General features: G+C 40.8%; 3 protein-coding genes across 8 annotated transcripts; 1 reads left to right on the top strand and 2 right to left on the bottom strand.

Moving 5' to 3' along the window:
• Positions 1-2354: 2354 nt before the first annotated feature.
• Positions 2355-120783, bottom strand: PFKFB3 (6-phosphofructo-2-kinase/fructose-2,6-biphosphatase 3). 6 transcript variants are annotated; one of them, XM_043965867.1, is made up of 16 exons: positions 120506-120783; positions 25008-25133; positions 23864-23960; positions 23397-23463; positions 22366-22440; positions 21780-21836; positions 18877-19001; positions 15434-15641; positions 14951-15097; positions 14633-14737; positions 13147-13276; positions 12592-12654; positions 12412-12476; positions 9773-9934; positions 8032-8054; positions 2355-4701 (listed from the first exon to the last, which is right to left on the bottom strand). In XM_043965867.1, the coding sequence occupies exons 1-16, from the start codon at positions 120519-120521 to the stop codon at positions 4695-4697; spliced, it is 1473 nt and encodes a 490-aa protein (XP_043821802.1). In that variant the 5' UTR covers positions 120522-120783; the 3' UTR covers positions 2355-4694. The 6 variants fall into 6 exon arrangements, with proteins under 6 accessions (XP_043821802.1, XP_043821798.1, XP_043821800.1 ...); XM_043965863.1 differs by lacking the exon at positions 120506-120783 and adding an exon at positions 38329-38938; XM_043965865.1 differs by lacking the exon at positions 120506-120783 and adding an exon at positions 38341-38937.
• LOC122727906 (heat shock cognate 71 kDa protein-like) lies at positions 26009-28238 on the bottom strand. The gene has a single exon (XM_043965862.1). It carries the CDS (start codon positions 28170-28172, stop codon positions 26238-26240), a length of 1935 nt encoding a protein of 644 aa, XP_043821797.1. The 5' UTR covers positions 28173-28238; the 3' UTR covers positions 26009-26237.
• LOC122727909 (peptidyl-prolyl cis-trans isomerase FKBP1A-like) lies at positions 99757-100537 on the top strand. Its single transcript, XM_043965869.1, has one exon. It carries the CDS (start codon positions 99860-99862, stop codon positions 100184-100186), a length of 327 nt encoding a protein of 108 aa, XP_043821804.1. The 5' UTR covers positions 99757-99859; the 3' UTR covers positions 100187-100537.
• Positions 120784-144179: the final 23396 nt, after the last annotated feature.

The raw sequence follows: 144179 nt of genomic DNA on the forward strand, positions 1-144179 counted from the left end.
GTAGCTAACCTTTTAGAGTGCTTAGAACCCCTCCTAGGTACTATGCTAAATGCTTTACAGTTATCTTATTTGATCTTCACAACTACTTTCAGAGGTAGGTAGTATTATCCACATTTTACATGAGGAAACTGAAGCAAACAGATTAAATGACTCGCCCAGACACAATTAGTGTCTTAACTGAATTTGAACTTGGGTCTTCCTGACTCTAGACCAAGTTCTGAGATATTTTATCCACTTTGCCAGCTACTAAACAGAAGGGAGAACAGTGTTGGTTTTATTGTTTTGCGGGGCAGGGGGGGTTTGACTTGCCTAGGGTCACAAACCTAGTTTCAAGTGTCTGAGGCCAGATTTTAACTCAGGTCATCCGGAATCCAGGGCCGGTGCTTTATCCATAGCCACCAAGCTGCCCAGAGAACAATGTTTTGTTTTGTTTTTTCAAAGCAATGAGGCGGGGCAGCTAGGTGGCCCAGCGGATAGAGCACTGGCCCTGAATTCAGGAGTACCAGAGTTCAAATACGGCCTCAGACACTTAACACTTACTTACTAGCTGTGTGACCCCAGGCAAGTCACTTAACCCCTCATTGTCTTGAATTTTTTTTTTCTAGTGAGGCAATTGGGGTTAAGAAGGCATTTCAACTCAAATTAAGGATAATGATTAATCTTGGTTCAAAAAAGAACATAAAAAGGAAAACATTTTCCTCCTCTTGGTCAAGAGATGGGTTAGTAAGAGGGCAGAATACTCCATATGCAGTCATATGCTCTCTCTCTATCCCTAGGTTTTGCTAACTGCTTTTGTTACAAGGTGGGGAGCTGGTATACTGGGGAATGACTGGAACAGAAAACCAAGGAGCATTGATTTGATTGTTTTTTTTTGTTTTGTTTCTTTTTGGTGAGGCAATTATTTTTTCTTTTTTTTGTTTTTTGGTGTTGGGTTTTTGTTGTTGTTGTTGTTGTTGTTTTTGGTGAGGCAATTGAGCATTGATTTGAAAAAAAAATTAAAACAAAGATATTGGCTGAGTATTCCCCCTCCAGTTACTAGATTTAGGGTCTAATCTTCTAGACACTTGGCCCCACTTCCCCTGTTGGATGATTAAGGAAATTCTAACCAATGAGAGTTGACATCTTTGTTGTGGTTGCTATGGCTTTGTTGGTATTTTCCATTCTAGAATGGGAGATAATCTTCTATTCTACATCTCTCTTTCCCCCAAACTGGGCAATTGGAAACACATCTGTAAAGATGACTCATGCAGAGGTACTGTCCTTCCAGGTGAAGGTTGGGGGTGGTCTTGGTCAAGGTAGAATACTGCTAGGAAACCTGAGCAGAGCTTGGCATCCTTCCCCTGCCACAATCCTGAGGAGTCTTATCAAGCACCGTGATAAAGCTTCAGAAATTTCCTTTCTCCTTAATTCATGTACATGGGTCAGCTCTTCCTTAAGGAGTTAAGCATGTGGATTCTAGACATACTGGATTGCTCGGAATCATAAAACTAGTCTAGGGACCAACTCCTATACCAAGTCCACACCTCAACCTTGTTTTGTATTTGATTACCTCCATCCTCTAGCTTGAGGCTGAGCAACTGGATTTCCAAATTTCTAGCTACTAATTTTGGGGCAAGTTTAAGGGTAGAGAAGGAGGGGAGGCAAGGGGAAGGGAGAATGAAATAATTTTGGATCATGGAAAAATTTTGGAAGAGGGAAAGGGAAAGAAGGATAGTTTAACCTCAGGGCAGTTTGGGATCATCCCACTTACATTTTTGTACCCTTTTCCCATTCTACTCCCTAGTGTCTTAAAACTGAGCTTCACCTACTTTGCAATTCAGGCCCTTACATTTAAGAACCCTGAATATATGAAACTGACTTTTAAATATCCAACATAGAAAAATGAGCCTATGAAGAGTATCTTGCTTGTAGTAGGCACTTAATGCTTATTGAATTAAATGTTGTATTTTTCCTCAAATTCACGTAATTTAACTACTGTTTCTCTAACATTGATGTTTCTAATTAGTGACTAAAACAAGTTTTTAAATGAAAATCAGCATATATATCCCACAGTATAACAAGATATTTTATTTGTCTAGCAACTGCAAAACATACAAATTTTTGAAAGGCATACCCTGTTTACAAGCTAGCAGAGTTTTATCCCAGGTGATTAATTAAGACAAACAAAGCACACCTAATAAGTCACAAGTTTAGAGAAAAAAATAACCCTCCCCTAACCCCCCAAACGTCTCTCTCTCTCTCTCTCTCTCTCTCTCTCTCTCTCTCTCTCTCGCTCTCTCTCTCTCTCTCGCTCTCTCTCTCTCTCTCTCTCGCTCTCTCTCTCTCTCTCTCTCGCTCTCTCTCTCTCTCTCTCGCTCTCTCTCTCTCTCTCTCTCTCGCTCTCACCTGGCGCCATCACACACATTAAATAAATAAATAGCATTTTTGCTATCAAAATAATATTAAAAAAATAAATTTCAAGTATTACAAATAAAAACAGTATCACGGATGTGGTTCAATCAGTCCCCCCCCACAGACCTTAATTCTTAAGAGTTCTGCCAACTCTCAGGATATAATAGGGGGAAAAACAGCTGCATCCCCCAAACAAATATACAAAGTTCAGAAAAACTGGTTCCAGTGGAACATGGTAAAAATAAAAGTCAGTAGTCCCAGCAAAACCTCCCCCACTGTGCAGCATCAAGCACACCCCCTTCCTAATGAAATGCTTCAGTGTAGCTCAGGCTACTACTACTAGTTTCTAAGGTAAGTAGCATCACCTCCAGGATCCCTGGATAGACTCATCCTCCTCACTCTTCCCAAATTAAAATGTAAAGCCAGCTTGTTGTTTTTAATTTGAACATGAGTAAAAAAACACACTATAGAGACCCTCACAATGAAATAATTAAACAAAATTCTATTCTCGGCCCCTTTTCTGTCAATTAGAAACAGAAACGAATCCAAGACAGAGTAGATTACCAGCAAGCCTATTATAAAGAACAAAGTGAGTCCAAAACTATGTGGTTCACATAAAAACATGCATTTGTGCCTGCTTGCACTGCCACCAAGGAGAGGTGGGTGGTTGACAGGAATCAGGGTGGTTAAAAAAAAAAAAGGGGGCAGGGGAGGAATCTTGGGCTTACACAATCTGTGTGTTTGTCTACTTACTTGTCAATGGGCTGCCAATAAACATGTCAGATGTGAGGCTCAATAATGAGCCCCCACCAATGTTTTGTGTGTGTGTGAGACAGGAACAATTCACAGAAACTAAACTTTCTGGAAGGTAGGAGCTGTCTTTTGCCTCTTTTTGTATCTCCAGAGCTTAGGAAATGTTTATTGATTAAAGCACTAGGCACATTACCTCCTCCCTGAAGCAAAATATTCCCCATTAGGGCTCCTCTCTCTGTTCCCACTCATGGAGCACTGGGCAAAGAGGAAATGGCATTTGTGTGTTATAGAAGTCTTCCCCTGCCCCCCCCCCCACTCCATGATAGGTTCTATCATGACACACTTTGATGTCACTTTCTGTAACCTTTCTATGATGTCACACTTACTGTAACCTTCCCCATCTCCTCTGTCCTGAGCAGCTGGCCCAATGCTAGAGACATAGCAGAAACTCAATAAATATTGAACTGAAACCCGCCAGTGTTCTTCCTCATGCTAGCTATCCTGTCCAGCCTGAAAGAGAGGATAATGAGAAGAGAATCCTAGTGAGAGGATCACTTCCTCCCCCAACCTTCCAGGGTCAGTCTACTTTAGAACAAGAAGACAACAGCCAGTTGATCTCATCCCAAGCCAGGCTCAATTCAGTGCTCCACAAACTCTTCAGGAAACAAGCCCTGCCCTGCAGATGTTTCCCAACCCTATCAGCAGTGCCAGTTCATCATGCTTCCTTCACAGTCAGACACAGCTCCTGTGGTACATGACCCAGTGTTCCATGGAACAAAGGTACAGATTTCTCATCCTACTTCTTCCACAAAAGGTACAATCATATCTTTCCAAACTCAGAAAAAAGACCTTTCTGTGCAAGGGGTAATGGGTACCCATTCTCATGTTCTGTTTCGATAAAGAATGGAGACTCTGAACGAAAACATACAAAGGGAAGTAATGTCTTTGCTTTAGTTAAAAGGCAGATTTCTGACTCAAGAATTCCTGAAGAGCAAGAGATCTACTTCTCCGAGCCATTACTTGCTGGTTTTACTCCCAATGAAGCATTGTCTTCAGAGGACAAGACAAAAAGCAGATGGTTTCTGTAGGAGGCCAGCCATCTTGAATTTTCCTGTAACCTCAAGAAATTTCGAGTTGCCATTCTAATGCCATTGCATTAGAAAGGGAGAAGCAGCAGAGACATTCTCTTCTCAGCTAATTTTCCCCTCCCCATACTTCCAGAGAGGTTGCTGCAAAGAGACATCCGTTGAAAATGAAGAATGGGATGATGAGAAAAAATAAGTAAAATGGAAAATGATGGATTCTTTACAGTGGGAGGGCTATACGCTGCCTTCAGGTCACCATGACACAGCTGGATGATGGGAGTCAAGAGTACTGAATTGTCATTTGATGAGCCCTCTCCTCACCCCAACAGTTTGGTCAGTTTATGGAAGAAGCAGCTGGGATTATCTGGAGGAACATAAGCCAAGCTTCAGAAATGGCGATGGAATGCAACTGATTTCATTTGTTTCAGAGTTCCGGGAAGAGTCAAAATTGGTTCTGTGAGTTATTCAGGTTCTGTTTTGAAAGGGAAGAGAAAAGAAAGAATTAGTTCATTTCCACTCAAGCCCCCCAAACAAAGACTTATTTATCATGCAGGTGAGACCCCATCCCCACACACTGGGGGAGGAGGAGTTGGGGGGGGAGGGGGAGGGAAATTGGCAAACCAGGCCCAAAGAGGCCAGGACATCCCCAGGGAGCCAATGTCAATTTACTATCAAAACCAAAGTCAAAAGTAGTATAAAGTTATCCATGAGCACATATGCTTTAAAAACAAACCACAAACACACACACACACACACACACACACACACACACACACACACACACACACACACACACACACGGCCTTTCTTCTCGCCATAGGAGAAGGAAAAAAGGTAGGAAAAGTCAGAAAGCTTAAGGGGGGAAGAGGGGGTGAAAAACCAAATAGTTAAAAATATAGTAGAAGAGATTCTCTGGAGGGAGGGTGCCTGTTCATAGCCTGGTTGGTCCAAAGGAAATTTCTCCCCGAGTGTCATTTAGTGGTTCAGAGGGTGCTTAGCACATGGTTAGGTTTCCCCTTCCCAAAGCCACGATGAGAATTTGGCTGGGAGGAGCATTAAAATGTTAAAATAGCCATAAGAATCTGTAACAAGCTTAGAGCACAGGGCAAAACTCTTACAAATTTGGGGCAGATGCCCAGAATAGAAGGCTATCTGTCCTGGATTGGGGGAGATGGAGCTTAGGTTCACATTCCAATTTTGACTAGAGTGGTCTTGACAAAAAGCGCCATTGCCACAACCAAAAACAAAACACGCTAGCCACAGGTGTTAGGTCAGGGTTCTTAGCTTTTTGTGTATCGTGGACCCTTTCCACAGACTTCTGAAACCTATGGACCCTTTCTCAGAATGTTTTTAAATATATAAAAGAAAATCTATAGGATGACAAAGGAAATCAACTACATTCAAACATACTCATCAAAATATATTTTTTTAAAAATCAAGTTCAAAGCTCCTAGGTTAAGAAGCCCTATTTTTAGATGCTTCCTAGGGAATCTTGTCCCACTCTTCAGCATGAGTCACTTCAACCTAACCAAGTAACTCTTTTCCACCAAAGGGGTCTCAAAAACAAAACAAAGAAACAAACCACAAGGCTACTCCCCTCTAAGATGCTCGGTCTCCTTTTACTAAGGTTATTTTGGTGGTTTTTTTAAGGTGTGGGGGGCAGGGAGGGGAAGATGGTGGTGAGAAAACTCCATGCTTATCACAGTTCTGAGCCTATGTCAGTGGTCAAAAAACCAGAAACCTAAGGTAGTTTTCTTAGTTTCATATATAGATCACCTTCCAAACTAGTAATGCCACAATGAAGCAAAACAACTTTTGACTCTACTTGTCCTGAGATTTAACTGCTTCTATCCTCAACCCTAAGACACAAACCTGGACTGGTTGGGTCTGAGAGCTCATCTTGGAAAGCCTCAAATGACCTAAGTAAAGGAATCCCTGGAAGGTCAAGTCAGTTCTGGAGCCAATTTAGGAGTTTGAGGTTTCTATGCTAGGCCTAGGAATACAAGATCCCTAGGATCAAAATCTAAGGAAGCAGCATGGCCTTATCAAGTCCACTCTGCAACCTAAGTCTGACAAGAACACTAATACCTGTCTTCTGGAGTAAGGGATGAGGTGTTGTCTGTCTTGGGATTAGGCCTTGCGTAGATAAAGTCTAATCTATATAGCTGGACCAAAACAGGACCGTAACAGAGCTGAAAAGTTATGGGGAATGAACAAGTCGAGGTCCAGAAAGATGAAAGCGATTTTTCCAAGATCATACAGATTTGGTTACTACCAAAGCATCACTTTGGAAAGAGGGGCAAGGGGGATGATCTATCTGGATACCTCTTGTATGATCCTAGAGCTCCTCATCTTAGATGCAAAGTTGTGCTCCTCTCACAAACCAGGTATCTAAGACAACAAACCTGGGCTTGTGGCAAGCGTCACACACAGTGGCACTCCAGGAAGCCACACACCACTCATGATTTCTTCCCACAGAACACACGGAGAGAAGGAAGAGGCAGAAGAGCAGTAGGGAAATTGTAGAGAAGATCTCCATCCGATACTATTCCCTTGGAACAGCTAGTCCTAACATAAGGCCAAGATGCTGCTATTCAAAGACACAGGGGAAGGAGAGAAAGGACGTACTGAGCCATGCTTTCCTACCCAAATGTTAGTAAGGAGAAAACTCAGAACAGAGAGTTTTTTTATACACAGAGTAGGGGCAGGGGAAGGAAAAACAGCACAGGAAGAGAATGATCTTTTAATCTATTCCCTTTTGTAATGCATAGCTGAAATTTTAAAATAATATCAGGAGAGATTACAAACGAGTGTCGGGGTGAGAGACCCTACTTTTGCTTCAATAAGTAAATGGTTGGAATACTATACAATGAAGAAGTCCCAGCTGTAACTGGGCCCAATGACAAAGCTTAACTAAAATAGTCACTACTGGTAGGGAGGTTATTATTGTCTAAAGGGAAGTGAAATGGAAATACTGTGGCCAAAGCACAAATAAACTGACCTTAGATCACATAAAAACTGTAGTGACCCCTCTTCTTTTAAAGAAGGAAGTGCTCAACACTCCCATTTAAAAAAAAATGACCTACTGTTCTAAGTTTATCAGGCAGAAATCTTAATCTCTTTCTAATTTTACATATTGAACAAGATGACCTGACTCATTAAATAAAGAAATGGGTAGCAGGGAAGAGTAATTAGGCTGCCAATAGATTGCTATTGAAATACTGAACTTCCCAGGGCCTGCTATTAGAACCTCCCAGATCTGATAGCCAAGGAAGAGGAGGTTAATACAAAAGGTTAATGCCTATGGAAGTGCTTAATCCGCTAGTGTCACACAGAAATAAACCCTTTGAAAGAATCATACAATATGCTTGATCAAACAGCACCAATGGGAAACCTAAAATTAATTCCTTTACATTGATTACTAAGGCTAACCAGGTTCTGAACGGAGGAGATGAATGCCTAGGATGGGAATTGCCGACCAACACCAGGTGGTGGTCAATGTTATCACCAATTGTAAATAGCCAAAGTGGGAAAGGAGAGCTGAGGAGCAGCAATAGCAATGTAATGGTGCTAACAGAGTTAGCTTTATGATAAAGAAAATAAGACCTTGAATCCTAAAATGCTCCAACTTATTAAAAAACCTTTCTCCTCTTCTCTCCAAAAATCCCCCTACCCACAGCCTCACAAGCTACACACTCCAAAACATGGTATACCAAAAAGGAAGAATGGGGTGGGTGGGTTGCACACAGGGTGGGGGGAGGGTTAGGAAGGGGTTATAAATAGCTCAGAGAAAAATACTTACAAACAGGCTTTCCCTAGTAAAGGCTGCAGAGAGAAGAAAAGTGGAGAGAGAGGTCAGTAGGAAAAGAAGGGGAAAGACACAAAAACAGCATTTGAAATCAGGAATTAGTCTTATCAAGGTAAACCCTATTGTTACCAGGATAGCCTGTGACTTCAAGTCTACCCTGCTGATGGCTTGCCGTTCCAAATGCCTACACAACTAAACAATGTCCTTTAAAAAACCCGGAGTGGCCAGGCATGGCCCTGTGCCACGGGCTGCTGTTTGAGTTGTAATAGGGAGAAAGTTGATCAGTTGAGTGTCTGCACTAAAGCAGAGACTGGCATGGTGAGCCACTGTGAACTGAGCCACCAGGCTGCCTGAGGAGGGAGGAACCAGCAGCCCAGGTCAGTGGGGTGGGTGTTAAAGTTTCCTTGATGCTGATTGGTACTAGAATGGGGCAATATGGGGAGACTCAGGCTCCCTGCTCCTCCCCCTAAAAAGGCATAGTAACAAATCTAAATTTGGAGGGAAAATGAAAGGTACACATTGCATCATGTGTACTTTCTAATATGTTAATGTCACACCCCTGATATTGCCTATAGTCACCTACTATGGGGATCAAAAGCCAAATGCCAAGCATTACACCACAGGTAGAACAGTTTCCTCTCCAAGTCCTATATATCCTACACCTACATCACAGGAATGCCAAATCAAGTTTTGTAAAAAGTACAGATTGTAACGGGGAGGAATCAGGGAGCTTGGTGAGGGCTAATTCTGGGAGTGATAATCTGTAGCTAACAAAGCAGAAAATTCAATTCAAAATGCAAAACATTCAAATCTAAACCTTGTTCTCAATCATAGATTTAGAAAATCTTTAGCACCAAAATCTTTTGAAGAGTGGCTTAACTCTGATGGGGGGCCAAGGGGTCAAGGAAAGGCTTAGAAGGGAAAAAAAAGGCTGAGTTCCAAGTTGGAACGGGATGGTGGTTCTTGTAGGTAAGATTGGTGCTACCTACATTTGATCACTGAAGGGATTTACAATGAGATTTTAAATGACTAAGAAGCTGTCTTTTAGGAAAGAAGAAAAACTTTGGCACCCTGAATTAAACATCACCCCCACGATCCCCCCAACCCCCAACAGCCAACCATCAGAGGCCAGTGACACTTTTTAAGGTTAGTCTGGTGATCCACAGTCATGACTGATTCACTGGCAATAGCGGTTCTATTACCATGATTCAGTCTACCCACAAAGGTGGCCTTGGGCAGTGAATCCAAATGCTTTCCTCCCAACAAAGGAGATATACCCAGGACAGGGAATGAGAGACCATTAAATCATATTTGGCCAGTAGAACACAAGATACCTTTTTGCCTAATGACATGCGGCCAGACGAGGGCCTATCGGGAGGTGTTCTATATTTCAGCTGGGGGTCCTACGGAACTGGCCACCATGTGAGCCAAGCCTCTCCATGAATGAAGAGTACAGACTCTATATCCTTGCTTGCTTCCTGCTCTGCCTGATTCTGCTAAGTAAGGAACCTACCCAGAAAGCAAGTGTGTATGCAGTTCTATCAGGCACCAGGTAGGAAGATGCCATCATGCTATACCTATTCCAGAGGATCACACACAAGGGACTTGTGTTTTCCCCTTCAAAAGGCACAGAAAGGCACAGGAGAAAGAAGATAACCACTGAACCTTAAGAGGATTATTCTTTTCTCTATGCAAGAGGCTGAGGGGTGACAGAAGGAGAAAGGAGAAAACTAACTTGCGTGGGCACCTCCCGGGGCAGGCAGCTGGGCAGGGCAGTAGAAGTGGAAGCCAAATGCTCCTCAAAGTTGTTGATGCGAGGCTTTTTGGTGGGCTCAGGGCTGGCTAGTGGGGTAACACTATTGCGTCTCATGAGCGGGTTAGGTCCCTTCTTTGCTTCCTAATCAAGACAAAGACAAAAGAGATAAGGCGACAGTTATGGGGGAAAATTGAAGGGAGAAAGGGATGGGTGGGGAAGGAAACAATAGCAAAAAAAAAAGGTTTGTTCTGTTTCTAGGCTTTTATCAATCATAATAATATTAATAATGATGATAACTAACATTTATATAGTTTACTATGTGCCAGGCACTGTGCTAAGTGCTTTACAATTATCTCATTTGATCCTCTCAACAACCCTGGGAGATAAGTGCTGTTATTATTCCCGTGTTACAGTGGCAGCAAACAGAGGTTAAGCAATTTGCCCAGGGTCACAGTGCTAGTAAGTATCTGAGGCTGGATATGAACTCAGGTCTTCCTGATTCCAGGTCTCATATGTTCTATCCACTGTGCCACCTAGCTGCTGATTACACAGCAACTGACCAAGAGGAAATGACCTCAGGTGAGGGAAATGTCTGTTCAGCCAACAACTCCCAAGTATAAAGAAATAAACTGGATTCTCCCCTACCCTCCCAAACATTTTCCCTCAGATTATCCCAAGAGACACACAGATAAACGCAGATAAACAGAAAAGTAGGGATGAGGGCAGCAGATATGAGAAGGAAACATCAATAATGATTCTTCCTTTTGTTTCAGAACAGAGCCAAGCTGTTCCAAGCCCACCCATCCTCCTCTTCCCTTTGGCTCCAAGAAACTGAGGGAAGGGGAGAAAAGTGGGAAAAGAAAGCCAGGTACATAAAGACAAGAAGCTAGGGTTGCCACTGGTAAAAGTCAGAGAAATATAGTAGCAAGGGGAAAAAATGTCTCCTTTAACCTCTCAGCAACTGATGAGGGTCCTGGACAATTCCAGCATCAAGGAACCCTTTCTCACCAGAACATAACTATCTTTCAGTGAGACTATTCACAAACTTCTGCAGGCTTAGGACAGGAAGTAAACAGCTCCATGAGAGGGTTGACTATAGTACTGGTCATTTTTGTCCATAGAGGCAGAAATCAGCCAGCCAGGACCAACAGGGTAAGTTATATGTTAACTTTCTAATTGGCTGAATAAGTTCCTGAGAGAAAGGATAGAATTCTATTCATAAGCCCTATTTTAAAAGAGAGAGCATCTACTCTGTTTGGGATGGCTTAGGTTCTGCCTGGGTCAGGAATTGGTTTCAGGCCTGAGTCATTAGGCCCCAAACCAGGAACTTGCCCTTTGACTGGACTGTACCTGGAAAAACCCCACAATAGTGGCTCTTGGTGCCCCACTAGTACAAATGTGTTTTTCTTTCTGCTCAATCATTGGCCCAGGTGATGAGAATGTGATGGGATGGCTTTTCCAACTTCCAAAGCAGCTATTTAAATTTATTCAAATCCAGCTAGGTGAGATTCCCCACTGTGGATGAGGAAGTACTTTGAGCAAACACCCCCTCAAAAATTAGGGTCCTCAGACCAGACTCCTTAAGGACCAGTCTGTTATGAGGGATGACCAACAGGTTGACCTGCTGGTAAAGGGGACTCTGAATCATATCCCTGGCAAAAGGATATTATGTTGATATATAGATAGAGACTGGACCTGTAATTTCAGTGATCTGGAGAACATCCAGGTAAGGGGACAACTTCTACCATTGCAGGGCATCACCTTCTTTGCAACTTATTGAATTGAGACTGTTTTAGAAGTCTGAGGTTAAGTGATTTGCCCCAGATCACACAGCCAGTTATGTGTTGAGAAGTGTAACTTAACCCTGGTTGCCATCTTGTTGTGGGAACCAGTTCTCTATCCTGCCAAACACATTGCCTCTAGACAGATAGATTTACATAAATGTGGGTGAGTCTAGGTCAGTCCCAATCTTATTTCTCCTGTCAGAGATACAACCCAATTGGTTTCAAATCTCATTGAAGGAGAAATCAGCCTGGTCCAGAGTACATAGACTTGGGGACCAATGACTTTGGAAAAGCTTTTCTCCATTCTTTCCATTTCTCTCCCACCCCCTCTCTATTCCTGGTGATTCTACACCTAAGTCCAAATGGTGATGACCAATGCTGATTCCACCAATGAATTCTAAAACCTGCCATTGCAATTCTAGATCTATCTGAAGAGGAGAAAGAAGATACATTTACAGTCACTTTCCACTGAATTCTCAGGTTGGGTGGTATCAGAGAGGTGAAAAGAAAATGTGAAAAGATTGTGAGATCATGACACAGATGGAGAAAAAAAAAGACGATAGGTCTAATTAATGTATACACAAAAAGAAAGAGGAGAAGGCAAAAAGCCACCTGAGTCTATTCCAAACAAAAAGTTATCATAAGAGCCAATTCAAGTACACATTAGCATTGAATACACAAACCAACAATGAGGACTTTATTTGGAGATATTTAATATTGACTAGTCCCTTTCCATTCCATAAAAGTCCTCCACAGCTGCCCCTAGAAGAGTCCTTTGCTTCCTAAAACCGACTCTCTTGAGCTGGAGCTGGAAGTATCAGGGTGGGTACTCACCTCTGACCTTTCCCGATGTGTGTTTACTGCTTCCACATTCAAATAAATAGACTCTACACGGCAACCTAAAGGATATGGAAATAAAAGTATTTATAAGAATAGAGGTCCTGTTAATGGGTCCCCCACCAGGAGTCTAAGATATAGGGGAAAAGGTCTTTTGACCATTGGAAATCCACTTACCATAGGCCACAGGTGTCAATTTCAACACTGTGTGGAGGGGACATTTCAAATATGGCATTTCATCTAAGGAAAGAAAAAACACGATATCCATCAGAGCGTGCCACACACAGCTGGCAGCAGAGAAGGGTCTAAAAGTCACAGAAAACTCTCACAGGGAGGGAAGTATAATAAAGATCCAGTCAAAGCTCCAATAACATCTCTCCAGATGACTTGATATTGCTAAAACATTAGAGACTACTTGTTCCTGAGCCTTTTTCCAGTTTGATTAATATATGGCCAAGGAGTTTTCACAGAAAGCAACTTTGCTAAACTGAAAAGTATGACTAAAAATGTGTACTCCATAAAAGGCTTATAAGCAACATAGAATTTCTAACAGGAGGGGAACTAAGTGAAGACAGGCATCTTGAGGGAACATCAGGGTCATGGGTTGAGAGTTGGGCTGCTGGTTGTCTGACTTACAGATGACAAACACCATTGTTTTGAAGCTGCTGAATGCCAATGTCAAAAACAATACCTCTCATCCCCACACAAAAGAGGGAAAAAAAAAGGAAATACCTGCACTCTTATCAAGAAAATAGGCCAAAAGGCAACGCATGACAGCTTGGTGGCAAATCACCAACACATTCTCCTGTCTCTCCAACTCCATAATCACTGGCTCCAAGCGCTGAACGAGGTCTTGATAAGACTGCAAGGTAAGAGGGACATTTCCAGAAGCTTCATCCAAGGCAAGGACATCGAGACAACTGCATCTATATATAAATGTAGGGGGGGACTAAAATTTTGCACTTTGAATAGAGAGTATGAATGAACGAACACTTGTCAGGGCAGTGTAAAAGGCATTCCTAACCAGGTAGGATCTCTCGAGGTCTCAATGTCCATGGCCCAGGTTAAGTGCCTGTGCCTCCCACAAAGAGGAAGGCGGAGAGGAGTTGACCCTTTTCCAGATTAAAGTAAAAAATGGCTTCCTAGAAAAGGCAAGTTGCTTGGGTATCATTAAAGATCTGATCTGATTTTCTACAGGAGGAGTATACTAGCCATCATTTTTGTTTATCCTTTTTGCTCTGTATTGGAGGGTCCCACTTGTCACTTCCAGGAGAAAAAAAAAAAGACAAACTAGGTTGCTGTGTAATCTGGTATCTGTAGCACCAAATAAGGCATGTGGGAATGGTCTGTTCTTATGTTAAAAACAGGATGCCCACATGTAATGACAAATAATTCATTTCTGGTCAGCAGGGAAAAGTTCTCTCCATGAAGAATGTAGGTGAAATTTACCAGCAATATGGCCCTTAGGCTAGATTCTGGCTTTCTGGGAAGGGTTTATACTAGGTCAGTCTTTCCTCCCAGATCCTGTCACCTGCTTGGCAACACTGTTGAGGGAAAAATGCCCACAGACTTCTCCCAAAGTAGACCATCTTGAGATATAACTTGCCTCCAAGGAACCTAGACCAACTCTTCTCCTCCCCACCTTTGGAGGAGATGGGACTTGTAATTTCATTAGTGAAGGGACAGCCCTTTCCAGACGTAGATCTGCAATGTATCATTTTAGAGAGTTGCTGGGAGAACTGACAAGTTTGGAAATTAAGGCAATATAAAAATAAAAGATACCAATAAATTAAAAACTAAATGGAAAAGATTTTTTTATCAAAATTGTGAGAGTTATGTTTTATATGATTAATCACACGACCTTTTTCTATCTGCCAGATTTTTGTACATTAATTTTGCTCAAAATGGAAGAATCACCATTCACTGAAGCTTTCCTTCTACCCCTTCAGAGAACACAAGGTTAGGAACAAACATAAGTTGCATACACCAGCCTTTGGTCTAAGTTTCTATAAGCCTAGCTACTATCTGATATGCAAAGAAAAGCCTAATCCAAGGCCCAGTGACCACCTCCAGCTACACAGTGCCATTACATATCATAGTACTCAATAAATATTTGGCAAATGAGGGAATACATACAGATTGAGAGAGAAGGTTTGCTTAAAAAAAAAAATGTGACCCAGTCTTTTTCAAGGAGAAAGTCACACCCTAATAAATATACCTCTCCAGTAGGGTATCGGTAATAATATTTGTCCTGATCACGAAGGGCATATTCCTCAGGATAAGTCTCCTTGATCTCATCATAGGTCATCTCTTCACAAACTCCCTGGAAAAAAACAACCAGATGTCTCACACAGCCACAAAAAAGTACCACTGTTAAACTATCAGCCAAGTTTGTAGTTCAAAACTGAAAACACTTGTTAGAACATCAAGATTCCTTGTATGAATACATGACTTCTCACTTGCCCTGTTTCTAACGTAGCTAAATTAAAACACCCTTCTCACCCTTCAGCCCCAAATGCCAAATGGATATACTTACAGCATCAATTTCATTGAGGGCCTTCCACTGTTCATAAGGTAGCTTAAGGGCTTCTGCTGTCTGGATGGTCCTTTTAAGCTGACTGGTCCATACCTTAAGGTCCTTCAAATTCTGCTCCTCAAGGAACTTGCACAGGGCAATGGAGAACTGAAATTTGTCAAAGAGAAGCATAAAGTTTAGAAGCGGGAGCACAGCACTACTTTCCAACCTCTTGAGAAGCAGAGAAGCCACCTTTCTTAGTCTGCCATCCAATTCAAGGCTGCCTCTCCATCGTTATAACCAAAGGACCAGAGCCCCAGAGTCAGGGCACATCCCCAGCACACATCCCTTATGCCCCTTCTTTTAGCCCCAGAAACCCACTCCTTCCCTGTCTCTCATACAGATGATGTAAGAAAATTCAGCATCCCAGCTACCCCTACCAGACTATATGATTAGCTCCCTTAACTGAACAGGAAGCACACCCACTCTGCTCTTTGCTCCTACCTTCTTCCCCCGGATAGACAAGCCAGAGTCGCCACCAATCCTCCCTAAGACGTTGTACTCGCTCTCCCCATGGCGACATAAATAGATGGTCCGGGGCTGGACATGGATGTTCATCAGGTAATAGACTATCCTGCTCTGGATGTAATCTTGGACTCGGTTTACCAGGAATCGTCGGCCAACATCAAGCACCTTGATCAGTGATAGATCCCTGTATAGAAACCCCAAACACAGGGAGAATGAATCAAAGCAGGATTATGCATCAACATCAATCTCCTGTAAAAAGCCCTTTCAATGTGTGGATTTGTTTGGTGGGACTATACTTATTTGTTATGAGGTAGAGTCTTTTTTTTCTCTATGGCAGGAAAAGAGCTAGGAGCTAATGATAGTGATATTTTAATAATAGAAGAAAAGCGTATCAAAAAATCATTTTTTAAAAAGGGGATAGGGGATTCAGAAGGGAAAACCGCAAATATGCAGTCCTAGAATTATCATCTTAAATTTAAATATTAATATCAAACTTGGTGGCAGCTGGCCAACCATCATTGCTGGTGGTGATTGAGGAAGGTGGGCCCCTCCTCCACAAGGATTTCTTTCCTCAGTGATGGCTGTGGGGAATGAGCAGGGGGCAACAGGTTTGGAGGACACTGCGGGTGTCCCACTACCAAGGCTCTGCGGGTTCAGGGTCCTAGCCTGTCTCCATCAGGAGATGAAAAGAGACGATGGTACACTGACTTGACTGGATATATACTGCTTCCCCATCTCTCCCTAAGGGTATCTTGCTTCACTTTGGCTGGCCTGCCTGCCCCCATGGATGGCAGTTGGTAGAGATTCATGGTGCCCCATGTCGTCTTTTTGTTCTCCTTTGTATAGGGAAATGTTCTTATGTATTGGTGTTTGTCAAATTCATGACAAAAAGGGGATATTCTAAAAATAAGTCCATTTTTTAAAGCCTCTTAACCTTTTCACAAGAATTCTTTCTTGAGAGAATTCAAGAATTAGGCTCCGAATTCCTTGAGAGCAAAGGAATTCTTCTATTTTTTAATGTGCGCATTACAGTGTTATGTCCCCAGCTTCTTCAGAGAAATAGTAAAAGGACCTCAGTATTCTCACAGTGACACTAGATAACTAGGAACTGTGCACCAACTTCTCTCAGAATTACAATTGCTGATTACTAAAAGGCAATGGAAGGGACAGCTAGGTGGCGCAGTGGATAGAGCACTGGCCCTGGAGTCAGGAGCACCTGAGTTCAAATCTGACCTCAGACACTTGACACTTACTAGCTGTGTGACCCTGGGCAAGTCACTTAACTCCAATTGCCTCACCAAAAAAAAAAAAAAAAGAAAAAAAAGGCAATGGAGGGGCAGCTTGGTGGCACAATGAATAGAGTACCAGCTCTGGAGTCTGGAAGACCTGAGTTCAAATTTGACCTCAGATGTTTACTAACTGTGTGACCCTGGGCAAGTCATTTAACACCAACTGCCTCAAGAAAAAAAAAAAGGCAATGGAAATACATTCACAGGGTAGGTGGCAGCATATGATAAATATGACTAGGACAAAATATGACAAGAAAAAAGAAGTCAAAGTGAGCTAATGACGAAGCAAGAGCAAGGAGTAAATATAAATTACCGGACGGCCAGAGTATTTTACCCATGAAACATTAGAGGAAGTTTTTCCATACATCAGATAGATCTTCTATGGAAACATATAGTCAAGAATCACGCAGGATAAAAAGGCATGGAGAGCTTTTGTTATGTAACTGCAGAAGATCCAAGCACAAATCCATCACAGTCCATGCCCTACATCCTTACTCATATAAAGAAGTCTTCCTCCCCCTTCCAGACCCCAAATATGCCACATAATGGCTCTCTCTCTCTCTCTCTCTCAACACCCTCATTTAACTAAAATAGCGGCCAGGATAATCCATACAAGCCCAAGAGGTCTGACTGAGCCTGGCATATTACAGACATCAATCCCAGAGTCCCCAAGTCCAAACAAAGAAAGTGCTTAATACAAGCAGAATACAGACAGGCATCTCCCCTAGATCCTGGGGTTATAGGATTTGGAAAGAGAGAAGGGGAGAGAAAAAAGGGGAAAGATGACAAAAATCAATGTACCAAGGAATGAAGAAATTAAAGTCAGTTTTGGAGTTCATGTCCCCAGTACACTTATACACGTTTATTCACACTCACTTCAAAGAGTAAATCAAACAATCGGCAAACATGTAAGAGTAGTTGGGATGGGAGTAAGAGAATGCTAGCAGTTGGGCATAAATTAGGAGAGGCCTCATGTAGGAGGTAGTTCTGAGCTAAACTTTGAAGAAAATTGGATTCTAAAAGGTAGAAGTGAAGGTGTGCCTTCCAGGCATGGGGCACAGCCAGGGAAAAGGCATGAAGGCAGGAAACAAAATCCTATGTGTGAGAGAGAGACATAAAATCAGTGTGGCTAGAATTAAGAGTGCAGGAGCCAATCATTAAGCATTTATTAAGTGCTTACTATAAGCCAAGCAGCTTATATATATTATGAGGCAAATCCGCTGAGCCTGGAGTCAGGAAGACCCAAGTTCAAAAACCTGGCCTCAGACACTTATAACCTATGTGACCCTGGGCAAATCACTTAACTGCCTCAGTTTGCTCATCTGTCAAATGAGCCAGAGAAGGAAATGGCAGTATCTTTGCCAAGAACATCCCAATGGGGGCATGAAGAGTCAGGTACTATTGAACAACAACACTGTGTTAGATACTAGGGATACAAAAACAGAGTAATGTATACTAAGCCTGGAAAAGCAGAGTGGAGGCAGGTTATGAAGGACTTTAGCAAATAGAAGGGGATGACTTTGATGCTGGAGGTCATGGGGAGCCACTACTCACTAAGTCCTTTAAGGTAGATGATTCACCAAAGCCAATTATCAGAATCTCACACAGACTTTTGGAAAAAAAATTAATTGTATTAAGAACAAGGGACTGGGAAATAGAATCCTTGGCTTTATCACTTGGGACTTTTGATTCTTCCTTATCTTGGGATGCTCCATTTACTTATATCTGCCTTGCAAGAACACAGTGAGGATGATAAAAGGGATGACTTTAACAAACCTTTCAAAGGAATTATAGGCTATACACTAAGGTTAACAATAATTATGCCATCAGTGACAGGCCTTAAGGTCATCTTTTTGTGTGTGTGTGTGTGTGTGTGTGTGTGTGTGTGTGTGTGTGTGTTTTTGTGGGGCAATGGGGGTTAAGTGACTTGCCCAGGGTCACACAACTAGTAAGTGTTAAGTGTCTGAGGCCGGATTTGAACTCAGGTACTCCTGAATCTAGGGCCGGTGCTTATCCACTGCGCCACCTAGCTGCCCCCTAAGGTCATCTTAATAATGACTTTCCTCAATACACAGAAACAAATATCAAAACAGAGCCATTTCAGGGAGAATGACAATTTCCTTGCATTACCTATCATAGTTATCTGGGTCAAGAGGCTGGTAGTTGACTTGATAGCAATCAATTCTTTTCATGAAGTCCTCCATGGCTTCTGCTGAGCTGCAATCTCTATAATCGGGGCTGGAGAGTTTAACTTCCTGCAACAACACAAAAAGGCAGCTGATGAATCATACTGAAAGGCTTTCGGTTCAGATTAATCAGGATTTGGGGCTCTCAATGGGGGAAAGCGCAGAAGGCCTCGGGATAAAAAAGATTATCCTAATACCCAGTGTTGGGTAGTCAAAAACTGGATAGAAAAAGGGTGAGGGCACCAAGGCTAGGATGAAGGCCAGATAGCTGGATAGCACATCTTCCACATAGTCCTTATTGAAGATAGGAAAAGGCATCCAGAAAGATTCAGTAATAACGACGTACGGATGTCTCTGATGATTTAATGTGTCATTAGCAACTCAATGACTAAGTCACCAGACAGTCTGGCCCTTGAGTTAACTTATATATTGAGTGCCTACTATGTACCCAACAATAACAAGTGGGCTACTAAAAGGGGTAATTCAGGAGGCACCTCCCCCCTCCCCAACTCCCTCCTCCCATCCCAGAAACAAAGCCTAGTGTGTTCACTCAATTATTCTAACAATGAATACCCAGTTTGTGGGTCATTGAGCCCCCATGCTCAATCATCTGCCTACTTCTGTTTTTTTTTTCTCGGAGGCAAAATAAAGAAAAGGGAGAAACTCAAACCGGTAACAGGCTGTTTCTTAACTACACATTTAAATAAATAGCTAAAATAAAACCAGGATGACTTAAGAGTTTGTCAATCATGGCTTTATCAGCAAATTCAGAAGATAACAAAAGGTAAAAGATGTTCCTTCTACCAGTTTTCCAAAATGTCTTACTCTTTGGCTATCTGGTACTTCATTAAGAGCACCATTTGTTGTTGCTTTTCATTCGTTTTCAGTCATGGCCCACTCATTGTGACCCCTTTTGGGTTGTGGTGTGTTTTTTTTTTTTTTTGGCAAAGATACTAGAGTGGTTTGCTATTTCCTTCTCCAACTCATTTGACAGATGAGGAAACTGAGGGGAAAAGGAATTTAGTGACTTATCCCAGTCACACAGCTAATAAGTGTCTGAGGCCAGATTTGAATTTTTGGGAGACTAGTCTTCCTAACTCCAGGCCCAGCACTCTATCGAGTACCACCTAGACACCCAAGAGCACCATGGATATATCTAATTTATATGGTTGTTTCAATACTAAATTTAGTAGCCTAGCATAGTAGATAAGAACAGTCTTGGAACCAAGAGGTCAATTTATTCAGCATCTAAAATGTGCTATGGGTTCAAGTCTTGCCTCATACATTCTGGCAATGTGACCCTGGGCAAGTCACTCAGTCTTCTTCTGGAAACTCCTTAAGACATTAAGTTGCAGAGAAAGGGGTCTTGCCTGCAGTGGTAGAAGGAGCTACTCACCCAGGAGCTCACTATACCAATGAATTGCATGTTTGGTCCCAATCAAAGGTAGAGAAACAAAAGTGCTATGAGTGCTATCTTGTTATTACACCCAAGCATATGCTGATAGCCGGCTGAATGATTTAATGAAGTGAGAAATAAAACATGAGTTTGTAGATAATTATAGAAAAGATGACTCATTACTTAAAAGCTATTGAAATTTGCTCTATTCCCAGCTGGAACTTCAGAGGATAAGAAGAAATTCGGTGAAATTCTTGATTTAAATGAGGGTGCCATAAACTTACTTCCCTATGGTTTCTACTTTCCCCTTTCTTTAACAATCCATCAACAGGAATTCCCAATCTTTTTTGGCGTCATGGCAGTCTTTGAATGGATCTATGAGTAGTGTGTGAATAAATTTTCTCAGAATAACGTCTTTATGGCCACAAAAAATTTTTTAAATAGGATTACAAAAGAAACCAATGGTATAGAAATATCAGTTATGAAAATAATTTTTAGAAACTAACCTATATTCAAAGACCCTGAGTTAAGAACCCCTGCTGTACCAGATGGTGGGTTAGAAGTGAGTACTATCACTTTTGGGGATACACCTGGGTCTCATGTCTAAGAATAGAAGGAGGAGACAAGACAGGCTCCTTTACCTGGAATGAAGAGTCTGTGACCCCTTTATTTAGTGTTGTCAGTGCATCTAATATTATCACATCAAAACAGAAATATGGTCTGGTGGATTGTTCATTTCATTTACACTTGTCTACGATAGTCCTTGTCCCCAAGTAGAAAGTGTAGAAGAAGAGTTTTACTACACATGATCTACTTGAGGGGAAGCAGTTAACAGGATGCCACAATCTCATGTGAGCCCAACTTTGATTTTTCTGAGTCCTATAAAACATGGATATACATGTGAATATGTTTCTGTGTACCTGGGATTTTAACTGTAAATAAATACATTAGAGCATTCTCACTCTCTTCTCAAGGCTATTCTGTCAATTTGTGGTTGTTCAGTTGTTTCAGTCATTTTTCTTCAGTAGGGGCATTCGGTTTTCCTGGCAAGGCACTGGAGTGGTTTTCCATTTCCTTCTCCAGCTCATTTGACAGATGAGGAAACTGAAGCAAACAGGGTTAAGTGATTTGTCCAGGGTCACATAGCTAGGAAGTGTCTGAGGCCAGATTTGAAATCAGGTCTTCCTGACTCCAGGACAGTGCTCTATCCACTTCACCACCTAGTTTACAGGTTGCTTAACCAAAGCATGAATCCTGTCTACAATCCACAGGAGATTAACCTGTTTGAACCACTCCTCTCCCCCAGGGTTCAATCTGGGTTCTGCAGGTATCTCCTCTGAAAGCTTCTCTTAGATAAAGTATGCTGGCCTGGAACAGGCCTACCACACATGCCCTACTCTGAAAGTCAAAGAACCCTGCCTCGAGCATGGGGGCAGACTTTCTGCTCTTACCATAATGTTGGAGGCGACTACGGAAGGGTCATCACACACAGACTCGATGAAAAACACCTGGGGAAAGGGGAGAAACCCCAAATGTAATTTAACAATCAGAGATGCTGTCAAGCAATCAACTTTATTAAACACTTACTGTGTGCCAGGCACTATGTGTTAGCTGGCAGGGATACAAAACAGAAACAAAACTGTTCCTGCCTCTGTGGAGCATTGTAAGGAAAGCCCATATACACGGGGGAAAGGACATTTATCTGTACAAGGTCATTTTGGTGGAGGAGAAGGGATCAAGAGAGGGCTCACACAGAAGGTGATGCTTGAGTTGGGCTTAGAAATTACAGATTCTAGGAGGTTCATCCTCTCCCATCCCCCTTCCCCAACACACCCAAAGGGTTGACAACACGTTCATTCAATAAGTTGTTCTGATAAACAGCCCCATGGGAAAACTGAGGTATGGTAGGTTAAGTCATAAAACCAAGGTAGAGCTGGGTTTAGACCTGAAAATCAACTGAACCCCAAGGCTTTATTGCCTCCATGCCCTGGACCAAAAATCCCCTTTCAGGTCATATGGTGAAAGGTTTAGGCTCACCTTAAAGTCATTTTCTTTTGCAAAATCAAGGATCATGTCTCTTCTCTCTTTTGTGGTATTGGTAGCATCAAAAACCTGTGTTTGAAGGAGAGAAAAAAATTACATTTTTTCATCATTTTTAAAACATTTTTCACCATTTCATGAAATATAATCCTAACTTTTCTAGACAAAATCATAAACTAGTAATTTCCAGCAGGAAGCTCCATATCCCAAGATAAGATTTCAGTCATCACTCAGATATTGTCACCTGAAAGACAACTTGAATTTGACTTGAGGAAGAACCCAAGTTGGTTCTTGATGCTCAATCTTTGAAGTTTGATGCCAACATTAAGAGGGATGGGAGCAGGGGGCAGCTAGGTGGCACAGTGGATAGAGCACTGGCCCTGGAGTCAGGAGGACCTGAGTTCAAATCCGTTCTCAGACACTTAACACTTACTAGCTAGACACTTGACACTAGCTGTGTGACCCTGAGCAAGTCACTTAACCCCAATTACCTCACCAAAACAAAACGAAGAGGGATAGGGGAAGGGAATAAGAATTTTTTAAAAGTACCTACCATGTGTCAAGCACTGTGTTAAGCAATTTACAAAAATTATCTATTTAAACAGTAGGTGCTATCAATTATCCCCACTTTACAGTTGAGTAAATTGAAGCAAACAGAAGTGACTTCCCCAAGGTCACAAAGCTAGTGTCCAAGGCCAGATTTGAACTCCAATCTTCCTGACTGTAGGCACAACACTCAATCCACTGAGGTTATCATTCTCTGTATATGAACACCTAAGGTCCTGCTGACCATCAGCAAACAATATACTACTATATCCCTGATTGGCTGATACTTCCTCAGACACTGCACAGTTCTTTCCATCTAGTCCTCCAAAGGGTAAAAATGAAGCAAACTGCTTTAGCCTTAGGGAAATCTCTGGCAATGAGAAAAACAAAAACCAAAACACCCGTCTAGGACTCAAGCCTTTGAGGGAATACCATCCAAACACAGGATCAGAGATGGAAGGACAACTGCTATCTTAACTTACTGCAATCTGGCCACCTTCTTCTTTCAGATACAACTGGACATCTCTCAAGGCAGCTAATGCACATTGTCTGCAATACACAAAAAGACAGGTTTTGCGCCCCAGTATTCCTAAGCATCTCTCTCTTCTATTCTTAGGACTTTAGTGTTTTCCAAGTTAAAATGAAGGGTTTTTCAATTGGGTGGAGTAATCTATCTAAACTGGGCAGTGAATGAGCCTTAACACTCATCAGAATTGGTTCAAGAAGGGAATAATTTACACACTCAATTGGGTGGAGTAATCTAACTGCAGGAAAATAGAAGGGGAAAGGAATAAGGAGGGAGGGGTAAAAGAAGAGAGGGCAGATTGGGGAAGGGAGCAGTCAGAAGCAAATCCCTTTTGAGAAGGGGTAAAGTGGAGAGAAAAACCCAGATAAGCAAAATGGTTCAAGTGGAGGAGGAGAGCTAAAATACATTCACTTCTCAACTTACTTCCGAACTTTCATGGCCTCTTCATTGTCAGGATGAAAAAAACTATAAGAACTGAACTCCTTCACGGCTTCCCTGCGGTACTCCCCAACATTGAAAACTATAAAAGGAAAAGTGACAACACCATCAGAGAAAGCAGGGGCTCCAAGACATAGAGAAGAGACTGGGTGATACCTCTACCAAAAGCACTCATTTAGATAAGTTGTGATGACACCACCATTTATTCCTACAAAAAGATGGACTCCAACCAGATTCCTACAACCATTTTATCCAGTCAGCCCTAAGTGAACAAAAGGCCTTATGGTTTGGGGGACCATGCCTTCACACTGGCTGCTTCCCATGCCAAGACTACACTCTCCTTTTCTCAGAATCTTATCTTTTACAATCTCCCTTTTCTTTCAAAACCCAACACCAGAGTCACAGGAAGCCTTGCCTGATCCCACTAGCTGCTCCAGCCTTATCTTGCCAAATTAACATATCAGAGAATATTTGTTGACTGATTACCCTGCACCAACACCAATGGGACCTCCCATACATAGTCAAGGATGTGGCCACACAATTATGATCCCCTCTATAGGGGTAGAGCCCCAAGGAAGTAAAAAATATATCCAGAGAAAATCTGGAAATAATGTATTAGAGCAGCCTAAGAAATAGGAGGTGTAGATTCAAGTCCTATCTCTGACAGACTCCAGGAATTTCTTCACATTCCAGGGAATTCGAAAATTTTATATACCTCTAAGAAACACCTGAGACCCACAAATCTGATGTTTCCCATTCCTTACCCCTAAGCTATGAGCACACTCTCCTACTCTAAATTACTTTGTAAAGGTTGGATCCCCCAAGAAGCATAAGCTCTTTGAGGGCAGGGTCTCCCTAGCACCTTGCACAAAGCAGGTACTAAATGTTTGCTGAAATTATTTTATACAGACATTCTCACTTAATGATGGGAGATAGGAAAAACAGGCAATTGTGATTCCATTTTCTAGAGGAGGAAACTTCAGAAAAGTTAAGTGATTTGGCCCCGGGTTGAATAACTTGTAGGTGCCAGAGGTGGGATAAAGAGGACACTCAGGCCTTTACCAACTCCTCTAATCAGCAATATAGCCCTCAGCAGTTAAACCATACCAGCATAAGGAGTCAGCCTTACCTTTTGTGGGGACACCAATCCAATTGAGGTAGCGTGTCAACTTCTTGGACATATAAGTCTTTCCCCGAGCTGGGAGTCCAACCATGACAATTACTGTAGGGGAATTGGTCAGCTGAGGTCCACAGGCTGCAATAAGGAAGAAGTCATAAATCCACACCTGTATCTCAACCAAATCAGCACAGCTGCAGGTCTACACAAATGTACAGCTTGACTCAAAGACCCTTCCAGAAGACAATTTAAATTAGGCCTGTCATACTTGAATGGCACAACTCCATGCCCCCAGTTGTCTCCCCAAGAGAAAAAAACAAAACAAACCTAGACAGTGGGAGAACTACAAGTTTTGGAAAGTCCACTGAAATTTATTTATCTTTAATTTATTAATCCTGATTCCTTCCCTCTGTTGATTATTTCAGATTTAACCTGTCTATGGTTTATTTGTACATAGCTGGTCCTATTAGACTATGAAGTCCTTGAAAAAAAGGGACTTTTACTTTTTTTTTTTAATCTCTAGAGTTTTCCACAGTGCCTGGTATATAATGGGTGTTTTTTTGTTTTTGTTTTTGTTTTGTTTTGTTTTTTTAGTGAGGCAATTGGGGTTAAGTGACTTGCCCAGGGTCACACAGCTAGTAAGTGTTAAGTGTCTGAGGCCGGATTTGAACTCAGGTACTCCTGACTCCAGGTCTGGTGCTCTATCCACTGCGCCACCTAGCTGCCCCCTATAATGGGTGTTTAATAAAACATTTATTGACCCACTGATGAGATCTGTAACAATTAGTAGGTAAGACACCATCCCAAGCTTTTTATAATCAATTACATATAACTAGTTGCCCAAGGGACCAGATGCCCTTGATCCCTAATCTCTGCTTTGTAAAATAAACATTTATTCATTCATTCGATATGCTCTAGGCAAGCTAGGCAAGGTGATTAAATTGTAGGGACAACAAAGAGGCAAAAAATATTCTCTGCCCTCGAGGATCTTTTTTTTTTTTTATGGTGCCAATTTTAAATAGATTTTATTTTCCAGCACAAGAATTGCATTTCCACTTGTTTACAGTACTGATAAAGTGCAATGTTGTTCACTTCTCTCCCTCTGCACACATTCAAGTATTCAGAATGCCCAGATTTTTGCAGTAGCTTAAATGTTAACTTTTAAACTGCCACTGCCTTGGCTACAAATTTGAGTCCTTCAATTTTTGGAAAGCTGTGTGGAATGCTCTTTCTTCTGGTGAGTTAGTCAACCTCTTCAATGGTGGGTCCAGAAGAGGCACCTCCAGATGGGGCTGCTCCACCCCCTGGAAATCCACCAGGCATGCCTCCTGGCATGCCACCTGCACTCTGGTACAGCTTAGTAATAATGGGGTTGCAGACTTTCTCCAATTCTTTCTGCTGATGCTCAAATTCTTCCTTCTCAGCAGTCTGGTTCTTATCCAGCCAGTTGATTATTTCATTACATTTGTCAAGGATCTTCTGTTTGTCTTCATCGCCAATCTTGCCTTGCAGTTTCTCATCTTCTACAGTAGCCTTCATGTTGAAAGCATAAGATTCAAGAGAATTCTTGGAAGAAACCTTATCTCTCTGCTTCTCATCCTCAGCCTTGTACTTCTCGGCCTCCTGGATCATTCGTTCAATGTCTTCTTTGCTCAGACGACCTTTGTCATTGGTGATGGTGATCTTGTTCTCCTTGCCTGTGCTCTTATCCACAGCAGAAACATTGAGGATGCCATTTGCGTCAATGTCAAATGTTACTTCAATCTGAGGGACACCCCTGGGTGCTGGGGGGATTCCTGTGAGCTCAAACTTGCCAAGCAGGTTGTTATCCTTGGTCATTGCTCTCTCACCTTCATACACCTGAATAAGCACACCAGGCTGGTTGTCAGAATAGGTAGTAAAGGTCTGTGTCTGCTTGGTGGGGATGGTAGTATTACATTTGATCAGAACTGTCATAACTCCACCAGCCGTCTCACTTCCAAGGGAAAGAGGGGTGACATCCAACAGCAGCAAGTCCTGCACATTCTCAGATTTATCTCCAGACAAAATGGCAGCCTGGACAGCTGCACCATAGGCAACAGCCTCATCAGGGTTGATACTCTTGTTCAGCTCCTTGCCATTGAAGAAGTCTTGCAGAAGCTTCTGGATTTTGGGGATTCGAGTGGAACCACCCACCAGGACAATGTCATGGATCTGTGACTTATCTAGTTTGGCATCTCTTAGGGCCTTTTCCACAGGGTCCAGTGTGCCTCGGAAGAGATCGGCGTTCAGCTCTTCGAAACGGGCTCGGGTGATTGAGGTATAGAAGTCGATACCTTCATAGAGGGAATCAATACTGGCCTGGGTACTGGAAGAGAGGGTGCGCTTTGCACGTTCACAAGCGGTGCGCAGACGTCGCACAGCCCTCTTGTTCTCACTGATGTCCTTCTTGTGCTTGCGCTTGAACTCGGCAATGAAATGGTTGACCATGCGGTTGTCGAAGTCCTCCCCACCCAAGTGGGTGTCCCCAGCTGTGGACTTGACCTCAAAGATGCCATCTTCAATGGTAAGAATGGAGACATCAAAAGTACCACCTCCAAGGTCAAAGATCAACACATTTCTCTCGGCACCAACCTTTTTGTCCAAGCCATAAGCAATAGCAGCAGCAGTTGGCTCATTGATGATTCTGAGCACATTTAGACCAGCGATGGTTCCAGCATCTTTGGTGGCCTGACGTTGGGAATCGTTGAGATAGGCTGGCACTGTGACCACAGCATTTGTGACAGTCTTCCCAAGGTAAGCTTCTGCAATTTCTTTCATCTTAGTCAAGACCATAGAAGATACTTCTTCAGGATAGAAACTTTTGGTCTCCCCTTTGTACTCCACTTGGACCTTAGGCCTGCCTGCATCATTCACCACCGTGAAAGGCCAATGCTTCATGTCCGACTGTACAACTGCATCATCAAATCTTCGACCAATCAGACGTTTGGCATCAAAAACTGTGTTGGTGGGGTTCATAGCAACTTGATTCTTTGCCGCATCACCGATTAAACGTTCTGTGTCGGTGAAGGCCACGTAGCTTGGGGTGGTCCTGTTTCCTTGGTCATTAGCAATGATCTCCACTTTCCCATGTTGGAAAACTCCCACACAGGAGTAAGTGGTGCCGAGATCAATGCCAACTGCGGGTCCCTTCGACATGGTTGCTGGGGAGTCGGGGGTCGTAGCTGACCGCTGTGGAGAAGAAGGGCTGCTGCTGCTGCGCTGAGTAGACCCGAGGATCTTTTTTAAAAAAGGCAATTGGGGTCAAGTGACTTGCCCAAGGTCACACAGCTTAGTGTCAGAGGGTGGATTGACACTGAAGAGGAAGGTTAAGTATACAAAAGACATGCCTTTTTCCTCCAGTTTTACATCAATTAATCAACATTTATTAAGTACCTCTTATGTGCCAGACACGGTGCTAAGCAATAGGGATACCAGAGACAAGACAGTCCCTGCCCTCAAGGAGATTACAATCTAATGAATGATGAAACTGAGGGAACACATATTGGGCAAAGGGTGAGAGACAGGTCCCCACATTCGGCCAGGTTATAGAAACCAGGAATAAATTCAGCTTTTGGACAACCCAATTTTATAGCTTATATTGTCTTTGACAACCTTTTCCCCCACTATATATGAAAGTTTGTGAAATTCTAAGTGAGACTAGAACTCAAATGTTAATCCCTTCCTTTGGTCCTGAGACAGGTAGCTACCTAATTCCTCCATCTCTACTGCACTCAGAGCCTCCCCTACTACCCTTCTTCCCACTTGATCCTGCGTGGGTTCATGCCAGCAACCTGCTGAATGAATGACAAGTCTGGAGATGGCAGATACCACCACCTAAGTCCACTAAATCTCAGGCAAAGTTCCAGCCAGTCACTGATTCCAGGGAAACAGGGCTGCCCAAAAGGATTGCCCTTGGCTTCAACTCAGGTACCTGAATCCCACAAACCCAAAGCAGGAAGTATCTTCCAAGGCTTTCACAAGTCCATCACAATGAGATGGTTTGGTTATGCAGAGAATATAAAGCATCACATAAACCACAGCTGTTATCACTTAGAAAGATGCACACAAGCGACTGATCTACACACAAATCTACTCCTTAGCCTGTCATCTGTCCTTTATATTTCTGAGCTAGTTCTCAATGGAAGCAGAATGGACTGGTCCTCAAATAAGCTGACTAGCCAAGTGAGAGTCTCACCTTATAAGCTATGCCTTAGCAACTATGGAAAATCTTTACATGTTAAAAGGGGCAGCTGCCAAGATGCACAGGTTGCTATAAAGGCTGCTTATCTTCCCCCTTCACCAAGATCTTCAATAGTACATTTTACTACTCATCCAGATGGACATGTATTTAGACAGGAACTTTAATGTACAGTTCTAAGGTGTCTAAATGTCAGAATGGGGAGGGGGGAGATAAGCAAACAGCCTAACAGGCACCTCAATTCCAGGCCAAGAAGGAAAGGAGCAACCTTTCATTTAAGCTGGGCATTCCAACTCCATCCAAATATGGCAGTGCTTGTCCTCTGTTTAATACGCTGAGATCAAGTGTTTCAAACGCCCACTTAGCTATTCTCAGACTTGCTTCCTAGTTCTTTAAGAGGTCAGAGGGTTAACCAAATGGGCCAGCCAGGTCACTGGAGAAAGAAAGAGCTGATTAGCAAGCATCTCCGTTGGAATTATATAGCACAGACCTCTTGATAAACCATTTATGCCAGAAGCATAGGATTCAGAGCTAAAAGATAGTGTACTCGACTAGGCCCTGGGTTTGAATTCCATTTCTGTCATTTACTAGTTATAGGACTATAGTCAAATCACTCAACCTTTCTGAGCCTCAGTTTCCTCACCTGAAAAATAGGCAAAGAAGAACTATAGTACCTACCTCTTGTATAGGTCTGCAACCTGGGGTTGGTGAACTTAAAAAATTTTATGACTATTTGAAAATAATTTATTTTCTTTGTAATTCTATGTGTATTTTATTTTATGCATTTACAAACATTCTGAGGAGGAAACCACAGATTTTGCTTGACTACTAAAGGGGTTTGGGTTCAACAATGCAAAAATGGTTAAAGGGACCTCTGCTAAGGATTTTTTTTATTGTGATGATCAAATGAGATAAAGTCTTCGAAATGCGTTGTAAGCTTTAGAGTATTACATAAATGTCTCTATTGTTGTACTTTGGCCACCGATTAGCCAGGGGAAACTTTGGGAGGTATCTGTCCTTTCTTTTCCTATTTCCCGATTCCTTCACAGTGCTAACATCCCTAAAACCACCTTTCCTATTGTACATTTAAACTGCGTTCTCAAAAACTCCTGCTTGCCTCAATTTCTCCTTTCATGCAACATCATTCAATGGCTAGACCTACCTGAGGCGTCCATCTTGACCACCTTTCCCTCCTTAGAAGCCTCTCAATTTCCTGTGATCTCAGAACTGATGACAGGCTGTGACAAAAATGTAATCATCCCTATCTCCCCTACACTATGCTATTATCTTCCTCCCCACCTCCCTCACTCCCACCCAATTCCTCTTCCTTCTCCCACAAAGAATTTAGGCCTGGCAACCATCTAGTCCAATAGAATAAACACTTTTCCTTACAGGTAATTGGCTCTATGAGATGCTAACTTCAAAAAGACAGTGCCCACACGGGGTCCCCATGGCCTGGCAAAGCAGGAAAGGCCACAGTGGATCATTCGATTGTTTAATGGGATTTAAGATCATCCTCTTTTCTATTGCTTAATCCTACCATGAGCACAGTAACCAAGAGAAACAGTTCAAAGCTAGGGAGTGGCAAAAATGAAAGCTCGAGTGAAAAACCTACCTGGCTTTAACCTTGCTGTTATGTAATCACCCCTATGGAAAACAAGTAAGTCTCCTGCCTAGGTCCTCATCAGAATGGAATGCGGGAACCAACAGCCAAGTAGGAATAAGTGAGTGAAGAAAGGTTACTGTGGGGCATCCGGAGTTCATCGTATTGATTCCATAAGCATAAAAACACCCCGGGTCAGATCAATGACTGGTGTATCGAACCCCAGAATTCAGTCTCTGACAGTGAGGGGGGGGTGGGGGGTGTTTGTTGGTGTAGTGGAGTCTGACTCTCCACTTGGGTTTCCATTCTGGCCTCAGCTCTATTCTTTATAAGCTATTCATAGGATCACAAGTCTAGCCCTGGAGGGAACCTCAGAGGTTATCCAGTCCAACCTGATGATTTTTACAATCAAGGAAACTGAAACCTGTTGGGCAACTTTGGACCAAGAGTCACTTTTCCTCTTGAGCCTCAATTTTCTCATCTGTGAAATAGCAAGCGTTGCTTGCTGAAAGGACTGATGGATCCAGGGAGAAAACCGGTGTATAAAAGGCATTCTTATTCAAAAGATTTTAAAAAAAATTTTTGAATGGGGTGATATCATGATCATGGTAGCTGTCCTTCAGAACACCATACCACCTTCGAAGGCTTGAGATGCCCCCTAGGCACTGCCAACACGGCTCCAACAGTCCTTTTTGAAAAAAATAATATTTGTTGTTCAGTCAGTTTCAGTCACGTCCAACTCTTTGTGACCCCATTTGGGGCTTTCTTGGCAGAAATAATGGAGTGGCTTGCCATTTCCTTCTCAGCTCATTTTACAAAAGAGAACAAGGGAAGCAAGATGAAGTGACTTGCCCAGGGTCATACAGCTAGTAAGCTTCAGAGACTGGATTTGAATTAAGGAAGCTAAGTCTTCTGACTAGGACCAACACTGTATTCATCACCATATCAGTGCCTCTCACTTTAAAAAGTTATCAAAAAAACAAAGGACATTTACTTCATTCAATTACCTATCCTCCATCACCTCTAATATGCATTTATTTATTTCTCTGTTAAAAAAAAATACCATAAATTAAAGGCTTGAACACACATTCCACGCTAAATTACAGGTACCACTGAGACTTAGAGGGAGGATACTAGAGCACAGCCCCTTATTCAAAAGAAATGAGCAAAGTAAAGCAATGAGGCAAGGAGAACACAACACTGTATATTATAAAGATATATGCATGCAAAGAGGGGAGAAGCATACATTTAGGTGAAAACCAAGGTGGGGGGGAGGGGCAAGAACTGGAAGACTACTACAGATTCCTAAAAAGAAAAATTGATGTGTTTGGAAACAGATCACAAGCCTGGCACAGAAAAATCATATACTGGTAGCAAAGGGACTGCTGGAACTCTTTCCCCAAAAGCAGATTTACCTTTACGATAATTTCCTCCTCCCCCCCCAACCCCCAACCAAGCAATAAGGGGGAACTTTTTATTCTGGATCTAATTGATAACACAGAGAAGAAACTGTTGGTAGAGTTGACAGGACCTCTGGAAGTTAGAGACCACTCCCCATAGTGGAATTTCTGATAGAGGAGAGAAAAACTGAGAATAATCTAACATGCACCCTAGATTTGGGCGACTCCAAAGGGTTCAGAGGAAGGTTAAGTGGGATCACATTCCAAAGATGTTATCCCAAGAGTGGATAAGGAAGCTCAACAATGAAATTCGGAAGATACAAAAGAAAGGGGGGAAACAAGAGGAAACAAGAGTTCTCTAAAGGGATCTAAGGGATGTGTATGCATATCACTAACCAATGTGGAAATCACTAACCAACTTGACATCTTTTTAAACTTAGATTTTTTTTTTAAATGTAAAAGCAAGGGAACATAGAGGATAGACACAAAAGCAAGACAGAAGTAGAATGTTCAGAATAAGACGAGTCTAGTGAAGAAAGCCAAAGATTTTTTTTTTTTTACAAAAAGGGGGGGGGGATAAAAGATATACTGGAGGGGGGGCAGCTAGGTGGGCAGTGGATAGAGCACCGGCCCTGGAGTCAGGAGGACCTGAGTTCAAACCAGGCCTCAGACACTTAACAATTAATTACTAGCTGTGTGACCCTGGACAAGTCACTTAACCCCAATTGCCTCACCAAAAAAAAAAAAAAAAAAGATATACTGGAGAAGAGAGGTAGCATAGTATAGTGGATACTGAGTTGGCCTTGGAACCAAGAAGACACAGATTTCATTCCTAATAACATAATGGCTTTAAATTCCTTGTTGTCGTTCTTTGGTCATGTCTGATTTCTCCTGACCCCTTTGGGATTTTCTTGGCAAGGGTGCCAGAGCTGTTTGCCAGCTAGTAAGTTGTCTGAGGCCAAATTTGAACTCAAGAAGATGAGTCTTGATTCCAGGCCCATTGCTCTATCCACTGTGCCACCTAGCTGCCCTGTAAATTCCTAGGCAACTCAATCTATCAGGGTCTCAAACAACTAAGACTCAAATTTAGCCAAAAAGTTGACATGTCAACCTCTATAGATAGAAGACTTATCAAACCAATGAAATAAGAGTCCAATTCTTATACTTGGGTGGGAAAAAAGATCAGTGAAGGGAGAAGGTTGATGCTTAGAGTAGATAAGATGAACCATGATAAAGGAGAAAAGGTAGAACCATTAATTCAACCCTTATTTTCCTTTGGGCTTTTTTTTCCCTACCAAGGAAGCTGATCTTTGGACTGGATAAGGCATAGCAAAAATTGCTAATTGAGTTGATAATCAAGATAGGGCATTTGCCCTTCAAGCTCTGGTCATCCATCATAAATGAAACATTTTAGGTATTGAAAGAATTAGTGGACATGATTGCCAAACTATAGTCAGAGATCTCTGAAAGATAATCAACTAAAGGGGTACCAGAGGAAAATGTCCAAATTCAACCCCTCCCTTCTTCCCCCATACAAAAAATAAAATAAAATGTATTCTACAAACCATAGCCCAATGAAGTTGATTTCAATTCCTGGCCAAATTCTAAAATACCTCAATTACAGATATGGTGTGTAAATATCTAGACAAGGCAGCATCGATCTGAGAGCCAGCAAAAAGTCAAGCCTAATAGAAATGAGAGCCTTTTATGACAGGCTAACCCCAAAAGCAGCCAAGCAAAAGTCACAAATGGTTAAATCAATCAATAACATTAAGCACTTACCATGTTCGAGGTACTGTGCAAGGAAAGGGGCAAACCCACCCAACCCAGGTGGCAAATAGAACAGAATGGGATTGGCCTTTGAGTAGCCCCTATACTTCCAGAGTCAACAAGAGCTATACAAGAAGCCCATTGGCTTCTGCCCTGTCACTTAAGGTCTTCGACAGCTAGTCATATAGATTGTATCAGGAGTGAATTCTGATTCAGGTTACAGGTGGGGTAAGATGCTAGCTTCTAAAATTCATTCTAGGAACAGTTAGGTGGTGCAGAAGATAAAGAGCACTGGCCCTGGATTCAGGAGGACCTGAGTTCAAATCCGGCCTCAGACACTTGACACTTACTAGCTGTGTGACCCTGGGCAAGTCACTTAACCCTCATTGACCCACAAATAAAGAAACAAAATTCATTCCAACTTTGGTTCTGTGTGTAACAATGATTAGGAATGTTGTAGAAAGGATGCTTGCTCAGGTTTGCCGAGAATCTTGCCAAGAATCCATGGTGTCAACCTCAATTTGGGAATCATAATGATTTAGAAAATAAAAAATGAACAAATCTATGTAGTTGTTCACAGTCATGTCTGATTCTTTGTGACCCCATTTGGGGTTTTCTTGGGAGAAATTCTGGAGATGTTTGACATTTCCTTCTCCAGCTCCTTTGACCGATGAGGAAACTGAGGCAAACAGGGTGAAGTGGCTTGCCCAGGGTCACCCAGCTAGGATGTGTCTGAGGCTAGAGTCTTCCTGACACCAGGCTTGGCACTCCATCCCCTTCACTTGCTAGTTGCCCCAATCATTTCCCAATTATACTTTAATCTGTTTCTGGGAGCACAGGTTGCTGGCCAGCTCTGCAAATGCTCCTTTCTAGGTAATTGAGAATTATTATTATTGTATAAATTTCCCCCATCCGTTCTTGGGTATGCAGGTACATCCCAGACATTCCCAACCCTCTTCAATTCTGATAAACTCTGAGATCAGTCTTTTATTATGCCACCCCTCCAACATCAGAACCTGACAATAATGCCTGGTTCCTCAGACATGCAGTAAATATTTAGAGATAAGAAAAAAATAGATCAACATTATTAAGTGCCTATTAGGTGCCAGGCACTGAGCTAAGTGTCCCGGATACAAATGAGGCAAAAGATAGTCCATGCCCTCAAGGAGCTTACAATCTAAAGGGGGAGACAACCTGCAATCAAATATATACAAAGCAAGCTATAAATGCAATAAATAGGAGATAATGAACAGATAGAAGGCACTGGAAATTAAGAGGGGTTGAGGAAGGCTTCCTCTTTAGAAGGTGGGATCTTGGTTGGGCTAAGGCAGTCAAATAGGGCCGAGGGGAAAAAAAAGTTTCAGGCTGGACAGGTGAGAGGAGTGATACCTGTGAAAAAAGGGTAGTTTAGCTGAACTGCAGAGGGAAAAATAGGTGGGTGGCAGGTTGTAAAGCATCTTAAAAGCCAAAAGGAGAAGGATGATTTGCAACAACAATAATTTCTCAAACAAAATGAGGCTATTTTAATATTTTTATCTGTGCACAGAAACTAAGTTAAGTGATACGCAAGGATACTTAAAATTAAAGGGCTCCAAGAGATAATTCGAGATCCAAGTTTACGAAGCTGCACACTCCCAGAAATTTCAAAGGAAAAGAGAAAAGACCATCTGCTTTCAAGAATGCCCCTCCCCAGCGGCAAGGCCAGATCCTTCCCTTCAGTGCTTTGAATGCCTAAGAATGCAGTTGAGCTTTAAGAGATATTTTCTCCTCGTGTGAGACGTGCAGGATCATGGAAGTGTAATGGTGACCCAAATAAAAAAAATGACTCGCACTCTCCAAAAGTCAAGCAATTCAAGTAGTTATCCGTTCAATTCTGAAGGACCCTTAGAATTCTGCCGGGAACCTTAACACTAATATACCCACCTCTCTAGCGATAGCGTTATTCACATTACCCCAGAGAGTGAATGAAAAAAATATTTTTAATATGATTTTATTCCTGAAACTGGCCTTTCCCACAACTCAGAGATTTAGGATTTGGCTGTATTCGGAATCGAGAAAAAGCATTCCAAATTACACTGGCAAGTTTCCACAGACACCCAATTACACCCAGGCACTAAAGGTTGTCTCAAGTCTAAGAAAAAAAAAAGCAGAGGCAAAAATTTGCAATCCAAATCTATCATCCATCTGACTACAGATAAATGCCACTCCCAGGCAGGAACCTAATTGTCCAGAGATTGGCAGGTCACAAAAGAACTCGTCACCCGCAGCAGCAATCAAATTTCTGCTTGCACCAAAATTATCTCCAGATATGAAAGCTGCAATTAGGGAAGGCGAGATTGAAATGCAAGGAATTGTATTCCAGCTATCTCAAGGAAGCACCTTCCCCCACTCCACCCCACCTGCACTAGAAGGAATAGCCTAGGGATCAGATCCCTTAGAGCGAGAAAAAAGGCAAGGCCAAGTTTCTGTCTCTAAGTCGGTCAGGCATTGTACACTAAGTAAAGAACCGGACAGATTTCACAATTAGTAGATCCCAGTTTAAAACAAACAAACAAACAAACAAACAAACAAAAAACCCCAAATACCGAGAGATGGGAGGCATGAAACAAGGACCAGAATGTATCAGATGCTATCTACAATTCTCCAGGTGCTATCTTTCCCTGAGGATCTGCCGGAGCAGAAGATATGCTTGGACATCTTAAAGGATAAGATACTTCAGGAGGCATACCCAGGGATCAATCTCCCAAATACAGAAATGTCTCGGACCCCACGAAAGAACAGAAGCCACTAAAGCATTTACAATTACAATGTCTTAGAGGATTTGCTTTATGAAAAAAAAAAGGACCACTGTAGAAGTCAGCTTTTTCAGTCTAGTGAATTCAAGATAATCTTCTTAACAAAGTAGTAGGCCCCGACCTAACTAATGAGAGAAAATGCGGCGGTTGCTTTCAATCATTCTGCATTTACTGTTAAGAGGTCTATCTTTGCAAACTAACGTGGGAAAGGGCAGAAGGGCACTGCAAAGAGGAAGGGAGTATAGGAGAGGGGAGGGGGGTATTGCAAAGGGGAGGGGGGTATTGCAAAGGGGAGCGGGGTATTGCAAAGGGGAGCGGGGTATTGCAAAGGGGAGCGGGGTGTTGCACGTAGATTTGGAAGAGAAGGGTTAAATGAGAGAGCGCGCGCCCTACTCCGCTGCTGGCCGGTCCCTCGGCAGTTTACGCGCTGCCACCCCTTGGCTCAGGACTTCGCTAGCTCTCGCAGTTCCTGCCAGCTCGCCCTCGGCAGGCAGCTCCGCGGCCCTGCTCCTCCAGTGGCCCGAAGCGCTCGCGTGAGGAGCCTTGCATCAGCTACCAGCTGAGCCGCGGAGGAGGAGGGGAAAGGCGGCCGGGAGCCGGAGCACTGCGAGTCACGAGACGTTTCTCGGGCCCCAGCTGTACAATCAGGTTCAAAGCCGGGCCAGTCTAAGTCAGACGCAGGGGTGGGGAAAACTGCGAGGAGGAGGAAGAGGCGGCGGCGGCGGCGGCCCCCGAGGGGCGCTACACAGCACAGGACTAAACTCTCCTGTTTCCTGACACTCGACCACCGACCAGCCTTAGGCAGAGATCCTGCTCTCCGGGTTTTCCACTAGCCCTCGCTTTCCTGAATGAGACGCCGGGCTGGGCACTCCAGTGACGCCCCCTTTCCCGCCGGGGAGGCGCACGTGGAGGAGAGGAGGCTCTAACCCCCACCCCCTACGCCCCCTGGCCATCTCCCCTCCTCCCCCAGGAATTTCCCCCCTCCCCTCCTCCCTCGCCGAGCCTGCACACACACCCAGGCGCAGCGGAGATGCAGGGCTCTAGCCTAGGAACCCTGGCCCCGGTGGTGTCAGGTTGCACCAACTCTCTCTGCCCCCTCCGTAACCCCCCACGAAGAGGGGAGGAGCAGCCGCTGCAGTCAGAGCTCGGCCCGGATGCAACGAATCGAGCCCTTGCCTCCCCAGACCTCCTCGCCATCTAGCCAAGCATGCCTCCTCCATCCTCCCCGGGCACCTAGGACCAAAGCTATCCCTAGCTCGGCAATCAGAAAGGAGCGTGACCACCCGGAGCTCCCTAACTAAGGGAACCCCTCCCCCCAAAGCCCTCCTCCAGCGCCTTCCAGGCTTCTACTCCCCACCCGCAACAGACCCCCGGACCAGCAGAGCAGCCCGCCTCGAACACAAAAGCGTGCTTCTCCGGTCGCAGTAACACAATGGCTCTCTCCAAAGGGTTCATGTTCAAACAAACCAAGGCACAATAGCTCCTGGAGAGGCACACGTTCACGCGTAGGTCCCTCCCATCCCCCTGGGCGTTAGAATTCCCGCACCTCGGTACCTACGTCTTGGCAGCGAAGGACGGTGATCGATAGGAATCCATATCTTTTGCATTCGACTCTGAGTCAGCTCCATGGGCATCCTCACTGCGAGGTCTCGGTGTGGCACCACCCCTCCCTTGCCCAAACTCACTAAATTTACAGATCAAATTTGGAATCAAAAGACCTCAGAAGACAAAGCGGGCGGAGGGGGTGGAAGATGCGTACGAGTAGATACAACCACTGGTACGATCTTTAAAAACCACAAAACAAGTCAAGCCAAAAAATCCCGAGCCTTGCAAGCGTAGGCAAGGATTCTGAACCTGAGCTTTCTTCCCAGATCTCAGCTTAAATCGTCCCCACCCTCAGAGCGGCTGCAAGAGCAACGCTGAGTTAGGGGGCTGCCCCGTGGCTCTGGTGACGGATGCTACAAAGGCTTCGCGAGGCTCCAAGAATGACTGCGAGCTACGCAGCTTGTCCCGACCCGACCTTTTAGCCCGAAGGCGCACGCTAGCAAAGCGGGCTTTCAGTGCCAGAGGCTGTCGGCTTCCCAGATCCCTCCTTTTCGTTTCTCTCTCCGGTACTGCACTGATGCCCAGCCGACTGAGGCTATTTCTAAGACTTGACGACGCCGGCCGGCATCCACGCCCACCGACCGCCCCTGGGGCGGAGAAAACATTCTTTCAGTCCAGGCTACGGAGAGAAAAAAAAAAGGAGGCAGGAGAGCGTTCGGCTGCTGCCCCCTGCCGGCTATCCTGGTACTCTCCCGGCCTGTTTCACACGCACTCACCCAGGTTTATTAAATGGAAAATAAAATAAGTTGTCCCATAGGCTCACCCCTCCCCCACTTTCTTTCTGAAAGGTATACAATCTAGCCACTTCTTTTTGCAAATTCCCATCTCCTCCTTACCCAAACGTTAACTGACATCTTAGCCCTCCTAAAAAATGAATGCGGCTTCAAGCAACCAAAATTACTAGGAGGGATAGGGCGAGGCTGATCTCCGTAAGGTGTCATGAATGTGAGAAAGTAGAACTCCTCTCCCCACCCACCCCTCCCTTAAGAAACCATTTATTCACTTTCCAGCCAAGCTCTGGGACTCTACTTGTGGGTTCTCAACTCGGATCTTATCTATGGCCCAAACCTGAAGTCTTGCTTAATGAAGGTACCGATCTCAAGCAATCACAGGATGCCCAATCCCATCCCCACCCATCTTCCCCTCCCTTTACCCCATTCACCTCCTGGATTCTAACAGCTTCGAAACTACCCTTCCCAACCCTTCGGGTCACAATGACAGTGGAACCTAGACGAACTCACAGTGTGGGTGAGTGGAGTGAGTGCTGAACAGAAAGGAAAGTGACAAGGCCACTAGACGGAATTTATTAATGAACCGAGAATTAGGAACCCAGCGCTGGCATTTCGTCTTGTGTGGGATTAATTTTCCTTTCGTTATACACTTTTCAGAAGCTTTATAATTAGATATTCAGTAGAACGTAAATACCTCGAGAGCAAGGGCTTCAGTTGGCTTTTGCCTTTGCATTCTGAAGACGTACTACTTTGTCTTGTAAAGTTAGCGTTTTAGTTAATAATACTGATCAATTTAGTTTTCAAAGTACTGGCTTTATTAAACTATCACATGCACTACATATGCATATTTGGCTTTGTTGCTGCAGTGCAAAGTGGTATTGGCTATAGTCTATCGATATGAGGATTAAATCAATAAATTTCATAATTTCACATCAATAATTTTCATAAAATTGGATACCTCTCAAATCTATCGACGTTGATAGGGAGTGAAACCACCTGCTACTGAACAGAATTTGACAGCAATCAAACAGGGAGGGAGGGTAAAGAATCCCAGAAACTGCTTAACGAAACTGAAATTTCAAACAGAAAAGCATCCGCTGCTGCTTCCACACGTCTGACACGTCCCTCATGACTCCACAGGGAAGTCATTCTCCCTCCCAGGCTCGCCAGTTTCTCTCGAGCGCCCCATCCGCCACTGTAGGCATCAGCTGGTCCAGATGTTTCCATAGTGTCTGCTCCAACTCGTTTTACTTAAATCCCTCTTCTCCCCGGATTTCCACCCTCATCTCGGAAGACAAGAGTCACCTGGCTAGCTAGCCACGGAGCCTCTTCTGCACTCGCTACACCCCTCCCTGTCAAATACACACATATCTAACATTCCCACGTCTCCTGAGGTTTCTCCTTTTCTATATACATTGCTGACCGCAGCAGACTAATTTCTTCTTGTGTAGCCGCAGCTGTTCAGAAACCTGAACCAACAGTGGACTAGTTTTTAATGCATTTCAAAAACTGCAGAATACACCCCAGGACCCTACAGGAAAGTCCCACTCCAACAAAGACTGATTGTGAAAGCGCGGAGAGTAAAACACAAAGGCTAGTTTTATATTCATTCGATTACATAATGGGGGGGGGCGAGAACTTTTGACAGATGTGAGGAATTTAAATGCCTCCGACTCCGACTCCCCAGTCAATTTGCTCAAAGACCAACTACATATCTCTTTCTAAAACTAGATGACTTGGAATAAGCAAGATCTGAGTTCAAATCGCATTTACTACTTTGTGCGTGGCTGAGTAAGTCATTTAAACCTCTCTGGTTCAGTTTCCTCATCTGTAAAATGAGGTGCGGCTCTAGTTCTTATGATTCCCCCATTTTACAGAAGAGGAAACAGACTAACAGAGGTAAAGTGATTTCCCCAACATCAGCATACCTGACAGAGCCAAGTTCAAACCAAATTCATAGGCTCCTAGCATTAAAGGTGGAAGGGACCTCAAAGGTCATCAGAGTCCAACCTCATTTTTCACATGAAAAACCTGAGGGCGATTAAGTGATTTTCCCTGAGGCCACTAGGTTAGAGGAGCTAAAGTCCAGAGAATTTAAATCCAAGCCTACTAGCTAAGTGGCCCTGAGCAAGTTACCTAAACTATCTGCCTCAATTTCCTCAATTGTAAAAATGAGCATAATAACAGGACCTACCTAGCAGGGTTGTAGTGAGTATCAAATGAGATAATATCTGCACATCACCTGGCAGGCACTTCATAAAAGCCTATTTCCTTCCTTCCAAGATCATGAAGGGAATAATTATCAGAGGCAAGATCTGAATCCAGGGCTTCTGACTCAGAAAATAGTGATCTTTCCACTAATATTGTCTGGCTCCTGCTGTTACCATAGCTCTGTTAAAAATTCATTCTATGTGAAATCTAGCCATATGAAAATTAGTCTTTATGTAATTTACTAGTGTCTCATGGATAATTAACCAATGATATTCCTCTTCCATATGAATCTCTTAAATGTAAAGATGAATAGATGAAAGATAAAAATGGATTTATGCCTTTATTTCTTGTAAACTTGAATGGGGACTATTGTTCTTTTAATCCTTTAAAAATTATTTAGCAGGGGCAGCTAGGTGGCGCAGTGGATAGAGCACCGGCCCTGGATTCAGGAGGACCTGAGTTCAAATCTGACCTCAGACACTTGACACTTAGTAGCTGTGTGACCCTGGGCAAGTCACTTAACCCCAATTGCCTCAGCAAAAAATAAAATAAAATTATTTAGCAGCACTGCTACAAATAGGTCAAAGTGCCTTCATTGTGTTGGTTCTGGGGGAGCTTGAGACTAGGGGTGAGGCACTGCCAGTTCCTGTTCAGGGACACTGACCAGTTTTCTAACAGAGGGGTACACCTACACAATTCTTTTGACTATTCAGTATTATATGATAAATTCACTAGAAAGTAAAAAAATAAAATGCAAATATATGTGGGGGGAGGTGTCCTTAGGTCAGAAAGGAGGTTAGGTAAGGCTCTTTGGAGGAAGTGGGGAAGGTATAAGGAGAATCAAGATCCCTTCCAGCTCTTAATCCATGATCCTACACCCAGCCTGAAGACAGACACATAGGCAATATGATATAGATCAAAGGAAATTGAATTTTACTTAAGGAGGTAATATTGGAAGGGGGCGGGGGATGGTGGTAAGGGACAGCCACTCAGGATTAGTGAGCTAAGAAGTGATATGACCGAGTCTATGCATAAGAAATATTTTGACCATAGACTGAAAGAGGGAAATAGAGAAGGGTAATAATACAGCTTGGAAAACCCTATAAGGAGACTTTTTGCAATAGTCTGGTAATGAAGGCCTGAACAAGAGTGTTGGCAATGGGAAAAGAATGGAAGAAGGGGATGGAAGCAACAGTATTGGGCTGAGAGACACTTCATCTAGATTCTCCAGTCAGCTCCTTGTGTGTAAAAGAATTGTCTAGGGTTTCTTCAATGAAAATAAATACCTTTCTTCTTATCACTTCCATCATCATAGACAGCATTCTAATAATACAATGTTTAGAGCTGGAAAGAGCCTCTGGGATCACCTAGTGCAATTCTCATTTTACAGATTAGGAAACTGAGGTTAACACAGGGAGAGAGGGTCATGTGAGAAAATAATGGGATTTGGCAGATACTCAAAGGCCCACCTGGAGATTAATCTAAACTGACTGAATTACGTGAGAGTGATTGACTTTGCTGATTAGCCAACTTCAAGTTCATTAGATTGTAACCACACCTGGCTGGCCCTTAGGAAGGTATTGTTCTCAGAAGCTAAGGACTTTGAACTCAACTGGAGACCACCTTCAAGTCCAGTGAACAATGGATTTGGATGATGCCTCCCAGACAGCTTGAAGCCCTTGCTCCAGACACTCAGTTTGAAGGAGTTCATGGTTGAAGCAGGCTCTGGGAGGAAGACTTGAAGAAGAACCAGACCAGGCTGGAACGCTAGGCTAGACAGGCCTTTTCTTACCTCCACGTGTTCTCTTTTTTCTAATACCTGGTATGCTTTAATAAATGCTTAATGCCCAAAGACTGGTGCTAAAGCTTCTAATTTAAGGCAACCACTCATTAGATTTCAGACATCATAGCTCAAATTTTAGCCCCTTACAGTCATATTGGTAGAGCTGGAAGCAACCTTGGAGGAACTCCCTTATTTTATAGATATAACTCCTATAAACAAAAACCCTGGGGTCCTTTATAATTTTTAAGAGTGTCCTAAGGGGTCCTAAGACCAAAAAAGTTTGAGAATCACAATCTTTAATAGCTCTAATTAGTATAAAGACCATATTCAGTATGGCTCCAACCTCCCTTTCCAGACTAGCTTATTTCACACTACTCACTCTCATAGCATCTATGTTTTAGCTAGATGGATTTTCTAGATGCCTTTTTCTGCCTCTGTGAATGTGCCTACAATGTCTATATTCCAGGTTCTTGGAGTGCCCTTCCTCTTTTATCTCCTCCTGTTGAAATCCTGTCCATTATTCAAAGTCCAGCTCAATTTCCAATTCCTCTGGCAAGCCTTCTTAAGCCAACCAACAGCAATCAATATCTTTGTGCCTGTCTTGTGGTTTTTATTATGTTCTAAATCAGATGACAATTATTGGCAGGTCTTATCTACCTTATGAGGTTGTTGGCTTTTGGACAGCAATCAGCTAGGTGACACTGTTGATAAACTACTACACCAGGAGTCAGAGAGACAAGTTCAAATCTTCCCTCAGATACTAGTTCTGTGATGCTAGGCAAATCATAACCTTTCTGTGCCTCAATTTCCTCTGTAAAATGGGTTTAAGAATAAATAGTACAGGCTTCACAGAGTTGTTGTGAGGAACAAAGGAAATAGCAAGTGCAAAGTATGCTGCAAAACTTAACATGCTATTTAAATACTAGATATTATTATTGTTGTCATTATTCATCTTTGTATTCCTCTCAGCACCTTGCACAGTCCCTTACATGTATAAGGAAACTGACAAAAGATTGCTGAATGCTGAATGTTAGTTTTTAAATGTCTTGTTACCAATGATTGCTTTATACTATCATTAGTTAATAGCCTGTTACATTTAGTATATTATATACCTAGGCACTTATTAATGATGGCAGCTGGGTGACTGAGTGGATAGAGCACTGGGCTTGGAATCAGGAAGACTCATCTTCCTGAGTTCAAATCCGTCCTCAGACACTTATTAGCTGTGTGACCCTGGGCAAGTCACTTAATCTTGTTTGCCTCAGTTTCCTCATCTGTAAAATTAGCTAGAGAAGGAAATAACAAATCCAGTATCTTTGCCAAGAAAACTTCAAATGGGGTCATGAAGAGTCAGACGGAAAAATTACTTAACAAGAAAACCTCCCCTCCCTGCAAATTTCAAATAATCTTAATGGTTTCACAGATCAGATTAGATCATCAAGGCTTTTTATCTCCTAGTAGAGATGACAAAGAGCTCATAGCAGAAGTGTCAGCTCTGCCATTTTCTTGTTGGAGTATACCCATGTTATAATCCTTCAATTCTTGGTTAATTTGCAGAACATATTTAAGACACTAGTCCATTTTGTGAGGGTTAGTTTAGTTAAAACTAGGTAATATAACCCTTACTTAACCAGACACATGGAAAGTAAACAATGAGTGGTGGGGACATCGTAAACCCTTCTGCATTGTGAAACTCACTTTTCTCTCAGGATTCCTTGTGTACTATAGCTGACGTGTGACCAAGCATCTGACACACAGACTATAGGCGGTATCAGAGTTTATCTATATAATAAATATTAGTAAGGTTTAATTTCTTAAGGTTTAGATTTAAGAAATAGATACATGTAGAAATTCTACTATTTTCCTCCTTCAGCCCAATGAATGGATCATTCTGTGGTACTCTCTCACCACTTCCCTCCACCCCCAAACCCATGTTTCGGGGACCAATGTTCTGGAGGAACAAAAGGATAGTTTTAAGATGTGACTATTCCTTGCTAAGTAGACCCGGTGGGTCAGCTCTCCAACTGGATTGGCGACTCTAATTTTATGGAAAAACAGAATGCAAGGGGAAGGAACATTGGATCTGGAGTTCAGTCGACAGGGCTTGAAAGTCTGGCTACTTACTATCTATGGGACTTTGGGCGGTTGACTTAATTTCTCAGTTGCCCTTCTGTAAAATAACAAGTTGGATTAGACAGCTCTAATTTTTTTTTTAAAGGCAGCATGACATAGGGGATATAGTCCTGGCCTTGGAATCAGAAAGAACTGGATAACAAAGCCCACCTCTAATGCTTACTATCCGTGTGAACCTGGGCAAATCTCTTTACTTCTCAGTTTCTTCATCTGTAGAATTAGGGGGTTATACTAGATGGCCTCTAATGCCCCTTACAACTCTTTTTTTTCCTTTTCTTTTTTTTTTAGGCAATTGGGGTTAAGTGACTTGCCCAGGGTCACACAGCTAGTAATTGTTAAGTGTCTGAGGCCGGATTTGAACTCAGGTACTCCTGACTCCAGGGCCGGTGCTCTATCCACTGCACAACCTAGCTGCCCCTCCTTACAACTCTTAAATCTATCACCCTATCTAGGACCATAATAGCAGTTGATATGATTTCTAAGTATGCCTGGGCAGTGAATTTAAAAGACAAATTAGGTCAGATATCTTGTGCTTTTAAGTCAATATTTAAGCCAGGCAGGATGTCTCAGAAGCTCTAGACAGACCAGAGGAAAGAATTTTTTAATGGTATTACTGAGAAACTTTTAAACACATATACCACTTTTCCCACAAATTATAAGGTGAAGGTAGTGGTAGTTGTGCAATTAATCCTTAACTGGAAAACAAAGACATAGCATTATTTATAGCTCACAACATATATTCTATGTATGTACTTAAAGACTATTTAAGTATTTACAACCATTCCTAGCACAGAAACACCATTAGCAACCTATAAATATAATTCCTGCAAATACTTTAGAGGTCTGGAAAACTGTCAACAGTAAGCCCCAAAGGAAAAATCAACAGCCTTCTCCAAGTATGTGAAAAGGGACCACAGGAAGGTGTCTAAGATAAAAGGGAAATTTGAAAAGGGGAGTAAGCAGAATTTTATGGGTGAGATGTTTACGGAGACAGAAGTAATGAAGAGGGAGCAGCAAATAGCCTGTAGAGGAGTTGAAAGACTATATTGGGGAAGAAAGTAAAAGCACTTTTTATATGTAAGAATTATAGTAGAAATAAGAATCCTATTAACAGAGTAGGAAAAAAAAATCATCCAGACTAGCAGCTGTGGGCAGAACAAGAGCATTGTTTCTAGTGAAAAGCCTAAAAATGTTGAGTTGGACTGAGCAGCATATGACGTCTAGTATCCCTAGAGTTGGGGTCATTCTACTGAGAGATAGATGAAAATGTTTACATAATACTCCACAGCAATCCCTTCCTTCATAAGAACATACCCAATTTCATTGTACCATTGTCATATTTCCTAGAGCTATAGATCAATAGGTAAGACTTATAGAGATATGTTAGCCCAAACACACTACCTGAAGGTGCCATTTTTGAAAAGGCAATAACAGATCTATATAATTTACCCTTGAGAAGAGTACATATCACATCTCTCTGAAGTTAAACAGCCACATTAGTTTAGACAAAAATCCACATTGATTTGGGCAAAAAAAAAATTATTGAGGTAAAGCTTGGAAATGCATTTGTATTGTAACAGGTTATGTGTGGCAAACCTATTGGTGAGGAGGACCCCTTCTGCTTCATTGCACGGGACATTAGAAGGCAAGGAATGGATACTTGGATGTGCCAATCAACAGGGCTCCACATCCTGCCAACATTATGATTGTTTTTAACTCCCCGTACTTGTACATATGTATATGACGAGACATCAAGTATCTGAGGATCCCTGAATTCCTTTCTGGAGTGTCTTGACTCTGAAGGAGCCCACTGGCTGATGAGTGTGCTCCTGTGGAAGCCTCACATCAGCACCAGCACCACTGTAATAAAGATAGACCAAAACGTACTTGTTCCACTGGGGAGTGAGGAGGTCATGTGTCTAGGGCTACTCATGCCTGGAAAAGACACTACATTTTTAGAGAGAAAACGGTATTCCCGAAAGATGATGGAAACCCATATATACTGTTATTTCTTCCAGCTACAGATGTGGAATAGATTAGGGCATTTTCAAGGCGCCTTGGTAATGAATGTAGCAGGTAGAGGTGGGATATTTTAGAGTCTTTTTGCCAGTCAATGCCTCATTCCACAAGGGTTCTAGAGACCCAAAGAATATGCCAGATCTGAGTTGGACCTATCATCCACACAGACTTGTATCAAGAAAACTATGTGGTGGTTATAAATTATAAATATTTCTGTGCTATATTCAAATCTTCCCCCCCTAGAATATTACAAAGCTGGAAAGACTGAGAATCACAGTGTTTAGATCTGAAAAGCACTCTCTGTCCATCAGTCCCAAATGAATTGAGGAAGATGACATGGACTTGAATAGGGGACAGATATGGAATGGCTTAACCACCTCTATTTTCACCTAATTGGATGTGGTTCTGTAGGACTCCCTTATCCTGTACAGCAACAAGCCTTACTGGGCTTTCACTGAGTCACTTGCAACTGTAGCACAGACACCTGGGCAACACAGTTTCTGGAAGAGGGATTTTACAAGGATACAGCAAGGTATCCCTGAGGAAACTGTTCTTAATCCTTTTCTGTCCCAGATCCCTTAAGCAATCTGCACTCCTTCTCAGAATAGTATTTGAAAATAACTGAAGGAGGGGGCAGCTAGGTGGCGCAGTGGATAAAGCACCAGCCCTGGAGTCAGGAGGACCTGAGTTCAAATCCGACCTCAGACACTTGACACTTACCAGCTGTGTGACCTTGGGCAAGTCACTTAACCCCCATTGCCCTGCAAATCAAACAAAGAAAATAACTGAAGGAAATGCTAAAATTTTAGTTAGAGGTTATTGAAAATAAAAATGTCATTATTTTTCCATTCAAGTTCACAGACCCTACAGAGAAGTAATGAAGGTTCTGTGAACTGGGAACAGCTGACAGCAGGCAACAGAAAATTAGAGCTTCTAGGCAAATCTACACAATGACCTCGGGTTTTTGTTGTGGTGGCTGTGGGAAATGTTGTGACTATAAAAGTCAAGCTGATGAGGATCCAGATATGCCTTCTGTCTAATGGCCATTTGAACCTGACAGTCTAAGTTTTCATCTTTCCATTATCTCTCTTTTTCAAGAAGGTGTATGTATATGTCAAGGGCCCATGGCCTGCATGGAGATCACATGTTCAATATCTCTCTCTTTTATTTTTTTTGCGGGGCAATGAGGGTTAAGTGGCTTGCCCAGGGTCACATAGCTAGTAAGTGTCAAATTTCTGAGACGGGATTTGAACTCAGGTCCTCCTGAATTCAGGACGGGCACTTTATCCACTGCACCACCTAGTTGCCTCAATGTGTTCAATATCTCAAGAGAAAGATGTGCCCGCGTTCAGAAGAACCCTTGCCTGAAGCAGATGTGTTTGGTAGGAATTCTGCTTCTATTTCAGACAAGATGGTGGTCAGTTAATTGTATGGTTCTGTATGTGGCTATTAAACACGGAGCCCCTTCAACCTGATACAAAGCCAGAAACTGTATTAAGGAATAGGTAAACCTGGTACAGGCCCCAAATGGGCCTATAAAGAAGGATCCTGTGCTTCTGGTGGACAAGGAACAGTACTACCAAGAACTCACTGTTTTTGCCTTGATTTGTCTCCAGAGCAGAAATGTTCACACCATTATGTGCTTATTAAAAGAGGGAACCTGAGGGCAAAGAAACATTTTGCCAAAGGCATCATCTATACGTTTTTTGGTGTTTGTTTTTTTTTTTTTGGTGAGGCAATTGGGGTCCCAGGGTCACACAGCTAGTAAGTGTTAAGTGTCTGAGGCCGGATTTGAACTCAGGTCCTCCTGACTCCAGGGCTGGCACTCTATCCACTGCACCACCCAGCACTTTTAAGATGATTGTGTATAAAGCGTTGGGCAATGTCATAGAAATTAACTGGAAACTCAGTGTGGTCGTCAACTACATGGGATCATGGACAAGTTACAGCTTTCAATCACTGTACCTCAGCTAAAACAGCTTCTGGGATGCCTGTCCCTAAGAATTCCTGCCAATAAGGCAGTTATTCTGAAAACACTTGGGATTGAGGGTCAACAGCCATTTTCATATCCACTGAAGATGTCAAGTGGGAATTTTTGGACACTTCCAGGCACTCATCAGAATTCTACCATCCAGTTCCTAAATCCCATCACCTTCCTTGAGAAAAGTGCTGAAGAGACATCTCCAAGGGGGCTTAGTAACCTATTGTTTCTTTTGTGTGTTTTAATTCAAACCACCCAGGGTAATCCTTCAACCATGTTGTAAACATATAACCTGAAGATGTTAGTCAACATGACAGAATGGTTGTGAGATTTGTAAATAAAGCACTGTATGGTAAAGTCCTGATGGCTACCTTAAACCCTCCTTTCACTTGAATCCTTGTCAAGATTTTCATTAGTACCCACTATCAACTGAAAATCTGTGTACATAAATTAATAGCTTCTTCTACAAGCTTCTTTCTTCTTTGTTGAACATTAACATCAACAAACACACAAAAAAGCTAAAATATTCATTAGTGTTTGTTGATGCTTAACTTAACTTTGGTCAAGGACAAAAACAGGAACTGTGATTTCATTGGTATAGGGAAGAAGTGTCAAACATGTTGCCCACAATACTTCCCAGAACCAGATTAAAAGGTAATTGGACAATATTTAACAAAATAAATAAAAGCACAATAGAACACAAGTAATGTTAATATGTGGTTTTAGAGGTCAATATGCAGCCTGGAAAGATTTTTTTGCATGGTTTTGTGGCCCCTGGTTTCCATTTGAATTTGATGCTTTTGCTACAGTGAATTCTCACCTATTGGCACCTTCTGAGTGTCTAGAGCAAAGGTATCAAATTCAAATAGAAATGAATCCCTGAAATACACATAATTGACTTAGAAAACTACAAATTAACATTACTGTGTTGTAGTTTTACTTATTTTTATAAACATTTACCAATTACTTCCTTTTTAAATCATAAAAGTATTTTATTATTTTCCAGTTACACATAAAGATAGTTTAATATTTGTTTTATAAGATTTCTAATTCCAATTTTTTCTACCTCCCTTCTTTCTTCCCTTCCCCCTCCCTAAGACAGAAAGCAATCTGATACAAGTTATATATGTACAATCACATTAAATATATTTCTATATTAGTCATGTTGTGAAATAAAAATCAGAACAAAAAGGGGAAAACCTCAAAAAAGAAAAACAAAAAAAGAAGAAACAGTATGGTTCAATCTGCATTCAGAATCCACAGTTCTGTTTTCCAGATATGGAGAGCATTTTCTATCATGACTCCTTTGGAATTGTCTTGGATCATTGTATTGCTGAGAAGAGCTAAGTCTATCATAGTTGATCATTGCAAAATGTTGCTCTTACTGTGTACAATGTTCTCCTGGTTCTGCTCACTTCACTCAGCATCAGTCCACTTAAGTCTTTCCAGGTTTTTCTGAAATCTGCCTGCTCATCATTTTTTACAGCACAGTAGTATTCCGTTACATTCATATGCCACAACTTGTTCAGCCATTCCCCAATTGATAGGCATTCCCTTGATTTCCAATTCTTTGCCACCACAAAGAGAGCTGCTAGAAAACACTTTTGTACATGTGGGTCCTTTTCCCTTTTTTATGATCTCTTTGAGACACAGACCTAGTAGTGGCATTACTGGGTCAAACGGTATACATAGTCCCATAGTCCTTTGGTCCCAATTACATCTTAATCTGGTTCTATGCACTCAGTAATTTAATGGGACCTTTGTGATTTGGCCCTTGGGTTGTCACCCTAGAGCACTGAGAATCTAAATGACCCATCAGAGATCACGCAGTTCATATATGTCCCAGAGAAGACTTGAACTCAAGTCTTCTTGGTCTCTCCTGGCTTTCTAAGCACCATACTACTCTGCCTCTTAAGTTCATAACTCAAAACAGGAACATTTAAACAAAATTGTAAATGATACTATGTCTCAGCAGTTTTTCCCCTCTAAATTTAATCCCAAACCACACCATTTTACTTCCACTTCACCCCTCCTAAATCCATCATACCTTCAAATCCCAAATCAATCCAACAGAGCACGGTTCTTATGTGAAGAGACCAAAGAAAATCTTTACAATCCCAGCCAAACTTTTCTCTCGAGTATTTTCAGAGCTTGTATACATCCTCAAGTGTGATCAGCACCTTCCTTTTTCAGGGATGGTAGGAAAATTACTCTGTGGTAGAGATTCTTCATTCTGAGGGGATGTGATTTTCAGATGACTCAGTCATACCCTGGGAGGGGTAAGCATTTCCAGTGAGGATTCTACTAGGCCCCATAGGCAGACAAGAAGAGGGGGAGGGAGAAGAAGTGGAGGGAATACAGAAAGAGTTGGGGGGGGCAGGAAAAGGGAGAGAGAATTTATTAAGTGCTTACTATGTGGCCAACTATATGTTAACAGGTTCTGGAAAGTGAGGGGGAACCCAGTGACAAGGTGTGGAAATGGCTGGAAAGTTCCTTGGAGGACTGGCTCTGGAACAGGTAAGGTGAAAGTTCCTATATTAGAGTTGGGGGACCCAGGAGTGGAGTCCAAGGCTTCCAGGAGGACAGACAGGTAGTAGATAGCTCCTTAACTATTTACTGTGTGTAGGTCCAACTTCAGGGCAATTAACTGGAAGGGTGGATGAAAGAGACCTAAATTTTTTTTCAAGTAATAAACATTTTTATTTATAGTTTTGAGTTTCAGTTTTTATCCCTTTGTCCCCTAACCCTCCCTTAGGTGGTAAGCAATGAGATATGGGCTATACATGTATGATTATATAAAATATTAACATATTAGCCATTATGTACAAGAAAACTTGAGTAACAGAAAAAAATGAAAGAAAGTGAAAAACAGCATGCTTCTGGGGGCAGCTAGGTGGCACGGTGGATAAAGCACCTGCCCTGGATTCAGGAGCACCTGAGTTCAAATCTGGTCTCAGACACTTGACACTTACTAGCTGTTTGACCTTGGGCAAGTCACTTAACCCCCATTGCCCCACCCAAAAAGAAAAAGAAAATAGCATGCTCCAGTCTGTGTTCCATCCATATCAGTTCTTTCTTTGGAGGTAGATAGTATGCTTCATCATTAGTCCTTTGGGATTGTCTTGGATCATTGTATTGCTGAGAATAGTCAAGTCATTCACAGTTCTTCATCAAACAATATTACTGTCTCTGTGCACAACGTTCTCTTGGTTCTGCTCACTTCACTATACATCAGTTTATACAAGTCTTTCCAGGCCTTTCTGAAATCATCCTGCTTGTCATTTCTTATAGCACAATAATATTTTATCACCATCATATACCATAGCTTGTTTAGCCATTTCCCGATTGATGGGTATTCCTTTGATTTCCAATTCTTAGCCACCAAAAAAGGAGTTGCTATAAAAATTTTTGTACACCTAGGTCTTTTTCTCTTTTTGGGGATATCTTTGAGACCTTATTTTTTCCCTACCTCCAGCTAAATCAGGTGCCACCATTCCCCACCCTTATATTCTGTCACAACAAAACAACCCCAGGTTAGCCCTATGATAGCTAACCTGATATAAACTCTGCTAATACCTTATCTGCTCCCACCTCTCCAAGGATGTGAATATAACCTCCCATCAGTAGATTAGAGAATAATCAGGAGATAGCTGCTTATTATACCCAAATTATCATTATTTGATCTACCAAAGTTACAGGGTTAAGTGATTTAGCCCCGCTTCCAGGCAGAAACTAGCCCCTCTATCCTTCTACAAGCTCTCAAAATAAAATGGTAATTAAAAAATTATTTAAAGAAATAATAACCTCAGCAGGGACTCACTACTTTTATTGGACCAAACTGGTTGGGGAAAAAAAAGAAAGAAAAATGAATTGTTTTTCTATAAATGCCAGGTCACTTTTTTTTAAAGACAAAGGCAGAAATGTCCAACTGTTTGGGAAGTCAGATTGTCACAGACTAGCCATGGATATAATGACCCAAAAAAGTGACCCCATGCCTATCCAGTCTTTTCAGCTGAGTCTAATCCCCTTTGCCTTAGTTCTATTCCTTCATCTGAGGCAGCAGCTGACCTGCTGAGCTCCTGGTTTTAAAAGGCCATCCTTAAATTTGAACCAGAATTCATAAACTTGTCAGTTTCCCATTCCTGGTTTAACCTCACAACAGGCTAATCATCTGCATTGATTGTTACCATCTCCCCACCCGTCTCCACATCTTATTAGCCTCCAAAAATACTACTTCTTTGGTGCATTTTTGCTGCTTTTCTGATGAAGTAGTCAGGATTTTGCTCTCCCGAACTCTTTCAGGACCAGAAGGAAAAGAATGAGGAGCAAAGGAGTCAGCCTACAACTAAGGGATAATTTTCATATGTTGTTCCTAGCACCTTTGCTACTTGCAAACTCACAGAACCAAAATTTGCATGTGATACGAGGCACAGAACAGTAAGGCTCACATTGTGTCTTTATTGGAATTTGACTCCATGACATCAATGGTTTCAGGACAAACTGAAAGAGGAAACCCTCCAGACTCCAGCCTCAGAGCTGCCCTAACCTGCTATTGCAAACATTTGTCCCTGTCTTTCTCTGCCCTATTGAGAAGGGAAGGAGAAAACAGAGAAGGACCTGCTTCTCAGTTCTCTGCGAGCTCTCTCATTCCCCTTTGTTGCTCTCCAATGGCATGAGGAGGAACCACAAATGGTCTCCTGAGAAGTATCACAGGCCCTAGAGAACTCCCAGAGAGACTGATGGGCCTCTGGTTTTTATTTGGTTCATTTGGTTAATTTTGGTTAGCCTGGAAGGAAAGGCCCAATCAACTCTAAATAAGCAATATGTTGTGACACGGGATCAAGGACTCATTCTTGACTCTGTCACTAGCTAACCATGTGACCTAAGGTATTTCCCTTTTCTAGTCCTCCATTTTTTTAGTACTTATATAAAATATAGGAACTAGCTATTTCCCATTGGGAAAATGGTCCAAGGGTAGTAGAGAGCATTTTCCAAAAGAAGAAAAACAAACTTAATAACCATTGTGGGAGGGGGAAGAAGGGTTTGAACTCTAAGCAGGAGGAAAAATAGGTAAATTAAAACAAATTCAGGGTAGAACATAAGTCATGGAAAATGGTTAAGAGAAAATACAATTCAACATTGGTAAGAATTGAGGGGAAAGGACACTATCATATTGTTGGCAGGACTTTAAATTGGTATGTGGTCCTGGGAGAGCAATATGACAGCATACAATAAGAGTTTCAAAGTACATCCCACTCTTTGACTCAGCAATATTATTGGGACTATATATAAAACCTAAAGTTGGGGTTTTAACTTTTTTCTGTAATAGACCCCTTAGGCAGTCTGTAAAGCTTATGGATCCCTTCTCAGAAGAAAGGTTTTAAATGTATAAAATAAAATACAGAGGATACCTAAAGAAACTAATTCTATTGAAATAGTTAATAAAATACTTTAAATCTTTTAAAAATTAATTTTAAAATATTTTTAAAGAACTAATACATGGATTCCAGGTTAAGAACCTCAGTCTTAAAGGATGCTATTAAAAAAAGAGAAAAAAAGACCTGAGTGTAAAGGAATTTAATCCACTTGCTGAGCTTACAGGGAGGTTGAAACTATGTTTGGAATTTTTATTATATTTTCCTCTGGAGCAAATGAACATGCCTATTGACACCTAGTTGAGAAGACTTGGTATCTTCTTCTGTATCAAAGAATAGAGAAGGTTTTTTGGTTGGTCCCCAAGTAGATGAGACTTAAGGAGACAAAGTGGTCTGAGATGCCAAGGCAAATAAATGTTCACACCCTCCAAAGGAAAATATAACAAAGGTTGACTCATCAAGGCTCCTCTGAACAACATGTACAAAAATATTCACAGTTGCTTTATTTGTAATAACAAACACCTCCCTATCGGTAAAGATCTGGAAATGGCTGGATACATGATGGCGCCTCAATATAAGGGAATACTATTGTATAAGATAAAAGGGCAAATGTGGAAAATGCAAAGACATATATGGAGTGATGCAAAGGGAAGATAACATCCACCTTGACAATGACTATATAAAAGACTGTCATCAAAAACAGGTCGTACCAGACTAACCTCATTTCCTTTTTGGACATGATTCCTTAACTAGTAAATTAGGAGAATGCTACTGATATAATTTATGTAGATTTTTAGCAAATTTTTTTTAATAAGGTGTCTCATAGTATTCTTATGGAGAATATGTAGAAATATGAATGAAAAGGAAATACATTTAGATGGATTAAGAAAGGATGGAATTTATTCCACCCATTTATTATTTTTTATTCCATCCAAGTCATTATTCTATCCATATTATTATACAATTATTATGGATGGAATTCAGAATTGAGATGGAATTTGGATAGAATTCCATCTAAATACATTTAGATGTAATCTGGTTGGAGAGCTAGATTTGAAAGAAGTCATCATTAATAGTACAATGTCAGGACAGCTAGGTGGCACAGTGGATAAAGCACAGGCCTTGGATTCAGGAGGATCTGAGTTCAAATCTGGCCTCAGACACTTTACACTTACTAGCTGTGTGACCCTGGGCAAGTCACTTAACCCTCATTGCCCCACAAACATAAATGAATGAATGACTGAATAAATAAATAAATAGTACAATGTCAGTGTGGCAGGAGCTCTCCAGTGGACTACTACTGAGACACCATGCCTGGCCCTATGCATTATGTACTTTTTTTACCAAATGTCTTGAATAAAGTTAGAGATGCCATGCTTGTCAAATTTTCAGACACAAAACTCAGAAGAATGGCTAACACACTGGACCACAGAATCAGGATCCAAAAAGATCTTGATGGATTTTGGGAGGGGGGAGGAAACAGGAGAATCATGGATAAAAATCCCACAGGATGAAGAGATGTGTAGGGATTGAGATTTGCACCTGAGAAAGGGTTATATGTATCAGTGAAAGAATGGACCTGACCAAATGTTTGTGTCTTCATGAGGGGAACACAGAGAAAAGTCAGATTGTCGGTCAACAAGCATTTATTAAACACTTACTATATGCCAAGCACTATACTAGCTTTCACTTTGAATCGAGGAAAAAATTCAGGTACCTGTGAACACCCAAGCTCTGGACAGTGTCACTAGAAGGTGAATCCTAAGGGAAAACACCAGCAGTTCTAGGGGAGAAGAGCATGAGGCAAGGATCCTGTATGAGGCAGGCTTGAGCCAAATCTTGAAGGGAGCCATAGAAATGGGGAGGCAGGGATGAGGAGGGGAGAAAGTCCCAACCATGGGGGATAGCTAGCACAAAGCACAGAGTCATGGTGCATGGGGAATAGCAAGGAGGCCAGTGTGGCCTTCCCCAAACATGACTATAGATTCATAAACCTGGGGAAAGGAGTTAAAGCATGTGACTGGCTGTGAAACATTTTATACAACTGGTTAGTATTTTTAACATTATGATAGAAAATCACATTTTCAGACACAAATCTCAGAAGAATGGCTAACACACTGGACCATAGAGTCAGGTCCAAAAAGATCTTGATCTTGGGCTAAATCTAATATGACGCAATTCAGTAGGGATAAATGTAAAGTCTTACACTTGGGTACAAAACAATCAACTTCAGCAGTACGAGAAGGAGAAGGCATAGGCAGATAGTAGTTCTGAAAAAGAGCTGGAGGTTTTAGTGGATTGCAACCTTAATGTGAATCAGTAGTATTATATGGCAGCCCAAATAAAGATAATATAATATGTTTCTACCATTTATCAGTTCAGTGAAGCCTCCCATCAAACAAGGTCCTATGCACACATTTGTTAAGATAGACAAGATGCAATAGTGTTAATTCTGTTCAACAATAAGCTAAGAATCAGCGTGGCATTAGAGAGATGTGCTCACCCAGCATCTGGCCACCATCGCCAAGAACACCCTATGCACAGTCCAGACAGAACAAGGGATGCTTCTTTTTCTTTGGCAAGGTTTTCTTGATATTTCCATTTATGGACAATAATCTGCTGCTTGAACTAAACTAAGGAATCCTAAAGTTCCTTCTTAATGAGATCCAGGGGCATTCCAAAAAGATAGGTCTAGTCACCCACAATAGAAAAGCAATAGGGACAAATAATACATAGTGCTTACATTAAGAAATGCAATTGGATAGGCAAACCATTGATTTAGTCTATGATTTACATGTGTGGCTACAAAAAGACAATGAGCTGGAACTACATTTGAAAAGGAGGAAGAGATGAGGCTGGATCACACTGAGGGAAGCATGGAGTACGACAAGGATTTTAAGTTGCTCTCTGGTGCAAAATCCCATATTTTTCACTCAAGTAGTATACATGTGATACTACAACACGGCAAGGAATCATAAAATACCACTATCTCCGAAGAATCAAATTTGCAGATGACTTCAAGGGTAATGGAAAAGTACACAGTAGGTATCAGAGGGTTGTGGCATATCAGTGACGATGTCCTGTATTTGAGTAGAAGCATGAAAAAAAAACAAACAAACCCATAATAAAAGCTCGGCTTGAAGGTTTACCAAACACTTTCCTAAAACACCTGTGGGATAGGGAGTACAATATTATTGTCCTTATTTTACTGATGAGGAACCTGAAGTTCAGAGAGGTTCAGTGACTTGCCCATAGTCACATAGGTAGTAACTACTGGAGCCAAGATTCAAACTCGGGTCCCTGACTCCAAGTCCACTGATCTTTCACTCCAGAGCCACTCCAGTTCACATTCTCTCCTAGGAACAGACCAGAAAAGAAGGCTGGCCAGTAATATAATGAGGGTAAGAAATAACAAATAGACAGATGGATTACTGCACTGATAAGCTAGAGAGAGAGAGAGAGAGAGAGGATAGACAGATAGAATTCACTTATTTATTCATTCGTTTATGAATATATGGCAACTAAATGGAGTAGTGGTGGACTCCAGGCCTGGAGTCAAGAAGACTCATCTTCCTGAGTCAAATCTGACCTCTGAACCTATATCAGACTGTTTCCTATCTTGGGGAGGAGGGAAGGAAGGGAGGGAGGGAGAAAAATTTGGAACTAAAATCTTATGAAAACAAATGTTGAAAACTATTTTTACATGTAACTGGAAAATAATAAAATACTTTTATGAACAAATATGACCTCAGATATTTGCTAGCTTTATGACCCTGGGCAGTCACTTAACCCAGATTACCTCAGTTTCCTCATCTGTAAAATGAGCTAATGAAGGAAATGGCAAAACCCCATAATGGGATCACAAAAAGTTGGATATGACTGAAAAAATAACTAAACAACAACAACAAGCAAATGTATTTTATAAAATGATATGTTTATGTCTAAAATATACATATGTATATAACATGTACATGTATGTATAATATGTGTTCAATAGTCTCTAAATGTACACATATGTGTGTATATCTATGTCTATAGTTATCTAAGAGTGAATACATATACTGAAGTGAGTAGAGGTCTTTTGGTGTATTATTTGACCACACAAAGCTAAAGAGGGTAATAAAAATAGGACAGGGTGGGAACCTCATTCCTTGAGAGACAATTATAAGCTTTGATTTGGAAAACTCTCTTCTAAATTTCTGAAAAATTAGTAAAAAGCGGCAGGATGGAAAATCACGTTGAGATGCCATCCCTATCCCTTGACAGGAAAGTGTATCTGTTGTAGATTTTCATAAACACAGACACAAAATGAATAAAAGGAACTACTAAAGGAAGATAAACCTAAAAGTGCTGAGAAATCAGTTGTCAGCTGCATAAACTAAATAGAGACTCATTTAGGCTTGGGGAGCTCCCATCCCCCTCTCAGTATGAAGTGCAAAGATCTCCACACTCACTGGAAGAGGGGATCAGAAACAGAAAGTAGATGGTTCTGCTCCCCTTACCATGGCATCTACTCTAGGGAAGTTAGCACTGTGTCAAAGAGTAGCTAAGTTTGATAACAGCCCATGCAATACTGAAAAGATATGCATTTGCTGGCTGGAACCCCTCAGACAGCTCAGGCTGCTTTATTACCAGTGAAATAGAAAGATATAAGGCTACCACTCAGCCAATGATCATCATGAGCAAAGGGACTGGAGGAGCAGAAGGCAGCCAGTGGTCCTGTTGGACCTGAGGCATCTCTCAAAGGAATGAGTGACTAAGACTAAGGGGAACTGGAAATATGTGGATAACCTAAGCTTAGATTCCAATTTATAATCTAAGGTGTAGATGATAAAGCTTTATAGAGAAACTATACCTAAATCTGCCTGATTTCATGTTCAAAGGAGAAAAACAATGGAATTAGAAAGGGAAAGAGAGCAGTGGTACAGGGGAGAAACCATTTTGTAATCCCAGCCCTGGCATTTAACTATGACTGTAGATGAATTACCTCTCTGAACTAAAAACTATCTCATCTATAAAATGAAGGGAGGTGCAGCTAGGTGGTAGAGTGGGAAAAGCATCAGCCCTGGATTCAGGAGGACCTGAGTTCAAATCTGGCCTCAGACACGACATTTACTAGCTGTGTGACCCTGGGCAAGTCACTTAACCCTCATTGCCATGCCCCACCCCACACCACCAAAAAAAAGGGATGGATGACCTGTGAAGCAGTACAGTCTATTAGGCAGTCTGCTAGATTTAGTCAGCTTCAAATTTTGCCTCTAAGTGACGATGAATATCAGTAAAACATTCTTATCTATAAAACAGGGTTAATAAGATTTCTACCATTTGCCTCACAGAGTTGTTATGAGGTATTTGTTTCATTGTGTGTGTGTGTGTGTGTGTGTGTGTGTGTGTGTGTGTACGTACTCAGATGGGTGTGTGCTGTCTCCCTCATTAGGATTTAAGTTCCTTGACAGGACAGTTTCACTCTCATCTTTGTATCTCTAAGGATTACACAAGGCCTTGAACTTAGTTAGGGCTTAATAAATGCTTGTTGATTGACTGATCATTAAAACTCTTAAAATTTTAAAGTTATTGTCATTTAGTAGCACTGGTAGTAGCAATGCTCATATTAATATGAATCCAGCTCTGAAAATTCTTTGATTTTGAATGCTCCCACATGAATATGAAAAAGGACCTAGATCAATTACATTCACCCAAAGGACACTCAACAACACTGACAAGGACCTGCTGCTGTCAGGAATAGCTTTTTAAAAAAAATAGTTTTATTGATAGCTTTGTTTTCACATCACCCACATTTCACAAATGTTCCTTTTCCTCTTCTCCTTCAGAAAATTTTAAAGAGGGGAGGAAAAAAATAATTTAGCAAAACTAGCCAATATATTGGAAAAATCTGACTTTTTTGGGGGGGCAGGGCAATGAGGGTTAAGTGACTTGCCCAAGGTCACACAACTAGTAAGTGTTAAATGTCTGAGGCTACATTTGAACTCAGGTCCTCCTGAATCCAGGGCCAGTGCTTTATCCACTGTGCTACCTAGCTGTCCCCTACAGTCTGACATTTTATGTAGTGTTCCAAATCCATAGTCCCTCTACTGCTGCAAAGAAATAGGAGGTACCTTCAACATGATTGTTATAATTTTTTGACATTCAACGTCAATGATGTTGTTCTTTCCATTTCTATCATTGTATGTATTGTTTTCCTAGTTCTATATATTTCACTTTTACGTCAGTTCACATAAATCTTCCATGCTTCTCTGCCTTCATCATATTACTTACTAAAGAACAGTAATATTTCATTACATTCATGTACCATGATTTGTTTAGTTATTACCCAATCAATGGACAACTACATTGTTTCTAGTTGTTTTTTTTGCTACTACAAAAAGTGCTACTAAAAAACATTTTGATATATAATGGGAGTCTTTCTGCTTGTCATTGACATGGTTGGGATATACCTCATAGTGGAATCTGAATCAAAGGGTATGGATAGGTTAGCCACTCTATTTGGATTTTTGGGTTTTTGTTGTGTCATTTTTCAGTCCTGCATGAGTCTTTGTGACACCATTTGGAGTTTTCTTGGCAAAGATAATAGAATGGTTTGCCATTTCCTTCTCTGGCTCATTTTATAGATGAGGAAACAGAGGCAAACAGGTAAAGTGACTTGCCTAGGTCACACAGATAGTTAAGTGTCCGAGGTCAGATTTGAACTCAGTAAGATGAGTCTTCCTGACTACAGGCCCCGTACTTTATCTACTGTGCCACCTAGCTGCCCAGTCACTTTCTTTACACAACTCCAAAATGCCTCCTAGAGTAGTTGGATCAATTCACCATTCCACCAATAATGCATTAGTGTATCTGTCTTTCTACAACCCCTGTAGCACTGACTATTCCTATCTTTTGTCATCTTTGTCGGTTTGTAGGATGTGATGCAAACTTAAGGTAATTTTAATTCATATTTTCTTATTATTAGTGATTTGAAGCATTCTTCATTATAAATAATTGACAATTCTCTTGAGAACTATTTGTTCTTCTTTCATTCCATAATTAGTGAGGAATGTTTTTTTCTCTTATATATTTCTGTTAGTTGCCTATATATCTTGTATATCAGACCATTATCAGAGATATTTGATATAAGGTTTGTTTCCCAGTCCACTACTTCTTTTCATATCATACTCACACTGTGTTCCTGTAGAAGCTTTTTAATTTCATATCATCAAAATTATCTATTTTATCTTTTGCAATTACATTTATTCCAGCTTGGTGGTATAGTACAATATTGGTCTTGGAGTTAAGAAGAACTGAGTTCACATGCTGCCTCAGACACTTCCTAAAATTACTTAGAAGTTATTTAACCTTTTTCAGTCTTGGTTTTCTCTTCTGTAAAGGGAGGGGATTTGACTCATTAGTCTCTAAGGCTCTTTCCATCTCTAATTATCCAACTACATCAACAACATAGTTGCCCATCTCTAAATCTATGATTATATGATCTTTGGTTAAAAATTCACCCCCTAACCAAACATAGTTGTCAAGGTACTGGACTAGCTTCTTTTTTTATTAATATATAAAATTCTAACATTTTTGAAAATTTTAAGTTCCAAATTCTCTCCCTCTCTCATACCCCTCCATCAACCCTTGAGAAGACAAAGCAATATGATATTGATTACACATGTGAAGTCACATAAAATATGTTTTCATATTAGCCATGTTGCAAAAGAAAACACATATAGACAAAGACAAGAAAAATAAAGAAAGTGAAAAAAAAGTATGTTGCAATCTGTATTCAGAATTTTATCAGCACTAGACTAGTTTCTTAAAGGTTCTAAATAAACCAAACAAAAAGGACTGGGACAGAAAGTTCCAGTTGAGAAACACTTAATCTTTGCTGGGTTCCTATGACCCTGGCCATTCTGCACCTTAGTTTTTTACCCAAGAAGAATACAACTTGTCATTTCTTAGGACTTAGGAACAAAGAAGATCTAGGAGGTGTTGGGAAATTTCTGTGTCAAGGTTATGGTGATGACAGGGAAGTGCTAAGTCTGGGTTTTTGGTATTCAAAATGCTAACTCCAGCTAAATACAGGAAAAGGCCTATCTATTGAGAAAGTGGGGAACAGGCCCTATGTTGCAAAATTTGATTATGAGATAGAATATGATTGACATTCAGTGGTGTAACTCTGATGAACCAATAAGAACTGGCACATGTCCCTTCTTTTACTCCTTCCCTACTACCATCACTGTCTCTCTTCATGAGCAGTGTGTGTGTGTGTGTGTGTGTGTGTGTGTGTGTGTAAAAGTATGGCAATGACAACAAAAAATCAAAACCTAGCACATTTACTTGTATTCCTAAAAAAAAAAAAAAAAGACAGAGGACACTTTGAGGGAGACTCTGACAGACATCAGTATTATCCTTACTTTTTAAAAAATCTAACAAAAGCTTTGAATGGTGTAATGTGGTGGCTTAAAAAAAAAAAGAAAGCTGATGCAGTTTCAGGTTCTGCACTAAAAGAAGCATTAGTGCTCAAATAATGGGAAATGAAAGAGTTCCCATTCTCTATGCAGTTCAGAACCCATATAGAGTACAATTTTAAGATGAATTTTGGCAAATTAGAGATCCTCTAGGAGAAGGGATGACGAGGATGGTGAACAATATGGAAAACACATTATAAGAGGCACTTTCACTTTATGCCTTTATTGATGCTGTTCCCTCAGCCTTAGCTGCCTTGCCCGGCTTTCCTCCCAACAGCATCCCGCAGCACTGCCTGTCCTACTTCAAAACTCACCTCTATTGCCACATCATGCTCAGTGAAGCTTCGCTGATCCCTCCAACTAGAGGGAACCCTCTTAGCACTTCATGAGTCTCTGTTATGGCATTAATATACTACATAATATAACAAATAAATTCTAGTTATTTGTGTACTTGTCTTATTCCTCCCACTAGAATGTTATCACCCTGAGGATAGAGATCATTTCTACTCATCTTTGTGTCCCTTGAAGTGCCTAGTCAGGAATCCTATAAATATTTGAGTTCAATTACTCCAGAGGATAGAGATGGGACAAAGGGGTGGAAGTTACAGGGCAGCAAACTGAGGCTCTGATAATTGGTGCTGTGCAACAATAGATAGGAAATCATAGAAGGTGATTACTGAAAGGGACCTTAAAGATTAGGCCAACTCTGGGGGACAGCTAGGTGGCGCAGTGGATAAAGCACGGGCCCTGGATTCAGGAGGACCTGAGTTCAAATGTGGCCTCAGACACTTGACACTAGCTGTGTGACCCTGGGCAAGTCACTTAACCCTCATTGCCTCGCAAAAACAACAAAACAAAGCAAAACAAAACACAAAAAAACAAAAAAACCTAAGATTAGGCCAACGCCCTCATTTTACAGATGAGAACCTTGAGCACCAGAGAGCCAAAGTAGGGTAGTGGGGAAAATATTAAAATGGGAACTGAAATGCCCAGGTTTAAATCTTAGCTTTCAGGTAAGTCATTTTATCTCTTAAGGTTCAGCATCTGAAGATCATTTTTCTGGTTTGGCTCATTGCCACCATTTATTTGAGGCAGTATCACATCACTATCCAGGACATGCAGAATTTAGCGGAGCCATTAAACTAAGCACCAGTAATTAACTGGTTAATGATAAAAGAATTTCTGGCTCATCTCTATTACCTCTATTTACTTAAAATGAGTATGTCAAGTAACTAAGTATGGTTCTGGTGTCAGTGCTTGGTATGTAAATTCCAGCTATATTCCTAGCGTTTATTGGCCAGTATATCATTTTACCCATGAAGATCTTCCCCTTCTTCTATGTATTATTTGACGTGTAAATCTTTACCTTCCCCTTCTACACTGTCAAATTTCATCAGGCCCATCCAGCCTATGTAACTAAGACCTATATAAGGTTTCTGAAACTGCTGCTCTGAGCCCACTGTTTTTTGTATACCATGGATCTATTCTGTAAGCATATAATAAACCAGTTATCAAATATTAATAAGAATGACTGGCAGTTTTACCTACGAACAAATACTTGGACAATTTTTATGCTACCAGTTTCCTCATCTATAAAACAAGGGGATTGGAACAGATGATTTCTTTTCTTTTCTTTTCTTTCTTTCTTTTCTTTTTTTTTTTTAGTGAGGCAATTGGGGTTAAGTGACTTGCCCAGGGTCACACAGCTAGTAAGTGTTAAGTATCTGAGGCCAGATTTGAACTCAGGTCCTCCTGACTCCAAGGCTGGTGCTCTATCCACTGCACCACCTATCTGCCCTGGAACAGATGATTTATAAGGTCCCTTTCGACCCTAAAATCCTATGACAATATCAACGGTCAACAAGCTAATCAATGGCAGTTCAGGAATTAAAACCCCTGTCCTCGTCCAAGGCCCATTATAGCAGTAGTAAACTACATCACTGAATTATTCAGGTAGAAGCTGAAAGTCTACCTGTTGGATAAACTGTAGGGGCAACTGCTACTTTGGACTAGATAGCTGGTAAAGAAAGGCTCTTACTCCTCTAAGATTCTAAGGAACCCTGAGTTAGAATCTTAGATCTGCCACTGTTCTCTGATTCTGTCATAGAATATTGGGTGACTTGGGGCAAATCACTTAGCTTCTCTGAACTTCATTTTACAGAATTACATAATCCCCAAATCGAAAAGGTCTTCAGAAGTCATCTATCTCTTGGCCCCTTCCCTATTTCCTACAAAATACTCGTTACCCATACTTAAAACAACAACAACAACCTACCAATTCTGCTATCATCCTCTACCTCTCCTCTACTTCTTGGCTAAATTCCTTGAGAAAGCCATCAATGAATCTATTTCCTCTCCTCTTCCTCTCTTCTAAACCCTCTTTAAGTCTGGTTTGCAATCTCATCATTCAACAGAAACTGATCTCTCCAAAGTCAACAATGATCTCCTAATGCCCCCCCCTCCCCTGCCCTGATGCTAATGAGTTCTACTCTTAGAAACTCTGATTTATTTACTCCTTATATAGTTTGTATGTATCTAATGCTTTGTATGTCATTTCCTCCATTAGAATGTGAGCCCCTTGAGGGAAAAAGTTGTGCCTTTCTTTGTATCTCCTGGTCTAACCACATTGCTTGGCTTATAGTAAGTACTTAATAAATGCTTGTTGACTATGTAGCAGAAGGTGATAATAAAGGACACTGGTTCCTATACCCCCTATCAGTTCTCAAGAATAGGACCTACAGCAGCCACAGCAGATCTTGTTCCATTTAATGTTCCTAAGTTTCCGTATCTGTAAAATGAACTGGAGAAGGAAATGGTAAACCATTCCAGTAGATTTGCCAAGGAAATCCTAAATAGAGACATGAAGAGTTGGATATGAAACCACTCAACAACAACAACCAAGTGGACTTTTTGGAAGTCCCCTGTGCCCTGTCCACTCATGGAACATAGACCTTAACTGGGAGTTAATCAGATTTACCCTAAAGGCCAACAGTGATTTCAACCCCAGTCACTTGCCTACTGCACCCTGAAATTCCTTAAACAAAAACAAAACAAAACAAAAACCCAAACCCTTTCATTCCACAATTAGAAACAAAAGGCTCAGAAAACAAAAGCTAGAAGAAAATAAGCTCCAAATAATCTGCACTAAAACCTAATCACTTGCAGAGGCCACTAGGTGGCACAGTGGATAGAGCACCAGCCCTGGAGTCAGGAGTACCTGAGTTCAAATCCAACCTCAGACACTTAACACTTACTAGCTGTGTGACCCTGGGCAAGTCACTTAACCCCAATTGCCTCACTAAAAACAAACAAACAAACAAAAAAAACCCTAATCACTCGGTCAACAAATGAAAAGATAGGTATCATTCCCTTTCCTATTTTTTTTTTGGTGGGGCAATGGGGGTTAAGTGACTTGCCCAAGGTCACACAGCTAGTAAGTGTCAAGTGTCTGAGGCCAGATTTGAACTCAGGTACTCCTGAATCCAGGGCCAGTGCTTTATCCACTGTGCCACCTAGCTGCTCCCTGCCCTTTCCTATTTTCGATTGAGTGGGGGGAAAGGGAAGGAGGCTGTTAGGGAGGAAAATGTAAGAAGAGTAGGAGATTAACAGTCCCTGATGGAAAAGGGAGGGTGGGAGGAGGAGGAGTTGACACTATGGAAAATGAAGAAACAGGAGACAGAGATTGGAAATTTTGAGGTCATTGTCATAGTGAAGCTTATGATAGATGAGTGACACTCTTTGTGCTCTCGGACTGAGTTCCCCAAAATATTCACCACAGGGAGGATCTATGATTTCGCCATCATAGGAAATCCTAGATATGGGAAATATACCTCCAACAGAGAGAAGTCAAGTGATTTGCCCAGAATCAAACAGCTAGTAAGGGTAGCCATGATGCCTCAATAGCTATAAAACATAAAAATAATAGTAATAAGTCAGGAAGACCTGTGTTCAAGTCCAGTCTCAGATCCACCCTCCCTTTTCAGTCAGGGGCTGTTGATCTCCTGGAGGACTGTTGGAGATGTGAACTGATCTAACAATACTGGAGAACAATTTGGAACTATCCCCAAAGGACTATAAAACTGTGCATACCCTTTGACCCTTGCTCTTGTTCTGAGGCTAGCTCTTTATCCAGTGTACCACACTACTCCACACATACTAGGTGAAATGCCATATAATTGCAAATGCTAGTAATAATAATTTAAATAATATATGTGATGTATATTATATAATATATAATATATTATGACAATTATACTATGTATAAAAATAATCATATGTTATACTAGCATTCATATAGTAAATGTTGTTGACTCAATTCATAATTGGTCACCATTTTGAAGTACTATTAATATTATTAGTCTACTATACACCACATACTATACTAAGCTCTGAGGATACAATGAGAGACAATCCTTGAAGGGTAGATAAGATATAAGAGAGAGGGAGGGTATTTGAGGGTAGTTTGAGTACTAAAACTATAGAGGCATATGAGCTTTTCCGTGGTCAGATAACACATGATGGGTACCATATATAGAACAGTGATAAGCTGGAGGGTGGCCAAAGGAAAGTAACCAAGGGGATGGCCCATAGATCATGCTATACAAAGATCTCTTGAAGAAACTGGGTACTGGTACCACAGAAAGGGCACTGACTTTGGATCAGAAGCCAGGTTCAAATTCCACCTTTGATATTAACTACCTATGTGACCTTGATTTCACTGAACCTCAATGTCAAAAGATAAAAGGTAAGACCGGGATTAGATGTAACATCAGTTACCATCAAACAGTGCAGTCCTATCCCCTTCTGGGAAATATCAACCAAACCATGAACTTTCTATAAGGTAGGTATAAATAAGGCACAGTGGATAGGAGTTCTGAACCTGGAGTCAAGAAGACCTAAGTTCAAATCTGGCCTCAGATACTTACTAGCTGTGTGATCTTGGGCAAATCACTTTACCTTTGCTTGCCTTAGTTTCTTCATCTGTAAAATGGGGATAATAACAACTATTTTACAGGGTTGTTGTGAGGATAAAATGAGATGATAATTGTAAATTGTAAATGCTGGCTATTGTCATCATTGCTGCTGCTATAAGTTTTATTTGATTACAGCACTCATCTCTCTTTACAATAAATGTTTTGTTGATCAGGTATAAAGATCCTTGGCCCACAGCTTTGAAAAATAAAACAAATACAAATTTTTTAAAAATAGAAAAGAATATATTTAACTCTTATTTTATTGTTTCAAGTAGACCTTGTTTCTCATTTGCTAGAACCAACTTGGTTCTCTAGTATCCAAGGGTTTCCAAAGAATTCACTGCTATTCTGTCCATACCATCAGAAAGGGGCTAATTAGACCTTCCTGTTAGTAATTTCCCTACCTTTATCTTTCAGTACTATAACCTTACTTAGGTCTACCATTGGGAATATGATCCATTATGGAAAGGAGTAAGAAACATTCTTCCCCTTCCTTACGTGCTGTCTCCTTATTTGTCCTATTGTTGGAGACTAGCTGACTTTCCACCCCAAAAGTCCCCTCACAATCCCTCATAGAAACATAATTGATGGCAACATCACAGCCAGGAAAAGAGATCCACTGGTTCTCCAAAGGCTTGCTGATGCTAGAGATTTGGTCTGAGTGATGAGTATTTTTTTTAATCCTTTAATTAGAGATGGGTCTTTTGGCACAAAGTGAAAGGAATTACTTAATAAAAAAAATCATCTAGGAGACACAGAACAAATACCAAGTCTGGCCAAGTCTGGCCTTTTGTAAACCGCTTATGAAACTCAGTATATTGTTCCTTAACAGTCAAAATTCCCTAATCGTGCTCAGATCTTTGCCAAAGTTCATAAGCTTTTCCTCCCTACAACCTCCTGAGTTAAAGTGATAAGGAAGAAACTGGGGCTTAAAACAGCTTCAAAACTGAGATAGCAGTCAGGAGTAATAATAACTATCATTTAATAAGCCCTTTAAGATTTGAAAAATGATCTACATGTATTATCTCACGTAAAACTCAGAACATTGAGACTGTTGTTGCTATTACTATCCCCATTTCAACCACTGAGGAAATTGAGACAGGCAGAAGTTAAGTGATTTGCCCAGGGTCACAAAAGCAAGCAGGTATCTGAGGTTATATTTGAACTCAAGTCTCCCTGACTGCAGGTCCAGAGCTCTATTCACTGAAACACCTGGCTGTAACCTTTATCTTCTGGCCGACCCAGACTTCCTGAGACAGAAAGGAGAGTTGTCCATGTAGAGCGAGGCAGCACACTCTAGAACCCTACGTCCACCCCCACACTCCCATACCCCATACTTCCTTGCTGTTGCCTGAAATTTAATATGAGATCTTACAAATTCTGGCCCCTGGGCCAGTATTTGAATATAGCTCCCTCACCGTTCACAGCCAATCAGTTACCAAACCGTAATCTGTCCCTTTCCCACTATTCACACAAAGTTCAGGTCCTTATCTACTTTCCCTGGGACTAGGGTAATAACCTTCAAATCATTCTCCCTGCCTCCAGTCTCATCCCCTCTCTAATCCATCCTCCACGAAGCCGCCAAGGGATATTCCTAAAGCATTAGTTGCCCTACTACCTCTAGGATAAAATACTGCTTATTAGCATTCTAAGGTTTCACAATCTGACTCCAGGTGACCTTCCTAGGTTTATTGCCCATATGCATTCTAGTCTCTGGCTAGTCCATTCTGTCCATGACATTCAGTATCTCTACAGCCCAAATAGCCAAACAAGCCAGCTAACTTTGTTGTACTGTTCATCAGTTCTTAGAAAAAGTTATTAATAATAAACAAACCCAACTCTAGACTCTGGTACTTGAGACTCCCAACAACAGATCATAAAAGCAGAGAACATTCAGCCCTAGTTCAATTTTGCGTGGTTAGGATTACCATTCCTGAGTGATTTACTGGGAGCTGCTGGCTTAGGGCCACCTGAAGTCACTTGGCCAAGAAAACATGAGTGTTTGGAAATAGGATACTCAGTTCTGGATGTCTCTCTTAGCTTGCTTTCTGTTGGACAAATGCTTAGTGATATGGCACTGTGGACGTGGTATGATTACAGGAAACTGTTGGGTACAGGTAACTTGAGGCTGGGGAAGAACCTCAAATGAAGGGGTTTTTTTAAACTCATTTTTCTACTTTTCTTTGAAATCTGAATTTTAACTTGGTGGAAAGAAAAGTAGGTCTGGACATGAAGCTGGGATCCTTCAGAACAAAATTTTAGAAAGCGGCCTTATCTTCTGATATCTGTAAAATAATTTACAGTAGATTCTATGTAATATGATATATTATCACATAATATGAATTATACAATAATTTGTAAAATAGTTCTCTAATGGAAAGGGGTCTTATTTCATTGCAGAGCAGAGACTGTTTTGATGGTATTTATATCTATCTGTCATTGCAGAAAGCTTGGGCACCACCAGTATTTTGGTTGTTTTCTTGGCAGGGGTGGGATTGTTTTTAATTGTGTTGGATTGAAGGGGTTAGAAAGGGTTTTTTTGCCAGTCCTTCCCAAAGGTACCATTTCCATGGCCCATTTTCCAGGAGGTGGAGTGGATGGTCACTTATTCTTTCATACTTTCTCTATCCCTAATCTCTTCCAGGTAAAATGTCCCACTGCATTATACTACCTTACATGGCACCAGAACTTAATCTACACCTGTTTTATATGGGCAAGTCACTACCCTCTCTGAACCTCAAGCTTCCCCATCTATTAAGTTACTTACTTCACGGTTATTATGAAGCTCAAATGACACCACTTATGTTAAAAAAAACCTTTAAGAAGTCCTATTTAGGTGTCATTATTACTATTTATTTCAGTAGAATGTAAACTGCAGGAGGGTAGGAACTGTCTTCCATTTTGTCTTTCTACTTCCAGCATCTAACTCAGTACTTGGTACCTAGCAGGCTCTTAATAAAATGCTTTTGGAATTGAAAACTCAGTTAACAAACAAAAAAATCCCCACTCAGATCATTGCGACTGGTTCTGAGTATTACACTTTAAAAGACCATTGACCAACATCTCTGTATGGAGGAAAGCCAGGATAATGAGGGGATTGGAAACCATGCTCTGTGAAGATCAAGTGAGGAAAGAGAGAAGACTTGGTGTCTATGGGAAGTGACATGATTAAATTCAATTCAACAAGGATCTATTAAGGCCTATGTGTTTGGTCAAAGGAAAGTATAGAGCAGTACTTGCCTTCTAGGAACTTCTATTGGGGGGGGGCAAGGAGAAGGGAACATGTACATAGAAAATTTGGGGGGTTTTTTGTTTTGTTTTGTTTTTTGGTGAGGCAGTTAAGTGACTTGCCCAGGGTCACACAGCTAGTAAGTGTCAAGGGTCTGAGGCTGGATTTTTTTTGGCAGGGCAATGAAAGTTAAGTGACTTGCCCAGGGTCACACAGCTAGTAAGTGTCAAGTATCTGAGGCCAGAATTGAACTCAGGTCCTCCTGATTCCAAGGCCAGTGCTTTATCCACTGCACCACCTAGCTGCCCCTGAAATATTTTTTTTAAAGAATATATTTTTATAATACTTTACAGTGATGTAGGTGATGACAATATGACCTTAGTAATGTTCTTGGTAATGTCATCGCCCCTTCTTAAAATAATGCTTCTTTTTTTTGTTTTGTTTTTTTGTTTTTTAGTGAGGCAATTGGGGTTAAGTGACTTGCCCAGGGTCACACAGCTACTAAGTGTTAAGTGTCTGAGGCTGGATTTGAACTCAGGTACTCCTGACTCCAGTACTGGTGCTCTATCCACTAAAATAACACTTTTAAAGGCATAAAATAAAATACATAGAATTACAAAGGAAAACAATATTAAAATAGTTTATTTTTTAATTAATGGGCTTTGGATTAAGAATACTGCAAGGACATAATGCTTTAATAGGAAAAGAAACTATGATTTCATCCTTGTGGGAATTCACAGTTCTCACAATGCAGACTATACAGATCACAGCAGGCAACTTGTCTATAATGTATAGTATTAGAGAGCTCAGAGTAGTTGCTACTTATTGATCCATGGTCACTAAGATGAAGTGTCAGCGGTGGGATCTGAATCTAGGTCTTCCAGACTCCAAGTCCAGCACCCTAACTTATAGGCCACTAATTTCAAGGAGAAACCACTAGCAGCTGAGAGGATCAGAAAGGGCCTCATGTAACAACAGGTAGCACTTCAGCTGAGATTTGATGATAGTTAAGGGATTCTTAGATCATCTGTTTTACACATGGAAGGTTGAAGCGATTTGCCCAAGGTCACAATGACATGTCTGTGGCAAAACTAGGGCTAGACCCAGGTCTTCAGTCTCCCACTAGACTATTGCCCTTTGGCACTACGTCTCCTCCTGGTCTAGGATGCCAATAGACAGTAACAAAGAAAATGCTCTTTCTTCTAAGCTTCTCTGATGACATCAAAGCATTTTGCTCCCCCCTTGCTGGCTCAACCAAGCCCAATCAGCCTCTCTAAAAGCATTGGAATTCATCTGGCCCAAGAAGCATGTGTAAGATGAACAGAACATCACTGAGTAGGAAGAAACCCCGGCATCATTCTCTTGATGAGCTCAATACTGGGAACTTCTCTGCCGGGATATTCCCAGAGAGAATCCCACATCTTTTCTTATCACCCTGTTGTTGTTCTATTTTTCTCTCTTATGACTAAGCCTCTGAATGGAATCCAGAGACAAAAAAAAAAGGGAGGAAAATCATAATCACTTGCCTTATCTTATGATCAGTCATGGTGCAGAAGGAAAGCGTGACTGATGTGGAGTAAGAGAATTCCTAACTATATCTGTCCATTATCTTCCCCATTTCACTGATAGTTCTGGCTAAAATTTCCTGACTCATTCAGTAGTAACATACTAAAAACCTAGATATGGAGACGCCAGTGCACCCAGAGGATGACAGAATCTTTATTTTAAAATACATTTTGCTGGTCTGTTTTATTGTCATATCCTACTCATTTCCCAGTGTAGCCCTCACTCCTCTCCCAGAGAGTTGTCCTTATGACCAAAAAAAAAAATTTTAAGTGTAGCAAAATTTTTTAAACATAAAAAAAATCTAACATTATATGTACTGTTCCTCACCCACAGTCCTCCACCTTTGCAAAGAAGTAAGGGAGATGTCTTTTCATAACTCTTCTTTCAGGCCAGGCATTGTCATTATAATTTTAAAGCATCAAATTTATATTGTTTTTTTCTTGTTATATATATATTTGAGTTTTTGTAGTCATTGTTTACCTGGTTCTGTTTAGCTTACTTTGTATCAGTTCATATAAGTCTTTTTTGGGGGGCAGGAGTGAGGGTTAAGTGACTTGCCCAAGGTCACACAGCTAGTAAGTGTCAAGTGTCTGAGGCTGGATTTGAACTCAGGTCCTCCTGAATCCAAAACCGGTGCTTTATCCACTGTGCCACCTAGCTTCCCCCTGTCATATATATTTTTTTAATTTATTTTTTTTTGCAGGGCAATGAGGGTTAAGTGACTTGCCCAGGGTCACACAGCTAGTAAGTGTCAAGTGTCTGAGGTCAAATTTGAACTCAGGTCCTCCTAAATCCAGGCTGCCCCATATGTCTTTCTATTCTTCTCTGCTATTCAGTATTTCTTACAGTGTGATAATATTTCATTATATTCATGTACCACAACTTATTTATTGTGGTTCAGTCATTTTTTTAGTCGTGTCTGACTCTTTGTGAAGTGGTTTGCCATTTCCTTCTCCAGTTCATTTTACAGATGAGGAAACTGAGACAAACAGGGTTAAGTGACTTGTTCAGGGTCATACCAGTAGTAAGTGTCTGAGGCTGGATTTGTACTCAGGGAGATGACCTAGCTTCCATTCACTAATTTATGGGCACACACTTCTACTAAACAAATCTTATGTGTCCTAGATGTGCTATTTACCATTTTGTGACCTCATCTATAAAATGATTGTTAAGATAATTTTTAATGAAAGGTACCTTCTCTGGCTAAGCCTAGGGCCTTAGCTTCTCTGAAAACTTAAGACCTTGTTATTATAACTTCCCAGGCAGATTGGAAAAATTCAGAAAAAAAAATATTAGAAAGAGAGAACTAAAAATTGAAAAGGATCTCAGAAGCCATTCAGTCCATGAGAACTGAATCCTGCACATACTCTCAGACTCAATTAATATGTTGGTTGGTTTTTAGGGGGCAGCTGGGTGATGCAGTAGATAATGCACCAGCCCTGGATTCAGAAGGACCTATGTCCAAATCCAGCTTCAGACACTCAACACTTACTAGCTGTGTGACCCTGGGCAAGTCACTTAACCCTCATTGCCCCACCCAAAAAACCCCAACAAACTGTTGGTTGGTTTTGCTGATTTTTTTTTTCTCTGTGACATTTAAAATTTAATGTGTGGTCGCCTTATTTCTGTCCCAAGTGTAGGGAAAGCTAGCTAGGATTTACTTATAAATTAGAAGCTTTAGCACCAGTTTGGGGCATTAAGCATTTATTAAAAGAGAACACATGGGTCAGAAAGTTAAGAAAAGGTCTATCTGGCCTAGCATTCCAGCCTCACCTGGTTCTTCCACAATTTCTCCATCACCAGCCTGTTCGAGAGGTGAACTAAAGGTGGAAACTCCCTCTGCATCCCAAGGAGAGGCAGTCCTTACACACTGCTTCAAGCTAATTGGCTAGCATCACCCTAATCCATTGGTTCACTGGACTTGAGGGTGGTCCTGTGTTGAGGTCAGAGTCCACAGTCTCTGAGAACACACCTTACTGAGGGCCAGGCAGGTGTGGCTTCAATTGAATTAACTTTAAGTGAGTTAATCAGTGAAGTCAGTCAATCTCAGTCAATCCAATCAATCCAAATCAATCCCCTCAAGCTGGGGCCTTTGGGTGTTGGCAAAGCCCATTATTTTCTTACATCTCCTTTTTAAACTTTTTTTTTATTATATGGGATGGCTCACTGGAGTCATATAGGGAATATGTTCAGAAATGAAAGTAATAAAAACAAAAGTTTTGAATAAAAAACATTAATGTAAAAAGAAGTTATCAGATTCAACCACCACCCAAAGCATGAATCCCATCCGGGAGGCTAGATGAAGCAAGTAAGGGTCACAGAGCGCTGGACCTGAAGTCAGGAAGATGTGAATTCAAATCCAACCTCAGAAACTTGCTAGCTCTCTAACCCTGGGCAAGTCACTTAAGCACTATTTGCCTCAGTTTTCTCAACTGTAAAATGGGGATAATAATAGAATCTACCTCCCAGGGTTGTTGTTAGGGTGAAATGAGATAATATTTGCAGAGCACTTAGCACAGTGCCTGGAACATATTAAGCACCACATAAATGCTAGCAATGAGGATGGTGATGGTGGGGGCGGTGGTGGTGGAAGGAGGAGGAGGAGGAGGAAAAGGAAAGGGAAGAAGAAGAATGGTTTGAACACACTGGTGGTAAATAGCAGAATCAGAATTCAAAACCCAAGTACTGGGGCTTTGAATCTTGTGTTCTTTCTACAGGCTGTTGTTGACCTAAGAACATAGTTGACATTTTTGTGGAAACCAACACAATCTTATCACAAAGAAAATTTCCATTCTAGTTTGCTACTTGGATTCCCTAAAATGAAAGGCCTCAAATCTCTCAAAACTTCCCTAATACATAATGAATTTTACCACTGAGTTATTAGCAACAATAAGACCCTCATTAATTCAGAACAATGACATTGAAAGGTGAGTCATTCTCAAAAGGAAAAAAACATTTTTTTTAAAGGTGCATTTCTTTCTTTCTTTTTTTTTTTGGTGAGGCAATTGGTGTTAAGTGACTTGCCCAGGGTCACAAAGCTAGTAATTTTTAAGTGTCTGAGGCCAGATTTGAACTCAGGTCCTCCTGAATCCAGGGCTGGTGCTCTATCCACTGCGCTACCTAGCTGCCCCAAGAAAAATTTTAATTACAAGAATTTAGTTTTGCTAGTTTCAAGAAGTATATTTTCTAGTAAATATTTTTTGGGACAATATTTAATCAAGGTCAGTCAATTATATACTTATAATTGGATCTAGTCAGAAGAATCTAGGGCCAACAGCTGCTGCTGCATGTCCCTGAATTTCTCTGCTGGCCTCACATTTTCCATGTGGAAAATGGGGACACATTTGTCAATATGCTCGGAGAGTGTCAAAATAATTTCTTGCATATTCTATACCAAACTTTAGGCAAGATCAGTCTACTTTTCTGCTAAGCAGTCCTAAGACAGAGAGAAATACACTGTGTGACTTGGGTCACTTTCCCAACACTATTCTCATTTCCTACAGAAGAATATAATGGATTTCTTACATTCCTAACATGAACACTGGTACCAAAGGTTGTACTATTTGATTTCTATGAGCTCCCTCCCATTTGCATACTCTGTTGACTTTTAGGTCAACCATAGATACCTACTTCTGTGCCTAAAATAGAGATTCTATTATTTTAGAGGCCTTGATACCCAGGTCTTGTTTTAGGTTCTGTTATTATTTTGTTGGGTCACCTCCCAACAAACCATTTGTCCTCTGTCTCCATTTCCATTTGCAACATTAGTTGCATAATATTGCTCAAGATTTTTTTTTACTGACCTAAACGTTTTAGATTATTAAAATATAAGTGCTCTTAAAATGAAAAGAAATGGATAACAAGAAACTCTCATGCCTATCTAACAGATACTTTTATTAGTATTGATAATTGTGTACACTTACTCTCCTATAACTATAATAACTCCTAGTAGGCGAGATTTATACATCTAGAGAAATCTTTTCATTAGTCCATAATAACAGATAAATTTCATGGAAGATTCCATTAGAAGCCCATGTTGGTTTTGGTTTTTTTGTTTGTTTTGTTTCCTCTTCCTATCCACTGCCAGTCTACTCCACCTCACTAACTCTTCTGGCTTTTTCTAGCTCATCAGTCATCTGCTGAAAACCTGGCTAGAGAGAAGGTAGTGCACCCAGGGAAGAAATGATAGAATCATGTGGAGAGAGACCTCTAGTCCAAACCCAACTTAAATCATATAATAATAAGATTTGGAGCTGAAAGGGAATTGAGAAGTCACGTGCTATAACCCAGATAGTCTAAGATAAAACTTTACACCTAAACAAGGTTAAGCAATTTGCTCAAGGTCACACAGGTGACAGAGTTATAATTCTAACTCAGGTCCCCTGGCTCTAAATCTAAGGCCTTTTCTATTGTGGATATTATATAAAACATCATCATACTATCACAGATTTAGAGTTGGAAGGGACCCTAAAGGTCACCTAGTCAAACCCACTCATTTTACAGGTGAGGAAACTGAGGCCTCAGGAGATTTAGAGACTTATTCAAGGTCATATAGGTGGCAAAAACCAGACCTAGGTTTGAACCAAGGTCCTCTGACTCCAGATCCAGTCTTATGCACACTGCTGAATACTTCTTGTTCAGTTGTGTCCAATTCTTCATGCCCATGAAACATATTGTTCATGAGGTTTTCTTGGCAAAGATAATGTAGTAGTTTACTATTTCCTTCTCCAGTTGATAAGGCAAATGGAGGTTAACTTACTTGCCCAGGGTCACATAGCTAGTAAATGTTTGTGGGTGGATATGAACTCGGGTCTTCCTGATTCCAGGCCCAGTACTCTATCCATTGAGCCATCTAACTGCCCCCTGCTGAATACCACCATCCCTAAAAAGTGTTTATCCAGTCTTCACATTAAGACTCTCATGTGCCTTCTACCCAAATAAGTGGTAAAGGAAAAAACGGGGAAATAAATGAAAAAAGAATTAACAGCTTTATAAGAGAGGTACAAAACCTCACTGAAGAAAAGAACTCCTTAAAAATCAGAATGGCCAAGAAGAAACTTAAGATTCCATGAGACATCAAGAGACAATAGAAGAAATTGTGAAAAATCTCATAGGAAACAACTGACCTGGAAAGTATAGGTCAAGGCAAGATAATTTCAGAACCACTGGATTAGCTAAAAACTATGAACAAAAAAGAAGCTCACATATCATATTTCAAGATATTGTAAAGGAAAACTGCCCAAATATCATAGAACCAGAGGACAAAGTAGAAATGGAAAAAAAACCTACCAATTACCTCCTGAAAGAAAGGAAATGAAAACTCCCCAAAATATTAAAGCCAAAATCCAGAAATCCCAGGTCAAGGAGAAAATACTGCAAGCAGCTAGAAAGTATGAAAAATAATTACTAATAACCAATATCATGGGAAATTCAGATCCTCTCCCCCACCTTTTTTTCCCCCAGGGCAATGAGGGTTAAGTGACTTGCCCAGGGTCACACAGCTAGTAAGTGTCAAGTGTCTTAGGCTGGATTTGAACTCAGGTACTCCTGAATCTAGGGTCGGTGCTTTATCCACTTCGCCACCTAGCTGCAACCCCCCCCTTTTAAATTAATGCTCTAATTTAGTCTTCACCTTTGTTACTTGCAGATTTGGACTCACTGTCCTGCACCAGACTACACTCAGGTGAAAGCCAGTGTGATCAGCTCAGCTTGGGTGGGGAATCTACATTCTTTGAATTGATTACCTTATACAAAGATATTTTGCCAAATCCAAAGGACCCTCAGTCCTTCATCTTAATATAATCCACCTTTAATTAAATTGGCCAGTTAGAATTGATTGCTATTTAATGGACCACCTCTTGTCCAAAAGGCATAAGAACCTGAAGTAGCCACGTGGTCTTTTTGGAGGACAAGAGGTTAAGGAGCCATTTTGCCAATCTTTTACCCAGTAGTGACTAATAAAATTGATTATAACTTACCCAAAATTATGTTGCTCACAATTATTTTATTTACCATGGTTTTGGCAACCACAAAGGGGCACGAGGTAAGAAACAGATCTGACTTGAAGTATCCCAGGAAACACTCTTTCCTTAGAGCACTCAATAGGTGAAACTTGATCACCTCGGAAAAGGGCCTTTCCTAAGAAATTCCAAGTTGAGATTTTGACTCCTCCACCTGAAACTTCTGATTTTAATCTTCAATCATCTATGTGTTTATATGTCTGTCTCTGTCTAAGTGTTTGGTGAACTTTTTTTTTTTTTTTTTGCGGGGCAATGGGGGTTAAGTGACTTGCCCAGGGTCACACAGCTAGTAAGTGTCAAGTTTCTGAGGCCGGATTTGAACTCAGGTACTCCTGAATCCAGGGCTGGTGCTTAATCCACTGCACCATCTAGCCGCCCCCTTTTGGTGAACTTTTAACCTCAACAGTCAAGGATAGTCTCCTTGGCACAGGTACAGAGACAAGTTGATTGGCATTGCACGCAAAAATATTTTTGGAAAGGCCGTCTGAGAGACTTGGGCTTCTGTGGAGTCAGCCTGTGCTATCCCAGCTTTGTTCAAGTGTGACCCAAGATTCTTCTGCAGGAGAGTGCAGGTACAAGAGCCCTAGAGTCAACAGGATTTGATATCAGGAACTGAGGCCATTGTGACAACACCCTATGTGTCTGTACTTTGTTTTTGTGTTTAGGATACAGTCTGCATCTGTTAGATAAGAAGGTGAGGGTTCTATTAGGTTATCTCTGTAAAAAAGGGTAATTTTAAATTATATACATATAATTATATACATATAATCACAGTAAAGAGAATTCGTCTAAAGGAACCCCTTTAAAGAAACCTTCTTACAGAACATGATAAGAAAGTGTTACCAATTAAACCAGTGATGACAAAGAAGCGAGTTATTAAGCTCTGTGACACCTTGTCTAGAACTATTTTCAATGTAGCAAGGGAACCTTTATGGCCAAGCATGGCTCTTTTAATTATCAGACATTAAAAGATTTAAAGTTAGTTATAGAGAACAAAAATGCCAAACAATTAAGTTATTGGTAATTTTGGAGTAGTTTGAAAGACCCAGCCACCTTAATCCAGACATCTGGTGGCATGTGTTCAATTCCTCCCCAACCCTTTACCCTACCTTACCTATCTCTTCCTAGACTCCCCCTACATCTTTGATCTTGTCTCCACTCTTCCAACCTGTCTTAACCCTTTCTTCTCCAGCTCCCTCATCTCCTCCATCGTCTTTTCTGCCAACTCCCCCTATTAAAGTGGAGAGTTCTCATCTTTCAGAGCTCCCATTCCTGGCCCCCCATCCCAGCATGTCCTCCCACTCCTCCTTCCATTCCTCCTTCTGCTCCCACTCCTCTTCCTGTTCCTCCTCCTCCTCCTTCTCCTGCTACTCCTCATCCTTCTCCATCTCCTCCCCTAGTTTCTGCTCCTCTTTCCCCACAAATCAGACTGAGACTAATTACAAGACAAATGCAAAACCTAAAGATATTCTTCCTCTACAAGAAATTGTCACCTATGATTGTAGATGGGCTGTAGTCATACTCAGACAGCATAAGCCATTCAGCCCCAAAGATCTGAGTACTTGGGAAAAGGAAATTCCTACATTTGATGAGTATTCAACAACGGTAATCACCCAATTTCAAGCAATCTTTTGGGAATTTCAGCCAAATTGGAGTGATGTGATGGACCTCTTAGAGATTTTGTTTTCTCCAGGGGAAAGAAGAGAAATTATAGAAGCAGCTAAATCATTAGTTACAGCAGGCAAGTCAGCTGAGTGTTGGCCCTTAGATATCCACATTGGAATCCCAATATTCCTGAGCAGTATAATAAATGACAAGAAGCAAGGACAACTTTACTCAAAGCAATGGAACTATGAACAAATAAAACAGGTAACTGGCAAAAGTTCCTAGATACTGTTCAGGAAGAGAAAGAAAGAAAAACCAAACCAATTTTATGATAGATTATATAATAATGCTAAGCAGTATGCTGGGTTAGATCCGCTTGTGTCAATCAGTCATTACCAGAAATAAAGAAGTATTTTGACAAGTAGTGTCCAGGGTGGGGTGCCATAAGTGCTGAAAGGTAAAAGAAACCGCAATATATGTATATGAAGGGAATGAGAGGGATGAGAGAGAGAAAAGAGAAAGAGAAAAGATAGAGAAGGAGGTACAAGACAGGCTTAAGCAAGAAACAGAAAAGCAGAAAAAAGAGCAGATATTGAATATCATCCTTTAGAAAAAGGAAAAGAACTTACATATTCTAAAATGTTTATAGTCATTCCCTTTGTGGTGGCAAAGAACTGGAATTCACCGGGATGTCCATCAATTGGGGAATGGCTGTACAAATTGTCATACATTTTCATGATGGGATATTATTCTGATATAAGAAATATGAGCTTGATGCTTTTAGAGAAGCATAGAGAAACCTCCGCAGAATAACAAAGAGAGAGAAATGAGCAGAACCAAGAGCACCTTTTATACAGTAACAGCAGTGTTCTTTTGAGAACAACTCTGAGCAACCAAATAATTCCATTATAAATACCCCAATTTACTGCAAAAATCCTATGAAGATGCTGCCTAAATACAGAAAAAAGAACTGATGTATATACATATATATGAATGTATATATATGCATGCATATATATATATGTACACCATGTGTTTCTATATGTATACACACGCTGATTTATGTCTAATGGTAGCCATCTCAAGGTTTGGTTGAAGAAGGGGGAAGAAAAAGAATATTGCATGATAACAGGAAAGGAATAGTAAGTTGTACATAGTGGATTTACAATTTCAAGGCAATCCTGTTTTTCTATCCTGCTTTGTTATAGAAATGCTTATTTTATTTCATAAGTTGAATAAAATAAATAGGGATAGCTAGGTGGCACAGTGGATAGAGCACCGGCCCTGGAGTCAGGAGGACCTGAGTTCAAATCCAGCCTTAGACACTTGACACTTACTAGCTGTGTGACCCTGGGCAAGTCACTTAACCCCCATTGCCTCACCAAAAAAAAAAAAAAAAGAAGAAGAAGAAGAAAAGAAAAGAAAGAAAGAAAGAAAAGAAAGAAACATAAAATAAGTAAAAATTTTTAAATTTTAAAAAGAATATCCAGGCCCCTGAGCAAACAAGCCAGATGGAAACTTTCTTGGCTCCCCTACAAGAAGTGTCTAGAAATCTAGTACAGATGGCAGATCAGAATCCACACATTCATTTTGACTGCAAGAGAAGTCACATTTCCACAAACTGTAAGATAAGAAAACAAGACTTTCAGAGATAGGAGAATGATTTTAGAGGCTACCAGAGATATCAAAATAATTCTACAATCTCCCAGAGGAATAGTGGTGCCTGAAGGTATGGTGGAGGGGACCTTGACTGTGGAACTTGAAAAATTTACTTTCTCAGACCCTAACGTCCTTAGCCCCAATCCCAGACCATTCACCTCCCCAAAATAATAAACGTCCGTGTAACTCTTATGGTTGGGGACACTTATTATAACTGTTTATTAGATACAGAAGCTTCCAAATCAGTCCTAGTGAGCAAACCTGATTCTTTAAATGTAGTTGGAGTTTCAAGGAAGCCTCGGCTTGTTTCTAAACCACCTCTCCATGTGGTCTGTGTGGGCCCACTTACAGTGGAACATTCATTTCTCCTTATGCCTAATTCTCCTGCAAATTTACTGGCGCGTGATCTCCTATGTAAGCTTAGGGCAACCATATCTTGTGCTCCTGATGGTACCATGTCTTTACAGCTGCCAGAGGACGCTCTTCACCTGTTCCCAATTTTAATTCCAAATACTCAGGACACTGTGGGGAATACATCTGAAATTTCCTCTGATATTTCTGATTCCCTTTGGGCTTCTTCATGTTCTGATATAGGACTCCTAAAATCTTCTGTTACCATTAAGATCAAAGGAGGCCTCACCACCATATTTCACAGTATGGCTTATCTAAGAAAGCTATTAAAGGAATCTCTCCTATAATTGATGCTCTAATTGATCAAGGCATTATTATCCCCGTCATCATTCCCCTTATAATATACCTATCCTTTCTGTTTAACAAAACCGCAAGCCAGGGCCAGATGACAAACCTGTTTATTGTTTTGTTCAAGATTTGCGTGCAATTAATTCTCATATCATATCTAGGCATCCAAAAATACCCAATCCTCACACTATTACCTCCTCAATCCCTTGTTAAGCAATGCGCTTCACAGTGGTAGATCTCTGTTCTGCATTTTAAAAAATACCAATACACCCCGATTCCCAATATTTGTTTGCCTTTACCTGGAAAAGCACACATCGGACATAGACTCGTTTACCTCAAGGGTATGTAGACAGTCTGACCCTATTTTCTCAGATTTTGCAGCAGGACTTAGCCTCCTTTTTAAAGGTGCCACCCTAGTTCAATACATAGACAACCTACTTCTAGCAGCACCAGATGCAGAGATTTGCAAGGAAGATAATCACTATTTATTCCTGGAGCTTCACCAGAGAGGTCACAAGGTCTCTAAGTCAAAGGTATCTCCCTAAGGTATAATATGTGGGTTTTGTTTTTTATTTGTTGGGACTTGCTTTATCTCTCCCAAGTGTATTCAGGCTATTCAACAGCTTTCTGCTCCCTCCATTAAGAAGTAGCTGAGGGCCATCCTAGGAGCAGCTGAATATTGAAAGCAGTGGATGCCCTCTTTACCCAGCCTCTTGTATCTCTAACTAAAAACTGTTCCAGAACCTTTACAGTTGGATTCCCAACTTCTCTCAACTATAACAGAGCTGAAACGGGCCCTGTTATCAGCACCTGCACTAGGAGGAAAAAGACTCTTGGATTCATTGTTCCCAGGCAAAGCAGGTACCAGTCTCATAATTCTTCAGTCTTTTAGCTCTGGATATTCAACATTACTCATAGCTAACAAACACTCGATGAAATTTAAAATTGCTTCCTCATTTGTGCACATGATACAATTCCTTGGTGTTATTTTAATCCAAGTTTTATTACGTACGGTGCTCTCGTCAGGTCCCTCTTTTTATGATGTTTGGGCAAAGGATAATGCTATTATTAGACTCCATAGTCATGTGGGACATACTTTATACAAAGCCAGAGCCATTGGGCCTCATGGGTGTTGGGTCTGCCACCAGCTCTATCGGAGCTCTACCATCTCCCATTTCTCTTCATCCAAATGAAACATTACCACAACTTTCAATTCAAGGAAGTAACTACTATTTGCCTCTTTTCCTTTTGTCTTTTGTGAAATTACTAGTAACAGTTGGAAACCTCATAAATGGTCACAACCAGTCCCAGTAACTTTTCAATTCCTTGAAAATTTCCAGTTTTCAGCAAAATTTAACAAGTCACCCAATGTGACTTACAGATATTGGATCTCCCCATTCCTACTTACTAAAACTCTTCATATTTCTGACATATGTGCTAAGAAAGATAAGAGCCCAGGAGCTACTACATACATGGGAGATCACATAAAATGCAACCTCACCTTTCTGTTCTCTGTGACAACATTCCCATGTGCTAAAAGCCCACCTCTCTAGATTTAATGGCAGTGAATCTGAAAACATAGCCGTTCATTCACCATTTAACCCAGAATATCCATGGAACAATTTTATATTTGTAAAACATCAACTTACTCCTTCCTTCCCCCAGGTGGGTACAGGACATGTGGGATTGTCTTCCTGGTTCCACCTGTATCAGTACTTGACCACTCTATAGGTCTAATAGAAAAGACAGCTGCTAGAAATTTGGGCACCTGGTAGCATGCATGACGAAAGAGATCCAGACCCAATTCTTTAGCTACCTCCAACACTGGGCAAAGATTTTTGGGGCTATTACACCCACATTTGGAATGAGGGCAGTAATTGACTTAATTAGGAACATTTCTGCCAAGGTTGAAAGGTTAGCTTGAGATACAACTCATGCCATTGTTCAGACAACCAAAACTATCATCCTCTTCCAGGAAGAGACTGACTAGCAAAAACAGTCTTGCAGAATCAATTGGCTTTAGATCGAACTGCTGCTTGAGGGGGAGCCTGGAATGTGCTACTAAGATATTATGGGACTGTTAACTGATACTATTCTGAATCTGACTTCAGGTATGATCATCAAGGAATGCTACTGAGCTGATGACCCATGATGACAGCAAACCCTATGGGGTTTTACATGCATAAACTGCAGGTGGAGTTATCATAGCAAAGGCTGGGAGAGAATGACTACTGACAACAGCCGAGGCAGAATCCTCCTGGCAGAATCCTCCCACCTGGCTGACTTTAAGCCTAGCTCATCACAATTGGCCATCTACATAACTTTTACCTGGAAATGACATAAACTTAGGGAAAAATTATTCCCTCTCTGTATAATTATGTAAATTCCTAAAAATCATTTTAATCTATTACATAATTTACACATAATTATGTAAATTCCTATAATCATTTCGGATGTCATGTGATGAACACATTATTAGAGACTTATATCTCAGGTTAATGCTACATCTGTGTTAACAGAGTGAGAGGCAGGTGTAAGAATTGAGCTATTTAGCCTGGAATTTTGATCCTTTCTATATTCCAAACAACTAACAATTAAGTATTTCACCTTGACATCTGTGACTAGCTATATATTTCTGTGTAAAATAAGGTCCTTTAATTTCTCATAATGGTATAAGGATAATGAAGCAATTGATGCAGATATGTGTGAAACCAGGATATGACTTTGTTATTTAATTAATATCACAGTCTCAGGTCTGTACTTAAAAGAAGACATCCTCTTTTGTTAGGGGTTATTCATTTGAACATGGCTAGAAGTTGAAAATATTTCTATAATTTACTTGATATGCACTGTAGTACAATTAATTACTCAATGTATTTCTATATATCATTCCTGAACTTTTTGTTACAACTGAAGTTAATCTGGCAACTTTTACATGAATTCATTAGAGAACATCTTCTTGTAGAAAAGGATTCTGAGATTCCTTAGTAGAGTCTCATTCTTCTACTGTGGGATTGAATAATGTCAATCATAAAAATTGGGTTCTAATTTTCTGTTTGTAGCTGAGTTTCATATGTGTGTGTATATGTATCAACATAACAATTGAACAACCTAAAATTGTAAGTTTCCTGGTCTAAAATGTTCCAAAATTTCATTTCCAAATAACAGAGACATAAGGTTTGAGCTAACTTTCATTATCTGAACTGGTTATTGGCAAAGTAAAATTTAAAGTTGTGTTAAGATCAATTTTGTAGATTTTTTAAACCAAAGAAGAGGATCTCTACAACTGACCAGAGTCTAAAAAGACAGTAAGCTGGGAAAGAATTGCTGAAATCACACAGAAACTACAGGACTGCATCAGATGTTTCCCAAAGGAACATAAGGAGACATATCTATGAATTTCATTTTGCTATTTACTTTTTCCCTTTGAGCTTTTTATCTGTAAGGTCTACTTACTAAAGGAGACTGCCCCTTTGATTTTGTCAAAGCACTGCCCATCTTCCTTTTTCCTATTCACATTGTTATCCATCATAAGTCCCATTACTTAATACTCTGAAGTATTTGTAATATCAGTTAATGATTCACTGAGAAGACTTTGTCTCTTAATTAGAATCAAATAAGGGATTGTGCGAAACAATTATTAATAATCAATATCATGGGGAAATTCAGATTCCCTCCCTCCTTTTTTAAATTAATGCTGTAATTTGGTCTTCACCTTTGTTACTTGTAGAGTTGGACTCACTGTCCTGCACACAGGTGGAAGCTAGTGTGATCAGCTCAGCTTGGATGGAGTCTACATTCTTTTTTTTGTTTGTTTGTTTTTTTGTGGGGCAATGAGGGTTAAGTGACTTGCCCAGGGTCACACAGCTAGGAAGTATCTGAGACCATATTTGAACTCAGGTCCTCCTGACTCCCCCAGTCTACATTCTTTGAACTGATTATTTAGTTTGTTTGTTTGTGGTTAAGTGACTTGCCTAAAGTCACACCTCTAGTAAGTATCAAGTGTCTGAGCCTGGATTTGAACTCAGGTCCTCCTGAATCCAAGGCCAGTGCTTTATCCACTGCACCACCTAGCTGCCCCGAACTGATGACTTTATATAGAGATTTTTTTCCAAATCCAAAGGACCCTCAGTCCTTCATCTTTATTATCTATCTATCTATTGTGGGGCAGCGGGTTAAGTGACTTGCCCAGGGTCACACAGCTAGTAAGTGTGAAGTGTTTGAGGTCGCATTTGAACTCGGGTACTCCTGACTCCAGGGCCAGTGCTCTATCCACTGCGCCACCTAGCAGCCCCATCCCATTTATTTTTCAAAAAGACCCTTGTAAAAAATTAGTACAGGCCACATTTCAGATAGTCTGCCTCATAGTGATCCTATCATCTGCCTCCTCTCTGTAAGGCCAAGGTAGCAAGCTTCACCATGGACATCTGAAGTCACGGATAGTGGCTTTCAATCAACTTTCTGAAATCTTTCATTGTTCTTTTCTTGCAAAGTTTTGCGGTCATCAAATAAATTGCTTTCCTGGTTCTGCTTACCTCACTCGCAGGTTAAACAAACGTTCTCAAGTTCCTCTGCACTCTTCACAGTCATTATTTCTTAATAGGAGAATAGTACTGCATTACATTCATTTGCCACAATCTGTTGAGCCTTTGTTCAGCCCACTAGCTGGGCACCCATTTTTTCTTGCAGTACTTTGAAATATATGGGACTTTCCCTCTGTCTTTGATCTCATTCAGGTAAATGTCCTATAGTAGTCTTGCTGTGTCAAATGGCCTTTATAGTTTAATGACTTTTAAACTTCAATCAGCTAGATGGTACCTACAACAGATCTGGATTCAAATCTAGCCTCTGACTTATGTGCTGTGTGACTGAGCAAGTCACTTAAAGTCTCAGTTCCCTCATCTGCAAAATGAGGATACTACTAATAGTCTCTATCTCACAGGGCTGTGTGGGATCCTGTGAGGCAATATATGCAAAGCACTGCAAAAAATGTCAGATAATTGCAAATTGTTTCCCAGATGGTATGACCAGCTCACAGTTGCACTAACAGATTATTAGTGTGCATATCTTCCTGGAACAACCCCTACCCAAACTCATTATCATTATCATCCTTTCTTTGCCAATCTGAGTGTGAGGTTATTTTAATTTGCATTTCTCTTATTAGTAATTTTGCACGTTCTTCCATATAGCAGTTGGCAGCTTTCATTTCTTCTTTTGAAAAACTGCCTATTCCTTTGATCACTTAACTATGGGGGATATGACTTTTTCTTATACTGTTTATCTGTATAAATTACCTACCTATTTTAGATATCAGACCTCCCTCAGGGATAAGGCTGCAATTTGTTTTCCTCTTGTGAAATCTTCAGATCCCCAAACTTAAAAACACACTGTGGTGACCCTCGGGCCTCCTTTTCCCCTCCCTCCCTCCCTCCCTCCTCCCCTCATCTCTGTCTGTCTCAGTCTCTGTCTCGCTCTACAGCCTCCCCTCACCCCTACCCCACATTCCTAACCATCCGCACCCAGTCTTCAGTTAAACAACCTGTCTCAACTATTTCCCCAGCCCTGTTTACAAGCTCAGCCACTCCTAGGACGTCTTGGAAAGAATTTGGAGACAGAAACAAAAACATCCCCGCCCCCCCCCCCCCCCTCCAATTCTGTAAATCTGGGCAGGAGCTCTTGGCCCGGGCTGCAGCTGCCAAACATGCCCCTTTCTCGTGCACGAGGAAGAGCAGAGCTGGGCGGGGAGTCTACACAAGAGGGCGGGGGCAGCCGTCAGGGAGCGCGGATGGGAGCCCAGGCGGCGGCAGCGGCTGGTCCTGCTTAGCTCCGCCCAGCCCCATGTGAACAGAGCGTGGCCAGGCCGTGCGCCCCGGCTGCAGGGTGGCCGAAGCTAGCTCGTGCTGCGCACCCACAGGCCAATCCCGAAGCAGTGAGGCCGGCTTCCTGACCCGGTGACCATTCTCTGCGTTCCTCTCTCCTCCTCCCTTCTCCCTCCGTGACCCCCTGCAGGAAAACACGAGGATGTCCTTCCTTCGAAATAAACACGGTCACGAGAATAGAGGAGGGGGTAGCACCCCCGACTATTTAGTCATAGAGACAGGGCCCTGTGCTCTTATAAAACTAATCATTATCTGTATATAGTCCATCGGATGAAAAGAAAACCCTCTTAATCCTACACAGAACATTACTGCCCTCCTATTTACACATAGTAAGCACTTAATAAAAGGCCTCATTCCTTCATATGTCATCTTGTTTGTTCCTCACAACAACCCTATGCAATATTATTATTCCCATTTCACAAATAAGGAAACCGAGGCTGAGAAAAGTTAGGTTAATAGACCAGGGTCACATAGCTAGTAAATATAGGAGGGCAAATCTGAATTCGGGTGTCCTGACTCCAACATGGTCTATGTATCTGGCGCCAACTTCTTCACATCAGGGCCTTGCTTATATGCTAATCTCAGGTGAGCAGGAAATATTTATTTGGTCCCATAGAGTCTTTTCCTGCCATATATAAGGGTTTTGTTTCAATAAAAGCCAATAACCATATTGTATTTTGAATATCTGTGAGGGAGAGGAGGACCTTGTTATCCATATTTTAGGAGATCTACCTGGACTCAGGAAGACTCCACTTCCTGAGTTCAAATCTGGCCTTAGACACTTATTAGCTGTGTCACCTTGGGCAAGTCACCATGTTTGCCACAGTTTACTCATCTATAAAAATTAACTGGAGAGGGGGCAGCTAGGTGGTGCAGTGGATAGAGCACTGACCCTGGATTCAGGAGGACCTGAGTTCAAATCCAACCTCAGACACTTAACACTTACTAGCTGAGTGACCCTGGGCAAGTCACCTAACCCCAAGCGCAGCAAGAAAGATTAACTGGAGAAGGAAATGGCAAACCACTCCATTAGGTTTGCCAAGAAAACCCCAAATGGGGTCATAAAGAGTCAAATGTGACTGAAACAAAAAGTTCATAGACTCCATATATGTGTATCTGTATGTATGTATATAGTATATATATATATATATATATGTGTGTGTGTGTGTGTGTGTGTGTGTGTTTGTAAATAACCTTTTTGCTCATCAAACTTTGAAAGCATCTGGAGGAAAGGCAGTGAGCTCTCAAACTCATGACACGATCGCTCCAAAAAACATCCAAATAATGCCATAGGACAATGCCTGGAGCAGCAAAACCCACAGAACAATGTGCTGAAATCATCTTCTAACCAAGAACAGCTTGGAAGGTCAGAAGGAGGGAGCTGCTGTGCTGATACAGGAGTGGAGCCCAATCCCACAGTCACCCTGACACAGATCCAGTCCCAGGAAGGCCTCACCAGAGAAAGAGACCCCCAGAGCTTCTGAATCAGTTGAAGCGCCAGTGTCATTTGGAACTAAGCCGACAGTCTGGTGAGAGGGCTGAGCCCTTGACAGGGGGGAGATTACAGGGGTCTATGCTGGTACAGAGCCTGAACTTGGGTTTTTCACTCCTGCTGAGAACCAGAAGGTAGGCCCCAGTAGCAGTGGCCCAGGTGGGGGAGGGACACAGGCTCATCAGAGCTAACAACCACAACACACAAAGCTGGTTGATTAGCAAGTTGGTCTGGGGTCATCTATGGACCAGGGAACAGGCCAGGCAAGTGAAGAACCTAATCCTCCTTAAATCATACCACCTGGGACTTCTGAAGCTTGGGATACTGCAGCCTGGAAACAGGGCCCCACTTTAAGGAGCTAAAAGTCAAGTAAAAGAAAGGCAAGATGGGGGGCACCTAGGTGGTGCAGTGGATAAGGCACCAGCCTTGGATTCAGGAGGACCTGAGTTCATACCCAGCCTCAGACACTTACTAGCTGTGTGACCCTGGGCAAGTCACTTAACCCCCATTGCCCTGCAAAAAAAAAAAAGAAAAAAAGAAAGAAAGGCTAGATGAGCAGACAGAGAAAGGTGAGGACCATAGAAAGTTTCTTTAGTGACAAGGAAGATCAAAGTGCACCCTCAGAGGAAGATGTCAACATCAGGGCCCCTATATCTAAAGCTTCCAAGAAAAATATGAATTGGTCTCAGGCCATAGAGGTGCTCAAAAAGGACTTTGAAGATAAACTTAGAAAGGTAGAGGAAAAAATGGAAAGAGAAATGAGGGTGATGCAGCAAAGACATGAGAAAAAAGTCAACAGCTTGAAAAGCCAAATGGAAAAGCTCTCTGGTGAAAATAATTGCTTAAGAATTAGGATTGAACAAATGGAAGTAAGTGACTTTATGAGAAACCAAGACACAATAAAGCAAATCCAAATAAATAAAAAATAGAGGGCAAGGACCCACATGTACAAAAATATTTATAGCTGCTCTTTTTGTGGTGGCAAGGAATTGGAAGTTGAGGGGATGCCCATCAATTGGGGAATGGCTGAACAAGTTGTGGCATATGAATGTAATGTAATACTATTGTGCTGTAAGAAATGATGAGCAGGAGAAGTTCAGAGAAACCTGGGGGACTTGCATGGGCTGATGATGAGTGAGATGAGCAGAACCAGGAAAACATTGTGCACAGTATCATCAACATTGTGTGTTGATCAACTGTGATAGACTAGATTCTTCTCACCAATCCAATGGTACAAGAAAGTTCTAAAGGACTCATGATGGAAAAGGCTCTCCAAATCCAGAAAAAAAAAAAAGAAAAAAAAAAAGAACTGTGGAATATGGATCCTGATTGGACCATACTATTTCTTTTGTTTTTGGTGCTGTTGTTTTTCTTTTTTGAGGTTTTTCCTTTTTGCTCTGATTCTTTTCATATAACATGACTAATGCAGAAATATGTTTAATGTTATTATTTATATAACCTATATCAGATTACCTGCTGTCTAGGGGAGGGGGGGGGAGGGAGGGGAGGGAAGGAGAAAAATTGGAAATTGGAAATCTTATCTAAACAAATGTTGAAAACTTAAAAAAATTAATTAATTTTTAAAAAAAGAAAACAAAAAGAAAAAAATAGAGGGCAATGTGAAATATCTTCTGGGAAAAACTGCTGACCTGGAAAACAGGTCCAGGAGAGATAATTTGAAAATTATTGGTCTACCTGAAAACCATGATCAAGGAAAGAGCTTAGACATCATCTTCCAAGATATTCTCAGGGAAAATTGCCCTGAAATTCTAGAAGCAGAAGCTAAAATGAAAATTGAAAGAATCCACCAATCACCTCCAGAAAGAGATCCCAAAAGGAAAACTCCTAGGAATATTATGGCCAAATTCCAGAGCTCTCAGGTCAAGGAGAAAATATTGCAAGCTGCCAAAAAGAAAGAATTCAAGTACTGTGGAGCCCCAGTCAGGATAGCACAAGATCTAGCAGCTTCTACATTAAAGGAAGAGAGGGCATGGAATATGATATTCCAGAGGGCAAAGGAATTGGATTACAACCAAGAATCACCTACCCAGCAAAACTGAGTAAAAAAATCTTTCAGAAGAAAAATTTGGACTTTAATGAAAAAGAGGACTTCCAGGTATTTGTGATGAAAAGACCTGAACTGAATGGCAAATTTGACTTTCAAATACAAGACCCTAGAGAACCATAAAAAATTGGAGTTGGGGGACATAACTGGGGTTGTGCAGTGGGTGACTGTCTTGGGTCTGAGGACAGGTTTGGGCTGGGATCCCCCTGGGTCCAGGGTGGATGCTTTGTCCACTGTGTCACCTAGCTGCCCCATAATGACATCTTTAGGGTTAAATTGAGGGGTGAGGGGAATGCACTAGGGGAGGGGGAAGGGCAGAAGTGAAATCCTACATGAAAGAAACAAGAAAAGTCTTATGGAATGGAGGAAGAGATGGGAGAGGAGCAGGGCAGAATTTTACACTCATCAGAAAAGGCTCAAAGACCTTAAACTCATCAGAGTTGCCTCAAGGAGGGACTGATACACACACCCAACTGGGTGGAGTAATCTATTTAATCTGGGCAGCAAATGAGCCTAACACTCATCAGAATTGGGTCAAAGACTTCAATCTCATTAGAATTGGCTCAAGGAGGGAATAACTACGAATTTAATTGGGTGGAGTAATCTCTCTAACCCTGCAGGAAAATAGGAGGGGAAGGGGATAAAGAGAGAGGGGCAAAAGAAGGAAGGGCAGAGTGGGGAAGGGGACAGACAGAAGCAAATCCCTTTTGAAGAGTGATAGGATGAAAGAAGATGGATAATAGAATAAATATCATGGGGAAGGGAATGGGATGGAAGGGAAACAGTTAACAATAGTAATCATGAAAAAGAGAAAAGGGGAAAAACTGTACAAAAAATATTTCTAGAAACTCTTTGTGGTGGCTAAGAATTAAGAATCAAGGGAATGTCCATCAATTGAGGAATGATAGAAGAAGCTGTGCTATATGATTGTGGTGGAATGGTCTTGTGCTATAGGAAATGACAAACAGGATGATCCCTCCAAAACCTGGAAAGACTCATGAACATCGATGTATAGTGAAGTGAGCAGAGCTGAAAGGACATTGTGCATAGTGACAGCAGTATTGTTCAATGAACAATTGTGAATGACTTAAATACTCTCAACAATGAAATCATCCAAGACAATCCCAAGGAACTAATGAGGAAGCTTACTATCCAGCCCCATAGAAAGAACTGGTAAAAAGAACACTTGTGGATTGTACATATATAACCTGGTTGCAATCTTGTGGAGGGGGGAGGAAAAGGAGGGAGGGAGAAAAATTTGGACCTCTAAATCTTATGAAAATGAATGTTGAAAACTACCCTTACATATAACTGGAAAAAATAAAATAAATGTTTGTTGCTAAAAAAAAAATAATTAAAAAAGAAAGTTTCTGAAGCTCTCCATGAGGTACACATTCAAGAGTATGGTGGTTCTACTTTTTTCCCTAAGCAGACATTTGCTTTTGCTTTATTCAGTGGGCCTGTAAATAACACTTAAGAAATCTGCCTTTCCCCAACTGAGAAATTGTCAAAGGATTTGAACAGGTAGTTTTCAGATGAAGAAATCAAAGCTATCTACAGTCATATGAAAAAAATGCTCTGAATCACTATTGATTAGAGAAATGCAAATTAAAACAACTTTGAGGTACTACCTCACCCTATCAGATTGACTAATATGACAAAAAGGAAAATAATAAATGTTGGAGAAGCTGTGGAAAAATCAGAATACTAATTCATTGTTGGTGTAGCTGTGAACTGATCCAACCATTCTGGAGAGCAATTTGGAACTATGCCCAAAGGGCTATTAAACTGTGCATGTCCTTTGACCTATCAATACCACTATTAGGTCTTTATCCCAAAGAGATCAAAAAAAGGGAAAAGGACCCACATGTACAAAAATATTTATAGCTGTTCTTTTTGTGGTGGCAAAGAATTGGAAACTGAGGGGGTGCCCGTCAATTGGGGAATGGCTAAACAAGCTGTGGTATATGAATGTAATGAAACACTATTGTGCTGTAAGAAATGATGAACAAACAGATTTCAGAGAAACCTGGAAGGACTTAACATGAACTGATGCTGAGTGAGAGGAGCAGAACCAGGAGAACATTGTTCATGGTGTGAGAATAAAATTGGATATTAGATCATAAATCTACCCTACTTAACCTTTACCTTAATTTATCTCCCAGACTAGTAAATGGAAGAAGCTTCTGGTTTTCTAGATAGAGCTTTTATTGTATGGTAGTCACAAGGTGATGTTGATTAGAAGGATAGGAAAGTAGAAATACAATACCAATCGTCTTAAGTCTAGGCTTAGTCTATATTCTGTATAAAACTCACCAAAACCCAAGGCCACCTTTGGGGAGAGAGACCGAGTCAAGCACTTACTGTTAACCGAGAGCCGGGCCGAGTCAAACTCCAGTCCGCGTCTGTCTGCGCAGCGCAGCCAGGAGACCAGCGGAGCAGGAAAAAAAGGCCCCACTTCCGTTCTCTCCTTGCCTTTTAAGCTCACACCCCGGAAGTCGAGTGCTCAGCAGGCAATCTGGCGTGCGTCGCAGGTGGACTGGTGTGCGTAGCCCATGCTGTTGGTCTCCTCCCCAAAAGGGTGGTCCTAAAAAAACCTGGCGTCTCTCCATTATCTAACCGACTGTTAAAACTTTTTACCACAATGGTATCAACACCACTGTGTGTCGATCAACTGTGATAGACTTGACTCTTCTCAGCAATACAATGGTTCAAGATAGTTCCAAAGGACTCATGATGGAAAATGCTCTCTAAATCCAGAAAAAAAGAACTGTGGAATCTAGATGCAGATTGAACCATACTATTTCTACTTTTTTTGTTTTTCTTTTTTTGAGGTTTTCCCCTTTTGTTCTGATTCTTCTTTCACAGCATGACTAATGCAGAAATATGTTTAATGTGATTGTACATATATAACCTATATCAGATTGCTGTCTTGGGGAGGGGGGAAGGGAGAAAAATTTGAAACTAGAAATCTTATAAAAACAAATCTTGAAAACTTTCTCTACATGAAACTAGAAAATGATAAAATACTTTTATGATGAGAAAAAAAAAAAAGAAATCTGCTTGGTTTCTCCTGTGCTAAGTCAACATTTCCAAACTTTCCCTTTACCAAAGGGCAACCAATTTTCCAGTCACCAGTTGCCCTCTGCCTTTTTTTTTTATTTCTCAGACTTAGAGGTCCAGCCACCTCTCCCTTTGAAGGTGGCTTAGAAGATATGGGTGTCTAAGATTATTCATTGTTTTAGATGCTAATCAGGAGTCTGGATATTGGATGAATTACAGGTGTTGTCTTAATGAATTAAAGCTATTCAGTAACTGCAGTGGCTGCTGATTCTGAATTGCTTTACTATGTGCTTTGATGCATGGGATGGAATTTGCAGAGGATTTGAGGAACCAGAAGCCTCATTAAGTTTCCTTAACTACAAAATGTGGGAGTTGGATTGGATAATGTGTAAAGATCTGTTCTCCAGCTCTTAAGGTACTACTGTAGTTTCATGATTCTGTTATGTGCCTCTAAGCTTCATTTAGGATGCATAATCTTGGGAACAAGATCATTCCCATTACTAAAATTCACAACAGTTAAAGTGCTTGCTGGCATCTGTAGATGATAAAGTCTACTGTCTGCAGAGTCACAGTATAATAACAAATGGCACTTAAAGTCTTCCAACTTTAAGGTGTACAAATCACTTTACATATATCTTACTTGTCTCACCCTGTGAGGTACCACAGTTGTTATTTTTATGAGTCTCATATTATAAGTGGGGAAATGGAGGCCCAGAGAAATCAAGTGACTTGAGCTACTACTTGGAAAAGGCAGGATTTTGAAAAAATTGATTTTTCCAAATTACATACAAAGGCAGTTTTTAACATTTCCTTTTTAAAAATTCTGAGTTCCATATGCCCAAAGGTATGTTCCACATACCCTTTGACCCAGCATCATAAAAATGGGAAAAGGACCCACATGTACAAAAATATTTGTAGCTAGCTGCTCTTTTTGTGGTGGCAAAGAATTGGAAATTGAGGGGACGCCCATCAATTGGGGAAATGGCTGAACAAGTTGTGGTATATGAATGTAATGGAATACTATTGTGCTGTAAGAAACAATGAGCAGGAGGAGTTCAGAGAAACCTGGAAGGACTTAACATGAACTGATGCTAAGTGAGAGGAGTAGAACCAGGAGAACATTGTACACAGTATCAACAACATTGTATGTTGATCAACTGTGATAGACTTGACTCTTCTCAGCAATACAATGGTTCAAGATAGTTCAAAAGGATTCATAATGAAAAATGCTCTCCAAATCCAGAAAAAAAGAATTGTAGAATCTAGATGCAGATTGAACCATACTATTTCTACTTTTTTGTTTTTCTTTTTTTGAGGTTTTTCCCTTTTGTTCTGATTCTTCTTTCACAGCATGACTAATGCAGAAATATTTTTAATGTGACTGTACATATATAGCCTATATCAGATTGTTTGCTCTCTTGGGGAGGGTAGGGAGGGAGAAAAATTTGGAACTAGAAATTTTATAAAAACAAATGTTGAAAACTATCTCTACATGTAACTAGAAAATAACAAAATACTTTTATGATAATTTTTTAAATTAAAAAAATAAAATAAAAATTCTGAGTTCCAGATGGAAAAGGCAGGATTTGAACTTGACTTCAAGGATCATAGATTTAGAGCCAAAGGACTCTGAAATCAGAGTCCACCTGGTATAAACTTCCTCATTTTATAGGTAAAGAGCTAAGGCCAACCTGCTCTACATCATATAGGTTATGTTTGAACTCACGTCTTCTGGACTCCAAGTTCAGCATTCTATCTACTACATGGTTATTCAATTTCCTCATGGCCAGGTTGCAATGCTATTAATAGTTCATTGCAGAAAGGCAAAAGGAGTTCAACAGATTGGCTGTCAGGGCCAAAGCAAAACTCTGCTATCTCCAGACACACTGAAGATGATACTATTTCTCTCTACCTCAAATCATCTTTATTGGTCAAAGTTTGATGTAAGAATAAGAACTATCCTAAAGAAAAACTAAAAAGCAACTGCATGTGGCTCTATCCAGCAAATTTGGTTCATGAAGCTAAGTCTTCTTTCTCCAAACCTACTTTTTGGTTTCTAAAGAGTTGTTTTTTTTTAATGAATTCATGATTTAAAATAGGCAGACAGCTACATCCAAGGCATGAACGGGGCTTAAATCAAAACTTTTATTCTTTTTGCCATAGCTATGAGAGCAGAACAGTCCTTCACATTTCTCTCCAGGTATCCCACCCGGGGCAAAAATAGAAAGATGAGAGGAAGCCACCTAGAGCTAAAAGGGGAGGGTATCACAAAATGTTATGCTTTAACAGAAAGCATAAGAAAAAAGACTGGACCATTTGCATATAGGTGGCTGCCACTGGCAGAGACACAGGCATGTATAGAATCATCCTAGGACCACCAGAGACAGCCAGGCCCTATGGCATACTATGAGAAGGGGAAGGGGTTCACCTTGAATAGGAGCTGACTTTATGTCCTACTTTTGGGGCATTTAAGGGAATGGGTGCTAGAATTCTGAGAAGATGGTTTTATCATACCAAGTCCAGGGCAAATATGTCCGCAGCAAGTAATTTGCTAGATTAGACCCCCAGAGAATTCCAAGCTTGACTATAGATCTGTAGCTGCATCCACCAAGAGTTACTGGGTCAAGCCAAGGAGTGACCATGTCTCATCTCCCTTTTCTATGATGTGATACTGGAGTGGGGGAAGAGAACAGGCAACGGGTCTCCTTTCCCAACTTCTTTGCCACTCCTCTGGAGTCGCAGAGTAGAAAGAATACTAGATTTGAAGGTCCAGGTCCTGGGTTCTCATTTCCCCCCTTGCCACCTATCAAATGAGGTGATATTTCTAAAGCATTTAGCATAGTTCCTTACAAATAGAAAGCACTTTAATAAATGCTTACTCCCTTAATACCCAAGTTTCAGTTTCCTTATCTACAAAATGAGGGGGGTTGAACTCAATGACCTCTAAGTCCCTTCAAGCTCCATGTCTATACCCTATGATCTTCATGAGGAAACTGAGGCCCATAGAGCTCAAGTGATTTGTCTCAAGTCACACAGTGAGGCACAAGTGGTCAAAGCCTTGATTTGAATACAAGTCTTAGACTCCAAGTCAAGCACTCTTTCTGTTACACACAGAATTATGTACGGATTCATTAAAGGCCCTCTCACCAAGAATGGATAGCAGTGTCCTCTTGGCTACCTTTGTGTAATTATTCAGGCAGGGTGAGGGAGTCTGGTTTTGCCAAAGTGATTGACCCCAAAAAGGAGGCCAAAGGTTCTTGGCTTTTCAAGATCTGTAGGGAGATCACATCAGTTACAGGCTGCAGTCAGAACATAATTTTGATAAAAAAGGGCAGTCAGTCCACCAACCAACCAACATTTATTAAACACCTACTATATTCCAGGTACTGTGCCAAGAGGTAGAGAAGGAATCAAACTAAGAAATGGAGTCCTGTGAATTCTATGTGCCACCCTTTGGTCAGATTTGCTACTGGAGCTAGGAATAGATTGCTTTTTTTTTTTTTTGGTTGTTTTCAACCCTTTTTTGTCATCTGGGAACATCAAGACACCTGAAGAATGAGAGAATGTATATTAAACTAGCAACTGGAACAAAGTTTGGTGGAGGGGGGTAGAGATAGCTAACAAACTGCATGATAGGATTTTAAAATATTTTGATAGTGTATGACAATGGGCCAAATCTAATAAGAAGAAATGTAATAATGGTAAATGAAAAATCCTATACTTGTGTTCAAAAAATCAACTTCACAAGTAAAAAACAGATAAGGAGCAGCAAGACTACATTTTTTGATGAGAAAGATTCTTAGTGGTCAGTATATCAGGATGAGTCAAATTATCAATAATCATTCAAAAATACTTTTCTAACAATGGGAGCTCTCCCGGACTCAGATGGGATCTCTTTCCCTGAGATCTTTAAGGTAAGCCAGGAGGACCACTTCTTGGTTGTCTTTGAAGACATAAAGGTTGGACTAGATCCCAGCTTCTTAAACTGTGGGTTGCGACCTCATATGGGGTCATGTAACAGAATGTGGGGATCACTAACAATTTGGCAGTAAATGTTTGGTTTGTATTCCTATTTTATATACCCATATATACAGGGTCACGTAAAAATGTCTTGGGCTGGGGCAGCTAGATGGCGCAGTGGATAGAGCACCGGCCCTGGAGTCAGGAGTACCTGAGTTCAAATCCGGCCTCAGACACTTAATACTTAACTAGCTGTGTGACCCTGGGCAAGTCACTTAACCCCAATTGCCTCACTAAAAAAAAAAAAATGTCTTGGGCAAAAGGGGTTCTCTAGTGGAAAAAGTTTAAGAAGCCCTGGACTAGATGACCTCTGAGTTTCCTTCCAGATCTTATGTTCTGTGATTTCGCTTGACTGAGATCAAGAAGTCTTTACTGGCTTCTGCCCGCTGGGAGCAGCGCATGAGGCCGCGTCCGCTGATAGACCCGCCCGGCTCCTTCCTCGATTCGGCTCGTGCCAGTGCCCCGCGGAGCAGCGACCCCCGACCCCGCTTAAGGCCGGCCGGGATGGGAGTGCAGGTGGAGACTATCTCCCCCGGAGACGGGCGCACCTTCCCCAAGCGCGGCCAGACCTGCGTGGTGCACTACACGGGAATGCTTGAAGATGCGAAAAAGTTTGATTCCTCCCGTGACAGAAATAAGCCCTTCAAGTTTGTGATGGGCAAGCAGGAGGTGATTCGAGGCTGGGAAGAAGGAGTTGCCCAGATGAGTGTGGGGCAGAGAGCAAAAATGACCATCTCTCCAGACTATGCTTATGGTACCACTGGTCACCCAGGCATCATTCCACCAAATGCTACTCTCATCTTTGATGTGGAACTTATAAAATTGGAATGACAGGAATGATTTCTTCCCCTAGCTCCCTGTTTCTTGAATTTGACACATGGAGGAGTCCAGAGTCTCAGCTTCAAGAAGAAGAAGAAGAATGCACATGAATTTCTATGGAGCTTTTCCCTGATATTCCACTACATTCATTGTATAAACATATACCCCGATTGAATGTGTTATCACTTGGCTTTGCTTCCAACTCCTCCTCCTTGTACATGTGTTGTCTCTAAACTATACACCGTAAACCTCAACTTGTTAAGGCATTCATCTTTTTGTTTTTGTTTTCGGGGTCTAGATTTAAATTGAAATCTTTTGGGTATAGATTTAAGATTAAGTGTATGATCAAGCATTAACAGCACACAGACGGGTTAACCTTAGAATAGGAATTATTTGGACAGAGAAAATCTTTGTCCCTTTTATTTTTTTTTTGGATGAAATTTATCTATTATGTATTAAAAAGGATTTTTTTCTTTTCTTTTCTTTTCTTTTCTTTTCTTTTCTTTTCTTTTCTTTTCTTTTCTTTTCTTTTCTTTTCTTTTCTTTTCTTTTCTTTTGCTGCTGCTGCTGTAAAGCCATAGCAGATCGAGGAGCTCTTGAGGGTTGACATATTCTCCATGTCAAATGATTTCCTTGGAGCATATCAGTCACCCTGTCCAAAATGAAGGTGGGGAAGGAGAAGCTGCTTCAACCACCCAACCCTCCTTCCCCTCCCCCCTCTTAACCTCTGCCTTTTGAAAGCAGATATTTTCAATGCAGTGTTGGACACGCCATTTGGTGTCTTATCTACAGGACAACTTGTGTCAATATAAACCTACTTTGTTGATGCCTGACTTTTTTTCCCCATCCTGTGGTTTTCTAATGGATTTGGAGGACTTTTTTAATCTCCAGTAGCCATCAAAGCTCCACAACTACCTAAATTCCAAGAACTTGAATTGATTGTTAAATTGAAGGTGCTGTTTGTAGAAATTTTCAACACAATGAAAGCCCAGTCATTGTCACAGGAAATCCTTGCGTGTTCTCTACAAAAAAAAAAAAATAAAACAAAAACACAAAAAACAACAACAACAACAACAACAAAAACTGATGCTGGTCATCACAGCTTCAACATCTCCTGTTTTTGATGCTCAGCTCCCCTACTGCTGATACCCCTACCTTCCTTCTCTCCCACTCCCACCCCTTTGCTGTCCTGTGTAGTGATTTGGTAAGAAAAACTGCCACCACCCACTCTCCCTCCACCACATATGAGTTTCAAGTTTTATTATTGCAATAAAATGCTTTATGCTGGCTTTTCTCAAAAAAAAAAAAAGTCTTTACTGTATTCTGAATGCTCCTGCTAGGTGAGGAGCAGCAATAATAAGTGAAATAAACTTTAGGAATGACTGAGAATGACATCAAACACTTATTCTCACACGCAAGAAGGTAACTTCTTAGCAATCAGCCTAATGGACACAGGAAACAGTCCCTTTTCTGTTGTTAGGGAGGGCTTTGAGGAGCCTTGGTAGAGAATGACCCTCAATCAGATACAGCAAGGCTAGATTTGACCAGAAGGTCAAATACCAAGAGATAACTAGCCTTGGGCAATCTTATTAAAGGTCAAGGGTCTTCAAGGCCATTCCTAAGGTTAAAACAAAAACAAGCAAACAAAACCAGAAAGGGATAGTTTCTTATGCCCAGGAAAGGAAATAAGCACAAGCAACTTCTTCCAATTATTATAAATTCAACATACACTTTAAAAAATACCATATGAAATAGAAAATCATGGTTTCAAATGTGGTTCTCTTTTCATTCTTCCCTGAATAGTGAAATGTTCAAGTATGTGGATAATTATATTCATAATTTAAATTTTATTGTGTGGCTTTTAGTTTTTAATTGTTTAATAGGATTTCATTTTTTCCAATTATATGTAAAGACAAGATTTGTTTTTGTTTTGTTTTTAAATAAGCATAAACTCTGCTGTACTGTAGAGCCTAACAATGCTTACTGACATACCCACCACCAGAAGGCACATGTTTGGAAGTGATTTTTTATAGTTTAGGAAAACAGCTTTGCCCAGAGTCTCTTACTTAGTCCCTCAAGTGACCAATGGCAGGCATTTGTGAGGGGCTCAGCCATTGTTTCCATCTGTTCTATAGTTGAGAAATGTTTTTTTCCTCAACCCAAGCCCAACTTGCTCATAAGAAATGAAAGAAAAAGAGGTCTGTGTCCTGACCAACTCACAAGAGGTCTAGGTGACCTCTTAGGCCATTCCCACTGTGTCTGTGCTCTTATCATCCCTTCAGGATCCATAGAAGCCCTACAGGAGCTGTCAAAGAGAGTCATAGCAATTAATCCCTTTCAGAACTTCACCAGTTCTTGAAAGCAAAATAAACCTCAGGAGTTTTCAGAAGCAGTAGGGAGATCAAATAATGTCATATCTGTAACTGAGGGGAAATTTTTCCTTTTGTTTGTCTGTGTCTTAACTTGGATCAGCCACAATGGTGGGTAAAGAGGAGGAAAGAGGAGTTTTTGTTTTGTTTTTTAAAGGAAGAAAAGAGGGAGACAGTAAAGAAAAGAGAGGAAGATAAAAGGGAAAGAAAAATGTGGAAGATGAAAACAGCTGCAAGATTGACCAGCCAGTCCAGAGAACTGAGGTTGAAGCATGCTACCTACCCCTTAACAAAAAGATTATAGACTCTAGGTGCAGAATGAAACGTTCATATTTTGTCCTTCCTGTTCGTTTCTCTCTCTCTCTCTCTCTCTCTCTCTCTCTCTCTCTCTGTCTCTGTCTCTCTCTCTCTCTCGCTCGCCCTCGCTCTCTCTCTCTCTCTTTCTTTTTTGGCGGGGCAATGAGGGTTAAGTGACTTGCCCAGGGTCATACAGCTAGTAAGTGTCAAATGTCTGAGGTTGGATTTGAACTCAGGTCCTCCTGAATCCAGGGCCAGTGTTCTATTCATTGTGCCACCTAGCTGCCCCCTTCCTGCTCTTGATTGTGAATATCAGTACCCTCTCCTTGCAGCAGTTATTTTTTTTAGTTATTTTTTTTCAATGAACAGAAGGTTATTTTCTTTTCCACTCCCCTCCCCCCACTGGGAAAAAAAAGAAAGAAAGAAAAAGAAAACCCTTCGTAGCATTAATGTATAGACAAGCAAAACAAATTCTCATATTGGCCATGTTGAAAAAATGTCTCAGAGGTCCCTACTCAGGAGAGAAAGAAAGGGAGGGGGGCAGGGAAAGGGGCTTGAATGAGTCTGGAAGCCTCCTTGGAGTTGGGGTCTCTTTTAGAAGGGTAAAGCAAGGGTACAGGAAAGCATCATGCCTCCATGGTCAGGTAGGTGGCATAGTGGGATAGAGTGCTGGGCCTGGAGTCAGGAAGACTCATCTCCCTGAGTTCAAATCTGACCTCAGACACTTCCTAACTGTGTGACCCTGAGAAAGTCACTTTCCTCATTTGTAAAGTGAGCTGGAGAAGGAAATGGCAAACTATGCCAAGATCTTTGCCAAGAAAACCCCAAATGGAGTCACAAAGAGTCAGACCTGACCGAAACAACCAAAAAATGACAATATGTGAAAAAATATAATATTTCATGACAGAACTGAGTTTAATTCTTATTTTGCAAAAAAAAATTATAGGGGCAGCTAGGTGGCGCAGTGGATAGAGCACCGGCCCTGGAGTCAGGAGGACCTGAATTCAAATCCGGCCTCAGACACTTAACACTTACAAGCTGTGTGACCCTGGGCAAGTCACTTAACCCCAACTGCATCACTAAAAAACAAAAACAAATTATAAAGAGAATTATTTTTTTTGAGAAGTATCTACCATCAAGTTTATTTGCTACTAAGTATCACAATATTTATAAAACATACTTTACACAATCAAGTCATGATTTCCTGAGTACAGTGGAGTACCGAGGAAGAACTAGTCTTTCCAATGGCTATAAATGATCTTGGATAATGAATTCATGGAAACACTTTCTCTTTTTTTCAGCAAGGAAAATTATTATAAAGAAAATTCTTTAGAGACTTTGCCACCCTGAGGGTTGAGAAATCAGAAGCTGCAGTTAATAGTTAGAAATAGTTCTGGCTGTGATAAATGTTGAAATATTTTTAATGCCTCAGTTTTGTTTGTTACACTGGTTATAAATGATAGAGCCAGATTTTATTTTAGCATGTTAGACTAGAGGGATTGATAAAGATTGAAAAAGGTGAAAAAATTTAAGGGCAAAAAAGATTTCTCCAGTCTATTTTGTAAACTGGGGTCAGGCCCCAGAGCTAATGAACTAACTCATAAAAGAAATGATGCATTTCTATTGATAGATGAGGAAATATCTGAATATATCTCTTGATTACCATAGAATTCAGGATGAGAATTAATAAGGTAATGAATCAAATAGCTGGTTGAGGGGTAAAGGTTTTATCTGGTTTACAACTAGTGTGGTCTATCCAATGGAAACAGCACAAGGTAATGGAGAGAGTGCTAGACTTAGAATAAGAAAGACCTGGATCCAAATCCCAGCTCATACATTTACTAGCTGTGTGACTCTGGGGAAATCACTTACTCTTTCTGGTCTCTTCCACATCTGTAAAATGAGGGAATTGGACATATCACCTACACCTCCTTAAAGGTATAAATCTGTATTCCTGGAACCACACAATCCACCTGGGCTACACATGGTGTTCCTAACTTTTGCTGTTGTTCAGTCATTTTATTCAGTTGTATTCAACTTTTCATTACCCTAAACCTTACTATAGATATAACTACTAAAATATGTTTTGCTGTAGTATATTGTTCATAAAAGAATGCTTGTTTGCTTCTTATTCCTTCATTAAGGATGTCTTTGATGGGTAAATTGAAGAAAGATTTGGGTATCTCAAGAACAAATTTATAAGTATGAATTCCTAATGAAAACCAATCCGATTTGATTCCAGTAATGTGTATATGTAAGGGACTGTATGAGATAAGCCTGGAAAGGTAGGTTGGAGTCAGATTTCTATGGGTCTTGAATGCCAGGTCAAGTTTAGACTTCAAAGGCTGTGAAAGCCACTGAAACAGCATAGAATCAAGTTCATGAACCCCAGGCTAAGAATCCCTAACCTAGTCGAACTACCAACTGAGTCCCACATGTAATATTTTCAGATTAGTTTTAGGGCCAGACACTGAATGATGTACAGTTACTGTCCTTCAGGTTGACGAAGGCAAGGCAAAGCCCATGAAAGGTTATAATAAAATGGGATTTTGGGTAGTAATTAAGCCTTCCTCAGTCTAGGTATCTCTTAGGGTAAGGGTGAGGGTGAGTCCCTACATGACTGAGGGTCAAAACCTTGAATGAACCCATATCAGAAACCTTACAGATGGATGAGTTGAGGAATTGAAAGGGTCAGAGATAGAAGGTGGCATCTGAAACAGAAACAGGATCAGTAATCAAGGTGAGGGACATCCCAGCTGTCTTAATGAATTTGAAGGCTTGTCTTCTCAGGGTTGTGACCAGACTAGGGTCACAAAGCTAGTAAGTGTCCAAGGCTATATTTGAACTTGGGTCCTCCTGACTCCAGGGTGTTGTTTATCCACTGAGCCACCTAGCTGCCCTTGAAAGCTTGCCTTGTGGAGAAGGATTCCTTGTTCTGTTTGGTCCCAGAGAGCCAAACCTGGAGCAAAAAGTAGAAGTTGCAAAGAGAACAATTTAGGCTTAAAGTCAGTTAAAAAAAAAAAAAGATTTCTTAGAAATAAAGCTAAGAACAGAATAATGGGCCTCCAGAAGTAAGAGGTTCCTCTTCTTAGAATTCTATAAAGAGAGGCGGTACCATCACTTCTTGGATATGTTACAAAGTAGATAGAATGGATAGAGTTACAAAGTGGAGAGACTGTTGGGTCTGGAGTCAGGAAGACTCATCTTCCTGAATTCAAATTCAGCCTCTGACACTTACTAGCTGTGTGACCCTGTTTGCCTGTTTTCTCATCTCCAAAATGAGCAGAAGAAGGAAATGGCAAACCATTCCAAGATCTTTGCCAAGAAAACCCCAAATGGGGTCACAGAGAGTCAAATACAATTGAAATGAATAACTACAATAAAATAGGTTGGACCAGATGGCTGTTAAGGTCCCTTCTGACTTTCAAAAACTGTGATTCTTAAGATTCTGTAATTCATACTAGGAATCACAAGTATAGAGAGAGGAGCTAATGACAGGCAAGGTTTAGGGAGTTAGGCTATAAAGGTCTGTTAATAATTAAAGTATACAACCTCTTAGAATAGATATTCACACTGACCACATTCATTTATTGTGTTCAGGTGACTGAGCTAGATGAAAAGTCACCTTGGCACACTCATTTTGCCCGTGGGCATCTATGTGCTCGTCTGCCCAGCCAGCTGGCCCTCCAACTTTCCATGATGTCTGTTCAGCTGGAGAGCTCACAACCCCACAGGCCTTATAGTTCTCCATGGCAACAGCAGATAGATGGATCAGCAATGGGGGAGAGACTGGAAAGAGAAAGGCCAGTTAGGGGACTACTGCAGCAGTTCAGGTGGGAGAAAATGATGGAATAAATTATGGTAGTGGCATGGGGAAAGGAGGGGAGAAATTTAAGAAATAATAGAAAAACCATCAAGTCTGGATGACTGTGAATAGGCAGAGAAGAAAAGGGAGGAGTTAAAGGGCCCCAGAAGTATAGCCTGCTTATAATACTAATCCTCTGGTTTAACAATAATAATAAACTTTAATAGCTTGAAACTACACTAAGGCTTTTGGAACACCCTGACTAAAGAGCGGACCTGTATGGAAGAGGAAAAAGAATACACTTACTCAGGCAGATGCCTGGAGAGAGAGGAGACCACGCTTCTAGCTGAGAAAGGTGTAGCTGTTTACCCCATGACCTTTACTAAATCACAGGTTCACATATTTAAGGCTAGAAGGGAACTTCTAACTAATCTCATCTAAACCCTTTATTGTAAAGATGAGGAAACTTAGGACTGAAGAATTTATTAGTAATAATAACAATCAGCATTTATATAGTAGGACATCTAGGTGGCACAGTGGAGAAAACAATGGACTTGGAAGCAGGAAATGTCATCTTCCTGAGTTCAAATCCAGCCTCAGACACTTAACTAGCTACATGACCCTGAACAAGTCACTTAACCCAATTTGTCTCAGTTTCCTCATCTATAAAATGAGCTGAAGAAGAAAATGGCAAACCACTCCAGCATCTTTGCCAAGAAAACCCCAAAGGGGGTCATGAAGAGTTGGACGTGACTGAATAACATAAACAGTGCCTATGATGTGCAAGAAGATGTGGATGGTTTGTGATCTCCACTGGCAGAGAAAATACACTGATGGAATTCCTACTAATAATAGCTAGCATTTATATAGCTATATAAGGTTTTGCAAAGTCCTTTACAAATATTATATGTAGCAGGCACAGAGGCCAACTCAACAACTATCGCCTTGCCTGGTACTGCCATATCATCAGAAGTTCCATACAAACTACTCACTCCCTCCTGACTCACTCTCCAGTCTACCTCACCTATACGATAGCTGCCTTGTCCCTATGCCAGTACCCTCCTTCCTCCATGATGTGTTGCCATCTTGTATTAGAATGTAAACTCTTCAAGAGTAGTATCCATCTTGTTTTTGTATCCCCAGTGCTTAGCTCAGTGCCTGGCCTACAGTGTGTGCATAATAAATACTCGCTCTATCTATCTATCTATCTATCTATCAATCATCTATTTCTCTCTTGGAAAATAGATTCTTCCAGCTGTTAGTCTCCATCCCCATCCTGAAATTAGAATCTTAAAGTCTTAAGACCATAAATTAAGAGCTGAGAGAGACATCAAAGGCTTTAAGTAGAAGCCTTTCATTTGTGGATGAGATTAAGACCCAGGGAAGTTGTCACTTGATTATAGTCTTACAGGTAGTCAGCATCAGAGGCAGGAACTGAATCCAGGTCCTCTGACTCCAGAACCAATGCTCCTTCCATTGTATTTATTCTTCACATATTTTATCTGAAAACAATCTGGGATTTTATCTTTTGTATTTATACATGGGCATAGATGTCGCTTCTCCCCAGTAGGACGGAAGATCCTTGAGGGCAGGTGGCTTCACTTTTGCCTTTGTGTTCCCTGCCCCAAGCACACAGCAGTCATTTAATAAATACCTGTTGAAATTTGCCCAAGGTCACACAGGTGATTTCGGCAGAACTCAAATCTGAACTAGGTGCTTCAAACCCGAGATCCTGAACTCTCTTTACTATGTAGTTCATGGCCTCCCTGAAGAAGTTAAGTCCCTCCATCATAGCTTCACAGGAACATAGATGATGGAAAGGGACTTCAAAGGCTATCTAATCCAAACCCCTATTTTTACAAATGAGAAAATTTAGGTCCATGGAAGCTACTTGACTTTGTCTGAAGTCACACAGATGGTGAGTATTAAAGGTGGAATTTCAATCCAGGTTCTCTAACTTCAGAGTCAGTTTTCTTTCCATTGGTTTTGCCTTGCCTTTCCTTAGCTATGAACTTCGAAAGAAACAACTTGGTCCTTTCAGGCTGAAGGCTGAGATACAAACAAACCTAAAGGGTGCTAAGTTCTATGTATAAAAAAGTGCCCTGCAATGACATTGGCCAGAGAATCACAGAATCTGAGATCTGGAATGTTCCTTATAGGTCATCTTGTCCTACCAGGACCTAAATGAGAATCCCCCACTACACTATACCCAACAGCATGTGGTCTTTGACTGAAAACCTCTAGTGAGGGAGAAACCCACTATCTTTGAGGGAAGTCCATTCTACCTATTTCTGGGTTTAAAAAAAATCAAATTCAAACCTTAATTATGTCCATTAACCTCTTTGAGGAAACTTCCTGGTCTGAATAATAGGAAAAATATTCTCCGAAGCCTTCAAAAGAAAGATGGAAGGATATTTTAAGTAATTTATTCTTTTATTCATTTATTAGCACAGTTCCTGTCAAATAGTAGTGTTTAATAAACGCTTATTGACTTGCAAAAAAAAAATCAAATTCACAAGTATAAGATGGGGAGGAATGTTTAGACAGCAGTCTGCCTAAACCAACAGACCACAAACTCAGGATGAGTAAGCCACATGATGTGGCTGCCAGAAAAGTGAATGAGATCTTGGGCCAAATTAAGAGGGGGAAGAGTATCCAGAAACAAGGAGGTGATAGGCCCAATGTACTCTGTCTTGGTCAGGCCACACCTGGAATATGGTGTTCTGTTCAGAGCACTACAGTCCAAGAAAGATCTTGTTAAGCTGGAGAGCATCTGAGTCATGCAACCAGGACAGTCTTATGAGGATCTATTGCAGGCCCTAGGGATGTTTAGCTAGAAGACTCAGATGAGTTTTCATGATAGCTGTCTTCAAGTATTTGAAAGGCTGCTATTATTATTATTATTTTTGCAATGTCACCACTTTTCTTTATTTTTATTTTCTTTTTAATTTATGAAATAAAACAAGCATTTCCATAAGCTAGTAGAATAATAAGATGATTGCACATGAAACTGCAAATCTATCATGCATAATTTGCTATTCCTTTTAAAATATATAATGGATTTATCATGTAAATTTCCATTTTCCTTTTTTTCCCTCTCCCCACCCTCGAGATGGTTACCATTAGACACAAATATGTATATATGCACATCTAAAATCATTCTAGAGAGGGATTAAACTTGTTCCTTTTTGGCCCTGGGAAGCAGCACTAGGAGTAGCAGGTATAATTTGCAAAGAGACCAATTTAGGTTTGATCTAAGGCAAAACTTTCTAAGAATTAGACCTGTCTAAAAGGGGAATGGGTAGCGTCAGATTTTTCAGTCAAAGGCTGGATTTACCATGAGTTGGATACATCGTACTTGGGACTCTGGGTCAGACGAGACGGCCACTGAGGTCTCTTCCAACTCTAAAATTCTGGGCTTCTGTGAAGGGGATGAAGAAGGCATGCTACTCAAATGGTGCCAATTCAGTGGGACTGCTATTGCTATCATCATGGACAGGCACTATTGATTAATTTAAAAGTAGATTGCATTTGAAAAATTGTTGCAGAACTTCTAAAAATTCCATGCTGCTCCTTGACACCAAAACCTATTTTCTTAATACCAATATCCTCTCTGTATTGCTCCATGACTATGAATCATAGAATACCATGATCTCTAAAGAATCCGAATGATAGGCAGCCCAAAGGGTAACAGAGAAGTTAGACATAAATAGATAATAATATACAGGATGTCTCAGAAGTCATTGGGTAGCTTAAAATAGCCTGTTACTAATGGTGACTTGTGTGGAAGTAAAAGACATAAGTAAAATAAAAAACATAATCAAGACATCATGTAAATGGAAAAGGAAGTAGACTAGTTACATACTCAAAAGTGAGAGATTGTTAACTTAACCAGCTTGGGGGTAGCACTTCTACATAAGAATGTTAAAAGACTTAGAAGAAGGTCTTGGTGCACTAAGTAGACCCTGCACGGATGATTTATGGGAAGATATGGACAAGAGAAACACAAGATAAGATGTGGATGGTTTGTGATCTCCTCTGGCAGAGGGAATATATTAATTAAATTACTACCGATAATAGCTATTTATATATAGCTATTTGAGGTTTGCAAAGTACAAGTATTATTTTATCCTCCCAACAACCCTGGAAAGTAGGTGCTATTATCATCCCCCTTTGACAGATGAGGAAACTGAGGTAGACAGAGGTTAAGTGACTTGCCCAGAGTCACACAGCTAGTAGTATCTGTGACCACATTTGAATTCAGGTCGTCCTGACTCCAGTGCAGTGCTTTGCTGTATTTTCCACCTAGCTGCCTAATGCATCAAAACATAAAACTGTCATAGATAATGAGGGAAGGCCCCAGGGAATTGCTTTGTATGACTTCAAATGTATAATGACCTACTAAATCTTACATCTATGTCCTTATCTTGACTTCTCCTTCCTCTCTCTCTCTATGGCTTTTAGTTTCTCTCCTCACCTTGCTTCCTCTTTCTCTGTCTCCCCCTCTCCTTTCCTCTCTTCACAACCCTTAGCAGTGTAAATGTGGAACCAGAATGTCCTATTTTTTTTTGTCCTTCATTCTCTCTTTTTGTAATTTAAAATTTTATTTTTTAAATGTTTAATTTTTCTCAATTACATGTAAAAATATTTTTGAGTTCCAAATTTTTCTCCCACCTTCCCTTCCCTCTCCCTTCCCCAAGGCCAGCAAGTAATTTGATATAGGTTATACATTACTATCATGTTAAACATATTTCCACACAGAATGTCCTTAACATATCTAGTACTCAAATGAAGGTTGTTCAGTACTTCAGTATTAATGCTGGACCAGGACCCCCAGGACAAAGCTAAGACTTGAGTGGGATGAGAAACCATGAGTTCCTATATCAGTGACATCTCAGAGTCATTGCTATGCTATAGTTCTTAATTTTGTTTTTTTTTCTTATTTTTTCTTAATTTTATTTTTAATAGTATTTTATTTTTTCCCATTTAAAGGTAAAGACAATTTTTAGCATTCATTTTTACAAGATTTTGAATTCCAAACTTTTCTTCCTCCTTTCTTCCCCATCCCTCTTCCTAAAATGGTAACCGATTTGATGTAGGTTATATATGTGCAATCATGTAAAACATATTTCCATATTAGTCACAGTTGTAAAAGGCCAAAAGGAAATAAACCATGAAAAAGTTAGTGGGGAAAAAATATGCTTTGATCTGCATTCAGAGTTCATCAGTTCTTTACCTGGCTGTGGATAGCATTTTCCATCATGAGTCCTTTGGAATTGTCTTGGATGAGCTAAGTCATTCATAGTTGGTCATCACACAACGTTGCTGTTATTGTGTACAATGTTTTCCTGGTCCTGCTCACTTCACTTTATATCGGTTCCTACAAATCTTCCCAGATTTTCCTGAAATTTGCCTGCTTATCATTTCTTATAACACAGTAGTATTCTATTATATTCATATACCACAATTTGTTCAGCCATTCCCCAGTTGATGGGCATCCCCTCAATTTCCAATATTTTACCACCACAAACACAGCAGCTATAAATATTTTTGCACAAATGTGTCCTTTTCCCTCTTTTGGGATGTCTTTGGGACATAGATCTAGCAGTAGTATTGCTGAATCAAAGGGTATGCAGTTTTATAGTCCTTTGGGCATAGTACCAAATTACTCTCCAGAATGGCTGGATCAGTTCATAACTCCGACAGTGCACTAGTGTCCCAATTTCTCCACATCCCCTCAACCATTTGGCATTTTCCATTTTTGGTCACCTTAGCCAATCTGATAGGTGTGAGGTGGTAGCTCAGTTGTTTTAATTTTCATTCCTCTAATCAAAAATGATTCACGGCACTTCTTCATATGACTATAGATAGTTTTGATTTCTTCATCTGAAACCTGCCATTTCCTTTTCCAGCTCATTGTTATAAATAAGAAAACTGAGGCAAACAGGGTTAAGTGACTTGCCCAAGAGTCACACCTTAAGTGTCTGAGACCTGACTGAGGTCTTTCTGACTCCAGGGTAGTGCTCCACCTAGCTGCTCCCTCCTTTTACATAGCTCTTAACTATTTTTTTCCCCTTCTGGTTGTGTGACCTTTAAATGGAAAAGAGGTTCGACATTGACCTATGAAAACAGTTTCAGCCTTTGTCCCCTGGAGCTGTTACATAAATCTTAATTATTTTAGATTGCTCTTGCACATCGGTAGTTTAACTGATAAGGATTTCACTCTCTCTTCCATCTTAGGGCATTGCTTCTCCCCAAAGTGTACCTTTGATCCGCTTTATACAGGGTGGACCAAAAGTCACAAAAGGGTTTCAATATTTAATAATTCCTCTATTTTTTGTTTTTAATTTATAATACCATAGTATCATATATTATTTATGTAATATATATAATATATAGGAAATAAATGTATATTATGTGTAAAAATGAAAATCTTATAAATGGTGAAAAATAAATAAAAAATAATTTTCAAAAAGTTATTAAAGCATCATGACTTTTGGCCCAGCCTATATATATATATATATATATATATATATTTTTTTAGTGAGGCAATTGGGGTTAAGTGACTTGCCCAGGGTCACACAGCTAGTAAGTGTTAAGTGTCTGAGGCCGGCTTTGAACTCAGGTACTCCTGACTCCAGGGCCGGTGCCCTATCCACTGCGCCACCTAGCTGCCCCTGCCCAGCCTATATTTAATGAAGTTTAGGTTTCACAAGAATAGGAGGTCAATATTTCTTTTTTTAAAAAATAATAATAACTTGCATTTATATAGCATTTCAAGGTTTGCAAAGTGTTTTACATGTCATCTCTTCTGTTTGGTTTTTGTTTTTGTTTTTTCAGGGCAATGAGGGCTAAGTGACTTGGTCCAGGGTAACACAGCTAGTAAGTGTTAAGTGCCTGAGGTTGGATTTGAACTCAGGTCTTCCTGAATCCAGGGCTGGTGCTTTATTCACTGTGCCACCTAGCTTCTCCCTTTTGTTTTTGAAATGTTTCATGTCATCCCTTTTGATCATCAATTTTCAAAAATTCTCTATGATAAATAATAATTTAATGCCTGGGATAATTTGGTCAGCTTGTTGTGGTTCAGTCATTTTCAGTCATATCTAACTGTTTGTGACCCCATGTGGGGTCTTCTTGGCAAAGACACTGGAGTGATTTGCCATTTCCTTCTCCAGCTCATTTTTATAGATGTGAAAAATGAGACAAACAGGGTTAAGTGACTTCCCAAGTCACAGAGCTCCTTAAGTGTCTGAGGCTGGATTTCAATTGAGGAAGTTTATATTTATAGTACACCACATACGATATCCACAATCCGTACTGCCACCTAGATAACCTTTTTTGGTATTATAGACCCTCTGGGCATTCCAGTAAAACCTAAAGACTCCTTCTCAAAATAATGTTTTCGTTCAAATCCAGCCTCAGACATTTGACACTTACTACCTGTGTGACCTTGGGCAAGTCACTTAACCCTCATTGTCCCCTCAAAAAAATCAGCCAATCAAAATAATGTTTTCAAGCCCAGTGTTCTATCCGCTGAGGTCTTTAGAAACAGATTGGGGGGGGGGCAGTTAGATGGTGCAGTGGTTAAAGCACTGGCCCTAGACTCAGGAGGACCTAAGTTCAAATCCGGCCTCGGACACTTGACACTTACTAGCTGTGTGACACTGAGCAAATCACTTAACCCTCGATGCCCTGCCTTAAAAAAAAAAAAAGAAAATAGATTTGGGGGATAGGGGATGTTGGGAGGAGATGTAATTAGAAACAGCTTGAATGACTGATGAGTCCATTACAGAATTATATAACATCTAATTTCAGGGTTAGGATTTCAAAGCCCATCTAGTCTAACCAATGGCTGAAAAAAAAATATCTCCTTCTCCAACATGGAAAATGATCATTCACTTTGAGGCAAACCATTCCATTGTCAGATCACACCAATTGCTAGTTAGCTCTGCCTTAAGTTAAGCCTAACTTTGACTTTTGAAACCTTCCACATATTACTCTTAGTTCTTTCCTCTGGGGCTAAACTTTTCACAATCCATCCTCAGCATAGCTGCCAAACAGATGTTACAAAAACAACTGATGTGACCACCTCCTACCCCTAATCAGAAATCTCTATTAGCTTCCCACTGCCTCTATGCCTAGGGTTAAAAGCTCTCCATAAATAGGTCCTACCAACCTTTACAGTCTGATATAACTTCCTTAAGAGACTCTCATTTGACTGCCAAAGGGGTCCACAATAGATATGAAAGTCAGAGGAGAGGAGAAAGATGGAAGAGGCTTTCACTTTCTAACCTTGTGATCACTACATTTCCATTTCCATTTCCATTACAGTCCCCCTCTAATCACTCCAAGATTTCTCCAGAGCTTCAGATTATCCCCTGGACACCTTGTGATGTTTTCAGTCCTCTCTTTGAGATCTTTCAAAGAAGTTCCACCCTTGGCTCCTGACCCGCATCTCTTTGACCTGTTTATGATAGTTCACATCTATAAAGAGCTCTGAAGCTTACTAAGCAACGTCCTGACAACTTCCTGTTAGTTACATAATGCAAATAAGATTATCTTCATCTTAAAGATAAGAAAAACTGAAGTTCAGAGAAGATAGTAAGATTTGCCCATATTCACACAGCTGCTAAGTGGAAGAACTGGGATAGAAGCTCAGATTTCCCAACACAAAATCCTGTGCTCTGTCTGCTATATCACAATTGGCTGATGCATAGTTAGTAGGGGATTGACCAATTTTATTATTCGGTGCTGTCAAATGAATCCTAGGATCTGGGCCTATTCCCAGTAGCAACCATATAACAGCAGTTATTTACCCACCCTGGAACCTGCCTGCATCCCATCAGCTCTTTCTAAAGGGCAAAACCAGATATCCTGTCACCTCATTCCCTTGAGGGCTGTCCATTCACCCTTTGCTTCCTGTCTAAGAGACAGTTCCCTTTTCCAGCTTGCTTTCGAGAAAGGAGAAGACTGCTACACAATAACCCAGAAGAATAATGCACACCTCTGGGATTCCCTCTGGGGATTGCCCAAATTCCCTTTGATGACTCAGCCCCCAATGGTACTATTCTTCCAGAATCCTACCTTTACAATCACAAAATACCTTAATCATAGGATAAAAATTAGAGTCATAATTTCCCCTAAGGGTTAAGGAGTCATCAATATTGCTCCTGCTTGGTCAAAAGAGGAGCTAAATGGAAGGGGGCCACTAAGATAGAACTTGTGTGACTCTGAGCAAGTCTCTGGACCTCTGTTTCTAGCTCTAATAATTTATGATTCATCCTCAACAGGAAATAATAATTTTGAAGTGAACCAAGGACAAGGGGTTCTTTCTGATATTTCTAGGCCATGGAAGAAAGATATGTAGTTCATTTTTCTGCCCATAGGCTGCCAGGTTAGTCATTTCCTCCAAACTATTGGAACCCAGGCTCTTAAGAGGTAGTAATGCCCAAGACAGTGTTGGGCCAGGACACCAATCTTGTCATGAAGCTAATTTCCTTAGCTGCCCCTCTAAGGAGAGTTTAAAATGTCCCACTAAGATAGATAAATGCCTTTTGATGTCTTTTTTTTCTTTTTAGGTAGTCAGGATTAAGTGATTTGCCCAGGGTCACACAGCTAATAAGTGTCTGAGTCTGGATTTGAACTCAGATCCTCTTGACTCCAGGGCCAGAGCTCTATCCACTGTGCCACCTAACTGAATGAGAAGCCTGTGATGCTTCACATTTGACTACTGAGTATGTAATCTATCAGCCTCTTTTAGTTATATGGGCTGTATCCTGGGGGACTGAATTATTTATTGATGTAAATTTAGTCAATAAGCACTTATTAAAAAGGTTCTCAGCATTTTGGCAGTCTGGTGAAACTTATGGACCACTTTTCTGAATAATGTTTTTAAATGCATAAAATAAAATACCTGGGATTACAGAGGACACCAATTATATTGAAATACAGCTATCAAAGTTTGTTGGTTTACGTGTGTGTGGTTTTTTTTTTTTTAAACAGTTAACAAACTCCCTGTTAAGAATCCTTGCTATCTTGGGGCAGCTAGGTGGCACAGTGGATAAAGCACCAGCCCTGGAGTCAGGAGGGCCTGAGTTCAAATCCCGACCTCAGACACTTGACACTTACTAGCTGTGTGACCCTGGGCAAGTCACTTAAACCTCATTGCCCCGCAAAAAACAAACAAACAAAAACAAGAATCCTTGCTATGTGCTAGGCATTGTGCTAACACCAAGGGGTACAAAGAAAGGCAGAAATATGGTCCTCAATGTGCTCATGTTCTAATGGAAAGAATGCTCTATGTAGATACAGAATATCAAAGAGCTGATGGAAAGTGATCTCGGAGGGAATAGTGAAGAGTAGAAGGGAAGGACCTAAAAAGGGGTCCTACAGAAGGTGGGATGTGAGCAGAGTCTTGAAGGAAGCTAGGGAAACCTGAAGGTAGAGGAAAAACAGGACATTTCAGTAAAAGGCATGAATTTGGGAGATGGCATGTCTTACTCAAGGAACAGCAAGAAGGTTGGGGTTGCTGCATGGCAGATTATGTGGAGGGGAGTAAAACAGAAGGAGACTGGGCAGTTAGGATGGAGGAAGGTTGTACAAGGTTGCAAATGTCAGGGGATTTGATGTTTGATACTGAAAGTAAGAGGGAACCATTGGAGTTTATTGAGTAGGGCAGTGACATGATCGAACCTATAATTTAGGAAAATCACGTTGGCAACTGAGGGGAGGATGAATTGGAGTGATTTTTGTTTTGTTTTTTTTAAGTAATTTTTATTGATAACTCATCTTTTTTTTTTTTTTTTTGGTGAGGCAATTGGGGTTAAGTGACTTGCCCAGGGTCACACAGCTAGTAAGTGTCAAGTGTCTGAGGCTGGATTTGAACTCAGGTACTCCTGAATCCAGGGCCCGTGCTTTATCCACTGTGCCACCTAGCTTCCCCGGAGTGATTTTTAATAACAGTTTTTCTTTGGGGGGAAAAAACAAAACAGATGTTGACTAGGATTTGGCCAGATGCATACAACATGACCCAAGCAGCTGCAGGTCTATATAACAATGACTTAATTGCTGTTGCTAAAGTTGGCTTATTTAGGTCACTGATGACTGCATTAAAGAGTGATTAGGATCACATCAAGGCAAGTATTCTTTCTAAGAGTATAGAGTAAAATCCATGCCTCCTCATCCTGAGCATCTCTTACTCATGTCCCTTATTTTTTTGTCCTTTGCATCCCCAGTGATTAGCCTAGTACCTGTCACATAGTAGGCCTTTATTTCATTAATTCATTGATTGATGTCCTCCCATAATTCCTCCATGGGGAATGTCTACCCAATATGTTGGGAGACTTGTTCTACCAGGGGTTATTAACGTTGGTTTCATGAACCTATTTTCTTAATATTTTAATAACTGTTGTTATTGAGTCATGACTGATTCTTCATAAGCATATTTGGGGTCTTCCTTCCTTCCTTCCTTCCTTCCTTTCTTTGCAAGGCAATGAGGGTTAAGTGACTTGCCCAGGGTCACACAGCTAGTAAGTGTCAAGTGTTTGAGACTGGATTTGAACTCAGGTCCTCCTGAATCCAGGGCCAGTGCTTTATCCACTGTGACACCTAGCTGCCCCCTAACCTTCTTTCATACAACATGATGGCCTAGTTCTTTTTGGAGTCTAAAATCATTATATCCCTGATTTCCTTCATGGTAATTCTCCCTTTCGTAACTCTTTGTTGGTAATATGTTGCAACTGTGCATGGCCCTTTCTAAATAATAATAATAACAATAACAACAACAACTATTATTAGCATTGATGATGGTGGTGGTATAAGATACTACAGAGACCTACACTATGGCTTAAGGAACTCATATGGTGATGGTTGTCAAAATAAACATCTAATGCCACCCTGGATGATGTACTAAGCTAAAAATTGTAACAAAGAAAGTTGAACAGGTATAGTTCCTGCCCTTTTGGAGTCTGCAACCTGAGGCAGACAGCAATGATGCTGCCAGATGTCAAAAGCCTTCATCCATTGAGACTCATAAAGCAACTCTGAATAAGCAAATGAATGATGTGCCAGAAGGGATAATTGACCCCAAGTTGTTATCCCTGTCACTTATGGGATAACCGAGGCACCATGATGGGCAATGATTAGATAACCTAGATCTGGCAGTTAAGAGAACAAACCCTGTCCCTGACTTTTGGTTCCCACTCCTACTCACCAATGAATGCTCTCATCTTCCTTTCCCCTCTGAGGCATCAGATAGTAAATAACTGTCTCATCCTATTCCAGAAGTGGCTCAATTTCAGAGAAAAGCAGGAGAAACCATTCTCGTCTGACCGGTTGTTGAGCTCATAAAGGCCCCATGAGAACAAATATAATGGGTAAAAGCCAATAGGCTCCACAGTGCAACTTGGAAGGTTTGGCAGTGAATGTGAATTGGATGTGAAAACACGAGCCATGGAATACAGACAGATAAGACTAGAAACTGGGAGCCTGTTCATTCCTTCTAATTTCACGACTGATGCTCAGCAATTAAAGAATTAGGATGCAAATAGCCAAGACATACACAATGTTTATGATGCATGGGAGAGTTTTGACCAGAGAAGCTGGATTAATTCTTGAAATTGAGCCCAAATGATTCCCACCACAAGAAGAACTGGATAGGTAGAGCACACGTTTTCTATTTCAGTTGCAATCAAACTCTGCCAAACCCAATACAAAAACAAATCAAGTCTCCCCACAGCTGGTGGGGTTTTCTGACAGTCACTCCCACTAGTTTCTGCAGCAGCCTGCATTTCAGGTTCACCCTGGGCAGCCTGAGGAAGAAGAGACTTCCTGTGTGCTGGTTCCAGTTTTGTTTCTGCTAATGATTTTGTTCAATCTCTTCCCCTTCTGGGCAGGCTTCTTTCCTTCCCTATCTGCAAACCCTGGCCCCACGTGGAAGTGGCCTACCTTTCTTCTAGGGAGCTAGGGATGGCAGTGGGGGGAGGGAACCTAGGAGGGCACAATATAAGGAAGACTAAAGGGGGCCGGAGGAAATTAGGTCAGAAAGTTCTCTTTTACTGCAGAGAGCCAGCCCAGACTGAAAACAGGGTTGGCTGCATGCTACCTTGCTAAGCCAGGGTCACCCAGCCCTGGCCAGCCTCTTGATATGTCCATGCACACAGCTCTTTCAAACGAAGTGCACTTAAACGAAGCACTGAGATCTCAATTCATGCAAAACTCCCAATACCATCCCACTCTTACAAGGTTACATGGAAAACTCCAGGTCAGTGAAAAGCCCTGAAAGATTCCTTATCCCCTCTTTTATCTGCATCCCTGAAGCTTTGCTGCAATCTAGCTGAAAATTCGATGGAAGTCCCCAAGGTTGGCAAGCATTATTACACTGTGAGCTCAAAGCCGTCAGACTCCCAAGACAACTGAAAGGACATCTATTTGCCCCAGTTGTGGAGGCAGGGCTGGGCAGTGGCCAGGTTGAATCTGGACCTCTGGAGGCATCTTCGGCCTCCAGGCATTGGAGTAAGGAAGGAGGCAGACAATTTAGGCCAACAGGGAGCCAGGGAAAGCAGGTGAAAGACCCCAGAAGGAGACTGAGCAGCAGGTCGAAATCCACGATCCTAGCCTATGAACTTCAGGCTGACGGGAATCGGGCAGGCAGCAGGCTCAGCGTGGCGAGACAGCAGCAAACCCATGCAATGCCACTGCAGCACTGTCGCTTCCTTCCTTCCTTCATCACCCACTTAAAGGTGGGGACGGGAGGTTGGGGAGAATGCGTGGGTCTAGCCCCACCCCCGCTCTAGTCCCGCTAGTCAGAGCGGGGATGCAAACCAAGCCCCGCAACAAGTTGGAAAGAGACGCTCTGCCTACCTCTACTGAAGGGCATCTCGCCAGAGGGAGGGATCTAAGTCCCGGGAGGATGCAGAAACGCAAAGGCTTCCGAGGGATGACGAAAGCGCCTGCAGTGCTGGGATGAATCCTTCTCCGCGTCCTGGGCACCGGGATGGCGGGAGTCAAGTCTACAAGAGCCAACCTTGGACTCCGGGGGCCAGTGCGGGAGCCGGACGCCTGCGGAGGCAGCTGCGGGAGGAAGGGAAATGCACATATTTGGTCATCGCCGGCTAGCGTCACTGGCGAGCGAGGCAGGAACTGCTGGGAACCAGGAAACCCTGATAATCCGGGCGGTTGCTACTTTCGGAAATTGTAACCCTTCCTCTCCCGGGGCTAAAGGCAGACTTGGCGAGGGAGAGGAGGTTGAGGTGGGGAAGGGGCTGAAATGGCCAAGGTTTGGCCCCTGAGGAGCTGGGCGCACGGTTTCCATTCATTAACCTTCTGTACCACCTTTGGACTTGTGTGAAAAACTGCTTCTCCATCAACCCCACCCACCCACCTGGGCTAAGGGACGAGATGCCCCTAGAGCCCAAGTGGGTGGTGCGCGAGGGAAGCCAGGGAAATCAGAGCCAGAACCCCGAAAGCACCTGTCCAGGGCTTGTTTTGTTGGGTGCCTGCTCAGGGGGCTCTTTCTGAATGATTTTATTGCAAAGTCAAGTCTGGTGCAGAAAGAAACAGACAATAGAAACAGAGCAAGGACCTAGAGGCTGGCGGTCAGAGAGAGGAAAACGAAGACAAGGAGAATGCTAGCATTAAAAAAAATTGCAAATCTGTAGGCAATTTAGAGGCTTCAGGAGACCTTTCTTACCATCTTCGCCCCCCACCCCACCGCTTCCCAAACCCATATCTTCCCTCAAATCTATCCTGCATACATCTTGTAGGTATAAAGTAATGTCTATGTTGTCTCCCCCGTTAGAATCTGAACTCTTTGAAGAACAGGGACTGGGGTTTTAGTTTAATCGTTCAGGCGGTATTGCCTTTCTTTGTATCCCCAAATTTTAGCACAACGCCTGATACCTAAGTGCTTAATAAATTCTTGTTGACTTACCAACTGATTGACTAACCGCTGCAGGATGATACACAGAAAGATGAGTTGGACTGAGTCAGACTTCACTTCTGGACCCTTTTGCTAACTGGTGTGACCAAGGTCTAATCTCAGCCCCAGTTTCTTGACACTTTAAAAATCTGATATGACCACGACTTTTTAGGGTCTGGATGTTTAACTAGCTCTGAATCCACCTAATTGTATGAACCTAGCCCACATGTCCATCTTTCTCACCAGAATATCATGAGAGGCTTTGTCAAATGCCTTGCTAAAATGTAGGTAAACCATAGCTATTGAATTAGCTTGGTCCGGCATTTTGGTAGCCTTCTCAAGAAAGGAAATAAGGATGGTTTGCCGTGATATGTTCCCTTTCATAGGATCATATATTTAGAACTTAGGGCAGTTAGTCCAATCTCATTTTTACCGATGAGGAAAGGAAGCCAGAGAGGGGTTAAGAGGAAATGACACCCTAACTCACAACGCCAGTGTGTACCATCAGCAGGATTAGAATTTAGGACCTCTGGTTCCAAATCCAGTGTAATTTTCACTATATACCATGCTTCCTCTTTTCTACATGTTTGCTTATTGCTTCTTTATTAATACATTCTAGAATTTGGCCCAAATCAAAGTTCACTGATTCTAGTTTCTTCTGTACATTTTTTCCCTTTTATTTATTTTTTCTTCACTTAATAGTATTTTATTTTTTCCCAGTTACATGTAAAGATAGTTTTCAACATTCATTTTTGTAAGATTTTGAGTTCCAAATTCTTCTCTCTCCCTCTTCCCTGAAACAGCAAGCAATCTGATAGAGGTTATATGTATCCAATCATATTAAACATATTTCCACATTAGTCGGTTTTGTGAAAGAAGAATCAAAACAAAAGGGAAAAACCACAAGAAAGAACAAACAACAACGTGAAAATAGTATGCTTCCATCTGCATTCAGTGTCCCTAGTTCTCTTTCTGGATGTGGAGAGCATTGACCATCATGAATCTTTTGGAATTGCCTTGGATCATTGTATTGCTGAGAAGAGCTAAGTCAGTCTGTCTGTCAATCATCAGCAATGTTGCTGTTACTGTGCACAGTGTTCTCCTGGTTCTGTCTACTTCACTCAGCATCAGTTCTTTTCAGGTTTTTCTGAAATCCTCCTGCTCATCATTTCTTACAGTACAATAGTATTCCATTACATTCAGATACAACCTGTTCAGCTATTCCCCAATTGATAGGCATCCTTTCAATTTCCAATTCTTTGCAACCACACAAAGAGCTGCTATAAATATTTTTGTACATGTGGGTCCTTTCTCTATTTTCATGATCTCTTTGGGGTACAGACCTAGTAGTGGTATTGCTGGGCCAAAGGGTATGGCCAGTTTTATAACCCTTTGGGCATAGTTCCAATTGTTCTCCAGAATGGTTGAATCAGTTCTCTTCTGTACATTTTTTAAAAATCCAAGTTGGTTGATGAGTTCCATGAACATCCAAATAAGTCTCTTTAGATAGGTTCTCCCTGTCTTCCCCATTGGAATTGTTTCTTTTCTGCATTTTCAGAATTTTATTCTTCAGAACTTCTCATATTTTCTAGCCTGCCTTCCCCTCTATAATTTTAGCCCATGGCCTACCTTCCCCAACCTTCCTTTTTATCATTTTTATGTTAATTATGATTTCATCTATTAATATATTTATCTTTGCAGTATCTGTTCAATGCAAAGCAATTTCATAACTATACTAATTACTATGAATGAAAGCATGATGACACAAACAGAATATAAAATAATCTCAATTAAGTAACAGCTTCCAAAATACAACAGAAAGGAACTTCTCCTCTTTTCACACCCACAGTGGATTTTGACATTGCATTGGGATGTTCTGGTTGGATACTAAGGAAGGCAAACATTCTTTGTTTTGTTAAGAAGTTGATTTCCCAATAGATGAATAGTCAAAGGAAATGAACAGTCAGTTTACAAAGGAAGAAACCTAAACTATCATAAAAGAGAAAATCCTCCAAATGACAAATGGAGAAATGTAAATTAAAGCAATTCAGTTTTCCCCTTATACCTATCAATCAGTTTGACAAAGAGAACATAAACGGAAAATGACAAATGTTGGAGAGTTTGGTCCAGCCATTCTGGAAAGCAATTTGAAATTATGTTTCTCAAAGTCACAAAACTGTTCATACCTTTTGACCCAATAATACCACTACTACGTCTATACCCCAACAAAATCAAAGACAGAGGAAAGAGGCCCATATGCACAAAACATATTTATAGCAAATCTTTTCAAAGCAACAAAGAACAGGAAACAAAAAGGGTACCCATCAAATGAGGAATGACTGAACAGATTACAATACATTAATGTAATGAAATTACATTCAACCATAAGACATAATGAAAGGGAGGGTTTCAGAGAAGTCTGGGAATACTTATATGAAATGATCCAGATTGAAGTAAGTAGAAACAAGAAAACAATTTATACAATAACAATAACAATGTAAAGGAAAAAAAAACTTTGAAAAACGTAAGTACTCTGATCAATGTCAATGACTGACTGCCCAAGATTCCAGAATATTAATGATAAAGTATGCCGCTAACTTTTCAAGTAATGGATTCAAGGCGCAGAATAAGAAATGTATTTTTGGGCATAACCAATGTGGGAATTTATTTTGCTTGACTATGCATATTTTTTTACAAGGGGTTTTCTTTTCTATTCTGTTCTTTTCAATGAGAGGTATGGGAAAGGAAGGAAGGTAAAAGGGTGTCCTTTGATCCCTCAAATGAGAAGAAAACAGAAGGAATCACTGACAAGCAAGACAGCTTTGAAATGATCTCCTGACTTGATTATATACTTAAAGGAAAAGCAAGTTTTACACAGAGGCACAGTTTCCTTTACAATCTCCTCTTTTATTGATGTATATGGATATGCACATTTAATTTGTTTTTCATTTATTTCAGATTTAAAAAAATTTAAATAACTGGAAAAAAGTTGGAATATTATGGTCATATTGGATACCTCAAATCTAAGCAACAGTGTGACCACATGAACCAATAATGTGACTGGGTATTTCTTTTTTAAATTTCAGCATTGAGATACTTATAAAATATTTGGCCTAGTTGCAGATTCTATTATTAAAAAACTATTGAATGAGAATCTATTAACTGTAGCTATTCTAAATCACAAATTAAAAAGCAATTCTAGAAAGTATAGAAGGCGGGGAGCAACTAGGTGGCACAATGGATAAAGCACTGGCCTTGGATTTAGGAGAACCTGAGTTCAAATTTGGCCTCAGACACTTGACACTTACTAGCTGTATGACCCTGGGCAAGTCACTTAACCCTCATTGCCCTTTCCAAGGGGAAAAAAAAGTATAAAAGAGGTCTTGTGAAATTAAAGCGATGCAATGAAGCTCCTAGTGCTTAAATTCTATTTACTCAGTTTACCTTGCTTTTTGGCTTTTCCATGCTTGCCTCTTAATTAAATTTTTTATTAATATATTTTGTCTTTATGTCACTTACATATCCCAACATGTGCCCATTCTCCTCCTAAAGAGCCATCTCTTTAAGGAAAGAATAAGGAATAAAAGTTGAGCAAAATTAGCCAATATGCCAAAAAAAAAAGTGACATTATAGGTAGTATTCCACAGCCACAGTCCCCGGCCTTCTCTGACTCTTCATTTTGAGATTTTGAAATAAAACTTTAAAATGAGTAACCTCTAAGTTATTTCAACAGGTGAAGAAAGAAAAGGAAGCATTTGAAAGTCACTCAAGAAGGTGTGGACTTCTGATGATGAGTGAGATGAGCAGAACCAGGAGAACATTGTACACAGTATCATCAACATTATGTGTTGATCAACAGTGATAGACTTGATTCTTCTCAGTAATACAATGATCCAAGATAATTCCAAAGGACTCATGATGGAAAAGGCTCTCCAAATCCAGAAAAAAACCTGAAATATGGATACAGATTGAACCATACTATTTCTCTTGTTTTTGGTGCTGTTGTTTTTCTTTTTTGAGGTTTTCCCTTTTTGCTCTGATTCTTCTCTTATGACATGATTAATACAGAAATATGTTTAATGTTATTGTACATATACAACCTATATCAGATTACTTGCTGTCTTGCGGAGGGAGGGAAGGGAAAAAAATTTGAAACTAGAAATCTTATAAAAACAAATGTTGAAAACTATCTCTAGGGGCAGCTAGGTGGCGCAGTGGATAGAGCACCAGCCCTGGAGTCAGGAGTACCTGAGTTCAAATCCAGCCTTAGACACTTGACACTTACTAGCTGTGTGACCCTGGGCAAGTCACAACCCCAATTGCCTCACCAAAAAACAAAAATACTATCTCTACATGTAACTGGAAAATAATAAAATACTTTCATAATTTAAAAAAAAGTTCCTAAAAAAATGGTGTGGACTTAAAAACCTCATTAGTACATGAGCTAAGGAAAGTCATTTAAAAAGTCAGTGACCCCAGGAACTCTCTAAGATTATACACTGCAGAACGCTTGTTGACAGGCTTCAGAAGTTCCCCTAAATGAAATCTGACATTTTGTTGGATGAGCATGTGAAGGGAATATCTGTCTTTTAACATGGTATTATGTTAGCCAGGTATACTAATTAAGCATGCCTTCAAGGATGGTTCCCATCCAATTTTGTTCTGGCACATTACCATTTCCTGTATGCTATTTTCAATACATTGTCAAATTCCCAAACCCCAGAGTAAATGATTCAGTTTCTATGATACCTTACAATGTTTAAAGGCAGTTATAATTAACAGGTATTCAAAGAAGTCCTGTATAAATACATGAAGGATTTACTCCAAAAGCTCTTTCCACTGTGTATATTCAGAGAAACACATGAGCTTTTCACAATATCTGATTATTTTATGGGCACAGAGATTCAATGAACCAAAGCGAAAACTGGATCTCTATTCTGTAACCTTTTCTTTTTCCTATTTCCAAATAAAAGCTGCCCTTTTTTCCAAAATGAAATTTCTAGTTGTCCATATTTACTAAGCCATATATAGTGGTTCTTATCTTTTAAAAATTAAACATTTTGTTTTAAACTTAATGTAGAACATCAGCACAACCCACTAAACTTGCTTAGTGACTATTTACATTGAAAATCATTTCAATGTATGGAGCATCATACTAATATTTTAAAGTCACTCTTTTTTTTTTTTTTGGTGAGGCAACTGGGGTTAAGTGACTTGCCCAGGGCCACACAGCTAGTAAGTGTTAAGTGTCTGAGGCCGGATTTGAACTCAGGTCCTCCTGAATCCAGGGCCGGTGCTCTATCCACTGCGCCACCTAGCTGCCCCCTTAAAGTCACTCTTGCTAGGTTTCCTTCAAGACTCTTATCCATTCACTCTCATTCACTTCTATATAGTTATATTTAGCATATATCCCATTTTTCTGGTTCTGCTTTTTTTCCACACTTCCACTTTGTGTTATCTCACAAGGGTCTTTTCAGCTCATTTTATATTCCTCATTCTTTTTATTTTTTGGGGGGGCAGGGCAGTGAGGGTTAAGTGACTTGCCCAGGGTCACACAGCTAGTGTCAGGTGTCTGAGGCCAGATTTGAACTCAGGTCCTCCTGAATCCAGGGCCGGTTCTTTGTCTACTGTGCCACCTAGCTGCCACCCCATTCTTTTTATTCTTAATGATATTACATAATTCTGTTGCAATAATGTACTAGAATTGTTGTATTTGTTTTTTAATAAACATTTTTATTTAAAGCTTTTAGTTCCAAATTCTATCCTTCCCTCCCATCCTCCCCTTCCTCCTTCCTAAGGACTAGAATTGTTCTTAACTATTCACGTTGCCCAGTAGAGAGAACACAGAGGATCTTGGCTTCAAATCCTGCCTCAGTCCTTACTGTCTCTGGACTGTTGTTTCTTCATTGGTAAAAGAAAGATGTTTGACTGATGGACTCTACAATGTCGTCCAGCTCTAAATCAAGGATCCTACCTAGCTTTTAGGTTGGTTGAAGGTATTTTTGCAATGAGATGTAATGCTAATATGAAAATCTGTGAAGAGCTTTTGATAACACTATTGGGGTAAGTGAACTTATAACTTGAACTAAGTAATTTTGGACTCTGCCTCTCTTCAGCCTTGTATTTGACATTCCAACTGATTTAAGCATGGGCATTCAACACTTATCTCTGATGGGGTGTCTTGTGTGAAGAACAGCAGGAAGCTCAAGATCACTGGATCAAAGAGTACGTGAAAGAGAGTGAGAAGACTGGGAAGAAGTTAGCAAGGGCTGAGATTATGAAGGAGTTTAAAAGCCAGAGGTTTTTGTACTTGATCCTGTAGTTAATAGGGAGCCATAGGAGTTTACTGGGTGGGGGAAGGAGGGTGTGTGTGACATGGCCAGGGCTGAGCCGGACTAAGATCGCTTTGATAGCTGAGTGAAGCTGGGACCAGAATGGGGAGCCATGTGAGGTAGGGAGACCAATCAGAAGGTTGTTGCAATAGTCCACATTTATAGTGATGAAGGAATTGAGGATCCAGCGGTTAGGGCCAACTATGGGAATTAGCCTCAGAGAAAGTCAATGGTATTGCTTCAAGAACCACAGCTGATACAAGAAGCTGGAAAGGAGGGAAAAGATCATGAGATTGTTGGATTTGCAAATGCAACATACAGAAGGAGATCTACCTTGTCAGTACTGCTCAGAGAGCTCTGCAGTGGAAACAAGGAGACTTTGATTTCTAGTCCTGGTTCAGTGGCCTGGGTGAGAAAGACTGGTTCCGGAGCAGTAGGGAGGGACTACGACTTAGGAGAGAATGCTTGGCAGAAAAAAAAGAGGAATTTCATAGAATATTAGTGTTAGAGGGGACCCTAGAGATCATCTAGTCTGGTTCTCAACCCCCCCCCCCGGCCAATTTCATACATGAAGAAAAAAGGTGTCATCCAATTCAACGTCCCATCCTGAATTTACACTAGGCATCTCTCGATGCACACTTTGCCCTTCATTTTGCTGCTTGCTCTAAGTGAGAAACTGAATTCATCAGGCATGTTTTTATTAAGCATCTTTTATGTTCCAAGGTACTGTCTAGGTCGGAGGTTCTGACCTGGGGTGTGTGGATTTGGCTTGTTTAAAAGAGATTTTGATAGCTGTAATATAATTGGCGTCCTTTTGCATTCCTGTCTTGTGCCTTTAAGAACATTGTTCTGGGGGGCAGCTAGGTGGCGCAGTGGATAAAGCACTGGCCCTGGATTCAGGAGGACCTGAGTTCAAATCCGGCCTCAGACACTTGACACTTACTAGCTGTGTGACCCTGGGCAAGTCACTTAACCCTCATTGCCCCACCAAAAGAAAAAGAAAAAGAAAAAGAAAAAAGAAAAAAAAGAATATTATTCTGGGAAGGGGTCCATAGGCTTCACCAGGCTGCCAAACAGGAAGCTTATGCAAAAAAAAAAAAAAAATTAAGAACCTCTGCTTTAGGTGCTAGGACAACAAAGATAAACTATTTCTTATGCCCACCTCCAGCCAACCCTATAACTGTCCACAAAAGGGCCCTTCCTCTCCCTGCTGTAGTACCAATAGCAGGCCTAGAATCTGTATGAAATCTATGCCACCTGGTCTTTGACCACTTCTTATCTTTCTCCACCCCCCCCCAAGTAGTATCCAAGGAACTAAGGATATTCCTACATATAAAGTCCTAATATCAGGGCAGGGGTTTGTCTCCTTTCATTGTACCCCAAGCATTCAGTCCAGGGCCTGGCACATAATAAATGCTCAATGAATACACAATGAATGATCTCCAATAAGTTTATTCTTATGATGAATATCTGATCCTCATCTATACCAAATGGGCCCTGGTCCTCAGATACCTTTCATTCTCTTATCCGCTGTAGTAACTCTAGGCCTTGGCTACATTAGGCTTTTTACCTTAGTGTTAAGGGCAGCTTGGTAGCACAGTACATTGAGTACTGGAGTCTGAAAAGCTCATCTTCCTGAGTTCAAATCCAGCTTCAGACACTTGCTCGCTGTGTGACCCTGGGCAAGTCACTTAACCCTGTTTGCCTTTTTCCTTATCTGTAAAATGAGCTGGAGAAGGAAATGGTAAACCACTTCAGGATCTTTGCCAAGAAAACTCCAAATGGGGACATGAAGAGTCAGACATGACTGAACAGAAACAACATTCGTGTTAGTGCTTTGGATTTCCTAGTAATCCAGCTGGGCAGCAGGATGGAGGAGTGGGGGGGGAGGTAATTTTTTCTTTTTAAAAATAGAATTTTTTGACAAGTACAAGTATTCAAATATATCAACAGGAACAAAAGAAAACCAAACAACACATGAAAAAGGAAATTGCAAATGACTGTTATATATGCATATATTTACATATATATATAAATTATGTAAACTTCTATTATTATTACTCCAATCAAAAGGGAACATTTTAATTTTAATCCACTCTGGCTATCTTGGTTTTGCAATCCATTTTTATCCTTCTCTTCGATGTCTTTAACACAGATACGTTGCTATTATTATTTAACATCGATGTAGCTGTCGATGGAGACAGGGAGGTTCTTTGGAACCAAATAAAGAAGTTTCTGTATGGATTGGCACCATTCACACACCCTGATTTCAGTTAGTCTTTGTACAGAGTTGTAATCAGCATGCATATTTTTCATTTTATTCTGTTTTCTTCGTGTTACATAACTCCATGTCTTCTCATGTTTCTGAGTTCTCCATATTTGTAATTTTTCATGTGAATAATATTCCATTATATTATTACACCACAAAAATTTGTTCAGCTATTCACCAATCACCGAAAAACAACTTTGGAATTACTCCCTCTCTCACCATGATCACTAACTTACTCACCAAAGGCTTTTTGTATCTAATGTTGAACCATTTGACAGTGCTGAGGATTTTGGCATCAAGAACTTTCTTTCCTGGGTCTTTGGTAGTTGTAGTTATTGAGGAAATATGGAAGGGGAGGAGGATGGGTCAAGCATCTGTGGAGGCAGTAGCCAGGTCTGACTTCCACAAAATTGTTCTCTTCTGGATGATGGCTCCCTGGGCCAGGCTGGAAGCAAGGCTGATGGGCTGGAGAGCATTGATATTCCTGGGTCTCTCGGGCAAAGGGTGCTGGTCTGTCTCCACCAGAATCTGGAGAGGTGGTCATCAGAATGGAAGTGGTAGTTCACCTGACTGGCATATACTACCTCTTATTTCTGCCTCAGGGCACCTTGATCCTCCAGTGAGGACAAGTTGGTTGGCATTGGGTGTTGGTGGTGGCAAGGATGGCAGGTCCCTCTGCATAGAAACATCTCCTCTTAAAGATGGGTATGGGGCAGCTAGGTGGTACAGTAGATAGAACACTGGCCCTGGATTCAGGAGGACCCGAGTTCAAATCTGGCCTCAGACACTTAACACTTACTAGTTGTGTGAACCTGGGCAAGTCACTTAACCCCAATTGCCTCATAAAACAAACAAAAAAATTATTTAAAAAAAAAAAAGATGGGTGTGGGTTGGGGGGGCAGGCTGGAAGTAGAACTGTAGAATGGGGAGGTGAAAGTACCCATTTCTTGTGCTGGTTCTGGATCCAGTTACATGGTACCTAGGTCAGAAAGGGAGTGCCCTCAACAGAGGCAGCCCTTCATGGCAGGAAAAAATTAATTTCTTTTCAAAATGTCAATGACAAATGCCAAGCCAGAAAAAATGTTATGATGATGCATTTTAGAACATATTACTAGTCATGATAAGAGAGGAATGAGCTGCTTATAGTCTACCTGTGAGTTGATGAGATACCCCACCCCCATGTCCACTAAGAGATGAATCCGGAAGAGGTCAGAGAGAGACCAGTTTGTGATGTGTTGCTAGGGAATGCAAGACAAAGGCCACAATGTCTCTCAGAATTCTCTAGCTAGCACAACAGTGGCTATTTTTCCTAGAACAGAAGGGCTGCTGGGATGAGGTTAACACCATTTATTTAGCAGTGTCCCTCAATCCCTTTTCTTTATGAGGAAGAGGTCTGCTGAGATTTACCTCAACCAGAGGGTATGTTAAGACCTCAAAACAAAATGTGTTTCTAACTATGAGTTAGAAAACAGGAGAACCGAGAGATCGAGGTGAGGGTAAGGAAGTACTTAACCGTGTTTGCCTCATTTTCCTCATCTGTAAAATGAGCTGGAAAAGGAAATGGTGAATCACTCCAGTATCTTTGTCAAGAAAACCCCAAATGCTGCTACAAAGAATCAGGTACAACTGAAAAAATGACTGAACACGATCAGGAGATAGATCTGATGTTATCCTGGCCTTCTAGACCTTTGATGACATCTAGATGAAGGGAAGGTGACTGGGAAAACTGCAGAACACTTCGTGGTGAACTGGCTGAAAATACTGATTAAGGATTGCTGGAATCTGTAACGCCAGGGAGCGAGGTGTTAAACTCACGGACTGATGAAACAGCAGGCGTCCAATAAATGTTTGCTGAAGGGAATTGCAAGTATCATTTCATAGTACCCAAGTTATCTTTGATAGACGGCATTACTAATCCGCAGGGTGGCCATCCCCAGCTTTTCTCTTTACTTTTCTGTGCTTTGGGTGCAGGGTGGTTTTTTTTTTGGGGGGGGGGGGCAGGGCAATGAGGGATAAGTGACTTGCCCAGGGTCACACAGCTAGTAAGTGTCAAGTGTCCAAGGATGGATTTTACCTCAGGTCCTCCTGAATCCAGGGCCGGTGCTCTATCCACTGCACCACTTAGCTACCCCCTTCTGTGTTTTGGGAATGCCACTATAAGCTAGTTAATGGAAAGCAAAGCTTTTTCATGTTTCATACCCAGAATCACATGGAATTTGAGAGCTGGAAGGCCCCTCAGTAGCTATCTAGTTCCAACAATTATCCTGCCCAGGGAATGAGATGGTCTGCCTTGCTAAAGGCAGTCCCTCTCTCCACTGATGCTGCCAATCAATCCATCTCTCTGTACTTTGAGGTTTCCTGGCTTGCTGCTGCTGTTCAGTCCTTTCAGTTGTGTCCAACTCTTAGGGAGCCCATTTGGGGTTTTCTTGGCAAAGATACTCGAGTCGCTTGCCATTTCATTCTCCTACTCTTCTTACAGATGAAGAACTGAGGCAAACAGGGTTAAGTGACTTGCCTTGCTAAGGATTCCCTTAAACAAGTATTATAGGGTGGGGGGGGGCACGGCAGCTAGGTGGCACAGTGAATAAAGCACCGGCCCTGGATTCAGGAGGACCTGAGTTCAAATACAGCCTCAGACACTTGACACTTAGCTGTGTGAACCTGGGCAAGTCACTTCACCCTCACTGTCCCGCAAAAAAAAAACCCAAAACAAAAACAACAACAACAATAACAACAAACAAGAATTATGGGGTCTTAGGCTTACCCATCTAGAACTGGAAAGGATCTTAGAGGCCATCTAATCCAATCTTATTTTAAAGAAAAGGAAAAAGAGCCCTAGGGAGGTTGAGTTACTAGCAATTTTATAGTTATATTAGGTTCAGTCCAGAAGAAATTGCTATTACACAAACATTGTGATAATTCATCGAATTTACCAGATAAGCTGTATAAAGGGGGGGGGGGAGAGATGGATGAGGGATTATAAATCTGTCTAGATTAAATTTACCTTTAATTATCTCCTAGCAAGAGCAATGGGTCAACAAAATTACATTACCTCTGGAAATTCATCTCCCATATTGGGTTGGATGGCCTTGCTAAGGAAAACTTCTGATACATTGCTCATTTTACTGCCTTGCTCTTCTCAGACAGGTGAGGGAAAACCTCCCAAGTCCTCATTACATATACCCTTTCAATACACTTAAATAAAATCTCTTTTTCTAGGAGGAGGTTTTTTGTTTTGTTTTGTTTTTACTATCATTCCGTCTTGTTACAGTTGATCAAAGACAGGGGAATCTGTACAAGTCCACTCTCTCGGCACTAGCCCAATTCATCCCCTCTCCCACAGACTTCTGCAATAGCTTTCTACTTGGTCTTCCAGCCTTATATTATTCCTAAAGCACAGTTCTGACCATATAATTCTCCTGCTCAGAAAATTCCATCGACTCCCTACACCTCTAGTATAAAAGACAATCTCCTCCATTTGGTATTTAAAGGCTCCCAGTCTGACTCCAGCTTACCTTTCTGACTTTATTACATGCTACTCGCCTTCATAAAGCCTACAGTACAGCTAAATTGGCCTATTTTATCCTCAAGTAAGACTCTCCATCACCCTTTTCTGTGCCCCTGTATTGTTGACTCCCACGAATGGAATATACTTCCTTCTCCCCTTTGCTGTTAGAGGGTCCCTTGTTTAGTCATATCCAAATCTTTGTGACCCCTGTGGACCACGGCTTGTCGATACTGTTCATGGGGTTTTCAACTTCCTTCTCCAGTGGATTAAGGCAAACAGAGAGTAAGTCACTTTCCTGGGGTCACACAGCTAGTAAGTGTCTGAAGTTGAATTTGAACTCAGGTCTTCCTGACTCTAGCCCTAGTGTTCTATCCACTAAGCCACCTAGCTGACTCCAGGATCCTTAGCTTCCCTCAAAGCCCAACTCAAGGACTACCTCCTGCATGGGGTCTTTCTTGTTTTCTTCAATGGGTAGAACCATCCTGCCCCAGTTGTTTTTATATACTTTGTATATATTTTTGTATTTAAAGCTGTACATATTGTTTCTACCGATAGCATGTAACCTCTTTGATAGGACAGTTTGGGTTTTTTTTGTCCAGCACTAAGTACCTGGCATATAAAGTAGGTGCGTAAGGTAAGAGGGAGTCATCAAAGTTTACTGAGTGGGGGAGACAGGGGAGTCAGAATGACACTGTCAAACTTGCACCTTAGGAAGATCACTTTGAAAGCTGAATGGAGAATGGACTAGAGCGGAAGGAGACCATCTACCAGGCTATTGCAATAATCCAGGCTTAAGGTAATGAAAAGCTTTCCCACAGTGGCAGTTATCTAAGAAGAGAGGAGTACTAAATGAGGGATTTTGTTTTATCTATTAATTTACAGAAATCTACATAATTCCTGACCATCTTGTTTAGCATTCTTTTTTTATTTGAATTCCAAATTCTTTCCCTCCCTCCAGCCCCTCACCCGCCCATTAAGAAGGCGAGCGATGATACCCATTACATATGTGAAGTCATACAAAACACATCTTCATATTAACCATGTTGCCAAAAACCCCCAAACTTGCCACCTTTTGATGGTGGTACACTCCAACACTGTCCAGGCTGGAGAAGTCGACCAAGGTCATCTAATTTAAAATTTTATAAATGTTTAGTAGAACTGAATTCAGTCAGGCAAGGGCATCTGACTTCATTTTTAATCAGGATAGTTTGTTAGCTTTTTCACTGAAACTCTGCTTTTCTCCTCAATCCCAGTTTTATCAGAAGCTACTACTCTTTCATTGAATCAGGATTAACTATTGCCATACAAGGGGAGAGGAAGGATGAGCACCACCATCCTGGTGCAGGCCCTCATCCACCTGACTATTTTGCAAGGGCCTGCTGCCTGGTCTCTCCACCCCAGGTCTCCAGTCATCCTGCACTCAGATGTCAAATTGATCTTCCTTAAACACAGATCTGACCTTGTTCCCCAGCTTCCTCCCCTCCACCCCATTCAAGAAACTCCATTACCACCAGCACCAAATATAAATTCCTCTGTGGTTTAAATACATTTGTAACCTGGTTCTTTTCTATCTCTCCAATCTTCTTACACCTTTCAGGGGTATTCCAGAGGTAGCTTGACCTAGCTCATGAAAGTTGATTGCTAGGGCAGTTAGGTGTCGCAATGGATAAGAGCACCAGCCCTGAATTCAGGAATTCCTGAGTTCAAATCCGGCCTCAGACATTTAACACTTACTAGCTGTGTGACCCTGGGCAAGTCACTTAACCCTAATTGCCTCACCAAGAAAGAAAGAGAGAGAGAGAGAGAGAAAGAGAAAGAAAGAGAGGGAAAGAAAGAGAGAAAGAAAGAGAGAGAGAAAGAGGAAGGAAGGAAGGAAGGAAGGAAGGAAGGAAGAGGAAGGAAGTCGATTGCTAAATGTTCTGTGTGAGTATTGACTTGCAAATAGGATATGCTACCAATCAGGGTTTGATTTATTATTTTGTTGATTGTATATATTTAAGAAAAATTATGGAAGAAATATTAATGCAACTTAAAAGAATGTCCAGCATTTTCAGAGCTGAATGTTAAACATTTATAGCATATTCCTTACCTTACTCCCATATATTCTGCTATCCAGAGACAATGGCCTCCTCACTGTTCTTTTCACATGACAACCCATCTCTCAAATCCATTAATTTTCACTGGTTGTCCCCCGTTCCTGGAATTCTCTTCCTCTTCATCTCTATTTTCTGGCTTCCCTGGTTTCCTTCAAATCTCAGCTAAAGAAAGCCCTATCTTCTGCAAGGAGCCTTTCCCAGTCCTCCTTAATGCACGTTCCTTCCCCCCTGAGGTTATCTCCAATTTATCCTGTAAATATTTTTCTTGTATATAGTTTGCAAGATGCCTGCCCCAGTAGACTGTGAGCTCTTTGAGAACTGGGACTATGTGTGGGTTTTTTTGCTTAACCTTTCTTTATATCCCCAGTATTTGCACAGTGCCTAACACATAGTAGGCAGTGAAGAAATGCTTGTTGACTGATTGACCAACATGTTGTTCTTGAGTATCTTAAACCTTGGGTGGGTGGGGAGACAGAAACAGAGAGAGGAGAGACAGAGAGTGAGAGAGAGATTGATTATATCTTACAAAATATTATCCATGAGTATACATTTAAGCAGACATATACAGGCAGACCAAACATTTCACATATGGGTTGACACACATATACATAAATTTAGAAGTAGGCATACAAAAGTGCTGATCTACTGGCTTTCTTGGAGCCATGCCAGGCATAGGCAACTTTCTTTACTCTCCCCCCAGTCCATTTAGAAGGCAATAGGGGAAGGGTGATCATCTCTTAATTCTTCTCTTACTTACCTAGTCTATGTCTTAAGCATTCTAAGTATGTTTTTAGTTCCACTATCCTTGCTAGAATTTGTGGCTTTTACTCAACCTTCTCAGATCCAGATTGGATTCCTATGAGTAATTCTTCTGGAGCCAGGTTGAGATCTTTACCAACTGCTATTAAAACCATCCAACCCCAGCCATTCTAATTCTATTTCCTATTGAGTATGCCAAATTTCCACCATTTGTCTGTTCCCTTCTCCACAGGAAACATTTCCTGCCCTATACAAGGGGGACAGGTGTTGAGCTACTTGGCAAAATAAATTAAAAACAGGTGCAAGGGTTTCTCCAACCTGGGATCCATACACTCTACATTCAATATGCCCCTTGGGCCTCCATTTTCCTTGAGACTGACTTCTGAACTAAGGCAGTTGAGTCTGGTCCTAATAACCTGCCCCTCTCCCATTTTTGTGATGCCAGGTGTATTAGGATTGAGATTTAAAGGAACAGAGACATTTCCATACCTATCATATGTTAATTACAGGGTTTACTGAGTAAAGTATAAACCATGTGTGCAAAAATCATAAAAGAACACAAAGTATGGTTAACAAACAGGATAAACTAGAGATCCTAATGACCTCGAAAGTATCACTGAGACTAGATGGGATGAGACCTGTGACTGAAATATGGCACTGGACAGATAAAACCTATTCGAAATAAACAAGACACATAAAGGGGAGGCAAAGTAGTACTGAATATTAAGAAGGTATACTCATGTAAGGAAATCCATGAGTTAGAGTGGAAAAGCATGATGGAGAGTATTTGCATAATGATCAATGGAAGAAGAAAGAGTAAAAACATATTTATCAGTAATATACTAAAGAGGAAATTGATGAGGAATTCAAAAAATATTACAAGCGTGACACAGAGGTGTGACTGTATAATGATACAGGACTTCAGTTATCAGAGCATCAGCTAGCATTCTCTCTTTCCCAAACAGTTTCTTGACTTGGCTTACTGACTTCACATTTCAAAAGGTTGAGAAATTCTATTCTCAACCTGATTCTCAGATGGGAACTATAGGGGATACAAGTTTGATAAAGGTCATGAAAATTGGAAAGTATGACTTGCATCATGAATTGAGTTTAGATATCAAAAGGCTGAGATAAAGAGATAGCTAGGATTACATGGATTAAAATTCTAAAGAAGTCAAATTTATCTGAAAAGGGTTTGGTATCCAAGATATATAAACAACTGGGAATGGTGGGAAGGGAGGATGTGGGTGCAGAACCAAAAGCTATTCCCCAACAGATAAATGGTTAAAAGATATGAACAAGTAGTACTTTAAAAAGAATTGCAAACTATTAAGAACCATATAAAAGAAAGCTCCACATCACTAATAAGAAATCTGAAAATCAAAACAACCCTGAGGTTTTACCTTATGCTATGCAAATTAGAAAAAGTAAGCAAAGTGACTATTAGAAGGGTTGTGGTATTTGAGGAAATAAGCATGCTTATAGGGGTGGAAGGGAATAAGCATTTCTTTGTTTTGTTTTGTTTGTGGAGCAATGAGGGTTAAGTGACTTGGCCAGGGTCACACAGCTAGTCAGTGTCAAGGGTCTGAGGCTGGATTTGAACTCAGGGCCTCCTGAATCCAGGGCCAGTGCTCTATCCACTGTGCCACCTAGCTGCCCCGGGAATAAGCATTTCTTAGAGACAGCTAGGTGACACAGTGTATAGAGCGCTGGATCTGGAGTCAGGGAGACCTGAGTTCAAATCCAGCCTTAGACATTTACTAACTGTGTGACCTATGGCAAGTCACTTAACCCTGTTTGCCTCAATTTTCTTCTATGTAAAATGAAATGGAGAAGGAAATGGCAAACCACTCCAGTATTTTGGTCAAGAAAACCCCAAGTGGGGTCACAAAGAGTCAGACATAACTGGAATGACTAAACAACAACAAAGAGCTTTTAATATGCCAGGCACTATGCCTGTAGGGCAAATGAGAATAGATCCCTTCTTCACAGCTGTAAAAGGTTTTCTTATTGGAGGGGATTATTATTATTTTCAATTTGGGCATTTTAATTCTTGGATATGGCATCACTTTCCATCTTCCAGAGTTTAAAAGCAGATTTGGAGGAAGAGAGGAAAAAAGAAAAAAAAAAGAAAGGAGAAAGAGATCAAGGAGCAAAAGAAGCAAAGGGGAAAAAAAAGAAGAGGAAAATAAAATATTTAAAAACTTGATGAAAGTCTGACATAAGAAATTCGTAGGAAAATGGCACAAATTTGTAGTAAGAGTTTTCTCTGATAGATAAGACTTCAAAGGATATAAAGGTGGGGGCAGCTAGGTGGTGCAGTGGATAGAGCATTGGCCCTGGATTCAGGAGGACCTGAGTTCAAATCCAACCTCAGACACTTCACACTTACTAGCTGTGTGACTATGGGCAAGTCACATAACCCCAACTGCCTCACAAAAAAAACAAAACCAACCAACCAAACAAACAAAAAAAGGATATAAAGGTGGCTGCCAAAAGAAGAAACAATCAACTACAATTTGAAAATGTGATCAAAACCGGTAAGAATTGGAAAACTTTACATTAAAACTCTAGGATATCACCTTCCACCCATCAGACTGGCAACAACAGTAAAAGGTGACAAAAGTTAGTGTTGGCAGGGATGTAAGAAAACAGGCAATCTAATTTATTGCTAACGAAGCTGTGGGTTGATTTGTTTTGGAAAACACCACAGTATTGTCCAATAAATGTTACTATAAAATGTCCATACTTTTTAATTTTTTAAATGTCCATACCTTTTGACCTAATAATTCTACTTGTAGGTTTATACTTTAAGGAAGTTAGTTAACAGGAAAATAAGACCCATTTTTACAAACATTCACAGCACCGCTGTTTGTAAGAGCAAAGCACTGGAAATAAAGTGTCCAGCAATTGGATGGTGGCTAACTAAATTGTGAGACATAAATGGAATAGAATGCTTGTTCAACAAAGGATGACAAATATGAAGAATTCAAAGAAATATGGAAAGACTAGAAATTTATACTGAATGAAAGAAGCAAAACCAAAAGGACAATATACACACTAACTACAACTACAGAAAAGAGAAAAATATCAAACAGCAACAAAATTCATGATAAAGAAAATGCAGATGATTGATGCTACCTTTTAAAATTATTACACTAGTCTTTGTTTCTTTTACCAATTAATAAAGGACATAAGCCTGCAGTTTATATATGCAATCATTGCACAACCACATTTTAAGTACTTTTCTTAATTTTTAAGATTTTTTTTGGGGGGGTCGTTTTTGTTTTTGTTTTGCTTTATGCATGTTTGGTTTCTGTTTGGGAATTGGTTATTTTATATGGGTTTTTAATGCTTTCTTATAATTTTGCTTGTATTCAATTTTTGAACTTGTTCTTATATTTGAACATGTATATCTATTGCTGGAAGTATAAATATTTAGTAAAAATTTGAAAAATCATCTGGTATGGGAGCAGCTAGGTGGCGCAGTGGATAAAGCACCGGCCCTGGATTCAGAAGGACCTGAGTTCAATCCGGCCTCAGACACTTAACACTTACTAGCTGTGCGACCCTGGGCAAGTCACTTAACCCTCATTGCCCTGCAAAAAAAAGAAAAAAGAAAAATCATCTAGTACAATGCCTTCATTTAATAGAGGAGAAATATCTATAACTTATATTTGTTTGTGCCATTTATAGGAAGATAGAGAATTTTAGAACTGGAAGAGACCTCAGAGATCCAACCCCCTCATTTTGGTACTTATCATGATAGTGAATTTACCATTTTATATTTGTGCATATATGGTATTAAAGTTTAGAATGGGGCTAAGATTTTTGAGAACCTTTGTAGATAGGGGAGATTTTTTTAATAGACTAAAAAATGGACCTTGATTTATACTTATTTGAATCATATTTGCTTTCACGTAGACTCTGACTGGTTAGGGAAAGGTACCTTGAACAAACTAGACACAAACAGGAACCCTATACAAAAAGCCTAATACCTCCCCCATTCCTCTAACACAAAAAGCCTGATGGCCACACAGGTGTTTTTGTGTATGTGTGTGTGTGTGTGTGTGTGTGTGTGTGTGTGTGTGTGTGTGTGTGTGTGTGTGCGCGCGCGCGCGCGCGCAGAGGGGCAATTGGGGTTAAGTGACTTGCCCAGGGTCACATATCTAGTAAGTGTCAAGTGTCTGAGGTCGAATTAGAACTCAGGTCTTCCTGACTCCAGAGCCAGTGCTCTATCCACTGCACACACATCTTTTATGAACCAGTCTAAGACTATTCTGGAGAGAGGACACATCAAAACTATTTATGTCTGTTGGGGTCCTTGATTGTTGCAGAACTTAATCTGCTGGTCCCCCCCCCACCCCCCAGCCCTTTTTTTTTTGCAAGATTTTTTAGATCATGTTTTTTATTAGTACATTTTATTACAGAAATTCATCCTGCCTGTGGCAAACAGCAGTGATAGCCCAAAATTTTTGCAGAAGAGGAACTGACTTCCAACTCTGTAATATTCATCATTTAAATCAACCCAGCATTTTATCATGTACATCGGACAGCACAAAGCATACCACCTAGGTTTTGACCTTAAGGAACCTACACAAAGGATGGGGAGTCACAGGTAACACCCCAAACAACAACCAACAATTCAAGCCATTATCTACAATAATTAAAAACTGAATTTTTAGTTTGATGTGGGAGGGCTGTGGGAGCTCAGATAAGAGAATAGATGATCAGCAAGGATTGGGGCATGTTTCCCCTACAGCTGGGGGATAGGCTCGTCCTATGTGGTTCAACATCACGTAATCCTTAGGGTCAGTTTCAATGAACACTGAAGTTTTAATCAGTTAGGTTTAGGACTGCAGGGTTGGTTTCCCCATGCTTAAAAGGCATTCCCTACTCACCACACCTCTGAGAATCTTTGAACTCCTCCAAAATTCAGCTTAAATGTCACCTTCTAAATGAAGCCTTTCCAGATTCCTCCAGCTACTATTACCCTTTCCCTAAAACCTAGTATTCATGTTGTATGTGTTTTCCTTCCCTGAAGGTCTAACATTTTTGCCAGAGCTCATAAAAGTATTTTTAAAAAATCCTTGGGGCAGCTAGGTGGTGCAGTGGATAGAGCACTGGCCCTGGAGTAAGGAGTACCTGAGTTCAAATCCGGCCTCAGACATTTGACACTTACTAGCTGTGTGACCCTGGACAAGTCTCTTAACCCCCATTGTCCCGCCCCCCCCCCAAATCCTTAAATTTTGTCTTCTTGCCTAAGAATAATAACACTGACAATAATTAAACTTGCATTTATATACTACCTTAGGTTTTTCAAATCACTTTCACTTTGTAATTTATTCCTCAAAATGTTTCTGTGGACTAGCTAGATTTCTGAAGCTAAGTCACTTGGCCAAGGTCACAGAGCTTGTAAGTGGCAGAGCTAAGGCCTCAGACACAGACCTTCTGACCATTTGCTAGTCTCTTCTTCCCACACCTACCAAAAAAAAAAAAAAAGGATACCCAAACTGCTATTTCAATTCTGGCTTTAGGCCATAGAGAAAGATGCCTACACTTTCCTTTCAATGCCTTTTCAGTGTTGCCCACACCACTGTCATTGCAAGTTAATCCCACTCACTGAAGAGAACTCGTGAATAGCTCAAAGAATGAATCATTTCAAGAACATCTTAGCTACTGCTGTTGGTGCTGCCCAGAATAGAGCTTTGTTTCCAATATGAAGGTTTTCAGGGTTAAATAGGAAGAGCGAAAGGTGGCAAGAAGAACCAACTTATAAAATATGAAAAATCATTAAAAAACAGGAGGACAGAACAAGTGAGAAGTGATAAGTGATCTAAGCCAGGGCTTCTAAAAAACTTTTTCCACTTGTGACCTCTTTTCATCCGAGAAATTTTTATGTGAACCTGGGTATAAAGGTATAAAAAACAAATATACATAACCTTTCATTGTCAAATTTGTCACGACCCCCACATTCATTACTTGACCACATATGGGTTGGCAACCCACAGTTTAAGAAGCTTTGATCTAAGCTACAAGAACAAAGGAAAGTGGCTTAATTAGACATGAAAGTCGGAACAATTGTGAAGAAGTGGACATAAGTGCTCTTCACTTATCCCTCTTCAACTTAAAAAATATATATTTTATTAATGCTTTTCTAAAAAACATTATAATCATTTCCTGAAGTACCCCATCCCCAAATGAATCTGCCTAAGAAAAAGTCAAGAAAATGTGATTTGAGAAGTAATCACATCTGACATTTTACAATCATAGCCTCGCGATCTCTTTATTTTGAGAGATGTCCACCCTCCATTTTCATAAATTTGGTTAGTGATTCAGCGAACGGTCTATTAAGCACTCATGATAATAAGCTAGCATTTGTTTTGCAAAGAGCTTTACATGTTAACGCATTTGATCTCGGCAATAACCTTGTGAGGGAGGTGCTCTTCTCATTCCCATTTACAGATGAGAAAATTTAAGTGACTTGTGGAAGCATTGGTCTGAGGAAGTCTATGAAAACAGGTTTTCCTGACTGTTCCATGCTCTCTGTCCAAGGTGCCAGTTAGCTGGCATACTAAGTGCAGAAGACACAAAGGCAAAAACACGGCCCCTACCTTTAAGGGGTGGGGAGACAACATGTAAATAATTAGGTGTGTACAAACTACATAAAGTAGATGGAAGGAAATCTGAAAGGGGAAGGTACTAGCAACTGAGGAGACAGGGGAGAGGCTGCAGAAGGTGGGACTTGAGCTGAGTCTCAAGAAAGCCAGGAAATCCAAGAGGCAGATAAGAAGGTAGAGTATTCTATGCAAAGGCACAGAGAAAGATGATGGGATGTCATTGCAAAAAGATAAGTATAGCTGGATTATAAAGTGAGTAGATGGAAAAGAGCAAAATGCAAGAAGACTGGAAAAATAGGAAAAGATTAGGTTATGATGTACCTTAAATACCAAGGAGAGAAGTTTATGTTGGTCCTAGAGGTAAGAAGGAGCTACTAGTGCTCAGTGAATGGGGAAAGGGAAAGGTTAACACAGGCAGACTTGCACTTTAGAAAAATGGCAGCTGAGTGGAGTGTGGAGAGACTTGAGACAGAAGACTACTCCAATAGTTCAGAGGTCATGGACAAGAATTATGACTGTGTGAATGTACAGAAGAGACATACACAAGAGATGTTATAAAGGTAGAAATGATAAGATTTGGCAAAACACTAGATATGTGAAGTGAATGTGAGTGAGGGGTCAAGGATGATTCTGAAGTTGTGAGATACTGGGAGAATGAAGATGCCTATCAATAGTAGTAGAGAAAAGCACTGGCTCTGGAGTCAGGAGGATCTGAGTTAAAATCTGACCTTAGATACTCACTGGCTGTGTGTCCCTGGTCAAGTCATTTAACCCTGAGTGACTGCCCCCCAAAATTGTAATAGGGAAGTTGGGAAAAGTAGAGGCTTTGGGGGAAAGGATAATGAGTTGTTTGGGTCATGGTGCCAATGGGGCATTCAGTTTGAGACATCCAAGAGGAGACCATAAATTAACCCAAAGGAATGAAGGGTACAGGGAGAAAGGGAATTCATCAACCAACTTAGATTTTTAAAGGACATCTGCAGAAAATAAAAACAAGAACGGATGACTAAGGATAAATACAGAAGTGTAGAAG

The sequence above is a fragment of the Dromiciops gliroides genome, chromosome 5 (assembly GCF_019393635.1).
Source record: "Dromiciops gliroides isolate mDroGli1 chromosome 5, mDroGli1.pri, whole genome shotgun sequence".
NCBI lineage: Eukaryota > Metazoa > Chordata > Mammalia > Microbiotheria > Microbiotheriidae > Dromiciops > Dromiciops gliroides.

Excerpts from the sequence above, each read along its gene's own strand:
- LOC122727906 (XM_043965862.1), bottom strand. The coding sequence starts at position 28,172 with ATGTCGAAGGGACCCGCAGTTGGCATTGATCTCGGCACCACTTACTCC.
- PFKFB3 (XM_043965864.1), bottom strand. The coding sequence starts at position 38,416 with ATGCCCATGGAGCTGACTCAGAGTCGAATGCAAAAGATATGGATTCCT. Across the intron at positions 23,961-25,007 it reads GATTGGTGTCCCCACAAAAG|TTTTCAATGTTGGGGAGTAC; the intron begins GTAAGGCTGACT and ends TTCCTTTTATAG. Across the intron at positions 13,277-14,632 it reads ACCGATACCCTACTGGAGAG|TCTTATCAAGACCTCGTTCA; the intron begins GTATATTTATTA and ends CTTACCTTGCAG.
- LOC122727909 (XM_043965869.1), top strand. The coding sequence starts at position 99,860 with ATGGGAGTGCAGGTGGAGACTATCTCCCCCGGAGACGGGCGCACCTTC.